The sequence below is a fragment of the Scomber scombrus genome, chromosome 10 (genome assembly GCF_963691925.1).
Source record: "Scomber scombrus chromosome 10, fScoSco1.1, whole genome shotgun sequence".
Classification (NCBI taxonomy): domain Eukaryota; kingdom Metazoa; phylum Chordata; class Actinopteri; order Scombriformes; family Scombridae; genus Scomber; species Scomber scombrus.
This window is the reverse complement of record NC_084979.1, coordinates 22,956,854-23,101,032: the sequence shown is the minus strand read 5'-3', so window position 1 is coordinate 23,101,032 and position 144,179 is coordinate 22,956,854. Positions and strand designations below refer to the sequence as shown.

General features: G+C 40.0%; 7 protein-coding genes across 14 annotated transcripts in view; 4 read left to right on the top strand and 3 right to left on the bottom strand.

Annotated features, from left to right (window-relative positions):
* Nucleotides 1-7,332: 7,332 nt before the first annotated feature.
* On the top strand, nt 7,333-18,436 carry pacsin1a (protein kinase C and casein kinase substrate in neurons 1a). Its single transcript, XM_062427323.1, has 9 exons — nt 7,333-7,392; nt 10,428-10,584; nt 10,766-11,001; nt 13,152-13,307; nt 13,879-14,054; nt 15,889-16,009; nt 16,112-16,218; nt 16,871-17,067; nt 18,104-18,436. Exons 1-9 carry the CDS (start codon nt 7,333-7,335, stop codon nt 18,211-18,213), a joined length of 1,320 nt encoding a protein of 439 aa, XP_062283307.1. The 3' UTR covers nt 18,214-18,436.
* A 4,181-nt stretch (nt 18,437-22,617) lies between these two features.
* LOC133987680 (SAM pointed domain-containing Ets transcription factor-like) lies at nt 22,618-26,757 on the bottom strand. Its single transcript, XM_062427124.1, has 5 exons — nt 26,340-26,757; nt 24,632-24,829; nt 24,431-24,475; nt 24,203-24,340; nt 22,618-22,796 (listed from the first exon to the last, which is right to left on the bottom strand). Exons 1-5 carry the CDS (start codon nt 26,755-26,757, stop codon nt 22,618-22,620), a joined length of 978 nt encoding a protein of 325 aa, XP_062283108.1.
* A 5,645-nt stretch (nt 26,758-32,402) lies between these two features.
* LOC133988047 (protein ILRUN-like) lies at nt 32,403-41,128 on the bottom strand. Of its 2 annotated transcripts, none has more exons than XM_062427572.1 (5): nt 40,872-41,128; nt 38,861-39,015; nt 38,554-38,751; nt 36,258-36,586; nt 32,403-34,849 (listed from the first exon to the last, which is right to left on the bottom strand). In XM_062427572.1, exons 1-5 carry the CDS (start codon nt 41,126-41,128, stop codon nt 34,814-34,816), a joined length of 975 nt encoding a protein of 324 aa, XP_062283556.1. In that variant the 3' UTR covers nt 32,403-34,813. The 2 variants fall into 2 exon arrangements, with proteins under 2 accessions (XP_062283556.1, XP_062283557.1); XM_062427573.1 differs by lacking the exon at nt 32,403-34,849 and adding an exon at nt 34,871-36,170 and having other exon boundaries at nt 36,210-36,586; nt 40,872-41,098.
* Nucleotides 41,129-43,711: 2,583 nt separating this feature from the next.
* bltp3a (bridge-like lipid transfer protein family member 3A) lies at nt 43,712-62,081 on the top strand. Its single transcript, XM_062427320.1, has 21 exons — nt 43,712-43,899; nt 46,359-46,521; nt 49,557-49,595; nt 49,859-49,950; nt 50,045-50,234; nt 50,621-50,761; nt 50,880-51,050; nt 51,647-51,827; nt 51,983-52,069; nt 53,811-53,981; nt 54,417-54,562; nt 56,364-56,505; nt 56,750-56,943; nt 57,087-58,315; nt 58,522-58,706; nt 58,792-58,931; nt 59,139-59,289; nt 60,093-60,346; nt 60,580-60,688; nt 60,850-60,923; nt 61,965-62,081. Exons 1-21 carry the CDS (start codon nt 43,856-43,858, stop codon nt 62,079-62,081), a joined length of 4,020 nt encoding a protein of 1,339 aa, XP_062283304.1. The 5' UTR covers nt 43,712-43,855.
* Nucleotides 62,082-64,921: 2,840 nt separating this feature from the next.
* On the bottom strand, nt 64,922-68,166 carry taf11 (TAF11 RNA polymerase II, TATA box binding protein (TBP)-associated factor). The gene is made up of 6 exons (XM_062427401.1): nt 67,977-68,166; nt 66,924-67,137; nt 66,240-66,370; nt 66,052-66,139; nt 65,848-65,944; nt 64,922-65,737 (listed from the first exon to the last, which is right to left on the bottom strand). The coding sequence occupies exons 2-6, from the start codon at nt 67,092-67,094 to the stop codon at nt 65,607-65,609; spliced, it is 618 nt and encodes a 205-aa protein (XP_062283385.1). The 5' UTR covers nt 67,095-67,137; nt 67,977-68,166; the 3' UTR covers nt 64,922-65,606.
* A 1,561-nt stretch (nt 68,167-69,727) lies between these two features.
* On the top strand, nt 69,728-133,035 carry LOC133987405 (ankyrin repeat and SAM domain-containing protein 1A-like). Of its 4 annotated transcripts, none has more exons than XM_062426764.1 (27): nt 69,728-70,325; nt 81,225-81,305; nt 81,539-81,695; nt 82,679-82,741; nt 93,920-94,216; nt 94,895-94,970; nt 95,099-95,200; nt 95,300-95,386; nt 95,586-95,755; nt 96,014-96,076; nt 96,659-96,794; nt 97,692-97,735; nt 98,566-98,659; nt 102,330-102,823; nt 113,287-113,356; nt 116,999-117,111; nt 124,897-124,995; nt 125,304-125,450; nt 125,921-126,028; nt 126,288-126,458; nt 126,559-126,696; nt 126,783-126,854; nt 126,998-127,084; nt 127,564-127,701; nt 128,793-128,975; nt 131,424-131,518; nt 132,897-133,035. In XM_062426764.1, exons 1-27 carry the CDS (start codon nt 70,147-70,149, stop codon nt 132,898-132,900), a joined length of 3,468 nt encoding a protein of 1,155 aa, XP_062282748.1. In that variant the 5' UTR covers nt 69,728-70,146; the 3' UTR covers nt 132,901-133,035. The 4 variants fall into 4 exon arrangements, with proteins under 4 accessions (XP_062282748.1, XP_062282747.1, XP_062282746.1 ...); XM_062426763.1 differs by lacking the exon at nt 132,897-133,035 and adding an exon at nt 132,090-132,214; XM_062426762.1 differs by lacking the exon at nt 132,897-133,035 and having other exon boundaries at nt 131,424-131,941.
* A 3,845-nt stretch (nt 133,036-136,880) lies between these two features.
* LOC133987931 (specifically androgen-regulated gene protein) overlaps nt 136,881-144,179 on the top strand; it is an 8,621-nt gene continuing 1,322 nt past the window's right edge. The window contains exons 1-4 of one of the 4 annotated variants that reach the window (XM_062427422.1): nt 136,881-137,035; nt 141,099-141,269; nt 141,912-142,074; nt 142,229-144,179. The exon at nt 142,229-144,179 is cut by the window's right edge and continues 1,322 nt beyond it. In XM_062427422.1, coding sequence (XP_062283406.1) covers nt 141,189-141,269; nt 141,912-142,074; nt 142,229-143,763 — 1,779 coding nt within the window. In that variant the 5' untranslated portion in view covers nt 136,881-137,035; nt 141,099-141,188 and the 3' untranslated portion in view covers nt 143,764-144,179. Of the gene's footprint in view, nt 137,066-141,098; nt 141,294-141,911; nt 142,075-142,228 lie in introns of all 4 variants that reach the window. The other 3 variants (XM_062427420.1, XM_062427421.1, XM_062427423.1) reach the window with 3 other exon arrangements.

Sequence of the window (144,179 nt, the reverse complement as noted above, 5' to 3'; positions counted from 1 at the left end):
TTTTGTGTTATTTAGAGCCCTGTGCTGGTAATTTAACTCACCTGACTGACTCACACAGTTACACAAAATAGATTAAAAATGGGCTAGAAGGAAGGAAACCCCCTCACAAGGAGCAAACAGTGATGTAGTTACTTTATTCTTGTGCAGCGACCCAGAACACCACCGGAGGCATTCACGATCAGATAGCTGAGTCATCCTGTGCTTGTTTGTTTGATATCATGACTCACACAGCTAGTCTGGACTGTTCCTACCTTACAATACTTGGCAGCTGCAGTCATATAAAGGCACTAGAAATCTGAACGGAAACAATGTGTGTTTGATTGTCTGTGTTTGAATATCTGAGGAGTTTGATGTGGTAGACAGATTGAAAGTGCCGTCCTGGTGCTACAAGTTAGAAGAGTCCGGTTTCACTTGATCTCAATGGGATCATGTAGCTTAGGGAGTAGCAAAGTCAATTTGTGTAAGACAGTTTGTCCTTGCTAACAAACTTGATATTGTGCACTAGGATTTGATGTTTTCTAAGTGAGACTCTGTACTGATCTATGTAGCTATGTTAGCCACATAAATCCAGGGATGGATGTCAGTTAGTCCACAACTTTGGTCCTTACTGAATTATCTAAATATATGACATGGATTGCAGTGAGAGTTTGTACAGACATTCATCGATGCTCACAGGATGAATCAGAAACAGAATCATAATGACTTTTGTGACTTTACATTTGAGTTTTTTTGTGAAATGTCTTGGCAACTGTCAGATGGATTGCCATGAAATTTGGTACTATACACAGTTCACAGAAGACGGGTAATAATGACTTTAGTGATTGCCTTACTTCTAGTCTAGTGCTACCACGAGTTTACCACAAGTTTCATATTTGTCATTTTGCATGAAATATCTCATATTGGATGGATTTCTATGAAATATGATAGGCTACAGACAATCCACAGGATTAAATGTGATTCTGATGATCCCTTATCCTTTCCTCTAATGCCACCAGCAGTCAGAAATTCAGATTTGTCCAATACTTTGGTTCATGACCAAACATAATGACATCCCCATCAGCAGTACTAATTAGCATTTGTTAGCATGCTTACATGCTAAAGTAACATCATGATATATTCCACATGAGCATGTTAGCATGCTGGAGTTAGCATTTAGCTATTCTTCAGCATGGGCTAAGTGAACAGCTTGCATGGTTGTAGACTTTTTGTTCCCTGGGTTACTTTTTAAAAAAACTAAAGAAGCTGAGGTCTCAGGGGATTTCCTCTGTTGGCTAGGTTAACCGTAAGCTAATGGAGGACAGAGAGAAGATGATTGTTTTTTTCCGAACTCTGCTGCAGACTCCCCATCTGGATTGACACGTCAGTTCACATTTGACTCCCCTATTCCATGCTCCAGTGAGCAGCGAACAGGGCTCACGGCACTCCATGTTTTGCTGATAAATACAACACAAGACCTCTATCACAGCCTTCACTTTACTTCCCCTCTATCTAGTTCTTTTTTTATGTAGCTCTGATTACTGCGTCTTTCTTGAATTAATCTCTCCTCATCAGAGTTGTCTCTCTTGCTTTTGCTTCGCTATACACACTCGCCACACCATTGTCTCCCCTCTTGTGTGTGTCGGTGCAACCACTCGACTGCGGGATGGTTAGCTGACACTGCGTCACCTATCCAGCCTTCTTGCTCTTTTCTAAAGCATCGGTCACATGGCTCAACTTAATCATGGCCTTGGCTGTTGCGGCATGTGTGAAGACTGCACAAGGCAGCTCTGTCTCCTGGCAGCATCCAACAGACCTGCCTCGTCCATGCTGCACCGTGAGATGAATCACATCTCTGTCCTGATGTGTTCAGCTGCTGTTCTGGCCCTATGGCTCTCTCCGCTCCACTCTCTAGCAGCCTGGCTGTCTGATCGCCTCCACGTTATATATCCTGAGTTTGTTGTACCTCCCTCCCTCCTTTTCTCATTCACCTCTCCCCTGTCACGTCCCCTCCCTGCCTCCACCTCAGTCTTCATATCACCTCTCCTCCTTTTTTACCTCCCAGCTACTGTTGTTTCACTCGGTTTCTCTGTCATTCTCTGCTCGCTCATATTTGAATGAAACACCTCGCTCTGTCTCTCTCCTTGTGCGTCCTGTTTTACTCAGTCAGTGGAAGAGGAGGACATACTGTGCTTATCACACCGAATCCATAGACAACCAGAATAAACCAACAATATGTACAACACAAGCTGCAAGCTTGCTGCATGACACATTTGTTGATATTGCTGACATTATTTTTATCACGATTAAAGAAAAACTCTGTAAATTAGACGCCTTGGTCTTTAAATTGCTGTTGTCTAATCAGTCAGAAGACAGTGAGGTTGGTTATGTGCTGGAGTAAAGTTAGTTCATCTCTCTGAAATCTTCTTACTGTAACAAGATTATGTGTTTGTTGTAGTTCCCAGTTCAGTGCTTTGGAAGGTTTGTCAACACTGGACTGGACTGTCAGGACTCTTTGTCTCACCTGGATCAGGGTTTCTTTAACTCTGTTAAAAGCATTCATGTTCATCAGCTATAAAGTGCTGAATGTGCCTGTACTGTGTTGATAATGTTTTTTAAAAAAAAATCAATAATACCTTTTTAAACGCCAACAAAGAAAGTGTAATGCACGCATAATATGCACAAACACTTCCCAGTTATGCTATCATGACAGTATTTAATGTCATAATCACAGTATCATGTCAATCTCACATTCCTCTTCCTACTTTTTGTCTCTCTGTCTCACTCGTCCTATCCGCTTCTTTGCTCTTCTTCCTGGTAGCTCCCTCCCCCTCTAAAGCTATTCAAGTGGCACACTGCAGGATTATCCCTCAGCCTCTGAGACATGCTGGTTTGGTCAGACTTATCGTCCTCTTTGCGTTCACTTTGGTCACAGAGGTCAAAGCTGCAAAAATAAAATTTGCAACACATCCTTCATCATTCAAAAGTATCACTTAGAAAGGAGAAGTTTGGACTACAAGGCTTGCAGGGAGTCCGTAGTTCTAAGGAGTTGTGTTTGGTTTTAAAAATTTCGGGATTGTTTTTTATTTTATTTTGCAATGATGGAGCCAACTATGGTAAGTGAACATGCTCGAATATGTTTAGTTACTTAGAGATGTACAAAAGTTTGAATACTAAGATTTTGACAGTTTCAGACCACAGTGCCGCTTCTGCAATCGTCCCCTTAAAGGCTTTAAATTATAAAAGGAATAGCTTTGGCAGCAGAAAGTGTCTTGGTCAAGTGGGTTGTTTTAACGATTTTTAACAATACAACTAAAAGAGTATGTGTTATCTGTAATTTACTTGTTTGTGCACTATTCTGGATGCATAATTGAATTATATGTAAGCTTTTTCCTTTATTCTATTTAATCTATATCAATTTTGTTGTGCTAAACACTGAGAAGTGTTCGAAACAGTACACTGTCTCCATTATGACTTTTTCACCAGTTAATACACTTGGGAATGGGAGGTGTGATCATAGTCATTGAGGGGGAATGACCTCAATAACTGTACTACAAGCCCCTCTCCTGAATGCTTAACACCTCCACCCCTCCACCTTTTTTCTGTCATATGGGACACATGACACACTCACACAATGGACCGAAGCTGTGACTTTTCTGTAATGTGTTCTGTTTCTGTATGACCTAGTGAGCAAAGGCTGATGACATTCATGTCCACAGTGTCTGTAGAAAGAACACATTGTCCCATTCTGGATGTGTGGACCATTGCTTTTTATATTTTTTACATAAATTATCCTTGCGTTTTGAGAAATTGAAATATATATTTTTGCATATATAATCATCTGACAAAAGATTTGACTGCAAATTATTGATATCTGAGGAATTGGTGGATGGCTCTGAATTATTGAGTTAATCCAAATGCTTTCTAAACATCATCAAGTGTCATGCTTGTGTGTGAGTATTGGTAAAAGAAGCTTGTGGCCACATTGGTTTTGTTATGAGCTGGGATTCTGGCGTCTTGCCGGAGATTAACTGGCTTTGATGTCACTCAGTGTTGTAGTTACAGATGCAGAAGCTCATTGAACGACTCGACTGATGGACAGGTAGCTGGACCAATGGTTTGTGTCGGTTGCTGAGATTAAGACATGCCACTTTAGGCCTGCTTAACTTTCTATCTGCATGCAACTTTCTTGCATCACATAGTGAATTCTTTATCTTGTAAGGTCTTGTATTTTGTTCTTCAGAAATGTGTTAAATTAAATATAAATATTTTTTTTCTTTTAAAAAGATAGAGGATTAAGGCCTCTGTTGCTCTATCTATGATCATGTCCATGACAACATGTCTGTGGTATGTGGTTACTAAAGCGAGGGCTTCAGAGTAATCTCATCATTGTTGTCATTAAATACAATGGCAGTAAATGTGTTAGTTTAGTGGTAGATGTTTTACAGAGGACTTTGGAAAAAAAGAACAAGTAGATGAGCCAGTTTTGTTTAATTTACCTACAATTGTACCTATTATTGAAAGAGGGACTTAAAGGAATAGTTTGACATTTTTGGGAAAACACTTATCTTTTCTTCTTACCAAAGGTTAGATGAGAAGATTTGTACAATTCTTGTTTGTGCAATAAACATAAAGCGACAGCCAGTTAGCTTAGCTTAGTTTAGCATAAAGACTGAACTGACTGACAGGGGTAAACAGTTTGCTTGGCTCAGTCAAAAGGTAGAAACATCTTCCTGCCAGCACTTCTAAAGCTCAAAAACTGACACGTCATATCTTGTTTGTTGACAACCTCACAGCGATGACAAGACTCCTCACAGTAACTGCAACTGGCAAAGAAATCATTCAACACACCATAAAAGCCCAACAGCACAGTTTTACTCTACAGCTTTTTGTGCAGATCAAAAAAAAAAGATATCTTATTTTTATTTAGTGAGCTTTTACATATACAGTACACTACAAGCCATATTCAACATTAGCTTCAATGTTGAGTCCAGCTCGCTGAGAGGTCCATTTTCAAAAAACCTAATTTCAACAGATATTGCTTTTCCACATGACAAGATTAAGTTTGGGGACTTTAGGGGTCCATTTCCTCTGCAAAGGTCAGTGTGTTAATTGGAGTTTCTTAATTGTCAGGATTTGTATTTAGTGGTGCCAAGGATGTTGGGTTGAGTAAGATGACAGACAAATATGTGTAACTATAATTATAATAAACTGATAAAAGGATACTGACAGCACATGGATGTTGTTGTTTTTTGTGTGTGAACAGTTTAAATGCACATCACACACACTGTGTATTGGTTACATTGTATGTACTTTATAGATAATGCTATACAGTACTTTTATAGATCTGGATTAGGACATCATTCAATTTCTGGATTAGCAAATCCTTCAGTTACTCTGTGTTCAGAAAAAAGAATATCCATGATATGCAGTTGCCAAATGTGTCAACCAGTTCGGGCAGAAGAGCAGAGTTCACAGAAAACATTGCGTCTTCTCATCTCTGAGCCTTGGAGCCGTCTTTTCATGGGAATAAAAGATGAATTACCAGAAAAATACTGCTGAGCTCAGTGCAAGTGAATGGCTCAAGTTGTCTCTGATTCTGACACTGACAGTAAAATTGTTAAATCATGAAATAGCTCTTTGGTATTTTGTGTTACCCCAGCTCAGAGTGCACTCTTGAAATAGGCAGTATCTGAAAGCCACGACTGTTAAGAGACCCACAGACTGGTGTGATGGCCGGTGACAGTAGCCTTTGATAAAATACAGCTTGGCTAAATCAGTCAGAGCTGTGTATTAGCACTGAACTGACTGTTTTCCAGCTGAAACCAGGAGCTATCACACAGCGTACAAATGCTCCCCTGATAACATTTTTATGGGCAGACCCCTCGTGAAAAAACAGTGTGTTGCAGGGGTTATTGAAAAGACTGAAAATACTTTCCCCTTGTAAGCTGACCTTGTAGTTTTAATGCCTTTCTTTTTCTCATAAGAACAAATGTGCTGTTATATTTGTGTATAAGGAAAGTGAGGTCGGGCCTTTTGCAGAAAGTCATTTTTCATGACTCATTCCAGGGATGACGGATGTTGCAGGAAGTGATTTACACTTGACTGCAGAAGGAGGCTGAAGGATTAAACAGCGGTGGAGGGCACTGTTAGGATTTGAACAAAATATACAGTGTGATGCAGCAGACTGCAGAGTGCAGACTCAGTTTATAATCTGAAATGGTCACAAATTATCCTTCATCTGTTCTTCACAGAGCGTTGACCTCTATCCGCAGTATAGCACGCTAAACTAGCATCAGGATACAGTAGGAATCGATGAATTACACCATGCTCTTGATAACATTTGTGCAAAACCCTTTATTGTTTTAATTAAGAGCTATAATAAAGTTATATTGTTGGGCCATGCGCAGGGTTAGATAATGATCACAGTCAACTGCATTTAATTATAAAGACCAATAAACCAAGTCAGGGCATGAACACTGTCGACAGAGCCTCATTATTATTAGATACATACAATATATCGCCTTGTAATATTGGCTGCTTCAGTGCAATGAAGAGCTCTCTGTCCAGGGAAAGGCATTAGTCATGTAAGCAAAATGGATTAGGCTTCAAACAGAGTTCAATACCAATCTAGAATCTAACAGTCTCTTCTGTTTTATCCTTGGTGGTAAGATATCGACCAGACGTCAAACAAATAAATATAAATCACCCTAAATGTTGGAGGAAATCCAGCAGCCGCTGTTTTCAGGAGGGCAAACAAAGTAGTCGGTAATTAAACCACATCATTAAAGGACATTTATAGGTTGTTTCAGTGTGTTTGTTTGTAATTCTATTATAGGGTTACACAATTCTGCACACAAGGTAGGTTTCTGGGATGCTGAACTCTGTGTGTAAGCGTCTGTTGTTTAACGGTCTCTCAGATATAATGTGTCAGAAGAATGAGGGTATGCATTGTGGAGTGATTCAGGGTCAGAGTCATGTGATGGCAGTGAATCTTTTCTAGGACACAACGATATACTGTAAGATGTCCCCTCTCGCTCCTTAGGGGCATGGTGCTGTATGCATGGTGGAGGAAACTATTTTTATCTCATTATTATGATGGTCTCAAATAGAAACCCTCACACTGAAAGGTCTCCTACAGTTGCTGGGGAAAATTGCCACATTGCTTTTTGGCAGTGTTTTATTTCTATTGTCTGCTCGTGTGCTCCATTGTACAGCTTTGCTTCTGTATTGTTGTGTAGTGTTACTGTCTCACATTGTCCCTTTCTGCTGTTTGTTTCTTTCAGTGCATGAGGAACCCAGATCTGCTGCAGAGGACAGGTTTAGTCATTAGAGTGCTTAGCCACATCCAGGAAAATGTCTGGCTCCTACGATGAAACTGCAGGTGCTGACGACACCATGGACAGCTTCTGGGAGGTACGGACATGACATCATATCTGTTTTGATGCCGTTTCAAAAAGCAAACCAACAACAACTTTACAACTTTTCATTGTATTTGTATTGATTTGACCCCTAAAGTCCAACAGAAGCTAAAGTAAATTACTCTCAGAAGTTGTAATCATGCTGTTTGATATCCATCAAGGGTCACCTCTCATGATCTGACGCATAAAAGCATGCATAAAATCCTGATTTAAGCATGGCTTTATTATTTTAATTAAGAGCTTTTTAAAGGTGACCTCATTAGGAGTTCCTCCACTTCATGAGGCAGAAGTGCAGCTAAAAATCTTTCATGTGGGTTTTTTGCAGTGTTTGTACTTTTGGGACACACACAGTGCTAAAAATATAGTTAAATTAATAAAAGAAAAAGTGTTTGTACAGCATGATGGTTGGACACTTGGAGCCTTAAAAAAGGAAGAAATTATGTTTGTGATGATTAAAAAGCAAAGAAAAATGAAGAGTAATCTAAACAAACACTCTTACATTATTCTCATTTTCCTAATTAGTTTTTTAGTCTCAATTTTCTCTTAGTAAGAATGGTTAAGTCCCTCCAGGAAACATTTTTGGTTGACCGAAATACAAAATACAAGTTTGACTACTGTGGACTTAAATGACTTGGACATATTTATATTCCTAGCTTTTCCCTTTATTACTTTAACTATTTAGAAAAAAATGTATTTAACAATTAAGATAAACATGATAAACTTAAAGATTTTACCTTTCTTTTTAGCATATAGATATAGATAACATATTTATATAAAAAACATATTAGATAGTAGATTGTGTGATGACACATCACTACATACAAACAACATAGTATCCTCTCCATCCCCACTTGTGCTGAAATGCAGCGTGTGTGTCTGTGTTCGTGTGTGTGTGTGTGTGTGTGTGTGTGAGCACTTTTAACCCAACAAATTAGCGTTAATGAATTCCCTCAGAACAAAGTCTTCTTTGTATCATGGCTCTGAGCCATGGAGGCACAGACAAAGAGCCTCAGTCATCAGCCGCTCTGAGGCGGCCTTTCACCACATGCACCTGCTTATAGCATCTGTATACTAGCAAAACAGCTCGGGTCAGCTCAGAGTTTAAAAATGCCAGAAAAACACTTTACTCTCAAGTTTTGTAATGAAACATTGATGCTTCATGCATCTGGGACAGAAAGAATAAGCATACTTTGTTGAATTTCAGTGCAAGTACAAGAGCTCAGGTGTGTTTTCATATGTGGAACCGGTTCACCAGTGTGTTGTTGGTGGTGTAACTTGGCAAACAGACCAAAACTCATACCGTCATGCACCTGTCTCACAGCCTCCCTGCAGCTCTCTCATCTCAAACAGTAGCTACACATGCGTGCTCGTGTTAGGACCAATCAGAGTGCAGCTGCGCAGCCAGCAAACATGTCAGACAGTCTCCTCATGATGCTGTATGTATGACTATATGTATTTACAGCATATACACACACAATCTGTAGTTGATTTTTAGATATATATGAAATCTGTATATCTGTCTTTACCTCACCTTCTATCCCTGCAAATCTGTCTGCCTGCATTACACCACTCAAGAGGATTAAAGCAGTCACAGTTTGTGCACACACACACACACACACACACACACACACACACACACACACACACACACACACACACACACACACACACACACACACACACACAAACGCAAACCCATGTCATTGCATAACTACACATGCAAAGGCACGAGCAACCCCCCCTTACACTACCCTCCCTTCATCATGCAGCATGAGCTCACGCCCCCTGCAGGCACTTTAGAGGCGGAGCCATGTTTCCTGGCACTGTTTTTTTTTAAGGCAGTCTCACTTAAGGTGGTTTGATCTAAAAGAAGAGGCAGTAAAATCATTTTGACGAAACGGATAACAAGAAAATGCAGATTACTGTCATGGCTGCAGCTATTTTTATTTGCGGATATAAGTAGATTTGATACTGTAGCATTTCATCTATTGTTATTATTGAACATATTTAGACTATATTAACTACATGTTAAATCAACATGCATAATCAATACATAATAAACATATGTATTGCAATGAAAACAGCTTGCACCCAACAAAGTAAAGCTAATGTTTATGTGTTAGCTACATGGAGATGGGGTTATCATTTGTAAATGTCCATTTTAGTTGCTTCTCTCTTTGAATGTTGTGGGTTAACAGGCTTAGTGGAAATGTGACCTCTTTTTGCTTGTTGGTCTTTCTGAGGATCTGTTTTTTTTATGTTGTTTTTTACAAAATTAAACATGGGAAAACATTTGTGTATTTCAGTGAGGTGATTCGTGTTAAAACCATTCTTTAGTTTAGAGCAAAACATAACATTGTTTTTCATGTTAACTATAAATATGTGGTTAGTGATTTGGGGCACAATTCTAAAGTCCACATGTATATTTATATATGTTGTCAGCTTTTTGTTACGTATAAAATTATTAAAATACACAAATATCATTATCTCTGATATCAAGTTTCTGTATGAAACTACAAGAAATGAACTCATAATGCCACTAGTTTTTTCTTGCTTTGTTTTTTTTGTTTTTTGGGGAGAGCAAAATCTATCTGCTAACAACTACATGTAGCATTTAGACAAAAATAATTAGTAATGAATAAATAATTAATTTGTCATTATGTTCATTTTAGCCCTAAACCATTTAATGTTTACTCTTAACAAAGTGGTCTAAAATTTGACTTAAATTTACCCAGTTCCAATGGAAAATGGCCTTGGTGAGATACTGAAGTAGTCATTATGTAAATGATATAATCCGTCAAAATATAATAGAATCAAAATGACTCCCTTGGGCATCTTGTCCATTTAGCTTGAATTTTGTAATTTGCTCAAACAACTACGTTTAATATTCTACCAACACATCATCACTAACATTCATTCACATCGGATTGATATACAGATATATAGAAATACACTTTAAAACTTTCGATGTAGACATGCATGTTGTAGTTTTTCTCTTGTGATATATGTACCTTTGTCTTGTGTTCTCAGGTGGGGAACTACAAGCGTGCTGTCAAGAGATTCGATGATGGCCATCGGCTCTGCAATGACCTTATGGGCTGCCTGCAGGAACGTGCCAAGATAGAAAAAGCCTACGGTGATCAGCTGACTGCCTGGTCCAAGAGGTGGAGACAGCTCATTGAGAAAGGTCAGCTTTGGGGAAGGGGTCAATAAAACAAATAGCTCAACAAATGAATGTACTTTACACAGTCTTTCAGTTTGCTAATGCTCAGTTTACACAGTTTGATGTTTGGTTACTGGTAATATTTGTCCAAGTTTGATTTCACTAAATTATTCATTTGGAATGAATCATTTTGTTTGACTTGCAGGCCCACAGTACGGCTCTGTGGAGAGAGCCTGGCTGGCTGTGATGACTGAAGCAGATAAGGTGAGTGAGCTGCACCAAGATGTGAAGAACAACCTGACGAACGATGACGTCGAGAAAGTGAAGAACTGGCAAAAGGAAGCATATCACAAGCAGATGATTGGCGGTTTCAAGGAAGCCAAGGAGGCGGAGGAAGGCTTCAAGAAGGCTCAGAAACCGTGGGCCAAAAAGCTCAAGGAGGTGAGAGGATAGAAATTAATTTGAATCAGCATGGGTGACATCAGTGTAACAGAGTGAGTTGGATTCTATAAATTATTATTATTAGTCTTTATTAAACAAGAACGATGCACCAAAAACATTCATCTCAAAATGAGAAGAGATGATTTATTCCAGATTAAGCTGTTACCTCATTTCCATCTGCAGTCTCTGAGCAGGTACACACAGAACAGACACTAAACACATTCATTTAAATGCAACCCTATTACATCATCTCTATCACACTGTAACAATTATACCGACATATCTACAAGCACACATCAATATGTAAATACCAGCACATTCATCCACTACAACAAAAAATTTGAATCAAATTAATGTGACTGAGTATCAGATTTTTTTTGCACCATGGGAAAAATAATGAAAGTCTGTGTGAGTTTGTCTGTGAGTTTTAATGATTTCATATTAAAAATGTTTACCTAAATATTTAAACTCATTAACATTTTTGATTATTTGAACTAAACACTAAGCTGTGGAAACACGGTTTGCTTTTGTTTATTAGCTATACATTACATTGAAGTTACCACATGAGTCATTCAGCCAATTAGCAACGTTATGAAGCGTTAATGAGAGCCTAGTGGCCACTTGTTCAACGTCTATCCCATGTGTGTATACAACTGTGTCATCAGCACACATCTGAATATCCACATCCTCACAAACAGATGGGAGTTCATTGATGAATGTAATGAATGTATATATGAGCTGCTTTCTTGTTCGCCTTGGTTTACATCATCTATTTTTGAAATGGATGTGTTGCATTGTAATCCCTCCACACAAAAAACTTTTTTTTAACTTTCAACCATTAAAAAAAATAAATACAAGCAGCAGAAATGAAAGAATGTGCTGGCTGTTCAAGTAGTTGTTTAACATTTTATTGATTAAGCCAGAACTCAGATGTAATGTTTCAGTGTCTGAATATCAGAGAGGTAGGCTGTATAGACCATTCCTGAAGCTGATCCATGACACTCTGTATAATAGCACCTGTGATGGTTTTACTGGAACTCGAAGAGGCACATTTTCTGATTCACAGCTTCATTAGCATGTCATATTTCAAACCAAAACTCCATGAGGCAACAGAGTTAGTCACAAATTACTTGTCATTGGACCAAAACTCGATTTCCAGTTTATAGAGACGTGTTGTAAATATTGACTCATCTGCTCAAAATCGATACTTAAGCACTCTGGAGTTCAGGTTTGTTTTGACACATTTTTCAGACTATCTAAGCATTCATTTTGTCTTTGTTTAGCACTTGTACAACTGTTTTCATAAACAAAGCTATATTTTGACCATTTTGTCAATTCAACATATTATAAAGCTACCTTAACTTACATTAAGATTACATAGGCACCCATGAAACTGACAAATATTGTATGATAATCTCTGAAAATAGTACTATGGAACAGTTCAAGACTATAGAAGCTATTCATACACATAAATACAGCAACAACAAAAAAAGCTCAAAATAAAACTGTAATACAATCTATTTACAGTACAGTGATTTTATCCCAATTCATTTTTGTTCATTTTTCATTGGACTTTTATTCATGCCACTTTGAAACATCTACAGACATAAAATAAAGAAAGATGCTGTGTGAAATCTCAGTGTCAACACATTTACATGGTTCTCTCAGCTTGCCTCTGCATAATAAAATGATCTTACAATAAACAAAAAAATGCTCAGTATACAACACTGAATATACAGACTCCATACCTATATTATTTTCCCTTTAATTTCAAGGAATGTTTGGGTCCAGCTGGCCCTAAATGATGTTGGAGAGCTTGTACTAAGACTTGAGTAGATCGAGATCAAAATGTGTTACGTGGTGAACATGAAGTCCTTTCTTAAAAAATCAAAATGGAGATACACAAATCACTATCCATACAGACTATACTGCCACAAGTAGAAAGTCTTTGTGACACTAAATTCAGTTTATTCTTGCATGCTAAATAGCAAAAAATGGCTGTGGTAATATTTATGTAGATATATTGATCCCTTTAAAATGGTGTATCCTGTCTGGACAAGGTCAAGGCCACTTTGAGATGAGTAGATGTGATCTGTTTAAATCAGATCATGTGTCTGAGATACTGAGGATGCCTGTGTTTGGACGTGCAGATGGAGACCGCCAAGAAAGGATACCACATGGCCTGCAAGGAGGAGAAGCTGGCTGCAGCCCGAGAGGCCAACGGCAAGACTGAGGCTTCTGTCACACCAGACCAGCAGAAGAAACTCCACGAGAAAGTGGACAAATGCAAACAGGATGCACAGAAGGTGAGAAAAAAGACAAATAGAGAGCTCTAACTGATTTTTTTTGTTTGTTTCAGTTTGAGCCAAGTGTAAATAAATAAAATAAATCAAAATCAATATAAAACAATTTAAGAATACATTTGGTAGTTCAGGAGATTATCTTGCGTTATCGTTGTAAATCAACACACAAATTCAAAAAGGCCAAAAAGTATCATGTTGTTTTATCTCTTTGTCACAGTCGCAGTACATTGATGACCTGGCAGGGATTTTACATTGGTTGTTGATCAGGCTAATTGATCAGGCCTCTGATATATTCCTATTTAAATGAGCAGTTTAAGATGTTATGTTGTGATAGATGTATGCTAGATGAAGACAAAAGTGCCTTTGTATTTTAATGAGATATTTTTGATCGTAAGTACAGATATGTTGCTGTATAACATAGTCACACCACCATGATATACAGTAGAACAGGACCATTTAGGTTTTATAGCAATATACATATTTTAGATCAATATGTATGCAGTTTATCAAGTTACAAAAGCAGTGTGAGCAAAGAGACTTCAGCTGTCAGTGTGTCCTCTGATCTCTGTCCCAGGCTAAAGAGAAGTATGAGAAGTCTCTGGAGGAGCTGAACAAGTGCACCCCTCAGTACATGGAGTGCATGGAGCAGGTGTTTGACCAGTGCCAGCAGCATGAAGTCAAGAGGCTGACCTTCCTCAAGGAAGCCTTGCTGGACATCAAACGCCATCTTAACCTCACTGAGAACCAAAGGTCAGTCAGGCTAAAGCAGTGGTCTCCAACCCTGCTCCTGGAGAGCTACTGCCCTGCATGTTTTAGGTATCTCCTCACTCTAACTCGTTATCAAGCAGCTGAGGCTCGTCAAAGGGCTTGATAACGAGTTGATTATTAGAATCAGGTGTGTTAGAGTGAGGAGATACCTAAAAAATGCAGGGCAGTAGCTCTCCAGGAGCAGGGTTGGAGACCACTGGGCTAAAGGAACCAGTTTTATTAATCTGATGAAAGTCAAACACAAAAATCCTGATACAGTTTCTCCAAGGTTTCAATGTATTTAGGACTGAAGTGATTTAATTTTTGGACATAGATTGATCTAATTTTGGTGAATTGCAGATGTGGTAATAAATAGAAATAATCAAATTGTAAATGTTTGATTCAGTGTGTCACATTCAGTACAGTTCACATCAGATTCATTAATCTCAACACACTTCTCAGCCAGGCATGCACTTCTCATTAGAGTCCAGACTCACAAAACTAATTAACTGATGATTCAGTTAATGACGTTTCTGCCAAAATGAATTTTGTTCCGAGTGAATGTTTGTCATATTCTGAGCCGTTTTTAACCTTGTGTTAAAACAAAGCCAGGACACACGATAAAGTGATTTTCAGGCTCTTTAACCAAACCTGCCATCTTTGTTTGGTGATAATTAAAACTCATGGTGGTTTAGAGGATTTCACTGCAGTTCATCCTGATTGGTTTCATAATTCACGTTTGATTTGTGTCATTTCACCATTTGCACTGCTATAAAAATGCAATAGCTCAATTTAGAAAGAGACTTCTTTTGTCGGATTTCATTGTGCCCCATATGAAATAAGACTGGACACACTTAAGGATTATGATTTAATTTTATTCAGTGCTGAATCCAGCACTGTCTTACCTCCTCAATCAAGTAAATGATTTTTGTCATAAAACCAAGCAAAATATATTTATTTGCATGAAAGCAGACAAAACAGATGCTTTATTTAGATGAGCCTGTATACTTTTAGGACCTTTGAAGTGCATCAGTGAGTTTTCTTGTAAATTATCACCAGATTCCATTTATACCACAACACGTTCAACATATTAGACATGTGCTGTAATTGTACATTATTTTCTGCAATGATAATGACTCATAAAAAAGCCTACTGAAGATAAAAGCACAAATTCACACTCAGAAACTGAACAAGGTCAATTATGTTATGTTCTCATAGTCACAGTCATTATCACAAAGGCCAAAATATCTATTTTTCCACTTTGCTGTAACAACTGTGGCATCTCCTTACAATAAATTCAGTTTAGGTGCCCTGTGAGATTGTTTTGGCATTAATTGAAATATGCACAAATATACTTAAATATACTCCTGTTGTAGCTCACTTCTTCAATACATACATAGTATTTATTTAGTTAATGTTCCAGCTTTTGGGGAAAAAACACATGGACTGTATGTAGAAGAGATTTTCAGTGTAGATCAGAAAGAAACCTAGTCATATTGGTTTATCCTGTATTTTAGGTTATAAAACTGCAAAGTGAATGTGTCCTTTTTAATCTAATAACCCATTGCAGTGATCTGGGAAAACAGTGGCGACGTAAACAATGATATCCTTGTACAAGCCTGAGATTATTCAGGCCAAACACTTAAGCCATTGAGGGCTCCAACTTCAGTAGAAAAACTCGGGGAGACACTTTAGTTGTGTCATGACCCAACGTTGGATCTCTCTCAAGCCAGAGTTTGAACTACTCGATAGGCTCTGCTGCCAAATTGGCATCATCTTCATGCAATTCCCTTCTGGTGTTTCATCATCGCTATTTGTTCCATTTTCCTCTCCTCAGCTATTCCACAATATACAGAGAACTGGAGCGCACAGTCCTGGGTGCAAACACACAGGAGGACCTGAAGTGGTTCAGCAACAACCACGGCCCTGGGATGCATATGAACTGGCCTGCGTTTGAGGTACAACGATCATACCTTCATACAAGAACATAGAAATATATTTTCTCTTGAGTTATAATTTCTATTCTGCTTTCATTTGCGTCTTTTCATTATTTTCACCAGGAATACAACCCAGATCAGGCCAGTGCTCCTCCAAAGAAGAAGAAACCAGACGGAGCCCCACCCACCCCGAGCACCGACCATGTGGCTCCACCTGGTGACCGTAGCAGGTTAGTTCAGGACATTCATCATTTAAAACCCCCCAATCAATCACATTTAAACACAACACACTCTGTTACATTTTTAATTCAGTGTTATCTTTAAATTGTATGAAGGACTTATATTTATGTTCATGTCATTTCTATAGAGGAGGTGATACTCCATATTTTTGTTCTTGAGAACAAATCCCATGAAGAGACCAAAACCAACAACATGTTAGTCTGCCTCTCTGTACTCTATGACTTTTCTTCCCAGTCTGTGGCTCTCATTGGTTGCCGCCAAAGACATGAATGTTTAAAGCCCAATCAAGAATATATACTTTCAATTTTTTTAAGGCTACATCATTTCCTTAAACAGTTGGGTAGTGTAGTCTTTAGTACATGTTACTCGGGAGTAAAAATGCATTTTTCGACTATTTTTGTCTGCAAATTTGGTGTCCTAGTATCTAGCATTTTTTGCAGCAGGACGGTGGATGTGGGATCAATTCAGAATAAACTACAGTGCCCATGTTCAATGTATTTAAAGCGCATGTCACCCTGTGCAATGCTGTGGCTCATTGATGTTTTTTAAGAAAAATATAGAATATCACAAGTCATATTCTTTGTCTTCAGTCTTGGGGTCACTTAACATCAAATCTCACCCTGAATTCTTTCTCTCCTCCAGCGTGAGCAGCTACGATAAGAACCAAGCTTACTCAACTGAGTGGTCTGATGATGAGCAGCCCGCTACAAACTCTGGAAACGAAAACGGTGGAAATGGGAACTCATTTGAAGATGATGCTAGCACTGGGAAAGGGGTCCGCGTGCGAGCTCTCTATGACTATGAAGGCCAGGAACAGGATGAACTCACCTTCAAAGCAGGTAATGTGACTAGAAGACATACTAATATATACAGATACATACAGATACATGCAGATAATTTTGTCTACCATCATGCAGCTTATCTCATATCTAATATGTACTCATGATACACATACTGTAGATTACACATGAACTTGCTAATGTATGAAGGGCCTGGGACGCTATCTGCAGTAGTTTTAGGACAAGAAGACGAGCTGGAGCATGAGAGGTGGTCCGAAATCAACAACTCTGTCCTTATTTCTAGTCTAAAGCTTCCCTTCCTCTATAGAAGATAGCAGTGGTTAGTCAATAATAGCCACATGGAAAACAAATTACAGGCGCTTGCCACCAATTAACACAAGCTCCTTGGGAAATGCTCTGAAAGAGTCCACATAGTGACATGACTAACAATTTAGAGACAAGCTTTACACAGAAAATAATTAATGAGGAAGTCACAGCTGTGCATGTAAATCTTACCATCCACACTCACATGCTATTTTTAACCACACAATTAGCTGAGGTTTAAGGTATTTTTTAAATTAATATCAAGGACATGATGTCAGTCTTTAAAGATTTTATTATACCTGCATATAAGAGTATTTCTTTTTTGCACGTAGTTCAAATTAAAGCAAGAACAACAAAAAATGTATTCTTTATTTTGCTACCACAATTTTATTTCTGGCAGTGGTTTTAAAACCGCATTTAGACCAAAGGAATAATTCATCGAACTTCTTTATGATCATTAGATGAGCAGATTGACTCCACTCTTAACCTGTTAAATGACACTGTCCCACCTGTAGGGTACTTACACCTGGTGGCACTATTCTCACACTCACTTATACTCATTCTGATTTTTTGATTGTACAATTTCAAGAGCTACCTTTTAAATGAGGGCATGGTTTTGACTGTAATAAAAAAGGGTTGAAGAGCAGTGACCTTTACATTATGGGTACATTATTGTTTAAACTAAGTACTTAAAGATATTTTCATTTTAGATTTATATTGACAAGTTGACACAAGACCACATGTTGATTAAGGAGTGATGTCTCTTTCACAGGTGATGAACTGACCAAGACTGAGGATGAAGATGAGCAAGGCTGGTGTAGAGGTCGTATGGACAGCGGCCGAGAGGGACTGTACCCGGCCAATTATGTTGAGCCAATCTAGTCACGTTACTGGACAAGGACACGCCATTGGAGGCAGCTTGAACTGTCCCGTCCAATTGCACCGCACATAGCCAGAGACTTAAGAGCAACACATCCCTTGCCCAACAGATGCGCCAAGCAGTCTTGCCTAAATAAAAACTTAGTAACCTAAAAGACAATATATCAGTATAATATATTTTATCCAGCATTTGGGGTGGGTGGACTTACACATTTAAAAACAGGAGCAGCAGTTATTCCAGTATATACACACTCAACTATAACATCAAAACAGTGCAGGAACACATTGCTTCTCTGTGTAACTGTATTTAGCGTATAATGCAGTGAAAATGGGAAGATAATATAATCAGTTATACCCATTCGACAAAGACGAGCTTCTCTAACCTGCATTGTGTATATACAGTGTGATGCCATTTTTGTGTAGCATTTTTAATGCTGTGTGTGATCAGTCATCATTCTTACATTGGGAATGCTGTGTAGTGTTAAAAGTACCACAGACAGTATCCTCTTTTTTTTTTCTTTTTTTTGTGTGATTTGGTCCAACCTCTTATCCAGTGTGTGCAGTGCTATGTGTTTTTAACTGTTTCTGAACTTGCATAGCAGCATGCGCTATGCAAAAACTTGCATTCCCTGAATCCTGCAGCCTTGTTAAGGCTACAACTTGATGCAACACTTCAACTACAAATGCAGAGTTCACTTTTTAGCATCACATGCTTCTGGACATGCACGTGCTTCTGTTTTCATGAGAGGAAGCTTGTTGATGAACTGATTTTATGTTTGTTTGTTTGGTTTTAACATTAGATTTTTTTTTCTTTGCATCACAAATTTGACAATATCATCTTCATGCTATCCATGGAAAGGATATACAGTTTCGACAGAAGCTTTCATTCTTGGTTCAGTAATTCAAGTCTCATTTTAATCCACTACTGCTAACGAGAAACACCAGTGATACATTCCCTCAGAGCGAAGCCGGATCCAGTCATCTTCTTGAGGTTGCCACTGCAGTATAAGTGGAGGGTTTTGAACAATGCCTATGCCGGGCACTTTTCTTCCAGAGCGAGGGGCCAATGGAGGCATGCTGATGCGTGACTGTGCTACAGACTGTCGTCTGAAGATCAAAGCCTCTCCAACAGGACATGAATGTACTAGTGTTTGGGCTTGGAAGAAGGCATGTTGTCTAAACATGGTTCTCCACTGTCATTTAAAGCCCTACCTAGCAAAAAGCACTAGTTATGTGGCCCGTTTCCCTGCTGAGCCAAAGAATGACCCAATACCATCAACTTTCCATTTTCTCTCCATGCAATAACTTCACATATCACATGTGAAACAGCTTCAGTGAAGATCAACTTGTAGCTGCCTCCCAGTCCACCCAAACTTCATTTGTCTGCAAAACACTGCGCAACGACACAGGGAATACATTTGTCACCAGTGCTGCACTGCATGTAAGATGACTCTTACACAGTGCATTACATGGTTATTTTTAAATCTTTAACTTGCTCCATAGAACTTAAATTTATAGTAGTCATCAGATGTCAATTAGTTATCTTGCTACGAGTTGCACCTAAATCTCTGATGAAATGATTAGATGGGAGAGAGGCTTTTTATAACTTAGTTGTCCTGAAGTTTTTAAAAATTTCACTGGACCAACAGCAGTCAGATGTGTTTAGCTCTGTGTCTGGAACAGGATTTGACAGGTTTGGGTCTCACACATGAGGAGAAACACATCACCAGCTCACAAGTTGTGTCTTAGAGTAAAGCTGTCCAGCATAGCAAAAAGGACTCCTATCATGAAACTGTCCCATATCCTCAATGCACGTATGAGTACACACACATGCACACACACACACACACACACACACACACACACACACATATATACACACGTACACAGTACACATGCACGCACACAAACATATGCACGCATTAAACATAGGATATACACACAACATTACCAGGTTAATATTTTGGGGAAAACATCTTCATCATCCAGTGTGTATGAGCTGTGTAAATGTAACAGAAAAAAAATGTTTAAAAAAAATTCAAGTGATTGACTATTAAGACAAAATGTAGTGTTATACATGTAAATGTGTTTCATTAAAATAACAGTAATGGAAAACATATTAAGTAATAGGTACCATATTGTATGAATTTCATTGCAATGGAATTGTCAGTGTATCATAAACGCGTGACGTTATCCCACGCTGCCAGATTTGTATATGATGATGTAATTTAAAGATTATATTCTATTGTAACTGTACAACTGTGTTGAGTTGAAAATGAGACCTAACCACGTTGAGGCAGTAAAAAGGTGTACATGTAAATGCTTTTTTATGTTGATGATCTCTTCCTTATGCACACAGGGGACAGCAGCTCATGTTGTGGAAACCCTACCGTATATTAGCGGTCTAGAAGATGTATGTTCATAGTTAGTGATGTACTTTTATCTCCTAACTGGTGTAGTGCCTGTTCATCTTGATGTAACAAGAAGTTCATTTAAATATGCATAAAGATGATTATGATCACAGATAATAATGATGATAGTGATGAAAAACCTGAATCGAATTTGTTGTGATGGTGTCAATATTGCGATATTGGTTTGAAAGGGAAACAAGTTTGTTGAAAAAATAAGTGTCTGTGTGTGTTTTTTGCGTATGGGGTGTGTGTGATTTTGTGCTATTTGTTAGCATTTTCCTTCAAGCTTTTAGAGGGAGATGACACGCTTGGTAATAATTAATTGCTTTATTGTAGATTCTGAATACAAACCCAAATTCAGAAATGAAAGGAGAATCTATTAAGGCAGGTTTAATAAAATATTCACTTGTTTTGGCATTGCTCTGCAACTTATACATGTTCTAGACACGTAAATAGAGAGAACATGAAATGTCAATGTAAAGAAAAAGAGAATTTAAAGGAATGGTTTTGAAATATGCTTATTCACGTTCTTCCCAAGAGTTGACACCACTGTGATGTCTGTATGGTAAAATTGTAGCTGGAGCATGGAAACAGCTAACCTGGCTCTGTCTAACAGTAACACAATCTGCCAACCTGCACCTCTAAAGCTCACTAATTAAACTGTTAATAAAAATAAAAACAACAATTAGCTTTTTAACAGGGGATGTTGGACTATTTTTTGGCCGACAACAGTTGCCAGGTAACCAGCAGAAATGCCAGAAAGTTGCAATAATTGACGAGCCATCTTTGCGTCATTTGATGCTTCTATGACACTCTGCAGGCATTAGATTTGAAACACCAACACCACAGAACTAGCACAGGTCAGTCCTGTTGTTCTTTGTATTTACTGCTGCGTTAGTTGAATGTAATAAATTAATAAAAAAGAGAAATATAGTAGAGCAAGATGAAACTAAGAGCATCTGTTTCCACGGTAAATCATCTACTGAGTGTTTGATGGTTCTGTATTTGTGCTTTAAAAAGGTAAACACTGTTTAACAAACAGAAAATGTTTTATTTCTCTCATTCACTGCTTTGTTCTCTCTACTGCAGCTCCCTCTCCTAACTCAACTGCCACGCTGTCTCTCTCTCTCTCTCTCTCTCTCTCTCTCTCTCTCTCTCTCTCTCTCTCTCTCACTCTCTCTCTCTCTCTCTCTCTCTCTCTCTCTCTCTATCTCTCTCTCTCTCTCTCTCTCTCTCTCTCTCTCTCTCTCTCTCTCTCTCTCTCTCTCTCTCTCTCTCTCTCTCTCTCTCGCTCGCTCACGCTATCTCTCTTTTACAGCTGCAGAGAAAACAGGTTTGGTTACTGGGTCCCATTTGATTCTCCAAAATGTAAACAAGGTCTGAGAAGGGAATTCAAGACAGTTTGACGCACTTCATAATGCTTTTGGTGCATGTTTGACCATTTAAAACAATAGGCGTACTTCATAATTTGGGTATCAGGTTTTTTCAGTGTGTTTGGGCCTTTAGAAGTGCTTGTATAGACAGATTTTTTTTGCATTTGTGGAGACCCAGGTTAATTGTTTTACCCTTTATTCTAAGTTAAACTCATTGGCTACATGTTTACCATATAGCCAATACAGATGTGACAGCGGTAGCAATCTTCTCATATAACTCTCGATAAGACATCAAATGAGCGAATCCCAATATGAAAAAATATTCCTTTAAAGGTTTTCCAGCGAGAAGAAGAAATTCAGTTTGTGCCCTTTAAGAAACCAAAGCACAAACCACAAATGCATTTAAAATATGAGTGCTAAAGACAAACAATACAATAAAATCCAGTTTTAAGAATTAAGAGTGAGATTGATAGGCAGGAGTGCATGTTTCAGTAGGCAGTCTTTACAATAGAAAAGAAACATCAATGAAGGAGCTTCGGAGTTCATATCACTTGCTATCACTGTATGTCCAGCATATCTTTGGTTGCCCCTCAGCTCATTCACCTCTGATTGGCTGATCTTTATCATACAGGGTTGACAAACTGGTAGACCAGCCTGCGTGATACGTCAGGCTTTCGGATGATGCCCTTCTTGTAGTACTGGCGTATAGAGCGACTCAATTTGTCATAGTTCATGGCCGGGCGGTTCTTCCTGATGCCCCATAGCCTGGCCACGTGAGCTGAGTCTTCTATTTTGAAAATTCCTTTGGACAGAAAAAACAAAAATAAGTCAGTTGGGATTCGGAGGTGAACAAGAGTCCACAGCCAGCGGCTCTGTGAAGCTGTATGTAAAGCAGCACTTTGAGCAGAATGCTAATGTCAGCATATGCCAACATGCTCACATAGACAGCTCTAACATACTCTTATATGGTTTACCATGTTCATCTTGGTTTAGTTATTTAACATGCTAACATTTGCAAAATAGCACTAAACACAAAGTACAAGAGACTGATGGGAATGTATTAGTTCTGCAGGTATTTAATCATAAACCAATTTTTGGACAACTCAAAATTCAGGCCCTAATTATAGTGTTGGATGAAAATGAGAGGATCACCAAATTGGTTACAATTCATTCTGAGTGTGACATGAATGCCAGAACTAAATGTCATGTCAGTCCATACAATAGTTGATGCCATACCTAAAGCCATGCTCCTAGCATGGCTAAAAATCCATTATGTATTTATGTATTATGTGTATTTTTTTTTTTCTTTTTTTCTTTTTTAATGGGAACAGGCATATACAATGTATAAACCGACAATACACTGACCAATACACAAACAGACAGAAGACAAACACACAAAACACTACAACAACAACAACAACAATTATGTGTATTTTTGCGGGGTATGCTAAATATGAAGCTGCAGGGGACAATTACCTTGCTTTGTCCAAGGGATAAGAAAAATCTGCCTCAAAGCACCTCTAAATCTCACTAATTACCACATTTTATCGGTTTTTAATTTCATACAAAAAATGTGTAGTTTTACAGAAAGGTTATGTGTGGGATTATTTCTTGCCCAGCCACAGTGATTTATAATGTGTTTTAGAGGTGCTGGAATCCCCTTTGAACAAAGCTAGGCTTGCTTTTTGCCCTGTTTCCAGTCTCCAGTCACGCTAAGCTGTGCTAATCAGCTGCTGGCTGTAATGTGTGGTATCGATCTTCTCTAACTCCCAGCAAGAAAGAGAATAATCAATTTTCCCAAATGTCATATTTCTCCTTCAACTGCCATTTAACTGGGAAATAGAAACATTATACAATTATACAACTCTCAGAGGACAGCTAATGGCTCATTTGTACAGTTCTGATGTTCCAGGATATCATTAAAAATATGCCAAAAACCTATTACTCAAAATTCAAACTGAATTTGTAGTTTCCTGAAGTTTGCAGGATTTTTTTCACAACAGACATTTTGACTTGAGTAGAAAACGCACAGGTGTTACTAATAACGTTATTGGGTCTGTGATATTCAGGTGTCCCTGTAAATCATGACTGCCTGTGAGCCAGCATGCACAGTGCCAGGACCTTGAAATTGAAGCAGCTGTCTGGAGTGCCAAACTGCCGTCCAGTTTCTCTGCCCACAACTGTCTGTAAGTTATTTCATTTCCTTACCTTTCTCTTTGTTGAGCCAGCGGATGCAGCGGCTGTAATTATGAGGCTTGAGGAGCAGCTCTCGGAGGAACTGCCACAGGTGGATGGGCTGGGTGGGGTATTTACATATCACGTCTGACCAGGAATCATCGTCAGCTGCTGATATAGGGGACATTTCAGAGACCAGATGTCAATTTTTCGACTCAACTGTGTGAGATTTTTTGGTTCTTGTTCTAACCGAGAACTTACCAGATTTTCCATCCTCTGGTGGGGAGCGGTCGTTCATTGATGCAGCTGAAGAAACAGACCCAAAAAAATCTAACTCAGCAGCAGTTCATACCACACATAATACAAACAGCCATATATTTGCTCTTGGTCATGCTGCATTTGCTTCCCAATTTGCTAACGAGTTGATTTAGACCTATTTCCTGGTGTTCCTCTTGTTCTTACCAGATCTCCAGATGTCCAAATGTGCATACAGCATGTCTCCAAACTGCGAAGAGCGTTGTCTGAAGTCTGCTTCTGTCATGGAGCACAGATCCCTCCCGCTCAGCTCCTGAAACATTGTGCTGACCTGCGGCAGCTTGTACAGGTGCTCAGTCCACAGCAGCCACTTCTGAACGTGCACACAGCTCCAGTCTAAGGGGTCTAAAGAGGAAACAGAAGGAGATAAAGTATTTTCCTTCACACAACCTTTCCACATGTGAGCTTTTCATTTTCAGATACTTAAAATATGTCAACCACCAGTGTATAAATAATGAAACATGACATCAGTTCAAAAGGTAATAAACAACTGTTTGTCAGGATGAAGCTCTTGTTCGACTCTGAATTACATGCAGTTATTTTATCATAATTCTCTACCATCCATTAGCTCTCTTACTCAATCTACCACATGATTTCAAATTGTCATAGTTTTGGTGCATATCTTAATACAAATTGATTTAAAAAAAAATGTTTTTAGGATAATGGCTACAAATAATAAATATATCACTTGAAAAGCTTGCACTGAATTGACTCAGGTGACAGTGTGACTAATGTTCATTAATCAAAACCAGAACACAAAAGCTAACCTAAAACTACTGTTGACAGATTTGAGTCACCATTATGTTCATATCAAGTGGGAGTATGTATCTCATTTTGGGCTTGGAGACTACAATTTTAAAGAGAGAGCCTGCATTAAACATTGGGTATGTGGAGTTGAATGTGTAAAGGCATTTTTTTCAAAGCAGGCGGTGTCTAAAAATAATACTAAGAATAAATGTCAGCATGCAAACGTGATCACAGTGACAATGCTAACATGTAGGTATAATGGGTTCATCTTCTTAGTTAAGTGTGTTAACGTGCTAATATTTGACAACCGGTACAGCTGAGGCTGGTGGTAATGTCATTAGTTTCGCAGGTATTTAGTCACCAATACAACTTTAAACTATAATCTAATGATGGTACTGGATAAAACTAAAAAGAGATTGCTAGAATGATGACAATGCATCATGAGCGGAGCATTAGTGCCTGAACCATATTTTATGGCAATCTATGCAATAATTCTTTGGTTATTTCAGTCAGGACCAAAGTTGTTGACCGTCATTGCCATCCAACATGCTATTTATAGGAATGTAGGATCCAGCATTTGTGGGTCTTATGACTCACAGTTGGGACAAAAGATCAGGATGCTTCAGCTTCTGCTGCATCAATTCAGACAATTCCTTTTTAATTGGTGTCTATAGCAATCCTGCCACATTGTGGAAGTGCAAAGCTAAATCATCATAGTACTTTTAGTTATGTTATAAACCTTAAATAATTTGTGTCTCCTCATATTAATAATAATAATCTTAATCTGCATTAGGTACACGTTTGCTTTGACACAGTAAAAGTAAGCACATATTAAGATAATATATGGTTTCAAGGCTCTATAGACTCTGTTCATGAGAAGTGCAGAAAATCTTCTGTCAACAGAAGTTTGCACAAGGTGGGCAGAGCGTCAGATTCGCACCAGGTGTCATTTGTGTGAGCGTGGATGTTGAAGTGAGAGCACACAAACAAATGATGGCTTTTGAAGGTTTTTTTTTTTTTTTTTAACTACAAGCTCTGTCAATGCTATCTGCAGCAGTTTTCTAATATTTAAATGCCTCTGGAGAAATGTGACATTAAACAGTCGTACCTGGTGCAATGTTGAGTAGCCTGCAAGCCGTGTCGACATCCTTCAGCACTTCTCCCACCACCATAGATTGGACCTGCTCCAGACAACGCTCCTCCACTTGACCCTGCATCTCACAGGGGGGTTCCTGGGGTTGGCTGGGCACAGGCGGGCTTGGCTCTGTAGTCCTGGTGGTAGGAGCAGCAGGAACAGGGGACTGTGTCATCTTCAGCACCCAGGGGTTCTCTTCTATAGCTAATCTGTCATAACAGGGGAGGTAGACCCCTGGCCAGCTGAGCTCAGGGATTCCTAACAAACTGCGGGGTGGTTTTACATCCTCTGTCTCGTCCAGCCAGGCCATCCTGGTGTCAGTGTGGGGATGACTGATGTAGAGTGGCGAGGGTGCGGTGAAGCCCATGCGTTCAAAGCCTGGACTCCCCATGCTCAGATTGTTTTAACTCTGAAAAAAGGAAAACACTGTGTTCACAAAATGTTGTCATTGGTGTCATAACAGATTTACACCCTTCGTGACATTTTCATTATGGTGAGACAGAGTGGTATTGATGCTGCTCTGAAACCATACCCAAATGCCCAATATTTAAACAGTAGCAATCCTAAAGTAAACCTGACATTTGTTCTATGATATTTACTTTGCAGGGACTAACTTTGAAATATGGAGTCTGTCATTCCAGCTATGTCAACTGGAGCCTTTGTGTCAGTTAAATCCCCCTTTTGTCTTTGTTTGTCTTTCAATGTGGTTTAATGTAATTCAAATGTCAAGCTCCATATTTTTAATCCAGAATCCATAAGAAGCCATGTTTCGATTTTGGCATTAATCTATCCATTCGAAAATATTTTGGTCAAACTGTGTGAAATTCTCACCTATTGTTATCAACATTATTCAACAATATCTGAATCGAATCTCCTCCACCTTTCAGCTCATGAGTGCAGATAAGAAAAAAGAAGCTCAAAGCCTTGTTTGAAACTCCGGCTACCAAGTAAAAACTGAATGTGTTTGTCCATTTTAATTTCAAAATGTTGTAGTTGGCTAGCATCAAAAGTAACACCCAATGCCTTTTAATATCAAGCAAATCAGATCTGCAGGATGGATCACAAATTAATTGAAAAAGGAAGCTTGATAAAGGGTGGGACGCGTATAATATGTGGATAAAGGATAAGTAATTTAGCTGGAACATTCATCATAGTATGAGTAAGAGAACAGCTCACGCGGCTGGGAGTGGTGCTGTATGCCAGTATTTAATTTGAAGAATGGATGAAAACTTAAACTATACGTTTCTACGGGCAGTAACCAAACTAAAAAGACTTTGTACTTATTTAATGCATGATGTATTTCCAGCTTTCATTCCACTTACTCTGGCCAGGGCAGAATATATGACACAGAACAAAAGACTGAAGCAGACTTCACTATAGGCTAATGAGTAATGATCTGCATCCACAGCCGCACTCAGACTCTATTCACTCTGGATACATTATGCTCAATAATATACACAGGCGACCTTTTGTTAACTACTGAGTGTAAAGTACTGTCCTGAAGTAAACTGATCATGTGATCTCTCTCCAGTATAATACACTGTCAAAACAATGGGACATTGTGCGAGGTGGTGTGCTAAGAAACAAGGCAGTTCTTAGAAGCTGGGTAACTGTTAGACTCCAGTGAAAAAGATACAATCTATTCAGTTAACAAAACAGATATAACTGAAGGAACTAATAGAAATTAGTGAAGCGAGTTTGGTTTGGTTTTACCGTTTAATAACGCATAAGGTATAAATTATCACCCAATTCTGTGTTAGACCCTTTTAGCCTACTTAATTCCAACTTATAACCACAGGTTTTACACATATTTTTTGTAATTTATGGTCAATAGGTCTCAGTTAAATGAAAGTATACCTCATTTTTTAGTTAATGCCTGTTGTCCTTGGGTTAATTTTGAGGATTTTAACAAACATCATAGGGGGGAAATTCAAAAAGCAGTCACAGAAGAAAGGTCTAGATGCCTGGACACATGGTCCATGTCTCTACTATTATTTCCTTGCCCCCAGGCATTAGCAGTTCAAATGTTTGGCAGCAATAGAAAACTTGCTCTTCTAGATTATCCTTTCTCTCTGGAACAAATTAATTTTCTGTGTGTGTGAGAAGATTCTGTGCTGCTCAAATGAAAGCAGCATGCTCGTAAAAAAAAAAAAAAACGGAGCACAAAGTCTGTTATTTGTAGACTTACACTTGGTGCTGTTTAATACGTCGGCAGATAGCAGCCAAACTGATACGAGAGGCCTTTAATTGATATGAAAAGCTTTGGTCATTCATGGCTCACTGCATTCCACTGTTCTCTGGACAAAAGGACAGGTGTTTGATAACACACCTTTATGAGTTGTTCCATTTATTTCAGTGTGCAGGGTTGTGGTAAAAAAAAAAAAGCAAAATAATATTAGTTAAATCAGCTCAATCAGTGTTTTCACAGGGCTTTTGATAAAATACTTGATAAGATTCAATTTGCTATCCAGCCAAATTAAATACTCATCAGAAAAAACAATTGAAATAAAACTGTACTTTATAGTCAATTCTTGCTGGTCTCTGAATTGAACTGTCTACATTCCCATTTTAACGAATTATGAATAAATAAATAAAATAACATAAAAACAAATACAAAAAGAAAGTCACTTCTTGAAGCTCCACTCAACCTTTTCTTAAATCACAACTATTGTGTTTATCCTGTTTGGTTGTTTTTTTTATTCCCCTCATTGTTTTACTGTTTCAATCTGTGTTGTACTTTAAAATACTTCCTATAATCAAATTATTTTAGCATTCCTACAGTTTAATCTGTTTTTACTGTCTAGCACTCTGTTTGGGAAAGTGTTATCATTATTACACAATGTATTATAGCAGTATAGTATATAAGTGTATAAGTGACAGTGACAGTAATCTAATCACTGTAATGGTAATAATAATTTGCAGTGGAAGTAATAGGAGTTGAAAGATAAATATATTGCAGTCATAAAATAACAGTAGTGCACTTAACAGCAAGAGTGGTAATAGTAGTAGCAGTTGTAGTAGTAATAGCGGAATGGCAGTAGAAAGTACATTTACTGAAGTTGTGTGTGTACTTTTCTTGCGTATTTCCATTTTAATGCTACTTTACACTTCTACTCCACTACATTTCAGAAATAAATATTACACATTTGATTCCACTATATTTATCTGACAGATACAGTTAATTTGCAGATACATGAAACAATGATGGAAGAATCAATGCAATATTTTTTGTGAATATGTGGCGATGTTTAAGATGTATAGACAGTATAAAATGTCAACACCATTACAATCAACAACATTAATATCAAAAATGTGTACTTTATTATATGGGTTATTGATATATACATATATATTATGATTAACATAACACTGTTGTATTGTATAAGCTAAAGTAAAACTTCAAAAGCAAGACTTTGTAGTGAATCATTTGTTGTGAGTATTCTTAAATGATGGTATTGCTAATTGAGGTACCTCTTCCACTTCTGGTAGAACAGGTTGCAGTGGTAGTAGCAGATATTATCATGTGATTGTAGTAACAGTAGTATAATAGTAGCAGTAGAAGTATTTTGAGTCTTATTATGAACTGTGTGCAGTCTTACCTTGTCAGTGACTGAAAAAAGTGGATTTCAGTAGAGTTGTTGTTGAGGCCTCTCCTCAGCTCTGCCTGGCTCCTCTCCCTAACCTTTCTGCTGTCTCAGTTTCAGTGTAGACTAACGTTGAGATCCACTGGAGTTTGAAACTCATTTGCCCTCATGTGAGGATGTTCTGTACATCTGGTTTTGTCTCCTACCCAGCACTCAGAGCTGGAGCCCTGCTGTCCACTTCAAACACGAGGACACCTTGTTTGACTCCTGGCTCAAGTAGCAAGAGTTACACTTATTTGAGACACAATGCCTTTGTGACATATCAATTCTGAAAGAAAGGGTGTGACTCAATGAGGGAGGTTGCTAAGTGCCTGCTTAATAATGACTTGGGGCAGTATTCATATGGAGAGTTCCTTCAGTAAACAAACCCAGTGAGTCTTTGCCTGGGGAGAAGCTAAGTGCACCTATAGAGTTTTAAAATGAGCATTTTAAGAAGGGAAGTTTTCGAACGTTGTGAACATAAAATACAAAACTACAGAAGACAAAGCATTGGTGTAATTAAATGTTATCTAATTTAATCCCAGGTCAAAGGTCACCAATATGTGGGACAGGTGAGGAATATTTATGCCGATTTTGGTATAAATCTACAGGTCAGTCCGAGAAATGCTGCAGACTGGAAGAGCTGGGAAAAATACTGTAGAAAAAGTTTTTAAAAAACCAACAACACTTTGTCAACACTTGAATAGCGCTAACACTCTCTCTGTATTTCTGCCATTGTTCATTTGCATGAATTTAAGAGGATTAGCACACTGTTTGCATATAGTAGCCTTCCAGCCCAGACAAGTTTTAGGAAGCTACCAAATGGTCCCAAACAGTCAACGCTGGACCTTCTAGTGATCTATGGGACAGAAGTGACAAAATGGAAAGTGACATAAATTAACCTAGATCAGGAACTGTCAGAAAAAAGTAAACATAAAAGACATATGGGTATCTTGCTTGAGGAGAGAGGATCCTTTGTTTTAGTCATTAATATCTCACAATGTGCTTACTGTGTATTTTGCAACCTTAAATTCACATAACACTGGAAAAGGACACATGGGATCTGTGAATAAATCCTCTCCAGGAAAAGAGCAGAAAAATTGAAAACTATTATTGGAAAGGTGAACAAGTGGCACACAGAGTGAGGATAAGAGTCAAAGAGAAAAGGAAGGAGAGAGTGAGTGTGTAAATGTTTGCTTAAACTAAACAGTAATGTTTGTGCGGTTGTGTTGAAATATTCTAAAGAGCTGCTGCCTGAGTATCCGCCCACATAAATCATCTTTCCAGGCCTCCTTTAAAAATGGCAAAATTACATTTTTCCACCAGTGAAGTAAAAAAAATGAGCGGTTGAGTTATGCTATAAGGTGAAAAACAAAAGCTGCACCTGCTTTGTTTCACTTTCTCAATAACTTTTAATAACTTTTGTCAGTTGGACCCTGGCAGTGAGTCATTCGAAAGCTAATCTCACATCTACTGCACAACCTTCGTATTTCTCATGTGCAGCCGTGACACATTTACATTCAACATTCAACCAAGCTAATGAGAAGTGAGTGTTGCCCCTTCAGGCAGTTTTGTTGTGCAGGCTGGCTGCTGGACAGGAGCCGTTGACTGAGAATGCTGGGGCACCTTTAGAGGGGCCACATGCAACATTTGACCAGTAAACCTCCAGGCTAACATGTAACCACACCTCCTTAAACTAAATAGAGAACTTCAATAGATGACTAGCCTGGGGTTCGTCTACTGGCCAAGGTCTATCTCTTTCAGCTTGAAGGTTTTAACCTTTCTAAAACTTGTTTACTTTGAGTACTATCTGACACTTCAAAACATATCTAATCTTGACCAGAAACCCTGCCGCTTCTTTTTCAACTTTCCACTTTTCCTGGCTCAGGTGTTTGAAGAAAAAGGATGAGAAAGAGAAAGTAGCTTATCTACTCTACAAAAGTGGAAAAATTGATTTAGATATATAGTATGTAGCATCGTGGAAGGGATGAATCAAAAGGATACATTCGCTGCTAAATGTATTTTAAAAAATTACCATAATGTAGAGAATATTAGATAAAAATAGTGAGCCATCGACCATAAAACAATTTCAAATCCAGATCTCACGAATTTATAAAGCAGTTACACTAGTTTGTGTATAACAGCATAGATCATAGTTAAAATGCAACATACAAAAGAGAAATGCAAACTAGATTAAAAACTATGAGGACCTTTTTAACGTCTGAGAGTCGACTACAGGGGATGTCATGTCTTGGTTCAAAAGAACAAAACCAAAGAAAACTAATAACACCCTTCTATATGAAAATATAATGGTGAATAAAAACATGGTGCTGCAAAAATCTGCCCAATATCACAACATGAGATCTATTAAAAGTCCTGAAAACAGAGATGACACAAAACCCAAGACTTTACTTTTCTGTGATAATTTAATCATACAAACATTCGTCAAACATACAAGAAAAAAAGCTTTCATCTTTATGCATTTCCTCACTCTCATCAATGTGCTGTTGTATGAGTCTAATGCCAACTGATTCCTTCTGCTGTCTGGCCAGTGGAAACTTCATAGAGATAAACACACTTTGCGCTTGCTGAACTGACATCGACAGCCGGTACCTTTTTAACGACAGGGAGAGACGTTTGACTTTAACGTTTTGGACAAGAAATGCACAACATTGTGTGAAACAGAAAAAGAGATCCAGAGATCCTCGCTGCATGTTGTAGTGTTGGCTGGTATTGTCATGTTGAAAAGGTCAGTATCCCTGGGGCTTACAGTTAGTGCTTTAATGTAAAAGGTGTTTACCTGTCAAGGTGGTCTAACACACTGGCTGTGAATGACAGATAAAAATCACAGAGTCGATAAACCCTTTAGGACGTAACTGTGCTTGCTGGAGGAGGAAAAGTACAGACAGGCCTCACCATGGATGTTGCTTTGCTCAGTGCATAGATCAGCTAGTTAGTACGTCCAAGTACGCAGTGATATTTCTTAAGGATTCATGATTCTGCCACCTCTTTGTAATTTTACCTGGTTTGGTTGGGTTTGCATTTTAAATGATCAAACAGGATCAAATTCTCAAATGTGTGTTTTTGTGTTTGGCTCATCAATTAGTGAGAACATTTGTAGACATGAACGTAGAGCATAACTTTAACAGGAGACAGAAAAATGCAGAATAATAATATTAATATAGATGCAAATTCAATGCAGATACACAATGTAGAATCTTTGGGTAAATGCATATGTTTCCTAAGACATGATCCTCTTCTACATTCATCAAACACATTCAATTCAACGAGATAAAAACAGCTTTCAAATTACAATTCAGAACAGGGCGAAAAAAAAACATTGTTTAAACTTTTTTCTCAATATTATATAGCTTTTCATCTTTGTTCATGACTTCATTTCAGTGTCTTACAACATAATGTGAATTAACCCAGTTATCTTGGGTTCTTTAAATTTAATGCAAGCATGTAAAATTAATCTAAATCTTAAATTCAGACGATCACTGGGGGGATTTTTACTGAGAAGACATTACTGATAAGCTTATGGTTATATATATGTTATGTGCCAGGGTGTGTGGCACCCTGTCTCCCAACCTTGAGCAGAACAAGCAGTAAAGAAAATAAATTGATGGTTATAGCAGTGACAGCTCTTAATGGGGCATAAGAGCCTTTTTTAACAAGCTGTCATTTGATCAAATGAGCTATGACTCTAATTTTTAGAAATATATCCCATTTGTATAATCTAACCTTTAATACTGCATTATTGCTATTACTGACTTTTCTTCTAACATTACATAGATGTATATATATATGACAGGTGCCTGCAATGACTTAATATAGTTATGGTAAGAAACCCTCACTCTCTCACATGACTCTTTAAACCAAATCAAACTCTTCATTCCAGTTCATTTCCATTTCAGTAGATCCAAAAAAGTCCTGTTTGACAACATGAGGCATTATAATAATAATTGTTGGTTATAAAACTTAGCTTTATAAAAAATATGTTCCTGTAGAATAATGTGGACTATACTTTCCCAGATTACAGGAGCTATACTGTATATGAGATTTCTGATTCTCAGTGTTAAGAGTAATGGTTGACTCCCTCCAGTGGAGGAAAACTGCATTGCGTCTGAATTTGAAGGAACTATGACAGCATAGAAATGATTACCCATAATGCACAAGTCATGCTGCATTAAAAAACAGATTGGCCTTTCAATGAGCTTCAGATATATTTGTTGAAAGTGTCCCTTTGTCTTATAAACCACATATTCAAAAAATTAAGATAAAATGTGAACGTTTTTTTTCTTCTTTCAGACGCCCGTATGATCAGATTTAGTTAGAGGGAACTGACCCAGAAATCCAATCAATATAATCTGGGCAGTCAGAGCAGAAACTGGAGAATCAGTTGGCAAAATAAATGGCTTTTCCTCCAAAGTATCTCTTTCAGGTTGCACAATGCACACACATATACACAGAATTTCACAAATACACACTCCTGTCATTTCATTTGCACTCTGACAACTAAAAAAATTAGGAAAAAAAAAAGAAAAAGTTATCACTCAGAAGACTCATAGCACTCTTTTTTTTGTTTTGTTTTAACTTAGCATTCACACGTGCATACAGTGGGTGTGGGATGTTGGTTGAGCTGCACGTCAGAAGCGTTGGCCTCTGGTTTCTCAGCGCGTCGCTGAAGTGGAGAGCGACTTTGCATAAAGTGATTTGAATCTCCTGACTCTCCACCAGCTACTGATAAAGCCTCTTCACTTATTGGTGTGACCGACTCCAGAGGTACCGTTTAGTGCTGCTTCTCTGTGACAAGTCCCATATTTAAGAGTGCCCAAAGGGAAAGGGCTCCTGTATACCCTGGAAATAAGAAGAATGATTAAAGAACAGATGGTAGAGTTGTATGTATGTAGAAAACCTTCAAAATGAGACAGAACGAAGATTCACTGTGTTGGTCGTATATACTGCAAGAATAAACCTTTCATTATAAGTACAACCACTGCATTGGCTCAGGCTGTATAATATTAAAAGATATAAAAAATAAAACTTGTTTTTTTAATTTAACAGCAGATAAGAGTAACACCATCCTACATGTCAAATATGCTTTCAGTAATATCCTTTTCTGATTGATTGATTGCCAATAATTGTTGGATACAAACACATAAATCAGGTCAGAACTTCTCCCACCTTTAATGCTAGACTGCTACACCTATAAAATTCAAGTTTAAAACAAAATTGTAAGAGTTCAGATGTGATTTCAGACTTGCTTTCGTTCATATCTGCTGTATAGTGTAGATTCAGATAATCCTATATTGAGTGATGACTTAGCATGGTTGGCTCAGTTTACACATTGTAAGAATGTCTGCAGCTGTTGCATATTAAAAACGTTCACATGCTCAGTGACTCTAAAATATCAGCTGTGGGCAATCAAATCACATCACATCACATTGAAGTGAAATTAAAATTAAAATATGCCTAATACTTTGTTTTATCACCAAATAGCTGCGTTACAAATAATATTCCCATCAGAGCTGGCAGGGTAATATAGAATAGAGACATCAAAGCCTTCCCTACATCTACTGCTGGCTATTATGCAAACTACACTGAATACTGTTAAAGTTATAATAATGAAAACTCCCGAGTCAGCAGTTCAGCGGCTGAAAAGGCAGCAACACGTTATTTAGCCGGAAGTTAGCGACAACCTGACCAAGCTCACTTAAGGTGGACTGACCTTTAAGGCGGACCAGCTATTCTCATTTTAGTGACAGTCTCAGCCGCGCCTCAGAGTTTTGTTTAGCCCCCCTCTCCCGTCTCACTCGACTATCGTGCTGATGCTAGCATTTAGCTCAAATCACAGCTTTCCCTCAAGTTCAGCCTCACATGGTCTGGTCAGGTCATGTTTGTTGAAGGATCAGTTTTAAAAAAAATATATATATATGGGAGGGATGAACTTGTAGCTTGAATTAAATATGGGAAATATGAAGAATAACCAACCAAATTAATGTATCTCAGCTGCTCTGATATTACAGCCCTGAACAATGTTTTCTGTGGTGACTTAAATTGAAATAAAACAAAAAATATGATGAATACTTCAGCTTCACTCAATAGATAGATTGATATACTCATCTAAACATTGGTGTTACTTTCATCTCAAATATTCCCATCCTTACACTCATGATCCCTTTGATAATGGAAAATATGTGAAGAAATTAACCCCAACCCTGATTCACTGGTACAGAGAATCTCCTTTCCCCATGATATGTCTTACCTGGTTATAAGAGACTACTGATAGATTGCTTTGTAGACGGTTTGCTACTATATCCACAGAGTTTTGTGAAAGTCCATTCTGATCTTGCTGTAGCTGGTTGGGGTTTCCCTGCCAATGTTCCTCTGAGACCATGTGGCCGCTGCTGTCATGGTGGAGGCTGTTGTTGTTGCTTTTGGGGCACTTGCTTTTCTCTGGCGAGGCGAAGGGGTTGTAGTCTCCCTCCAGGGTGCGGTGGGGCTGGGTGTTGAACTCGGCTTGGAAGGAGGAGAGCTGCTGCGTGACGCCCAGGAGGCCTCCAACCTCCACGCTCAGGATCACCCAAATTATATCTGTCAAGAGAAACAAACAGTATGTTATAATATACAAAAAAATGTTACTAGGGCTTTATCTTAAGTAGAGATTGATCCTATAAAGGTGTGAAAAACCCAATAACTCACATTACAGAAACTATAAATCATAAAAATCCAATTAGATCCTCAAAGATTTAAAGTGCTCCAGGTCTGCAGTTCATTTTTTCTCTCTTTAAGGGCGCACTCACACTAGGCAATCGTACCGTGCCCAAGCATGTTTGCCCCCTAAAGTCCGGATCATTTGGCTAGTGTGAGTGCAAGTGTACTGTGCTTGAGTACGGTATACTTCCCTGGCACGGAAATCGATGATTTTTTTAGGTAACACTAGCTGAGCCCTGGTCATTTGAAGCAACACTAAATGCAACGTGCAACGTTAAGGCAAAAGAACTCAATTTAGTTTGCATCCAGCTTCATTACATCTGCTGCACCGCTGCTACCACAATTATGAAATGGTAAGTTTATTGTCTGTGACTGTGACCCTCATAAAAGTAATATTTTACAAATCTGCATTATATAAACTAACGAAATTTGTTAAAGTAAGTCATTTGGCGACTTCTAAGTCATTCAGTTAAACTAAGTGTATTCCTGCGAGTGTGAATGATCCCTCGAAGTGATCGAACTTTCTTACTTTTACTGGAGTAAAGAGTTGAATCAGTACGTCTGCTTTTACTAGAGTAGACAACGCGCAACGTATGTGTCGTAGGCAACCGTGATTGAGTACACTTGGGTTTGAGGTAATGTGAGTGCGGGTCAGTGGGGGACAGGGGAGGGGGGACATCCGTGCTTCAGCACGGTACGGAACAACTGGCCCTAGTGTGAGTGCGCCGTAAGTCACCGGGAACCTGATGGTGCCAGGTATAATCGCTGTGACCACCTTAATATTAATGGAATATTAAGGCCAAGTATAATTTTAATTGAGTATTCCTTTGCTGCTTAATTTGTAAGTTGGAAAGTCTAGAGGGATTTCCTGTTGTGATCCATCATGCAAGTTCAAGTAGCAGGAAGCCATAAATCAGTTAAATGGATGAGTCTTAATTCAATTTGTGTGTGTTAATAGATTGGCTATGTAATATTTTAATAGTTTTATTGCAAAATTACTTTGCACTGTCTCTTCAAGTCTTGACTGTTGCCTACAACTGCTGACTACGGCCACTGTGTGTATATTTACATATCTGCAGCCCAGTTTAAAACAAATAACCACATATTTGAAAAGAGGAGGGCAATGAGGGCAGAGAGAATATTTGCGATTGGGCGATACAATAAAAAAAAGAAAGAAAGTAAAGTAAATCCAATATTTCACTGAAAGCTTGGAGGCGCCGTAGATGGTATGACATCTATGATTGATATTGCTGCTCATCCTGCATAATGCTACTGATATTACAAGACATATTATATACACAATGACGATGATTGTGACGCTGGTTCCTGACTGTTTTTAGTGTGTGTTGGAGCTTCCTGAAAGCACAGGGAAAGAGAGACAGGCAGGCAGATAGAGTGTCGCTTTTACTCACAGCCCAAAAGTGTCTGAATTTAACAGACAGTCAAATGTTTGACTCCTCCAAGCTACTCTGCGTTAGTTTCAGTGTTAATCAGACACTGGGCAGATGTATTTTAAATAACAAGGACACTCTCCCTTAGTTGAGCTGCTCCACTGTGCTTTCCCTGTCTTCAGTCTCTTGTCATGCACATGTGTGCTTGTAAAAAGCTGATTAGAGAAACCAGTTTTCAAGTTTACATGACAGTAAAGTGCATGTAAATGTAAATGTGGCTCTTTTGTTCTCTAAAAAAGCAGCAAGCCACAAAAAACTATTCTTATAACCACCTAGCAAACATGATGTCAGCACTACTGCACCTCTCCTGCTGAACATGGAAACTCAATTCTTGAGTACAATTAATAAAAAGCAACAATTCTTATTAGTTTTTGGTGTAAAGTTTGCTGCCCTCACCTCCGTAGTAAAGTCCAGTAGCTGTGCACATTCTCCACTGGCCCTGGAACATGCCAGGAGACACAGGGCTCTGCATCTGCACACTAACGTCAGCCATTTCCTGAGGGTCTAGAGACCGCACCATCACCATGTTCACGTGACCAAACTGATCCCCTCCAACGTACTTCAGGCAGACCCCAGGAGGCCACGACTCTGGACCTGGAAGACAGGCAGGCGTCAACGCTTTTACCTCTGCATGACATTTGTGTTCAATCAAATTATAGCGTAACATTATGTAAATTATACACAGTGTCTGTTTTTGTTCTACCTGTGTTCTGTATCCGCCAGGTCTTTGTGAAAGGGGTGTCAGGTGGAACAGATTCGCCCTCGCCAATCGTCACATCCTTTACGAAGGACATGCACGGTGCGTTGATGTTAGGACTCTCAAAGTCATAGTAGGCTCCAATGGCTGCCTGTAAATTCCTGTGACAACAGAAAGAAGAAATCCAGATGAGCATAATGTCATTTCTGCAGAGGAAGCTGATTATTCTATTAAAAATCATTTGGTGTCAAAAATATTGATTTCTAAAAGCCTAAGGTGACATCCTCAAATTTTTTATTCTGTCTCATCAACAGTCTAAAACCCAAATATATTCAATTTACAATCACATAAAACAAAGAATCAGCAAATCCTCACAACTGGAATCAATTTATGTGTCGTATTTTGGCTAGAAAGAAATTACTTAAACAATTCATCAATTATTTCCAAATTAATATTTTCCCATCAGTTTATTGAATAATTGTTTCAGCTCTAAGTATATCCTGGGAGTCTCAGATACTGGCATGCTGTCAAAGCCTCGTGGAAGCTGTACTGTTGCTGTTGAATGCTTAGACGGCAAAATAATGTTTGAAGGTTGATTAAAAAACAAACAAACAGGATAACACATCAGCTCATACAAGACCAACGAATGCTTGCTTTATTGTTTGTGTACTTATTTATTTATTTATTTATTTTTAACTGTCCACTTGCTGCTGCAATAATGTAAATTTCCCCACTGTGGGACTAATAATGAAATGTCTTATCTTATCTTCAATTCTTAGTGGCATCATTTTTTTTGGTGTGTGGAATTTTTAGTGACTTAGTAGGTTAAAATGCACATGATGACAACAGCTGAGATGTCCGCAGACCCACACAGACTCATACTGGGTGCTTTCTCGTGACATGCTGGTCATCCATAAAGCAGCAGTTTTTATTTTTAGAAAGCCCCGTTGCAGAGGAGCTGTAACACAGCATCACGTGACACAACTAAAGCCTGCACTGCCTCCTCGCTCACTTACATAGACCTGCACTGACATAATAATACTGCTGCATATGCGCAGAGAGAAATAACAATTCAAATGTGAGGGGGGAAAAAAATGCCATTATATCTCCCTTTCACATTCATTTTCGTTTCCATACAAACACTTTGCATGGCTTACAATGTCTTTTTTTAAATTATTTTTTTTAAACGTGTCCCTTAAAATGTAAAAGTGAATTGGATATTCACTGCTTCAAGCCCACTTAAGTAACAAATACACACACACACACACACACACACACACACACACACACACACACACAGTTATATGATTCAGGGGGACTTGCAACACCTTAGTGAGCTTTGACTCCGCAGCTGACATGTTGGATAAGTTACGTAATTATAAACGCCAGTAACCCTCACTGTGGTCAAGGAGAAGCGGACATTAATGGTGTATCACACACATATTAAAGGGTACAACTTATATCCTCACACGGTTATAGAATAAGCAGTTAATAAAGCCTGAGAAAATGTTTGTTAAATCTGAATTGTCGGCTCAGTTACGTTACACAAGTGGTGACTAAAACTCAACCACGACAAACACTCACATGTGGAAAATGCTGGAAATATATTTTAATTACAATTACAACGCCACACCTCGCTTCCATACTAACTTGTGCGTTGACTACTATTTCTTTATCTTGTTAAAAAAAAAAAAAGGTGTTTATCAAAGGTGTGTTAAACCTGCGTTCATGTGCTAACAGTGTGCGATCAAAAGTCGGAGGCGCACTGACTCAGCTAAGCCTTTTGGTTACGTTACTACGACGTCGTTAGCTGTCATTGAAGCCACGCTTTACATGCACACAGTAAACGCCTTCATTATGTGTCACAATGACCGCAACACTGCTTATTATTTCCTTAACATGTACCCCCAAACTCTTTATATTTAAAGCTCTGTGTGGTGAGCTAGCCTATCCACATTATTACCCCCCACCCCCTCCAGACGCAGCACTGCAGGCCCCGTCGGGTCCCCGAGCTCACCAATTGGTCATGTCCAGGAAGAAGGCGCATCCGGCGGGGTTAAGCTGAAAGCCGAGCAGCCTCTGAAACTCCGATATTAGGATGTCTTTGTCCGTTGTGCCCATACAGCTGAATTTTTGCATGAGCTCCTGGTCCACGTCCAGGTCCATGCCCTCCATCGTGAAATCGCCTCGGCAGAAACTGGGGGGCTTCGCTCCTAATTTAGTCCGAGGCCTCGGCTTGTCATAACAAACTCGACAACAGGGCCAAGTGCGCATGTCACATGATTGTATCTCTGTGTTACCCAAAAGAGCCACGGGGCCACCAGGAGGACAGACAATATTATATAACTTTATTTATTTTATTTTATTTTATTTTATTCACACACGTAAAGAAAAAAAAGGCATAAAATCCCGATAATAACAATGTAAGATGTGTAGCGAGAAGTCAAGAAGCCACAGGTTTATACCATATACAGTCTATGGTTTATACATCAGACCTCCCCTCAATTTAAAGATGATTTAGAGAATTTGGTGGCATCTAGTGGAAGAGACTTGGCATGAATGTAATATAATATATAAGTATGTTTTTGATTACTGCATAATTATATGAAAATAAGAGTTGTTTTTTTTTTTTTTTTAACTTTTGCTATATACACACTAGTCCTTTTAAAAATGTCTAAAACGATGGCACGATGCATTTCTGTGAATTTGCTATTTAGATGTTCAGCAGGTACACTGCATACTGCATATATGTATGTATATGCTATATACATAAACGCCCTTTTCTATTTTTTCACAGTGCAAAAACTAGTGAAAAAAACTCAGAACAACTTTTTTTAAACCCCAAAGATGACAAACTTTAAAAAAAATAAATAAATAAATAAAAAAAAATACAGCAAAATAATAAATGACAAGAAGTCAAACTCTACATCAGTCTGCAATGTGCTCAAACATCCAACTGAAGAAACAAGAAGAAATGCACATTTTTAGAGGGAGATTTTAAAGATGTACCTGATGTCATTATAACTTTTTTGTCACTTCATTGTCATTTGTCTGACTTCTATTTGCTTAACTTTGTTCTTGTGTGCTGGTTGTGTTAAGTCCAACGCTTATCTTTTGTTTGAACAGGTGAGTGACCAAATGAATTTCATAAGTGCTGTTGTTCTTTGACACTAAATAGAATTAACTGTGTAAAGAGGATATCCACATATAATACTCAGACTACTTGACAAGAGAGACTACCTGATCAAATAAAGCTACTAACACACAACCTTCACTTTAGTAAACAGTGCAAAGATTAAATATTAAATATCAAAACTGAAGTAACAACAAGCAGAACACATTTTTGAGTGGAGGGAGACTTTACAGGATATCTTTGCAGTTACTCAAGCCTGTCTTAAAACGACAGTCAGGTAACCATATATGTATTAAAACAGATTTTGCTTGCTACAATCATTCTTTCTGCTCACATTGAACATTAGAAGATAACTTCCAATTACAGTGTGAGTGGACTAAATCCACAGTTCTCACTTTGAGCAAACATGTATTTAAAGGTTTATCTTAAGTTACTATGAGACAGTGGTTTGAGTTAGTCAACTACAGTGGGTATCCTCCACAGTTACTGTCCTTTAACCCTTACATACTGTTCATATTCTGACTCATAATTAGTCTGTACACCAATTCACATTAATAAATTCACCATCAGACATTTAAAATCACTATTTTATGGTCCAGGAGAACATTTTATAAAATTCGAAGAATACAACATGTTTGAATGCTGATTTAATTTTTTTTAAATTTAATTAAATTTTTTAAATAAACACAGGTTAGACTTGTACATTTGCATATATAGAAATGTTTATCAGCTGCACACAAAACACAAACAAACATGCATTTTATTTCCATATACTGTGGGTCATATTAGGAAAAGTTCAGCTAAAAGAAATGTGAAATTGGGTCAAATTTGATCCTGAAAAGTATGTAAGGGTTAAGTAAAAATGTATTTTTTGTGTCTCTACAGACAGTGTTTTCCAATTGAGCTGCAGTGGCAGTATCATAAATAAGGTTACTAAAATAACATTCATTCTGAAAGATTGAATTGATTTGACTAATTTGGATGACTGAAGTTTAGCTTCAAATAAACGTTTTAATAAATTTTTGTGCAGAAGGAGGCTTGTGGATTCTGTCCCTCATCACCTACATTGAAAATGCATTATGGTCCTAATGACCAGCATGAACCAAGAGGAATGATTCATGCACCTGATTGTTGTTTGTTTTCTTCTTCTTCTTTATTAAGCATTGACAAATAACTAATAGGCACAATCATTGTTAAACACACTTAACAATAATTCCAAGCAGCCTAATTAACAAAAACGAAACAAAACGAAATTATCTTTAAGGGTGGGGTTAATCAATGTACAACATAAGTAGTTCAGGGAGTGTTAAGGCACTTCTATTTCCCAGTTTTGTAGATGATTGAAAGAAAATGTTCATGTCATTTACACACAGTGACACAAAATACTCCTCGTGTTTTTGGAAGCATTGGAATACATGTATCTGTTTTTAATCTGTATATATTTACACTGTCTTGTTATTGTATTGTCTTATTGTGTTTTATTTTATTTTGTTTTGTTTTTTGTTGATGTGGACCTGCGGAGACGTCCTTAAATAAAGTATTATTATTATTATTATTAACATCATACCGCCTTCCTGTTATCCCCCTGACTGTCCAGCAGATGGCAGTGTGGTGTCACTGGAGCTGCTGTGTTGTGTTGGCCGGGTGGTGTGTGTGTGTGTGTGTGTGTGCTGGGGAGAGTCATCTGCTGCTGTCCGGCGTTTAGCTCTGTGGCTCGGCTGAACTGTGCTGTGCAGACAGCGGCTAACAAGATGCACACAGCTATAGCGGTGTACAATATAGAGGTACCAGCAAGCTAGTATATGTTTTCTATTAATTTAAATAAGGGGAAAACCGGCCGATACTGACCGACCTAGACGCTAGCAGAAATGGCCGGAATAATTAAGAAGCAAATTCTCAAACATTTGTCAAGGTAAGTGTCATTTTTTTGGCTTTGTGTTAGCTAGTGTTAGCCCAGCTGGATGGTTTGTTTAACACTGTAAACCTCAGCAGGCTTTTCTAACATTATTTTCTATCTAAGCGTATATTTACACAGTGGTTACCATTTAGCTTTAACGCTACATGTCGATCAGATCAGCCACACGAGGATAACATTACGGGTCGATAAAGGGGACAGTGAACGCATCAAAGCAGCTCAACCTGAACCAGACTGATAAACCTTAACTACACCACTTTACCAGGTGTATGCATGTGGGTTTTTTGATAGTGTTATAAACTGTAAGCTGCCTTAATTTGTGCCTTGGAAAGCTCTATATATTAGATTCACTGGGCCTAAGAGCTCCAACACCAGTTTAAAAAAAGCTCTGCCCATAACCCAAACCATTGAATTCATGCCCAGTGCATCTTAAAAATAATGGCATGGCCTCAAAAAGAAAGACAGAAAGGCAATTGTAGGGAGGGAGCTTTAACATCTGAAAGAAGGATTGGTGTTCCACATAAATTCAAGTAATCAGGGTAGCTATTAAAAGGGCTTTTCTTTCATGAGCTCAAACTCTGGGTTGGATTGAGTTTGTTCAGTTTGGCTTACTGTACATGAGTCAATGAATGCTTTCAGCTGAAGGTTGCTGTTAGAAAAGTCAGTAAGGTTCCTACAATCTTCATGCAATCACAGTCATATTCCATTTTTATACATATTATGTGTTGCTGTGTACTCCTAGTTTCAGTTCCTCCACATGTAATGTTGCTATTTTTGTGACACACAATACATATTTTCTGTTGCTCAGGGTTTGGCCCTGCCGACAGTTATTGAGAAATTCAATTATTGTTTTTGAAATGATGAAATGTGTTCAAAAGGTCCTCAGCTGTTTGGGGTAAAGTTAATGAGTCTCGGCAGTAAGTGTTTGCTATGTCCTACTCCTTATTGTCCTCCTCACTGTTATCTCTGTCACTGAATAATTCAAACAATTACTTACACCAGATAGGACACACTGGACACATACTTGGAGGATAAATATGCAAGCATGTAAATGTCATGGGCCATAGTTTGCTATTTGATAAGAAATGGGCTTTATAGTCCAAATATCTGCTCTGTTACCCTGCATCCTGCTGTCAGGAGTAATCACTTTAAACCAGTTGATTCTGTCATTCTGTCGTATTTTATTTCCATATTAGTGACTGATTCAGTCTAGCAGTATTCATACAACTGTATGTTTTGCTGTAAACATAAAAACCAAGCATATAACTAATATTATATTCAATGACTTCTTCAGTCACTGAGGGATATTTGATTGAAAGTTGGATTTAATTGATCATTTCAACACTGATCTATTTGTCTGAATTGTTTTGGTATTTTTTAAAATTGTAAAACCAAACTGTTTGTGCTTTTGGTCAAGTTTGCACAATGACATATTTCTTGCCTTTTGATAAGCTGTGGAATTTCTGCACTCTTTAAACCATGCTAATCTTGGCAATTAGCCTGTGTTGCTAGTTTTATAAATAGTAGCACCACTGTCTTTGCTCCAATGTAAGTCTCAATCGTAAACGCCAGCAAATCACTGCTTTACGTTCTTATCAGCTAAAAGGCAATTTTATTAGATCACACAGTTGAGTACAGTTTGTATAGTTGAGCCAAAGCAAATTTTTGAAATAGCTCTACAGCTCAAGTGAAAATCATTAGAGGTCCTTGAAGAGCATGGAAGTTACTATGAAATATTCACAATTGTGGGAAAAATGACCAAGGTTGTGCTCACAATAGCAGAAGTGTGGAGCCGTTATTTTGTCATTGAGTGTAAAAGGGAAGGTTAAGCTTTAACTGGCTTATCAGGTTTATCAGGCACAGTGTGAAATTAGGCCTAACAATGTTAAAAGTTTTGACAAATTGGTCCACATTCACATGTCGTCTCATTAGTCAAATTAAAATTAATCAAATTGTGAGTCACAGTCTGTGGCCCTTTTGTTTGACATTTAGTCTGCTGCTTTTTGAGCCGTGTGTGTTGGTTAATGTCTGAAATGTCACAGGGGGTTTGTCAGAACAGTGTTCAGTCATGTGCTGTAATGTGAAATTAAAATACTTAAACAAATTGATTTGCTCCGATTGCTGCTATATTCACCCTGTGTGGGGTAGCCTATTCCCTGCTGCCGGAGCTGTCTACATTAACGCCGTCATAGACGTTAACCCAGATAGGGAGTACATTTGTGTGAGTAAAGAAAGCCGCCTGCCTCTGTTTCTCAGGATGACTCATTCAGTTGTACCACTTTAGAAACGTCTTGGCCAAGATGCATAATTCAATTTTGGGTCTTTCTGTCTCCTAGATCATCAGTGACGTACAATATATGTAAAGTGTTTCCCTGTTGAAGGTTATTAACAGACTTTTCGTAGTTTGTTTTAAGGCCTTTTATTTTAACATGTTCTCTTGTTCTCTTTTCCTTTAGGTTCACAAAGAATCTGTCCCCAGACAAGATCAATCTGAGCACGTTGAAGGGGGAGGGGCAGTTGTCTAACCTCGAGCTTGATGAAGAGGTTCTGCAGAACATGCTCGACCTGCCCACTTGGCTGGCTGTCACTCGGGTTTACTGCAACAAAGCCGCCATCAGGGTATGTTTTAGACTAGTCAAACCTGATTGTGTGGTGTTGGGTGGAGAGGAATACTGAAACTCAAAGCAGAAAACTATAACATTCATGTTATTTTGGCAACTGTCCCATACTCTCATTGTGAAACTGAAATAAAGTATTCTGTTTAATAATGCCCAAGAGTTCTCTTCCGACATACAGAGTACATAAGAGTCACAGAGGAAATGAGCAGTGGCGGTCCCACAGAGATAAGCTTTGCTATAGGCGCTGCTGAGATCCTTCAGACAGCACTGGTTGTTGATAATGGAGGCAATCCATGATCCAGAGGGACATGAAAAGCCAGAGGCTAGAGTGATCATGAGATAAAGTGGCAGATGTACACTGAGCTGTGTGTATGGCATGTTTGTGTTCCCAAATAATCCCATTAATAATACATTGCAACAATTAAAAAATATATCATTCAGCGTTTCAAATGTGTGTATTGTACACATTAGAAGAATATATGAATTGAGTTTTCTTATAAGGTAGCTTTAAAGTAGGAAAGAGTCATTTTTAAACTATCTATTTTATATAAAAAATACAGTTTGTGTGTATATATATATAATGATTGCAGTTGTGCTGTATGGTGCTTATACTGGCAAAAATATCTAAACCCAAGGCAATATTTTTATAACTGCACTAGTAATATTCTAGATGTTAAGTGTGTGATTTTATACACATTTAATCTGTTTCAGTCTAGGTCCAGACTCAACAATTAGTCGATTAATTGATTAGTTGATCAAACCAGCAACTATTTTGATAATGATTAATCATTTTGAGTAATTTTCTTAAGAATAAATGCTTAAGCTCTCCTGTTCCAGTTTCTTAAATGTGAATATTTTCTGGTTTCATTAGTCCTCTAAGATAGAAAACCAAATCTTTGGGTTGTTGACTGTTGGTCAAGATAAAACAAGATATTTTAGGATGGATCTTGGGGTTTGGAAATGGTGATCAACATTTTTCACCATTTTGTAACATTTTATAGACCAATCAATTAACAGATTTATTGAGAAAATGATCAAATTAATCTATAATGAAAATTTGTTGTAGCTTTAATTCAGTTTGACATATTACGAGCAAAAATAGTGTTTTATCATATTTTCTTCCTGCTTCAGAAAATAATTTTAAAATGTTTTAAACGGCAAATCTTTTCTTAAAAAGCCAAAATACTCAGAGGCAGATATCTCAGAGTGTTATGATATGTTAGTGTACAAAAAACTCCCTTTGTTGCTACGCTCTCAGTTAGTTGCTGCTATGAAGTAAAATTATGTTTTAAAACATTTCGTTACAACAGCAGTGAAAGTGAATCATGATCTACTTGATGCTGCTGATGCTGGAATATTCAGTAGTTTTTGTTCCTCAGTGCTGCATTTGAAACTCGATAAATGTCTTTTAATTCCAGGAATTGTTTTAAGCTGCTCTGCGTTGTCTGTATCTTGTGTTCAGGATTAAACTTGTAGTGTTAGAGACAGCGACTGTAGGTCTCCTGCTTTAAGAGGATACTTCACGTCCCTGTATGGCAGTCTGAGGCTCTCCTTTCATATTTTACTGTTGCTAGTCATCGATAGACGTAAAATAAAAAAATATATATGTTCAGTTCTCTTTGCTATGCAGATAATACACAACCTCTCCTATCTCACAACCCACAGTAATCACAGGATGCTGGCAGCTTACATCACTGCTTTACGACATTTACAGCTGGATGGCTCAACACCGCCTGAAGCTGAATGCAGATAAAACAGAAATTCCTGTCGTCGGTCCTGCAAAAGTGAATGCAGGAATGACTAACTAAAGTGGTTAATGAGCCCAAAATGTGGTCAAACACCTTGTGATTCTTATGAAAGTATTCTCAGATAAGATAAGGGCGTTAAAACAGGGTTGCAGCCGCATTCCTTTTATCTTTGGTTGAAACGCCTTTTTATGATTAAAGCATTCCTATCGCCTGAAAACCATCCATCCATGCATTCCAACCATCAATATATCACATCTGTAGACTACTGTAATGTTCTGTGCTTTAAATGGTAAAACGTCATTTACATGCTTGCAGTTTTTTCAGAACTCAGCAGACTTTTAAGTAGTACCACGAAACCTTTACTTAACTAGATAGATGTGAGGTTTAGAATACATTTAACGTTTGTATTGATCACTTTAAGCTGTGTTTAGATCTGGCTAGTTCCTCAGATAATGTCTGACTCATGTCCCCAAGTCAAGGGTAAAGATTTAAGGCAGCTAGGCTTTTAACTTTAGAGCTGTCAGAGGAGACTAGAGTGGTGAAACTGTGTCACTTTCTAAAATGTGTGTCTTTAGGCTGGCTTTGATGCAGTCTTTTGCTGTAACCCTTTACGATTTTAAATGTAATGGTCATTTGTAGAGCTGCAGTTTAGTTATCAAATAACACAAAATTGATCTGCGACCATTTTGATAGTTGAATAATCATAGTAGACATTTTTTAAAGTAAACCTCCCAAAAATTTCTGGTTGCAGCATCTCAAATAGAAGGATTTTAAGCCTTTAAACTGTATATTTCTTGATTTTTGACCGTTGATCATTTAAAGATGTCACTGTGGGTTCTACAAAATTATTACAAAGGGCATTTTTTCTCTACTTTCTGACATTTTATAGACAAAAATTGGGACAGTTATTGGTAGATTCATCAAAAAATAATCATTCTTTGCAGCCCAAGTATTTGTATGTCTTCTTTTTTCCTCTACTTCTTCATCATCCAATCATGAATTCATATTGTATCATCTAATTTCCTGTTTTAGTTAATCCAATACCAATACAATAGTATCATAGCTTTGTAGGAAAGTAGTAATAGTAGTAGCGGTAGTAATCAGACTGCTAAAGTTTCAGTATGACTCCAGATATTAGAGCTTGGCAGTTATTGTTGTGGCCCTTGCGTCAGGTTGTGTTAGCTCTCTGGTCACTGTGCCCTTGTGCCGACTGAATGATAAACGGTGCAGAATGCTGTGTGAAGTGTTTGCGACTGACTCTGATGACCTTGCTGTCCTGTCTCTTCAGATACAATGGACAAAGTTGAAAACAAGCCCCATCTGCCTGGTAAGGATGTTGTTATTTCTGTCTTTACTCAAGAGTTTGTGCACAGTGCAGCAACACTAAGCTTCTCCAATCATGTTGTAATCTGTAAATAGTCTTAACTTTGGCGTTTCTCTAGCAGGCCCTGTATTGTTATTGTACTCTTTTGTTATGGTGCTCAATAGGTTGTGTTATCAGTGCTTTAATCATTTGTAAATGTTAGACTACTTCTCAATACATACTTTCTCAATTGTATGTTGAGTAGTATTGTTTCTTCTTGTGTGCAGTTCCTGGATAAGGTAGAGGTAGAGATGAGGACATGTGAGGAGCCACGTCCCCCAAATGGCCCCTCTCCTATAGCCATCACAGCAGGCCAGAGGTAGGCCTGCATACATCTTGTGTTAAATCTGTTCAGCCATAATATCTGATTAGTAGATGGTGCTTTCACTCACATTTACATTTGTTGTTTACAGTGAGTACGGCTTTGCTGAGAAAGTGGTGGAGGGCATGTCTGTCAGGATCAACTCCATCACCATCAAGGTGCAGGCTCGTGCCTTCCACGCCTCCTTTGAACTCTGGCAGCTACAAGGCAACAGCCTCAACCCCAAATGGGAGCACAGTGACCTCCGCTATACCCGTGTTACTGACCCAAAGAGAGGAGAGGTAATATGCAGCACATTTTTATTCATCTCCCCATCAAGCTTTAACACTGTTTAGTCTGGAAATCATATTTAATTCGGGGCAACAGAATCACTGTGTGCTCATTATGCCTGCAATAAATCATTTAATCAAGCCAATTGTGGTCTGTATTAGCTGCAGGGACTTTTTTATTGAGATGAACAACCTTTATAAAATGAGATCTGGATGTCCACTTAAAAGGAAATGTGGCTGGTTCCTTTTTTCCTTCTTTGTGGGTCAATGGCTGTGCCTCACCAATCATTCTACAGTGATGCCAAGTGGGGGAACATGTTGTGCTTGTTTGTCTCATACTGTTTTTGTTTATGTTTTATCATAACCGGATGATGTGGTGTATTTATTCTCTCGCTCAGGTGTTGACATTCAAAGAAATTAACTGGCAGAGTTTACGAATCGAAGCAGATGCCATTGAGAGTGACGACCAGGACCTCGGTAGCACCCCGTTACGTCTCATCACTAACCAGGGGCGCATTCGCATCGCCCTAAAACGCAGAGTAAGTCTGTTTCTACTCTGCATTTACTATTCTGTCGATGGAATTAGCCACAAACATGAACTCATCTAAATTGCAAATGATTTGCCACAAGTGTTTAATTCTTCATTGTTCTATCTAGATAAAAGACTGTAATGTGCTGGCATCCAAGCTGCTTTTCATTCTGGACGACCTGTTGTGGGTACTGACGGACTCTCAGCTCAAAGCCATCATCCATTACGCCAAATCTCTCAGCGAGGGCATGGAGAAGTCCGCTCAGCAGAGGAAGAACATGGCTGCTGAATCACTGCAGGTCCTACTATACCTACTTCCTGCTCACTGCTGGTTTAAATCAAACCCAGTGTGATGTGAAATGTTATATGTTTAAATGCCCTAACTACAAACATAATATGTTCATTTGAAAATGAATATCATCTGAAAATATGTCTATATCGATTATTGTTTTTGCACATTTTTTAATTAGTTTGATATTTGATCATGAAAACACAATTACACAGCTGACATTTTGATTTGTCATAGCAAGAAAAGCTCAGTTGTTACTAATATCAGGATGTAAATGATCTTCATCCTCCATTCATTTTATCATTTACAACTGTTCTTTCCCTACTTGACCGCTTAAAAGCTCCTATATGAGACAAAGTAAATATTTTTAAACTGAAAACTCTGTCTAATATACCTCAGAAGCTTTAATTTGTGTTTCTATTGTTAAACTGGTTAGTATTTCCATCATCACATTACATAACATTTGTTGTAGCGTAAATAACTCAAAATAAGTTTTCTCTATATTAGAAATCAAGCTTGTTTTTGTATTCCGTATTACAAGATTTATTTTCTTATTTTGTTGAATCATCTTGGTAATGTAGATGTTTTTCCTCCTCTGTATTTTAGACTGCTCCTCCATCTCCTGGCATTCAAAACCTTTGGACAGAGCCCCCACCTGCTCCTACTGGCACCCCCAGCAACATGAGTCAATACTTTGATCTCTATGATGTTAAGGAATCATCTTACCACACCTTCATATCCCGCTTGGACTTACACGTATGCAACGACAGTTCTTCAATGAATGACGGTTAGTTGGAGTAACTGTAACTTGAGTTTATTAATTATGTTTTTATGTTTTAAACAAAAAGACAACATCATGTGCTCAAAGTAAGCCATTTGAAACATTTAAGAACAATTACTGTGCAGCTGTTTTTTCAACAACTATTATGTGATATTGCATAGATGAGGCTCCCCCACCAGGCTTGCAAGGTGCCATGCAGCTTACCTTCAGGAAACTGGGTTTTGACTACTATCCTGTCCACAGACCTGGTGAGTGTGATGACTGGCCTTCTCTCTGACCATAAATTAACTGCAGTTAACCCCGGAGGCTCAGCACTGCACCCACTGAAACCACAGCATCCATTCAGGACTAACTGTTAGGAGGATTACTACTCAAGCAGACTAATGGCCTGGGAGTGAGTGTGGGAGTGTGCCCAGTGCCATTATTCTTTGTGAAATTCCTGAAGTGCACAATGTAGAAGAGCTGAGTCGCCCCTCGAGCTGAGTATAGTCAGTTCAACTAAAGCTTTTATTTAGCTATTTATTTAGCTATTGTGGTTGATGAAGTGAAACATGTTCAGATTTATATTTATATATATATATATATACAGTATTTACATAAACCCACACAGTGTATGCACATATGTATGAATAATGGCTTTGAGAGGTATTCAAACTCCTTATCTTTGCCACATTTTAGTGTTCTAGACTTGAATCTAAACAAATTCAAGAATAATTAATTTAACAAGATACAAGGAGTACCCTCACACTGAATTAGGGCTTCATTTCCTTTATTTGCAACATTTCAACCAACTACAGGTCTTCATTTCTGCTCCTTGTAACTAGTTTAATTGTTTTTTTTTAATCCAGAACTTACCCCACTGAGGTTTTGCGGATGTGCACATCCCTACTTTGTTTCATCCTAATTCATTTGGCATCAATATCCATACGAAGTACCATGAGAACAAGCATAAATCCATACAAATTTACAAAGTTTTAAATACAGGAACATCTCATATACTTAGTTTGCATTAGAGTTTTATGCTTTGTGGTTTTAATTTTGTCACCAGACTTTTTTGGTTTTATTCAGAAACAGTCTTTGCTCTATGTGGTATTTCTGTTTAGATGTTATTACCTTAGTGGTTTGTTTTTTCTTGTTAGCCCTAATGTCAGTTTTAAAATAACTTTTAAGCGTACATTCAGAATCAGAGTCAGATTTATTGCCAAGTAGGTAAACGGATTACATGCAAGGAATTTGTGATGTTGTTATTGTCGTGCGTGTCAAAAATATACACAACAATAAGAAATCTTAAATGATTTATAAAAAATAATTTACAATAGAAGAAAATGTAAAATATAATCCGGTGAGAGGAACAACTACAGATTATTTTTTAAACGTTATATAAAAGAATATACAGGATATAGGATGGAGGAGGGGGAATGGAGGCAGTGTCAGTGGGGGCTTGTTGATGAGACTGACTGCAGTCGGGAGGAAACTATTCTAGTGGTGCGAGGTTTTGGTCTTGACAGACTTCAGCCTCTTGCCGGAGGGGAGTGTTTGAAAAAGTTCATGTCCAGGGTGAGAGTGGTCAATCATGAGCTTCCATGCTTGCCTCGGTATCCTGCAGGCGTGCAGGTCATGGAGGGAAAGCAGATTGCATCCAATCACCTTTTTGGCACAGTGGATAATACGCTGCAGTCTGCTTTTGTCCTTGACATTTACAGCAGCGCATCAGAGAGGATGGATTGAATGATGGCAGTGTAGAAGTGCACCATCATTCACTTTGGCAGATTGAACTTCAGCTGCCACAGGAAGTAAAAGATTTTTGCGGATGGAGATGATGGTGGAGGTCTTGAAGCAGGCTTGTGCACAGTGTGTCTCCAGTGAGGTGGTAAAAGTGTCTGAACACCGGAGACAGCTGGTCAGCACAGTGTGTCAGGGTGGAGGGAGAGACAGAAACAGACAATGATTGCTAAATCATATGTGCCTTTTCATATTGCTTTTATATAGCTGATGGATGCCGACACTGGGAACGCCACAGTGGAGCCATGGAAGCTCAGGCCCAGTGGGCTGGAAAACTGCTGCAGGAGTACCAGAGGAGAGCAGAGGCTTCTGGGTTCCCTGGGCCAAATAATGAGGGACCCCCGCAAAACAAGGACTGCCCTGCAAAGACAGTTCAGGGTATGAATACAGTATTAATGTAAATCTGAAAATTGCTTGAAGAGCTCACATGTAAACAGGTCTGTCTCCATGTCAACTGAGCAAACTCTAACTGCTGATGTGATATGATTCCAGAAAAAGCTAGTAAGTGGACCTTGAGTGGTAATTTTGTGTTAGATTATATTGAGATACTCAGAAGTCAGCAGAACAATTGAAATACAATACATGTTTACCTCATTTATTTATAACAATCTGTTACTCAGTCATGAAACATGAAGCTGTGACACTACCATATGAATCAACACATCGCTCACGAATAGTAACATTTTTATTATAAGAAAGACACAAAACCTAATCTGTAAAAATATTTCTCAACATCTGTGTCATGATCTAGCAATGAAGCAGACTTCATATATAAGAATGTAATTTTATCTTGTCACCTTGCACATACTTTAGATGGACAGTCCAGTCCTAAGTCAAGCAACTCTGTCAAAGAGCAGGCATCCAGCAGGAACTCTGTGACAGCTCCTTCGGGGTCGTCACTGAAGAGGCTGCGATCGAGCTGTGTGGTGGTCAGGATGGATGACGTGGACATTCACCAGGCAAGCTTTTATCGTTAACTGATTTGATTTACCTACTCTAAATGAAGGCTAACGTCTTCAATAAATGGAGGGAGGGACCTCTATTCCTCAGGGAGAGCAGTGAGGCAGTGCCTCTGACAAGGCCAGATGTCTACAATTTTAGCACTGACAAAACATTGCAAGATTTGTACTTCTCTACAATTACTGGAATGAACAGAGATTGTTGTAATATATAGGAGATGGGAACTATGTCTGTTCTATTGTCTCTTAACGAAATAACACAAAAAAATGATACTCCTAGATGTTGCCAACAGTTTCTTAATATGGACTGTGTGAAGCTGTGCAGTTGTTTCAATGGCAATGACAAGTATAGCTACAGATGAGTCTCCATTCAAAAAGATGGAAGTCATGCCTTTGTCAAACTGTTACTGACCACAAGCGTTATCAAGATGGACCCTGAGTGACAAACATGACTCTTTTTAAAGGTGGCATACTATGCAGGATCTGTCAGTTGGTGTTTTTAAACACACAGCATTAAAAATTGGCTCCTCTTCCCAAACAAGCACAAGACAGAGAGAGAGAACAGCAATGGTTGAGCAAACTAGAGAGGGAATGAAGAGAGGGAGTGGTGCTGGTGAGGACAAAGCTGTGAATCAGACAAATAAAGGGTTATTTTCTGATTGTTTCACAGTGGTTACATTCTAAAGCACAAATAAACATGCCTACACCTCTGTACAGCTCAGCACAGCAGGAAGGTGCTGCAAGTACTGCGGAGCAGAGGAGAGAAACAGAGACAGTGATGCAATCTGGTTACCACACTACGAGTCCACACTGCACACCCCCCGTGCTGTTATTGGCTGGGAGCTACACACCTACTGCCCAAGGGATTATGCCGAGAAGTGTCAACTCTCGCACCGCAAAATAATAAGAAAATACAGGTGGAGGGCAGAGTCTGTGCAGATAAATACATCACCACACACTTCTAGAAGGTGACTGATGATTGAGAAGGATTACTTATGTATGAGTCTACCGTTATTTAGGATTAAATCCTGCATAGTATACATAATTTAAAAAGTCAAAAATCATGTAAATGATTTGCTCTTTTCCAAAAACACTTGCAGTTAGCTCAAAAAGAAAAAAGGTGTCTCAGATTAGCAGCATCTGCGTGACAGGCTTTACAGAGGGAACAAAAGTATCTTTCATACCAGCCATCTGATATGTTTGATATCAGATAGCTGATCTGATATATTGTTGTGATGTTGTGTAAATTGTTTGGCATCAAACTGTGCCCCTTGGTAACTGTAACAAAAGAGGATATACAGTATACTTATTTAATAACTGCTGTACTCAAAACCACAGCATTGTTCTGTAGAAAGTTAAAGTTGGTTTTGCTTATGTAAAAGTCAGTGAAATAACTCAGTATGCTGTTCGTCTTAGACTGAGAACCTCCCTGCCATTTCTAATCACACTCTCTCTGGTTCTGAAATTTCACTTTGGTCATTTCACACTTTGCATTATGAAAAAATGAAGGAGAAAGTTTTCAGGGTTATTTTAGGTTTAAGACATTTGTAGTTCCTCATTTCAAAAAACACCCATGGGAAATTCAGTACATATCTGGGTCTGCCCCTTCATTTTGTCGCAGGAAGTCTTGATGTTGATGATGACTCAGGTGGTTTAGTTCTGTTGTGTGCAGCATACTCAACTTTTGTTGAGAAATTGAGTCGATTTATTTTACTTTTTGTGGTTTCTTAAATAAAACAGATACATGACTTACTGAATTATATTTCCATCATTGTTCTAACCTCTTCATTTCCACATTCAGGTGTCTACAAGGGGCCGTCAAAACAAGAAGACCCAGTCTTTGTTATCCTGTAACCGTAAAGCTCTGCATTTGCCAGACAACGTACCAGCAGTTCATCTGCAGTTTACTGAATACTACTTCCCTGACAATCCCAGTTTATCAGGTATCACACAACTGTATTTCATTTTATTTTTTGTTATGTTTTTGTTTATTATTCAAGATGAACTCGTAGGAGAAATCTGTGTCCAGTTTACTCACTGTCTTGTTAAATTTAAACCTAACATACTTGCAACTTCTTTCATATTATGTTTTATTTCCTGTAAAACTGACATTTATTTCTTGGTTGTTATTATAAAACAACTCACAATTTCTTGTATCAGCATCTCTTGCCTTATCCCTTCTTTCAGTGCCCACCTCAAACCTGTACTCCCAGTTAAATGGTCTGCAGCTGTGTGTGGACCCAGCCAGTGTGTTATGGATCAATCTGTTCTCCAGGGGTCTACTGCACACTCTGGACCAGGTCAAAGCTTTCTACCATTTGCAAGACAGTAGCAAGGCTGAAGAGCACGTAGACCTTCGTATGGATGCGGCTCAGCTCAAGGTGAACACACATTTTTTCACGTTAATTGTGTATTTCAAATATTTGTGTAGCCCATTCGCTGTTTCATCAGAAATTGTTGCAATTCATACAAAAGTTGGAAAATGTATGCTTTTTATGACAGCTTTTTTTTTTTTTTTTTATAGCTTATAATTCCCTTGGATTCTTCCATATTGGACCATCCGGAGCGTCCACAGTCCCTCTCTGTTACTGTGCCCCAAATGGTTCTCAGCAACACCCGTCACTGCCCTCATGGCTCCAGAGCTGACCTCAACAATACCTATGAGAAGTTTTCCAGCTGCTCATTCTTCAAGCCCACACCACCCTGCCCCTACCCCAGAGACCAGAGTGCCTTCTGCCCGATTCCCTCCACCTTCCTCCAGTACTCTCAAGAGACGGAGCTTCAACCTCTGGACAGAAAGCGACTACGGTCCCAGGATGTCTGGTCTCTCAGCCTGTCCCGTGTGACCCTAGGTTTTGATGGAGCTCGGCGACACCCTAAAGGCAGAACCCAACCTTTTGTCGAGCCCTTCGCCATGTCTGTGTGGATGTGCCAGCCATCTGCCTTTAAATGTGGTTCATTGTCTTCCCCCTCCAACTCCAGCGGAGACCACCAACCCTCCTCACAGCAGGAGCCTCAGCAAGAAGACGCTATGTTTGCCTCTGTCCACTTCCTGGCCCACACCATCACCCCAGTGAAGATGTGGCTCAACCACTACCAATATGTTGCCCTGCTGAGGATGAAGGACGCACTGGGTCGCTTGGGGGCAGAGTTGGGCCGGGATCTACGAGATGTTAAGCAGGCTCATGGCCAGAAGACAAAACCTGCCACAGTTTGTCTTGCCCTTCTGGTGGACTCAGCGGAACTGGGTCTCCTGTTGCCACCAGCCTGCACAGAGCCAGAGGGAGAGGTCCCCCATACTCCAGAGACAGACAGCGCCAGCATAACAGATTCTGACATCTCCCCCACTCATCATGCTGCAGATATGGAGGACAGCGGGTTAGAAAACGGCGTCTCCTCTATCAACACAGCTGGCACCGCTTTTGATCAAGATGAACAAGATGGGGTGGTGGAGGAGGCATGTGAGGCTGTGGAGGAGGTGTTGGAAGGGGATGGATTGACAGCACAGGAGGACACACCTGTCCTCTCACCTCAGCTCTCACCTGGTCATTCTCAGGTCATCTCGCGCATACCATCCAGCTTCAGCCTGGAGGGAGAGCTGTCGAGCGCCATTAACGTCACCAAGGATGTGACCAAAGACGCCATTAGTGCCTCGTTTGATTTGACCAAAGGGGCGTTTTCAATAACAAAAGATGCCTTCAGCATGCTGAGTCGTGGTTCAGGGATGAGCAAATTGTTCAGTCCACAGGCTAAGTAAGTACTAAAAGAAAGAGTACTTGACCCATGTTGCATTGCACACACACACTAAGAGCATAGGCCAGCCACAGCGCAGTGCCCAGGGACCTTCTCCTGCTGGGCTGTTGGCAATATGCTGTGCACCACATGCTTTTATTGGATATCCTTTAACAAATCTGTGTATGTGTGTGTGTGTGTGTGTGTGTGTGTGTGTGTGTTCATAGGGAACAGGTCCAACGTTCAGAAGAGTTCTCCCCCTCTCTGGCTGCCAGCCTGCGGCATCAATCCATGAAGCAGTCGCCTTCCCAGCATTCCTTTGACAGCGCTATCTTGGATGGCAGCCTGCCTGATGAAAACCACTCTGTGGATAGTGATGCCAGCGACAATTTTGTTGTTCTCATGGACTCAGGTGCTTAAAATACTTCCAAGTTTCAAAAGATATTTCTCTGAACTACACAAGTGACATCTGCTGTAATTTGGTATCATGTCTCCAGAGTCAGGTATGGAGTCCATGCGTCTCAACAGCAATCTTACAGGCAGCCGAGGTAGCCCAGCTCCAGGGACCGACGGAGGTTCATCAGCTGACCTCAGTAGCTCCCTGTCCCAAAGTACTGAAGACCCGTCTCAGGATATGGTGGGTTAATATGCTCAAGTAATGTTTTTTTGTGGGTAGATTGAATTATTCAGTGGAATTGCTTTATTTGTTCTTGACTTATTATAAAAATCTCATCTTCAATAATTTCAATTAATGTAAACCGTCATTTCAAATATAAATACACATTATGTTTTGAATGTGATGTGCTGCTTATTGTGACTTTCTTGCAATGTGCTGTTGTTACAGTCCTCAGTGTTGTTACTGATCCTGAGGGGAACAGCGTGTACCATGGATGTAAAGGGAGAAGACCAAGTTGTGGCTTTAGAAACCCAGAATATGAGCCCTGTACAGATGGGCAATGTCAGGGTATCTGACCTGCTCGCTGGTCTCATACAAGGTAACCTGGATTATTGTTGCTACACTAAACATTTCCTATCACCAAAAAAAAAATATATATATATATATTTCAGACCTCTACTCAACACAACTCTAGGTGAAGCATTGTTTTTTTATAGTTCGATGTTTTTTTGTTGTGGATAGTTTGAAGAAAACCAAAAGTAATGTTAATACATTCTGGCCTGATGGTCTCCATAGTCATGTTGAAGTTCACTTAATGTCATCTAAAATATTGACTGATATCGTATTAATCTCCACAGTCACAAAAGAAAGCAAATCATCACATGTTTTGAGGATTAGCCACACTGATGGTGCAGAGAGTTGGACGGTGTAATCTCAACAATGGGATAAGCACTTTATGCATGAACTCTCGTGAAGCTGTACTTTTACAGCAGTGCTTTGAGCTAACTATTAAATTAAATTTTAACCTGACTGTGGTGCGTCATGAAAACATGAACGATTACCAAAGTTATTACAGTTTATCCTGAAGCGAACACAAACGTCTGTTACAATTTTAATGGCAATCCCTCCAGTAGTTGAGACATTTCCCTCAAAACCACAAAAACAAAGTCAGGGGACAAACATCGTCTTTAGAATTAATCTTCTGGAAACCATGGAAGTCTTTAGCAAATATTGTGACATTCAGCTAAGAAGATGTTGAAATATTTCACAGGATAGGTGAAAACATATAGTTGCTAAGAAATTTTAGTCTGGATTAAAGTGTTGCACTGATTAGCTGACAGAGCAACATTACTATCCACAGAAAAAAATACTTTGTTTTTATAAAATTGTACCTTTTTCAAGCTCCAGGTGGGCAGGACAAGCAGGCTAGCAGAAGCTCTCCGGCAATGTGCATGCGAGCAGAGATGGGTCCATCTGCAGCCCGACACTCTGCTATGGCTGAGACTTTGGGCTTCCTGGATATGAGAATGCAGGACTACCAGGCAGAGCTGTTAGCCTCCACAGTGGCTAACATTGGGCCTTTTCTTGAAGACGAATTCAGTGTTGATGGTCAGCCAATGAAGTTACACTTGAGCAACATCACTGTCACTATGAAGGTGGGTTGTTGATACTGGAACAATACGAAATAAAGGGCTATATTTGGGGGTCAACTCACTTTGAATTTGCTCATTGTAAGAGTTTAGTAGAAAATGTTTTTTATACAATCATGATTTTAGTCCCACAAATGTGACTTTTGAAGAAAATGTAGACCTTGATTTTTGGAAGGACTGTAATCTGGGTATCTGTGTAAAAGTGTTGATTATCAGGATCCCGTCTTGTTTTCTTTTAGGATGACAGCCCCAAAATCTACCCTACAGCTCCTCAACCTGTCCCATCCACATTCATTGTAGACCAGCTGCTCCTCGAGCGAGGTTATGATGGCATCATGAGACTCAAAGGTGGGCACAAAATGTTTTTATTGTGCACATAATCAACCGGCAGGGTTATAAACCATGAAACCACAAATACACAAGTGTACAGCATCAAATGTCACAACTTTCCAAAAAAGTGAACAGAAAGTTGTCTTCATGTGTCTTTTCCATTTCCTTTTTGATCACAGCTGACGGTACAGACCCTAAAGCCTCAGCAGGTGTTGCTGTGGCTGGCCCAGACAACTCAAACAGCTCCTGCACTGTCAAACAGCAGAAAGAGGTAGGGCAGACCTGCTGTAGTACAACCATATACTTACCAACCATATACTTAAGCTGAAGGATATAAATGTATATGTGTTAGCTTAGTGTGTCTGCAATTCCTGGCTGTAACCAGGAATTTAGAAATACTGAAGTTATGAGATATTCATTCGGCTTTTTGGATGTTTTGTTGTTTGCCTGGTTTGGTTAGAAACATTCTCAAGCAATGTGTTATAGTTATACTGTTTAATCATTTCCAGACACATTTCATAAAAGGGTTGGGAAAGTGTGTCCAAAGTTTTACTGGAACTGTAAATGTTACAAAACATTGAAATTAGGCCCCTTAAAACAATGTTGATGGTGAAATACGCTGTACTGTTTCAGTTCATATAATTTTATTTATCAAACTGCGCATGTATGACCATTTTCTTTCAGTCACATCAAAAATCCCCACAGATAATTACCCTGTAGACATTTACAAATTTCCCCAAAAATTCAAAGTTAGTCATAGTGCTGACTGAAAACCTTTCACATCCTCCAAATTACCGAGGACCTCGCTGGCAGAGCTACTGTATCTGTTCCAACATACAAAAGGACCTCTTTGTTTAGATGTAATACTGTGCTTATCAGTTTATCATCAGTCAAGTGTTAAATCAAGATAATGCTTGTAAACAAACCATCAAAATAATACATGAACCATGAGGCTGTATATAGCTCTGTACTATGATACTGTAACAAGGCTGAAAGTCTTTTGTTTTTTTATATTTTTATTGCTGGTGTGAAGATACTCAAACACAAGCTGAATTAGATTAAGCATGTCTGTCTTGAACACAGTAGTAATACTGCTGTCCTGATACATGTCAGCTCTAAGATAGACCAAGCAGAGATTTGTCTAAGTAAATAGGATTGTATAATGGCTTTGTAATTACGCCTGTTGCTGTCAGTCAGAATCTGATACCCACCCACTTGGAGTGTAGCACCTTGCCAAAGCATACAGCATTTGCTGTCGCTGGAACTAACCTTTCCAATAATCCTGCTGTTACAGATACAAACCCTGGAGTCCCAGCTCTCTGATGCCCAGGTTTCCCTCACCCACGCCCTCAGTGACAGAGATCGCCTCCTTCTGGAGGTCAGGAAGTATGACCCCATGTTTACTCTCTGAGCCGCTCTGTGTGAGACCTCTGAACCTATCACTTCTCCTGCTGAGGAACAGCGATGGGATGTGTCAGGCTGAATGTCACGAACCAGCAAGACTCATTCAGAACATGTCTGGACATTGGACATGTTTGAGAAGATGAATCCAAGTCGTGGCTTTGGATCACTTCCTACTTGCTATAAGTTTTCATGAGATTACAAAAGAGCTCCTACAACAATTACTAAAAGGGGAGCCTAGTAGACTAACTTATAGGTACATAACTGGTACTACTTTTATCTAGCATTCTAGATTTCCTTCACTGCTGTACTAAACACAGATTAATCATGTTATTTCTCATCCAATTCATTGTGTGGGTTTAGTGTTTGTCACACAGCATGCAAGGGTAAATTATCATTGAGCTTTAATTCTCTCCAGTTAATTGTTTGCGTTACAGAAGTGTCGTCAAGCACATGCCAAACCTCCTTTTCACATGCACTGACACTGCCAGACAGCTGCTTGTCCATCATTTGCTCCTTCCAAAAAAAACAACTTGCTGTCAAGCATGCTGATCAGTGCTAGTTTACACATAGCACATTTACAAATAGACAGACGTAAAGCTAAATAGACTTAGTAATGTAGATTACCTCTGTTCAGTGTAAAATACAATAGATTAATGTGTTTCTTTTTTATTTAAAAGTATTATACAACTATTATTAGCTGTTACTTGTTATTATGTGTTGTGAAATGTAGGGAAAACAATGCACTTTTTTTTTTAAACGATACTGCTTATTGGAACGACGGATGCATCTCTACTTCCACCTTGGTTGCTTTAACACCAGGTTGGAATAGTTACACACTCTTAGCAAGTTGTCACCTTTCTCAAAAAAGCGGGTTGAATCATTCCCCAGTGTATTATTACTCTTTGAGCTGTGAACAGATGAACATGATTCTTTTGTACTGTGAAACATTGTGCTCTGTGGTTGAATGTCCACTCACTCAAGACGACACGCCTTTCGGTCTCTCCTTCTCTCTGGAGAGCAGGTTGCACTGTAGCTTCAGTATTGTAATTGGGTTAGTATTTCTACTCCAACACTCTTGTGTAAAGAGGTTTGAGATTATAGCTGATGCCAGAGTTATAATGCTTGATCTCCTTAAAACTTGTTTCGTAGCTTGCCTGGAAACAACTCTGAGTAGTGTTATTACCTCTGTACACATACATCATGTTCAAACATCATTAAGTTCATTTTAGACTTTGTTTTGCTTTTGGATATTTATTTAAATCTGTCAAAGTCTGTATTTATTTATTTTTTTGGCCAGTGTTACTTTACAGTGTACTGAAGCCATATCAATCAAAGACATTTGAAAAAGTTGTGGTACTGACAATGCATGTGCACAGTGTGCCATGTCTTATTACCAAATTCACAACAAAAATAATCCTTACTCCATGCACAGATCTGATATATGCATGGATTCAAACAGTGATGGGTTTGTTCCTCAAAAAGACTGTATAACAGTGTAATAATCATGAAAGCTTTCTCTGTCAGTTATATTTTATGAACAAATGCTCTGTTGTTAAATCTGCGGCTTAGCATTTTGCCTTTGGAGGTACGTTTATCCATTTTTGTGGTTGCAGAACTGTTAGAGCTACAGAGCTTTATTAATCTTTCACTTCCATTCACCATCGTCTCGGTGTACACGGGAGACCTCTGGTGGCTGTGACTTGCCAGAGCTCTCCCCATTCAGAGTATTATTTATTGTTTCTTTGGTTGCCTTGCAAGCTATGGATGATAGATTTGCATTCGTGTGGAGGAATGTAAAATATTTAAGCAATAGAAAGACAACTTTGGTTTAACCAAAAACATGACAACGAACAGTAACACTACACATTTTTGATGTGGAACTCTATTATTTGGATGACTGTCCAGCAGGTTTCTATGTTTTTCCCTCAACTGCATGCAAACTCAACTCATCCTTAATCTGTCAGTGTAATAAAGCAGAGAGATACTGCCATTTAACCTCAGTATCACTTATAGATGTAAGCTTTTTCTCAGCTTTTGATGTTTATGTAGACAAAGATACAGCGGTACGAAACCTAACGTCCCATGCTGGATGCAACATGTAGCTGTCAAGTTTGTCCGATCTCCATCCACAGTCAGGCCTCAGTGTTAAGTAGCATATCTATTCTGTAGACAAACTGGTGCTCTGAGTTTCATCTGCTCCTAACCTGTCAGACTAGACTACCTTTGCACTCCAGAGCAGGCCAGGGTCTCCATAGCAGCACCTAACCCAGTGTGCCATGCAGGGAGGAGAATATGGACAGAGAGTGAAGCAAGACTCACTTCAAGGTGTGTGTTGCTCTCTCTAGATGCATGTAGTGGAATGATACTGTTTAGTCTATGCCTTGTGGATTACTTGCACTTGTGTGGTAAATTCACTTGAAATTGCACTTGTTTTAATGTTAATCACTTCATTGGATTGCAGAGGAGTCCCTGTGAAATCTTCCTAAGTGACGCAAATGTTGAAGACCCTGTGGACAGTATTTTGTCAGTTGTGTAGAATAACATTTAATTTTGTATTGTCTTTATCACTTCATTGAGACTAATATAAAATTGGTTCTGTGAACCAAAGCTAGTATGTGGAAAATATTTTAAAAGTGAAAGAATAAATGAGTAATTGCTGAACACATTTCAGTTGTGCCTTTAAGTTTTCATAGAATGCATGTTTCCATGTTCATGTAAAACATTCAGAACCGTGTAAGTCTCACTCCAATTATACTAGAGTGATCCATAGTTTGTTTGACTTTAACCTCAATAATAAAACTACATATTTCCAAATTTGAATGTTTTCTTTATTTTAGCAGAGCTAAATCAATTAAGAGCTAAATGATGAATCCAGTTTTGCCTTTAACAACTTCACTGTAAATCTGGAAAAAAGTTTTCTTTATCACTGTACCTTGTCACACCATGCATCATTTACTTTCACAAAAAGCAATAAAGCCATCAGACGGAGTGAAAAATGTGAAACAGTCAAATCAAAATACTCACAAGGATATTATAATCTGTAATTGGATTCAAACATTATTGAAGTGTCATTTTAGAATTTGTGTGTACAGCTGTAAAAAAAAAAAAAAAAAAAAAAAAAAAATTCAAATCAGCATCACAGAAATTATCGCCAAAAAATGATCAAAAACCAAACATCTCAAGTATAAAACATACTGTATATACAATCATAATACATGAGTATAAATTGAACCATTTGAACTGTAGGTTGCAACAAACATTTACACGGACAATTACATGTGAATGAGTGGTTGGTCTACTTTTAACTGTAACAGGAGTGGATTCTATCTCAGCCATGTATGTCCTTGATAATTTCTGTATTGTTGATACTTCAATACTGCAGTCATTGATCTTGATCTCATGTCACTTAGTAGAGAATCATGAGTGCGTAATTGGCTGCAATATGGTTACAGTGACTTCATGAACAAGTTTTCCACACGATGGCACCACTCCTCTATCGCACTCTGTCATTCCTGTACAAAGTGCAGATGCCTCAGTGAAAGACAATGTGCTTGTGCTTGGTGTTGGGAATCTGATCTCGGCTTTTCAGTCTCCTCACTGCTTCCCTCATATGCTTGGGCTGAAGCGGTGGTGTATCTCCCCACTTCTCACAAACATCCAATGCTGTAAAGACAAAGACAAACTAATTTGATACATGATACTGTAGGGAGGAGGAGGAAAATCAAATGTTTCTGTTTATTAGGTCTGAACACTTTTGTAAGTCTGCCACTTACCTTCCTCAACTATTTCTCCAGCAAAAACCTTGGAAATACCAGACATGGCGATCACCACATTCTGGGACACCGATGATCCTGTTATGGACTGGATCAGCTAGGAAATACATTTTTTTTTAAATAGAAAAAGAAAAATATGAAGCCAATAAATTACTGGTAGTTTGAGATCCAAAAACACTTTGTCATTGCTCATAAACTGCTTACCCTCTTAATAGCAGCCTTTGGGAAGGCAGAACGTCTATACATTTCATATCGATTCAGCTGCTCTTCAGAGAAGGAGGACACCAAAACCCTTTAAAAACACACAAGAAATAGTGTATGATGGTGATCTTTAAAAAGATGATTTTCTGAAATTGAACAATCTCCTGTTTGGGTAAAATTGCTGGTCTTACTGCATCTTTTGTATTTCATCCTCATCAACCTTTTGGCGCTTCTCCTTTTTCTTCTCTGGTTCCACCTTCAGTCTTTTGGAAGCAGGTTGGCCTGAAGTTCCTTCTTCCTCATCTTCTCCAGCTGCAGCGTCCTTCACAGTATAAGACAAAATTGTTCAGATACACAAAAAATAATGAGATGCCCAGATTGTGTCAACATCCATGAAAGCCTCAGGAATAGGTGCTGGATACAAAAAAATCAATAAAATTATAATAAAGCTGCAAGGCATGGTCAATTACTTGATTAGCTGATTGATTTATTGTGTAACAGAAAATGAATCGCCAAAAATGTTGATAATTGACTCATTGTTGACTCAGTTTTAAAGACAAAATGCTAAATCCTCTGGTTCCAGCTTAATAAAGGTACATTTTATTCTCATTCATTTAGTTTGCTATGAAAGCAAACTGAATATTTTTGGGTTGGGGAAAAACAAGACATTATAGATCGCATCTTGGGCTTTGAGAAATGGTGATCGACATTTTAGAGACCAAAAAACTGATCTATTGAATGAAAAAAATAATCGACAGATGAATCAATAATGAAAATAATCACAAATTGCAGCCCTAAATTGCAATACAACAATTTACACACTTTAATCACAGCTTTTGACTAACTACAGGTCTTCCTGCTCCTATTCAACTCACAGATTTGATCTCCTGTTTGGGCTGATCTTGAGAGGTCAACTCTTTGGGCTCGTCTGCAGGTTTCGGTGTGACTGGTACATCTTCAGCTTCCTCTAATTTAGGGTGCTCCTCTTTATTAGAAGATGCTCTCTCAGGTTTGTCCTCAACTTTGATCCGAGCAGGGTCTGCCATTACGACTCAGTCTTGATTAAACAACGTCCAATAGATTTGAATCCTGCAAACATCAAACATAAATTACTGTGTCAGATTCAACATTTAATAACAGTGTTGGGGAGTAACTAGGTACACATAACGGTGTTACATAATTTAATTACAAAATAAATGTAATCTGTGATTAAATTATAGTTATTTTTGAAAATGTTGATGATTACAAATCAGACCTTTACGATTTTGTTCAGGAGGAGGGTTTTTTCCCTCATTTTTTAATATTTAAACATGTTACTGAATACATATATTGCTGTTTTTTAATTCTCTGAATCAGAATTTGTTCCTAATATTTTGTAAATAAATCATGACATGGGCTTAAATGGTGTCACAGTAAAAATTAAGCCCATGCCAGACATTTGACTTTTTCAAATCAAATATCTTTATTTTATATTCCAAAATCTAACTAATGAATACATTTTCAAATGAGAGATAAATCTTGCTTCATAAGAAATGATCCCCCTTATAAATCATGTCAGTATCCATGAAAAACACCTGAACTTAGATTTTGGTGCTTAATGGGTACACTTACTCTAACAGCTGAAAACACTCGTTAGTAAATTAGAAAAGTAATCAAAGTAAGTTTCTTTAATTAAGTAAATTAAATAGTTACATTAACTCATTCCATTTTAAATAGGATAACTAGAAATCTGTAACCTTTTATATTTCCAAAGTAACCTTCCCAACCCTGTCTACTAAATTGCTCAAATCCGGAGATAACACAACATGACACATTATTGTCACCATCTGTACAAGGTTGAGTTGTATCTACACATTTAAAAAAAATATCCAGGTTCATATTTAAAGTAACATTTGGATGAAAATTGAAGACAAAGTGCAGCTAGTTACCTTCTCTGCAGCCAGGCGTCCACAAAGCAGCAGCAACAATAGCCAAGCTAACGATGGAGAGGCAGCTTGTATTATCTTTTATCACACACACCAAGTAACGCTACGATTAACTTACTTATTGTGAATTTAATCAGAGAAACTCATTATCTTTAAGAGCAGAGTTAGCGCCGGGATGCTAACATCTGCTAGCTGCTAGCATAATAAAACCCGAACTTCCGCTTCCGGTCTTGTACGAACTTTATTAACAGTGCTCGGTAGAAACACACACAGCAGAGTATCAAACACATAAACACATATGTATATTACATAAAGCCTTTATTGAGTATATTTCTATATTTTTATAAGTGTTACACGCATTTTTAACGTTAACATTAAGTTCATAAGCCATAAACTATATTGCAACAGCCAGTTAAGTCACAGTTTTTACAGTTTGCTGTCACTCTGATAAGATGTTGATATGACTTGTTCCTGTTCACACCTTCTGTGGGAGACTGACTCAGTTTATCAAGAAAAACATGACACTAATTTCATATAATTACTTCCTTGTTATGTTCAAAGTCTAGTTGCTACATTTGGTGACTGTATTCTTTTTTAATAAAATGAAGATTTATGTTGATAATTAACTCTATTGATGTGGATGAGTGCCTGCCAACAGTAAATAACACTTGATTTATTTTTTGTAATAAACTCACAAATGGACACACTAAATGTGGCAGCAGAGGCAGACACTTAACAGACCAGTGTGCAGGATTTACTGGCATATCCTCTCATACCACCCCCTCCACAGGTGTAGAAGTAGGCCAAGAGACCCTCTCTAGAGTATTTGGTTTGTCTGATCTGGGCTACTGTAGAAACATGGTGGGCTCCGTGGAAGAGGACCCACTCCTTAGATATTAAAGGCTCATTATAAGGTAACAAAAACATTATGATTCTTATTTTTAGGTTTATACACTAATTAAAACATATGCATGAATATTATGTTACATTTCTACCAATGATCTCCCTAAATTTTACACACCTTACTGTATGTAGATATTAAGGGCTCATTTCAAGGCAACAAAAACATTATGATTCTTATATTCAGGTGATTATACACCGATTAAAACATACTTGTGAATATTATTTTACATTTCTACCAATGATCGCCCGAAATCTTACACATTAATACACTTAGTCTATTCACTACTTAGGTTAACATTAAAGATATACCTCTGTTCTTTAAGGCTGAAGACTTTTTCTGCCATTTATTAAATGAAATGTGAAGCTTTTGATTAATTTCTCGCACTGCACTGTAACTTTAATTCTCCTGCTTTATCTCATCTTATTTTATTTTAGCTTATTTGTATTTCCTCCTCTCTAAACTAATATATAACTAAAATAATTATAACTAATATAACTATTTTTAATTGTATTCAAATGTCCTTTATATATATATATATATATATATATATATATATATATATATATATATATATATATATATATATATATATATATATATATATATATATATATATATATATATATATATATATATGTGTGTGTGTTTTATTTTGCATTTTTTCTTGATGCCTTTTTATGTTTATGTAAATCACTTTGAATTTCCTTGTTGTTGAAATGTGCTGCTGTACAAATAATAAACTTGCCTCTGTGGTTTAGGCACCATCTTGGTTATGCCCATCCACCCCTTGTCTCCAGCCGCCTGGGCGGGGGTAATAGAGGTTGTGTGTATGAGTGTGTGTCTGTGTGTATGCGTGCTTGTGTGTGAGTGTTTCTGAAGGGTTTCGGATTGGAGATGAAGAGAGAAAAAAGGGCAGTTTTGAGGAAGTGACGGACGGCGCACAGGGGACTGGTCAGAGGAAGTTTGCTCGGTGCTGGTGCCGTGCTGCTGCTGAGCCAAACTTTTCCCCCTTTTTTTTTTTTAGCTCCGGCGACACCGCGGATCAGGAAGGGACGGATCCAGCGGCTGGGGGAGCGTTTGTTTCCTTTCTTCCGCAGCAGTACTGAGGAATAACTTGGGAGAGAGATTGGGAGAAAAAAAGAAGGGATCGTAGAGGAATTTCACTCCTGCAACCAAACCCCCCCCCTCCCCTCCTCCTCTCCCCTTTACCCCCCCTCTTTCCCTCTCTGTTCCCCCCGCGCCTCCTCCGATTTTTCTCCGGGATCTGCGATGGGGAAGGAGCAGGAGCTTCTCGAGGCGGCTCGCACGGGAAACCTGGCCGCAGTGGAGAAGCTTTTATCCGGGAAGAGACAGTCAGCTGGCACCGGCGGTGGATCGTCTGGGACCGGGGGAAGCGGCAACAGCGGCGGCCACGCCACCTCCTCTCATCCGCTCTCCAGTCTGCTCAGGTAGGCTCTGGGAAAAGGGGAAGAGGAGGCTGAATGATAGGACTGAATGGGAGGCAAACCTGGGCCAGGCAGCAGAGTGGTTCCTGACAAAATATTGTCTGATCATTTATTGTTGCAGTTTATAGTGCAGTGTTGTAAGTAATGCTGCTTTGCGTTGCCAAACAAACACAGTCGCGTTGGACTGTGGCACGCTTCTTTGTTAGCTCCCAGCTCTGAGTCCCTGCCAGCTGTATGTACACACTGTAATGTGCATAAACGGTCTAGTAGGTGTATTATGCAACCGAGCTTCAGAAATTTGCAACAAGATACCCCATGATCTCTTCAGAAACTGGTACAGATGCATAATTAATTGCTTACATAAAGTCTAGACCTGAACAGTGAGTGGTGAAGGAGGAGCAGGGAGCCAGTTGTCAGAGCACACACTCTCATTTTCAAGCAGTATCCATTGCATTGTGTTGAGAGTTTCTTTAAAGCCATCTCCTTAGTTCAGCTGCATAGTTACAAGCTTGGTAGTTTTCATTTGTATCAGTGGTCACAAGAGGAAGTTTCTCTGTGGGGTGCGTTTTGATGTGGTTTTTCAGATCTATAGAAGTATTTCCATGTGAGAACAAGGTTAAGATGCTCTGTTGAGGTTTTGCAAGACAGCATGAATTTCCTCACTGTGAAATGTTCTCATTCACCCCTCCTCCATTGTGTATGAGTACTGATTTAGAGATAAAACAGTCAATATGGCCTACAGTACCTGTCATCTGTGCCCACATGCCATCTGTAGTCTGTCAGCCTGGAGATCCTCAGATTAAAATGCCTGATTTGGAGCGCTGGTGTGCAAAGCGGGGAGATATTTTCCTAAAATAGAAGATATCAGTAAAGCCTTTGGTAATGTGCCTGAATCCCTAGTCCTGTTTTTAATAATGTAAAATTGCATCAGATTCCTCACTTTATCACGAAAAGACAGCTGGGCTGCACCAAGTTCCCTCTAACTTTGTGCAGATGAGGGATACAGGGTAATATTAAATCAGAGGGTGAAATAAAATGGATCTGATAAGTTTTGAGTTTCATTTTGTCCTGCAGATGTTATCTGAATTATATGCTTACCGCCACAGCATTGTTGAATTTTTCCTGGGATGAAACAGGTTTTTTCTGGATCCTTTTTTATAATGTAGTTTCATAATGTATTCTTAGCTGAGAGAGCCATTGTGCTATAGATGCAATCTTATGACCTTCCAAGAAAAGAGAAGAACAGCCTTGTTGAGGAAGAGCCGAACATAGGTTTCTATATGAGTGCCTCTAGATAAAGATGAACTTTTGACCATCACATGTCAAAAGCCTGACTTCTCTGCAGCATTATTTTAATGCTGAGCACATGCAGGTGAACTTCAGTCAATAAAAAAAAAATCATATTGCTCCTTTGGGAGTCCCACGCCAGCCACCTTCATCTGAGGGGAAAGTGTTTCAGCGAATCTCGAGGTGATGTATCGCTGTGTTACTTAGTGCAGACTGCACAGTGTACTCAAGGTAATTACATTAAACCCTTCTAATCGGAAATCCAATTCAGAGATGTCATGTAGTCAAGGCGGACTCCGTCTTTCCGTCCTCACAAATCTGTAGGCAGACAGAAGAGCTTATTGTGTCATTTACTCCGGCTTGAGCAATCGATGCCTGGCAAGGATAACTCTGGGAAATTATTGGCTAGACTTTGTCGGAAAATGTCGAGATGTACAAAAGCATGTTGCGTGTGGACACCTGAGCTTATTGGACAGGCTGTTTAGAATATAACAAGTTGCACGATTATTGACCACAGTGCAGCCTGGGGGATTGTTGCTATTGTGTGTGACATTTGATTTAGTTTGCATAACCCAAATGTCAATACGTTTAAGGTGAATTACTGCAGTGGTGCTGGTTGTGGGTTAGTGTGATTTGTCTTGTTTTTGTTTTTTCCCCCCTTTAACCTGCATCGCCCTGTGACTTATTCATCATTCATTGTTAGAAAGTGTAGGCCTGTAATCCTGTCAGGTGAGATTTGATCTGTAAGAGGGCCAGGATGCTTTAGCAAACTGGTGGCTTTAATGTCAGAAAGAGTTTGTGTGTGTTTATTTACACTCTTGCTTCACTCCAGTTTATTATAAGGGCACATACACATGGGTTTGTAGCTTCAATAGTCATTTAATTAGACTTGTTTAGTCTGCTGTTGTCCTAGCAGGCTTTATGGATAGGATATAGTATATAATAATGACCAGTTTATTGTATAGACTAAATATATATACATGCTGTGCAGATGAATGATACAACCTAATTGGCTTCATTATTATTCTCTGAAGGTGTGTTGTGTGTGTCTCCACTAGATTTTTAGCGTTCTTTCTCTGGAATGGGGTGCATGTTAAGACTTGCAGTGTTTTTGTAACCAGGCAGTTGTACAGCTCGGCTCCATGGAATGCCTGCTTTCCCAGGAGGCTGCATCCCAGTGGTTGCCATGGGATAGACACTGACCCCGGCATGTTTAACACCACTGCCGCCCCAAACATTTGTTCCGTGGTGCTCCATTAACACCAAAATGAGCTGGGCAGGGCGTCCTCGAGCAGTAAGGTCACGGTGTAAACCTTTGTAGTGCTACCATGCTGTGTTGTGGCGCACATCTGTTTATGAGTTGATACTTGAATTATTTAGTCCATGTAGAGGCATATTTTTGCTGTGTTTTCCTCCATGACATAGTTTTTGCTTGGGCCCCATGACCTGTTTTGATCCTAGGGATCTACAGGAAGAGCTCTTCACTAGCACTTCCTGGCCCAGGTTGTCCAAACACAGGCAGCTGCTGTGGTTAGACCAGAGGTAAGACAAGTCCCTGGCAGGGAGAGTGCCTGCCCACTGAGGGGAAATTAACAGAGGAATGCATGGAGTGCTGGACAGACACTCTGAGAGCTTAGCCAGATGAGGGCTCGTCTCCCAGCTTCACAGCCATGTCCTTTGTCCCACTGACAAAGCGTAGAATGATGGCTTTTCATATTCATATAAGTCCCTAAAGACCATTGGGGGGCTTTTCTATACTTTTCACTTTTACAAAGAAAATTGAGCTGTAATTTGGATAGAATCAGACCACCTATTTAGAGTATCATTTAGGCTTGTTGCCTGTTGCTGTAGGCTGATGCAAGTGTATCTTTTGCTGATACACATAAAAATAAGATAATCACGAAGGCCTCTTCAAGGCCTCTATGAAATGTTTTTCCTTTCCGTAAATGCTAGCAAGGAAAGCTTTTCTATCAGTGTGATGACTTGGTTCGCATTTTAAAAGGGCTGGGCACTTCTCCAGATCATTCCATCTCATTACATCCACAATTTCTGGCAAATCCCGAGCAGACCCATGCTGTCAGACTGGTGTCAGCTGAGAAAATACCCGCTGCATAGGGAGAAGCACATACTGTCCTTCTTAAAAGCAGACGTTCCCCTTAGTCTCTCTGTTATTAGGATCTGCGTGCATGTAAAATTAACTGAGTGTGAAGGTGCGCTGTAGGACTTTTGTAGTGTTTCTGCAGATGACAGGCTCACAGCGGGAATCTGACAGCCTCAGTGCTTAGCCGTGTGTCATCGTAGCTATCAAAGTTCACGCTAACTTTCTCACTGCCTGCTGTTTGTGCAGGCAGGCAGTGTTAACAAGTCAGTTTCTACCACTCTGACGGTACTGCAATGCATCATTCTCTCTGAGGTGAACTAAGAGCAGGGGCAAACAGCAGGCTTGGCAGTCACATTTCATCAATCTCTGACCTCTGAACTGTAAGAAACTGAAGCTGGTTCAACCCAGGAGGGAGCAGTGGTAGCTGGGAAATCTAACACCACCATGTTAGCATTCCTGGAGCATCTGAGTTAGGAATGCTGTGCGCGTTATGTTTACGGCCTGTGTTTGTGTAGTCTAAGAAAGCAGGCAGAAAGGCACTCGGTGGCAGTGATTCATTCCACATATGTGTATGTGGAGGAGCTGACAAATAATATAACGCCCTTTCCATGCAGTGTGTAGCCATCTTCACTAAAACCAAATGGTGGTAGGCTAAAAATAGCTTTCATCCAAGTGGGTCAGGGGTTTCTTGATTAATTTGTATAAGAAAAGGCTGCCTAGGAGTTTTGTTAGGATGTCAAGCAACAATAGCCTTAACAATCATTTTAATAGTACTTTTCACAACATTACATAGTGCTCGATAATTAAGACACATTAGTTGTCATATTTCTAAGAAACACACTATAATTTATTATTTTCAGCACTGTGTGTTTCCTCTATCAGAATAAAATGTAAGAGAAAGGCTGCAACAGACAAACACATTCACTGGATCTTAAGTGTGCTTGTTTTTGTGAACTCTGTTTCAACCCATTCACTGAAAACCTTATAATAACAAATGGACAAATGGAAAAGATAAGGCTGCAGAGGTTGTGGTGTATCTCTGTGTGTGGCCTCTGTTTTTGAACCCGTTTAATGAGAGAAGTGCAACAGCAACGGCCAGAGATGTCAGGCACACCCTTTCGACCTGTGCCGGCCTACATGTGTTAGCTGGCTGTTAGCAGCCCAGACATTTTATTCCATCTGGCCCTCTGGCTGGCGTCTTCCTTTCTCTCTCCCACTCTGCTGCTCTCAGCAGTCTTCTTGCCCACCTGCTGGGCCCATACCAACTACCACTCCACCTCCAGACTTCAAACATGTTGTACTTGGAGACAGAGTAATGGCTCTGCCCTCAGTGTGTTCACACAGGAAACACATTTGGGGTAGATATTTTTAAAATGTGTAAATACCCCTTTTCTGTGCTGATTCTGCAAAAAATGTAGAAAAGCAATAAGAAATATTCTGGTTACTCTATTTTAACTGAGCAGATTGAGAACAGACTGACTTTGAAACCCACTTATTTTCACACTCATGAATAATATGTGACATGAATAAGTTTTAGGGTCAAGAAAACTTAACAACCCTGAAAATTGCTCCACTTAAATTAAAGGATGACTATGTTGGTGAATACTGTGAGCCAACTGAGCAGTATTTGACAAAATCTTCAACAAATGCAAACTAGATCAGCCAGAAGTTGGCCGTTATTTCCAGAAGTGGGTTGTCAGCTCAACTGAAAATAGCTGCCCATCCATCCAGCAAGATTTAAGTCACAAGTGAACATCAGCTTGTTCTTTCAAGCAAACAACACAGCGGATGGTGGTGCGAACAGTCAGATCAGTGCGGTTGTGCCTGCCGTGAATCAGTGTGGGAAATGCCAGCTTGTTGGACGACAGGCTGTGATTGAATGTGTTTCCCTTCTTTTCTCGCCCCATCTGATTCTCCCCCATTTTCTTTTCTTCTTTATTCATCCCACCTTTTCAGTTTTTCATGCCCATCATTTTGATTCTGCCGGAGCCCACTGGACTACTGTGATCATAGTCTGGACATATGCAGTTTATTCACACCTCCTGCTGCAACACAGTAGCTCTGTGAAATGCTTGCTGTGGTGTGTTTACGAGCCATGAAGACTCAATCAGGCTTTGTTAAGGCTGTGCGCTACAACTGAATCGGCAAATGAGAAACCGTATCTGTGTCTTTATTTCAGCGCTGCTCCATTTTAACTTAAGCTGTTTACTGTGGCACCAGAAAGATATTTCTAATGTTTTAGTAGCCTTGTTGAAAGATGATTGTCCAACGCTTTTCTTAAGATTCTCTGGCTTAGGCTCCCAGTGTCAAGGGTCGATAAATTATAATTTACTTACTTTGGTGCTTTTCTTTAGCTGCATGGCTATATGGATTACAGTGTCAAGTCTGTTGGTCCAACATTTGGTCCAGACTGAAATATCTCAACAAATATCGGAGGGATTGCCATGATTTTTTGTAGAAACAGTCATGGTAGTCAGAGGATGAATCCTAATGATTTTGTTGATCCCCAGATTTTTCCTGTAGCCCCACCACTGTGAAAACCTTCAATAAATGTCTGATGGAATGCTATAAAATGTGTCCCCCTCAGGATGATTTGTAATAACTTTGGTGATTTGTCTAATACTTTAATTTATGACCATATACCTGCAAAACTAATGACATTTTCATCAGCCTCAGCTGTATTTGTGTTTGTTGCTAATTAGCCCATGTTAGCATGCTATCATGCTAAACTAACATGGTAAAGATCATGGTTAAATTATACCAGCTAAACATGGGCATGTTAGTATTATCATTGTGAGCATGTTGGCATGCTGTCAATAGCATTAAGCAAAGCATAGCTGTATCTAAGTCCATTCTTTCAGTGGCTGTAGACTCTTTCTTGTAGCTTCATGTAACAGTTGTGCAACCTCATTTCAATACGGGCTCATCTGGATTTCCCGTTAATCTAGATCTAACCGTAAATGGTCATAATCATAAACCATCTGATCATGAAATTCTCCTCTGATGTGATTTTAAGACTTGTTAGTCATAGGCTTGTTGCTGCTGTGTCATAGTTTCAGCATAGATTTTAATTCAGTTGCCTGATTTTGTTTCCCTGTGATACTTAATTTATAAGACTGCCTCAGAACAACAGAGGCTTTATCCTTTAAATTCAGTCAGCAACACCTTCATGATAGGTATGTTCTACTTTATTAGAGTAGTAGGTCCTCTGTGGTCCTTACATGGTACTCATCAAGTCGAGATTTTATTTAGCTCATCAAGTCAGGGAGTGTAGTCGTCAGAAGGCCTGGAGGGCTCTGGCAGGTACTTCAGGTTGGCTGTTGGGCAGCGGGGTGTCTGGTTTCAGCACCCGCCAGCAGTGTGCATAATTAAGCCCAATTTCCCTGACGGTGGCTGACATGCGCCAGTCACTGCTGGGCTCAGTGTCCTGGGCCAGACTAATCCCTGGCAGTGTGATCATACTGCTAATAGGCTAGAGGACAAATCTGTTTATTTGACACCGGGTTCACAACTCACCTGGGTTCTTATTTGCTTCAACTGACTATTGAATTTAGCCTCGCCCATTCTCCTGGGCTCCATAAGTAAACATGTAATTATGTATCATGACTTTTGGTTCCACTGCAATTATTGTAGGTTACTGACATATATGTGATATTTACTTTGAATACCAGCTGTTGTTAAAAATGGTTAACAGGTGTTCAAAAAGGTCATTTCTCTGTCAAAGGCAATGGAACTTGTAATACGGGTTGGTCCTGGTCATAATATGCAGCAAAATAACGCATCCCTGCTTTTTCTGCCTGCTTAGCGGTCTGACCGAGATGAGTAAATATGATTAAAATGATCAATATAAACTGACATTCAAACACATCAACTAACTTGATTTAGTTTAGTTTTCTGTCTGGGCATTTAGAAACTGAGCCTCATTTGGACTTCAGAAAAACAGCAGGGATTAATGTTTAAGCCTACATATTTTAAAATGCCCTCAGTATGTGTGACCAACATCAGTGGACTAATGGAGAGATACATTAAAGGGAAAATGTTATTATCCTTCCTCCTCTGGTTCTGGTCGGGCTTTGTACAACACAGAATTACAGCCTCCCCCAGAATCTCTTTGAAACTTGCCAGTGACACGGAAAAGTTTTAGGCTCATGAAAACTCAACAACCCTGCAAATTGCTGTACCTCCGTTAAATAATTGCTTTGTTGGTGAATTCTGTGAGCCAACAGAGCGGCATTTGACAAAATCTTCAACATATGCAAACTACATCAGACAGAAGTTGGTTGTCATTTCCAGAAATGGGTCGTCAGCACAACTGAAAATAGCTGCCCATCCATTCAGCAATTTTTATCATAAGTGAACATCAATTGATTCAGTTTAGTTTTCTCTCTGTACATTTAAAAACTGAGCCTCATTTGGACTTCAGAAAACAGCAGAGATTTGTGTTTAAGCCTACATATTTTAAACTGCCTTCAGTATGTGTGACTAACATCAGTAGACTAATGGAGAGATACATAAAAGAGAGAAAATGTTATTATCCGTCCTCCTCTCGTTCTGGCCTGGCTTTGTACAACACAGAATTACAGCCCCCCAGAATCTCTTTCAAACTTCAGCTTCATCCTGCTGATATTCCCTCAGGGAAATTAAGGATTAGCTCAGCCTTTCAAACAGGAATTCCTCAGTCAGTTCCCATGAATGTGCCCCCTCCCAATCCAAATCAACTCTGTTTTGCCCATTGCCCTGCTATGGGCCTAAGCCCCGTCCCTCAGTTAGGTTAGTTGTGAGCCGTAGTAAGAGGATGAAGTGGATTGTGGAGCGCCACTCTGATTCGTGCCCTTGAGTGCCACACTGGCAAAATGCTCAGAGGACGTGACACTGGGACTGCCACCACAGGCAGCTCTGCGAATGTAAACACTACGCCAGTGGAAAGATGTCATGAGCAGACATCTTTATTCCCTCCACAAGAAGATTTAAGATTAATTAACACCCATGTCCCTGATTACAGATATAATGTTATAGAAATAGAAACCAGAGAGTGACATCATTTTGTGGTTTGCGAAGCATGACGACCCCATTGGGTTTTCTTTGATCATGTGGCTGACGTGACACGTGTTTGTATTTCTGGGTGGCAAGTTTAGAACTTCTGGCAATGACACATCAGAGTCATGACCGCTGCGGATGACCCATGTGCAGAGGCATCATCAATTTTGGCCTAGATTTTTAAAATTGGTGACAAAGACTGAAAAAGAAGCCTTGTAAGATGGAAAAAAGTTTTTTTCTCATGTTGCTTTTTTTATTAAGTAAGTTGAGTCTTATAACATAATATATGTATGTTATGTTTCCCAGGTTTATTGTCATTTCTAGTCTAGACCCTACACATAGAACAAGATAGCCTTTTGTATTACACTGTCTGTAAAGCACCAGAAAAATGCCCAAATGTTAATTTGCATGACAATCAATGAAATCTAAGTCATGTTAATTATGTGCCCAATCCCATGGCTCTCCCTATTCTCGCACCGCTCTGATAATCTTTACTGTCCTGTGCCTGATTCTGTTAAAGTCTCCAGTCGTCGACGTCGCTCCGATCATGTTTATGTTAATTTGTTTATGGGGTTTTGCTGTAAGCTGTTACATAACTATTTTATCTAGGACAGCAACTAGAGGTCTGTTTCTGTCTCCATATTTCCCTTTTTTGATATGTTCAGCGGCCACGCACAACCCAGTATTGGATCTTAGCTGCTAAATGTTGTTACAGGTTCTGGAGGAATTGGGAGGAAGTAGATTTGCAATGCCTTAAGAGCTGGCATAATCGCAGCTCACACATTTTTCCCCCTCGCTAACAGAAAATTTATCAATCCCCAGCATTTCCTCCCACCACATTTTCCCACTCTAGTATTTCCTCTTTGCACGCCCTGCTTTTTTGATGTGTCTTCATGGCTGCCTGACTTGGTAAGATGATTCCCAGAAGGCCCGCTTTAAGAAATAAACAGCTTAGGCAATGTCTAGTAGAGTGGTGCATCCCTGTGTGTCTGTGCTCTGTCAGGCCCATTGTTCTGCAAGCCAGAGAGCCCTCCAAGACACTTATTTAATGAGACGGCTCTGACTGTGTAATTGCAGACTGCTCTGAGAACTATTATGGGAGATGTATTTTAAGGGGGCAAAAACAGCCATTACTGTGACAAAAATGAGTCGAGTGTGTGAAGCACAGTCACACAGCACAACTGAAGCTGATGAGAGGGTCCTGAGCATCCTGCTGCCAAGCCATCTACACTCCCCACACTAGTTACATCATGGATCAATTCATATTGTGTTTGCGAGTCTGTTCATGTTCAAATTGGGTTGTTTTTTTTATTTTTTCTGTGCTGATGATTTGCCGTTAGCTTGTGCTGTTCTTTTCTCTAAAGGCTTCATTCATGGATGCTACTTGCTTGCATCAAAATCCAGTCAGCCAGTCATTATTTATGAAGTTATCCAACTGTCAAATCAAGACATTGCATTGGGGTTTTAGACTGCTTTCTATAATGTATCACAAGCTAAGTAAATGGTAAAAAAAAAAGAAGCTAATTTCTAAAAAAAAAGTCTCCTCCATTCATGATTGATTCTCTGTGAGGCCCAAAGGTTTTGCTCCCATTCTCTTTCTGTATGGCAAATGACTGGTCTCACATATTTGGTTCACCAGTGCTGGGATTTCCTCATCACATGATTTATTTAGGATGTGTTAAGGTCTTTCAGAGTGCTTTGCAAGCCCAGTCCTGGCACTCCATCTCACCAGACATCCTTTAGCTTCTTAAATGACTCCCTCCATTTCTCTTTACCACCCCCCCACCCTTCGATCGCCATTCTGTCTCCTCCTCACCGCAGCACTCTTTGCAAATTAAAAGAAACAAACCAATATGAGCCGACAGCAGAGTTGAGCTCAACTGAATGAGAGTGCTAGGCTAATGCTGGCCTAGCTTACACTTCAACCCATTCGGTGCTTTTTTGGGTTCACTCCTAATGCTTTGTTTGTGGTTGCCTACGTTGCCTAACAAAAGCCTATTCTGCTTCATGACTCAGCCGAGAATAATCAGGCTTAAGTTGCATGCAGTTACTGTAAAATAGATGAAATTAGCTCATCGTGGCTGCGGCCCCGTGTGGTGATAGTGTTTCTTTCTCTTCCTGGTTTTCTGATGCCATGCTACTGCTGGCCTGTGCTTTCTCTAGAGACAGAGAGTGAATGAAGGTGCACCCCCACCTGTGTGTAGGATGGGTGTAGCTGTGGCTGGCTGGCTGGCTGGCTGGGGCCCGAGATAGCAATCAGAATCCGTCACACCCACAGTTTAGAGACTTTACAAAGGGATAGGCAGTGTTTGTTTGGCTTGTGTGTGTGTGTGTGTGTGTGTGTGTGTGTGTGTGTCTGTGTGTCTGTGTGTCTGTGTGTCTGTGTGTCTGTGTGTCTGTGTGTCTGTGTGTGTGTGTGTGTGTGTGTGTGTGTGTGTGTTTTATGGAAGCTTAACAATCCTTTCTTCTCCAAACAGTATCTGGAGAGGCCCCAATGTGAATTGTGTGGACAGCACTGGATACACCCCCCTTCACCACGCAGCCCTGAATGGACACAGGTACATCAGCATTAAATAACTTTAAGAACTGTGGTGTTGTATCCTGTTTCAGTTCCTCTATTTATGCTCTGCTTTTAATGAGGTCTACCCTCAGGGTGAATTGTCCCACTGGGAAGATTTAAGCTATTGATTAGCCATTTGCTTACTGAGAGGTAGGGGGTTCTGTATTTAACAGTGTGGTTTATTATTTATTTTCTTTTCTGACCTGCGCTGTCCCCTTCATTCGTTCACAGCGAGGTGGTGGAGGCACTGCTACGAAACGAGGCCTTGACCAACATCGCCGACAACAAGGGCTGCTACCCTCTCCATCTGGCTGCATGGAAGGGAGATGAACATATCGTCAAACTGCTCATTCACCAAGGACCTTCGCACCCCAAACTCAACGAGCAGGTCTGACACTGCATTTACTCTTCCGTGTTTGTGTGCGTGTGCGTGTGTGTCTTTTACACGAAAGGTTCCAGTTTGGATTTTTTAAAAAACACATTTTCAATGCTGATGATGTCTTGAGCTAAGGCCGTAGTGAAATGGTTTAAGCACTAAGTGGATTTTTCTCTTCCATCTGTTCGGAGTTTGTCTACAGCGAACACATTAAGACATTAGTGGCTGCTTCTTCACCCTTCTTTTTAAGGTAGTGAAAATGAGACACGTTTAAATCTCATGCTTTCCTTTTCAGCACAATCAGTGATCGAGCAGTTTCATTATTGCAGCTCTAACAGATTAGTCAGCAACCACAGAAATGATTTCCCTACTCAGTCCGGAGGTTGTTTTTAGCTGCAAAATGTCACATGGTGATATTCTTCTAGTTCAGCATGGCATGTGCAATTTCTGCTCTATATTTGAACTAAATGTCAAAAAGAATGTGACCTGAGTGCATTAACCTCGTGCATCATGAGTCTGACTTTTACCGTGTTACTGATACTTTGGTACGTGACGTGCTTTGACACCATACTAGTGTGAGAAGTGCTTGTTTGCCCTAACCATTTTAACCATTTAACTTTTTCATATTTGGTTTAGCTGCTTTGCCGCACAGGCAGCCTCCAGACCAGCAGCATCTCTGGGCTGCCCTGTTTGGGATGAGGAGAAATGACCCATTATGAGCTTTATAAATGTTTTGCCATGTGCCATGAAATGTACCTGACAGCAAAACGCCTATTTGGGTATAATTATAAAAATGAGCTAGATTTAGAAACATCACTGTCGTTCTGTGTCATTTCTCCCTACCTATTCATGACATCTGATTGTTCATTAACTCAACCCTGATATTTTTTTCTCCCTTTTATTTAGTTTGTCTCATTTGTGATCATCATTCATTCAGTCATTGCTTGTCTGAACCAAAACCATCGGCTTATCTTCTTTTCCTCCCTCCCTCCCAGAGCTCTGTAGACCATAAAGAGTTCAAACGCTGTGGGCCCTTTGACCCCTATATTAATTCCAAGGTGTGTACACAGCGCTGCCGAAACAACATTTCCTTTTTAAGTGCTTTGCTTTTCAACTGCTGTGTTGGCTTGCTGTGCTTGACTTTGGTTTGTTTCTGCTGCTTGTGGGGCTACTCTGCTGCAAAGTTATGGGGACGCTATTATTAATTTCACTCACTATTGGTGGATCTCTCTCCTCTGGCTTTCCACTCATGTTTGCCTGCGATCCTGAATTTTATTGAGATGTTACGTTTAACATAAGTGACACTGCTTTACAACATGCCATCTACCAAAGGTTTTTCTTAAAATGGTTTGCTACATGTTGTACCAGCCTTTTGATCTGTAAAGGCTTTCTTTCTTGCATCAAAATCCAGTCAGTTACTCATTATTTATGAAGGTATCCAACTGTCAAATCAGGACTTTGCATTGAGTTTTAGATTGTCTTCTATAATATATCACAAGCTAAGAAAATGTTAAAAAAAATTTCTCCATTCATGATTGATTCTCTGTGAGGCCCAAAGGCTTTGCTCCCATTCTCTTGTTCTCTGTATACATTGCTGCTGAAACATTTTACAGTACTGTTGTACCACAGCCTTTTGAACAGGGTCATGAATAAATTGAGTTTTATATAAAAATGCTATCGAAAGTTGAGAACATGGCCGTCCTTGTAGCTGATTTGTGAGTCTCTCTGTGTCAGTGTTTCTCTTCGGGATGAGAAAATTGTACAAATTTGATTTGAAAGCTTGTATAATGTGCAGCCCAAAGCAGTACAGTTGTTGGCACCAAACATTCAGGAGTAGGAGGAAATATTGACCAACACAAACCACACTATCAATTAAAGCTACAACAACCATTATGGTATTAAAAAGAATCAACAATAGAAGGTTGAAAGATGGAGTAGCTTACAGAAAGTCTTTTGTAATACCTGCCACCAGCATATAGCACTGTTGGCTGCTGTATGCTATTCACTATGTAGTGCTAAAGATTGAGTTTGCTCTATAGATGAATGGTGCTGCAGCTAATTATTATTTTCATTATTGATGAGTGAATTCATTTTTCAATTACTAAATTAATCAAAGCAAAGGGTAAACACAAGTTAGCCCAATCCAATTTGACCTATAGCTACAAAAACCAAACTATTCAATTATAATCAAATATGAATTTAAAATATCACCATATATATGCAAGAAATTCAACGAATTATTTGCATTTCTTAGAAACAATGTTGTTAAAAAACAATGACATACCCAATTTATATTTGGTGCTGAAAAACTGTACTGCATGTTAGCCTCATTATTCTGAGTGTATTAGCATGTTGACGTTCACATTTAACTCAAAGTACCACACCCCCACAGAGCTGCTGTCATGACTATATTGACCCTTAGTCTTGGTAAATTATATAGTATAATTACTTAATAATGTTTTGCTCATTGAGTCATTTATTATCTGACTGCTCATTTCCTTACTACTGTATTACCTCAGGGTCAATAAGATAAGCAATTAAAAATGAAACAAAACAGAAAGGAAGCTAAGATACTTCTAGGAAGAATCGGATTGAAGGGAAAAAAAAAAAAATCAAATCCGTCCTCAAATTACAGTCACTTTCACAAAAGTTTTTCATGCTGTAATCATTCCTTCTGTTCATACAAGTTACTAAAAGATCCTTTCATGATGCACTTTCAGTGGAAGGGATGGGGGATAAAATCCACAATTCTCTTTACATGCATAAATGTACTTAAATGTTTACTTGAAGCTCATATGAGGCTTCAGCGGTCCAAATCAAGTTAGTCAAATCAAGTTGGTATCTTTCAAAGTTTGTCTTTTTGGTGCCAAATCCCCTTCTTTTTTTATGATACTTCCACTGCAGATGAACAGGAAAACACTGTTCATCAACACACAAAGAGGGAATTTTTTTTCCTTCTTACTAAAAACACTGTCACTGTGGAAGATTTACTTTATTTGGCTTACTCAGACAGCTGATTATCTTCAGATAAGCTTTTAAACACATTTTTGCTCATAATGAGGACTGTAGATTTTGTTCCTCATCTTTTACATTGTAAGTGCTGCTTGAGTGAGTCTGCTAATGGTCAGTATGAACAGGAGGAATGATTACACTGAACAAAACCTATTTCAGTGTATTTATGGACACCTTACTATTGTTTTTAAGACAGACTTGAAAAATGATGAACCTATCGTTTAAGAAACCCAGTGATTATCCTTCCCAAGAGTATCTTCAGGTTATGGTCACATATTTACTATTCATCTCTCCTTTTTGTGACTTACGTGGAACACACTATTTCACCAGGCTTTTAAAAAAATATTTCAGTTAAAGGACCCACAGAGAATTTGCATCAGCTACTCGGGGAAACCCCACAGCCTGTCTACATCAGGAGGATGCCAGTTCAGCAAACACTGCCGAGCTGACGGTGTCACCCTCACAGTTAGATCAGTACAAACATGTTAGTGGCTCCATAATTGCATTTTCAGCAGACGGAGCTGGAAACCCACCCAGGGCTGTAGATAAAGCCGCACACTATTTTTGAACATTGTCACAGTTCCCCTGGACTAATCTTCTTAGCGTTTTGATGGGAAGGCTGGATTTCTTTAAAGTGCCATGCTGCTATATATTAGAGTGTGAGTTTCCTGCAGTGGTTGCATTTGTCTTACTTTCTTTTTCCCTTTCAGTCTGTTGGATGGATTTAACATTGAGTCTTGCGGTCTGCTGAGATTATGAATGATGTCTTAATGTAAACACTTTCGGGATAGTTTGGGGACCACTACCTGGCCGTAAGCCTGAATAATTGATGCCTTGTTATGAATAAATCAAAAACATGGATGCTCTGGCCCTGGTTGTGGTCATGGTTGATGGCATCACGTGACTGAGTGGGCGGGGTGGATCTTGTCTCTCCTCTCATCACACTCCAGGACCAGGGAGCCATCTCATGAGGAAGAGGAGGAGGAGGATGGGTGGTTTTCAGTGTACCAGTCTCTTTGCATCAGCATCAAAGAGAGATTTCCATGCCATGCTTGTCTGTGTGAGTGTGTAAATGGGTGTATTTGCCCAACCCCCCTCCCTCACCCCCCTCACCACTACCACCACCTCCCAGTTTGTGCTTGTGAGCTGGCGTTGCTGAGGAGAGGAAGAGGTGGGACGTTGTCATAGCAACACTGTCACGGCTTATTGGTCATACAGTAGTTGGTGAGTGACCCAGTAGAGAGATGTGGTGTTTGTGTGGAGTGAGCTAGCCAGACATGAAAGGTGCATGATGAGGCTTTAAGTGTCTGGGGTCCAGGACTCTGTGGGGCTTCAGTGGTCCTCTTCAGGGACACTGGAGAACTCAGCCTGGACTGGGTCCAGTTCTTTCATCCCGGTCCAGGAAGCCTGCCAGACTAATGTTTATTCATTAGACGTCTGTGCTGTCTCTTACCGATAGTGTCCTCAGTGGGCTGATCGCTTTGATGATTTTTCAAACGCCTCTCTAGGGGGGAGCTGTGCAGTAACGCCCGATCTGACCTGGACTGACCCCGCCATCTGAATACCAGTGTTCCACTGTTCAGTACATAGTGTTTGCATTGAAAAATATAGAAATTACATGGAAAAAACAATGTAAACTGTCTTTTGACTCTTTTGATAAATTGTTCAAGTTATTTTTTAAGCAAATACTCAAAATATCGTCTGGTTCACACTCCACTAATATAAGCATTTTCTGCATTATATGATTTATATCCTTTAAATTGATCTCAACTGGAATAAGACATTTAAAGACAAAACCTTGGACCGTTTTAAGGGACATTTTTTCACTCTTTATATTGGATGTAATTGTCAGTTGCAGCCTGAAAAAAAAGTCATGGACTCCCTTTTACCTCAAATTTTGTCATATTTACTGAAGTGCTTGCCCATGTGGGAATGTTGGACCTCTTTCATTTAAATTAAAGAGTACTGTCTTGACCTGCTCTTTATGTAAAGTACCTTGAGATGACTTTTGTTGTGATTTGGCGCTATATAAATAAAGATTGATTGATCGAAGAATAATCTCACCTAAGGAATGATTGCATGAAGCTTATCTCATTTATAAATAATTATCCTATCTAATAGAAGTTGGACATTCAGCCTAAAACATTAACCAACATTTCAAAATATCTCAGTCTTAACATAAGAAAACAGACTTTTAAAATAAAAATAGTGTTGGAGCCTTGCCAGAAAAAACTGGTTAGTGATTAAAAAATTGTCTAATGAATACCATTAGACTATTTATATCACTGACCTCTTTTTTTTTGTTAATCACCATGTTTTCTGTATGTTACTCCATAATAAGATATAGCCCTTGGTCTGCCCACACTCACATCACGCTACCTCTCACCCAGGCTTCATCTTCCTATATAGGTCACATGTCTAATATAATATATGTTTAGATGAATTCCTCTGACCCAGGCTCAGATGTGCTGGGTCAGAGGAGTGCTGGTTGCTACGCTATGAATGTATATTCACTACGCTGGACAAATTAAAACAGAATAAAAGTCAAATAAATAACATTTAATTAAAAAATAGAAGGAAATATGTTGTCATTGAACATATATTAACTCACATTCAGACTGCTAATGGATCATATGTCTTTCTATCAGGCTTGCAGTATCTCAGAGGGATGACATAGGGAAAGTTTTGGACAGCAACAGCAGGAGTAATTTCTTTAGACTTGGACACCTCATTATCAACTGGAGCAGAGTTTCCCCTTCTTCCTTTAGGCACAACGCCTGCCAGCAAACTCATTTATCCTCTCTGTCTGTCACTTCAGTGTCCAACGCTTCCCCCAACAACACAACACAACACAACACAACACAACACAACACAACACAACACAACACAACACACACACACACACACACACACACACACACACACACACACACACCCTACCCCCTTTACCTTCTGGTCCCTCCTTGTCCTCCAGAACTTATTCCTGTCTCTGCTGTGCCAAGAGAGAGTTGAAGCATATTTGAAGAACCCTTTAAGGGGATGTCTTGTTATTTCACAGACTGATTTCTCCATTGCCATGCTTTCACATTTGCAAGTTTTAGGGTGTGTCCTCTACTGTATGTCAATTTAAGGCATCTGCTAGTTGAAGAGGAGAATTTCAGAGCAGGGAGGTATCTAAGATCTTAACGGCTTTTATGTTAGGTGTGTTTGAAAAGTGTGTCCCATTTAATCAAGTTGAAATATTAAGGGGGGAAACTAATCTTTCCTGCAAAATGGAGAAAAAGTCCACTGAAAAGAGAATTACAGTCTATGGCAGGAAGCCTGTTAGACATTCATCTCATCACAGGACTACAAGGCCAGTTTACTCAGGAATGCGTGACAGTGTCCAAATAAAAATCGATTATCAGAGTCAGGCTTTATAGCACAGTTACTGTGCTTTTAATGAAAAGAGCAGTGAGAGTTTAGATTGAGTATTTGCTGGGTTCTTGAAAAACAAGGAAGAATACTTGGGCTGCAACTAATGATTATCTCTATTAATGATTCATCTGCAGATTATTTTGTTGATTAATCGATAAAACGTTTTGCCTATAAAATGTCAGATCATGAAAAAATAATATTATTTAGTTAAGTTTTTAAATACCCCATATTGTCCAACAAACAGTCCAAACCTTAAGATAATAAATTTACTGTAATAAATAATAAAGAAAAGCAAAAAAATCATCATATCTGAGCAGCTGAAACCAGCAAATGTTTTGGTATGTTAGCTTAAAATCATCTTTTAATTATCAAAATAGTCAATGTAAATTTTTGTCGATGTACTAATGGATTAATTGGGTATCGTAATTAATCAAAAAACAGTCCCAACACAATTTCCCAGAGCACAAATTAGGTTTTGGGCTATTTGTAAGACAAAACATGCAAAGATTTCTGACTTAAAATAGCAGAAAAATGTTCCATTTCTGCTTCTTAGATAACTTCAATGATTAAATGACTATCAGAATTGTTTTCATTTGATCAACTAATCCTTAAATTGGCTCCTTTCAGTACTAGAAAAATACAGAAAGACTTTTATATACTGTAGTTACTGTTACACAATCCACAGCTGGATAATACATTTTTTAAAACTGTGCATATCACTCTTACAAATTAAAAATGGTGAGGAAACCCTCTCATATATTTGAGGGATCCATGAATTGTATAATTAAACAAAAACTAGCAGGGTTTCAGATGACTGTGGACACTGGGCTTGCAGTGAACATGGGAAGCCCTTTGGCACAGTAGCTGCAACAGCTGCTCAGCCCACCCCCTCACCACCACCCACCACTACTACTACCACCACCAGGGGCCAGAGTGACGTAACCGCTGCCTCGCTCTGCTGCCAGCCAGCACATCACGTGACAGAGGTCACTAGTCAAACCGTGTTACCATCTCCCAGCCCCAGGTTGTGGGAATCATAACATCCATCGTTCTCCCCGTCACTGCGTGCCTCGTTTCCCCTCTCAGAATATTCTGTACCATGAAAACACAATGGAGTATAATCTCCAGATGTTCTAGGTTTGGCAAGTGTTTATCAATCAGCAGCCGACACCAGCGGAGATGTTAATCTCTTCTTGTTTGACATGCAATGAGGTCCAAATCAGGATGAGGTTTTATGCTGCATGTGGCACCACAGTAAAAAACATGTACTGTCCAGGAAATCTTGGCTGTGCCATATGAATTCTAATCCCTCTCCCAGCGAGGCTGCTAGTCATTGGTGCCATTTTGCGTAATAGCCTTCAGAGCTGTGTCTTGTTAGTACATGATTGTTTGACTGCTCACGTGGCCTGTGGTAGTACGCTGGAGATAAAGCTGATCCTGGTCTTTTATAGGGTGAGATTTCATGCTGGAAGTCACTGAGTCCTTATATAATAATATAAAAGTGTCACACAGAAAATCACACATTATTATAGTACTTATTATTATGGTTTTAAAGGGGGATTTTTTTTTGCTGCAGGGTCAGGTCGGTCCATTAAAATTTGTTTCAAACCACGCAGACTACACATTTTCAGTTCCTTTATGACAGACTGTTTTTTGCCTCTTAGGCTTGAATGTGAGAAGGAAACAATACGAACCCTGTTCCTGCAGTTGCGGAGGAGTAAATTGATTGTTATGAAGTTGTTGTTCAGGTTGTGGCTTATATCCATTAGCATGATCCTCCCATGACTTACAGTAAATAGATCATAAATGTTTCTGAAATTCAGATTACATTAAATTCAGTTACAAGCAATGCATCAAATATGTGATTACTGGCACCGACATGATAGATTTGTGTAATTGTGTGACTGTATCAATATATCATGTTTTAGAAGTTATGCACAGTGAAATTATACTTTTTATATAAGACTGAGTGGTTTGTTTGATCAATTTTGCAAATACTGTATCTATAAACATGCCTTATTATATATATACTTACAAGTTGTGTGTGTGTGTGTGTGTGTGTGTGTGTGTGTGTGTGTGTGTGTGTGTGTGTGTGTGTGTGTGTGTGTGTGTGTGTGTGTGTGTGTGTGTGTGTGTGTGTGTGTGTGTGTGTGTGTGGTATATCTCATTCCTCTGTGCCATAGCGCTCCATTGTTGTCCAAAAACCATGGCAATGAGCCACACCGTTGCACTGACTGACATGTTTGTTTGCAACAAAGAGTTTGATTACAGTCGTTTGTTTAGAAACGACTCCAAAGACAAATAACTATCAGATTTTAAGTCTCTGGAGAGTAGTTCTGTTTAAGGCAAGAAAACTCTAGCCATATCCTTCAAGCAGTGCTTCTCAGTCTTTTTATGTCAAGGACCCCTAAACTACCACAAATTAGTCCCCATTTGATACGATTTTGGCTTCTGGATGTTTATAGAAAGTGTATGAATAGATTAGTTTTTATTGTTATTGTACGATGTATAATGAGATTTTCAAAGGCATCTCTGCAGTATACTCGAGAGAATGTAGACAAGCCACTGCATCTGCCTGCGTCGCCATGTTCTCAGAATGACCAAAATCACACATTTTGTTATTGTGGGACCCCTTGTACCTCTTCGAGGACCCCTTGGAGTCCACAGAACTGACTTTGAGGACCACTGCTTTAGAGTGCAAAAAAAGAAAACCACTGTGATGGAAGTAGTTGGGAGTTGTTTGGGAGTTCCTTGAGAGGCCCTGAAGTGGAAGCACCCTGTATGAATAACACACTTAGCATAGCTTACATCAAAGGAGGTAAAGCAAGGCTCGATGTCACTTTGCTGCTTGTTTCCTATCAGTGACTCAAGTGTGTGGTCAGCCACGTTTAAAACCATCAGATGTTTGCTGACTCATTACTACACGGTGGGCCGACCGCTGCACTGGCAAGGAAGACACTTAACGTGATGACACTCATCGGTCCATCGGTCCGTCGAGTGTCTTTTGTCACTTCTGTTTTACATTGTGAGAAAACACTTCATGTTTAAATGATGTACACGTTTACAAAATTTCCACTGGCCTTTGTTTTGTCAGTTGTTTTGGATGCTTTGTTTAAATTTGTGTGCGCTAGATTTACTTGGATTACCACTGAGACAGCAGACCTGCATATTTGAGGAAGTGAATCATGCTGATGTAATCACAGCATGTATGTTTGCATGCTGAAGTCGTCTAAATACTCTGAGTATATCTCTTTAAAAAGCTGTGAAAAATGTTCAATGGTGCGTTAGAGATGAAAGGCGGCCTGCTCTCTTCATGTGGGGTCCTGCTGTTCCTCTGCAAGTGTGCATATGTGTGTACATGTGGGTTTGTTTTCAGACAAAGATATTGCAGAAAGGAGAAAGAAGTATTCAAATCCAAAATCACCCAGGCACTGAAAACTGAGAAAGGCTGTTTTAAACCCTTTTTTTCATTTGTTTTGTTCAGTTAAATTAACTCAAGTGTTTTGTTTTTTTCTCTCAGCGAGCCTCTTTTGACAGGCAGGTGTCGTTTTGTCTCTCCAAGCTCCACCTCCTTTCTCTCTGTTCAAGCTGTGACATGCTTTGCCAGAATAGTACAATACTCACTCTCTCTTTCTCTCATCCTGCTCGCTTCCTGTAACAATGAAGACGATACCTGCTGATCCCATCTGGCAGCAGGTCTTAGTGAACGTCAACAGAGACCTGTAAAAGTGCCCTCCACACGACGTCCCGTCTTCAGCGTCACAGCTGGCATGTTGCTCTGGGAGTCGCCCGTACTGGCATCATGCATGTCCATGTGGGGGCTTCTCATGCCAGCTGTCAGCCCCTTTGTAGGTGGCTCTGCGTGTCTGGAATGACAGACTCTCAGCATGTGTTTCCTCCTCCATAGCTGGCATTATCTGCCACACCCATTTCTGCACAATGTTGACTGGAGCCAGACAGCTCCATAGGCAGTATTTGCTTCTTGCCAGGAATCACATGTTTGTATTTCTGTCTCACCTTGATAGAGGGAGAGCAGTGATTGTTTCTGGGCTTTGGTTGCCACACACAGAGGTTTTTCTGTACTCCCTGATTTCCCCTTTTTTAGATATAACCCCACAGTCTTAGTTATGACAGTCATGTTGTCATTGTTTGCTAGTTCTCTTTAATTAGGAGGGAGAGTGTTCCCACGCCATCATCTCAGTTAAGCTCATGAGCTGCAGGGTTTGCCCCCTGCTGGCTGTTCATGGTAGGGAACAACAGTGTCAGAGGTTCTCAGGTCTATTAGACATTGATCTTGTTGCTGCATGTGAGTCTTTAGATCCAATAAGCACCACTTACTGAGTTTATAGTGTAATCACTGCTTTTTAATTGCTGTTTTGCCTGCTTGACTGTTTTTAGCTTGTTTTTCTACAATGCTGATTTTTTTCGGGAAACACATGTCAAAAGGCTACGTTGCAGAGATGACTTGTGCGCTGATAAATTATGCACAGGATTAATCCCTATACTGTATAATTAACTGTGATTATAATATGTAGTTTAACACCAGTCAATTACTGGCTGCTGATTTTTATACAAATTCTTACAGATTCATAGTCTTAACTATTTTCTGTCAACTCCAACTTGCACTTATTGGGTTAGTCAAGCTAATGTTAACAGATCTATAACATGTCGGAAAACAATGAAAAATGTTATTTGCCTTTTCTAAAGCCCAAAATACAACCTAAAATGTATCTGTCTGTCACACCCCAACACATTTAAAAAGTTAATTAATTAATTATGAAAATTGTTATTTATATAAGTTTTATTTATATATGTTTATTAATATATAGTATATTATTGTATAGAATAGTAATTGATCATTCTGGATTCCACACAATCCCGGGTTCCAGCTTCTTAAATTTGAAAATGTGCTTGTTTTCTCAGGCTTCTATGTAAACTGTTTATCTTTGAAGACAACTGCAATGGGGATAGATATTTTCAACTATCTAGATTCAGCCATCAGATTAATAGATAATGAAGATGATGCTGTTAATGTCACAATGACAGTATTCGATGTGTAAATGTATTTTTTGCTTTACATCACTATCATGCAATCGCTCTCTCTCAGTTGCAATACCACTTTCACTGCACATGCTCTGTACCTCACAGGCCTCACTCACATGTGGTTACAGTATGTGGAAATACAGCACTCATCTCTTCCCCCTGATTGTCTAAAGTCTAAAACTCTCACGATTGTTGCCTTTGGTTGTGCTCTGGTGAGAGAGCAACAATAGATGTGACAGCCTGTCCCGACAGGATGAGAGTAATGGGCCAGGTCTCTGTCTTTGTGTGACTTTACAATGCTTGTGTCGTTCCGACCTCGTGGCCAAGTGGCCCATGTCTCTGCTAATTCCCCACCTGCCTGGGTGTCTGTGCCCCTCTGCTAGCACCCCGCTGCCCCTGGCACTCAGTGCCTTCCTCAACACCTGTCCTCATTAGTCCATGTATGTCTGCCAGTCGTCCACCCAGCCCCCGCCTCTCTACCAGATATTCCCCTCAGGCCTCGCTATGTGCTTTATTGTGGTTGGTGCTTTTTCATGACCTTTTAATCTGCTAACATGACAGGCTTCTATGCACTGATTGGTTTAACCTCGCAATGACTCCACTGAGGCGCCTATTCTAACTCATTAACAAACATGAGTCAAACCATGTCCTTTCTCTTGTGATCCACTTAATCTCTTCTATTTTTCACCTGTTTCCTGTTTCCTTTGTATGTGTCTGTATCTGTCTCCTGTGCTGCTTCTCACATGTTCATCTGCCCACAACAGAACAATGACAACGAAACGCCACTGCACTGCGCTGCCCAGTATGGCCACTCCCGGGTGGTGCGGCTGCTGCTGGAGGAGCTGACAGACCCCACCATGAGGAACAACAAGTTTGAGACCCCGCTGGACCTGGCCGCACTGTATGGACGCCTGGAGGTAGTGAAGCTGCTGCTGAGTGCCCACCCCAACCTGCTCAGCTGCAACACCAAGAAACACACACCGCTGCACATGGCCTCCCGGAACGGACACCTGTCTGTGGTGGAGGTGCTGCTGGATGCTGGCATGGACATCAACTATGAGGTGTGTGTGTGTGTGTGTGTGTTTATATATGTGTGTGTGAACTTAAAGCTTCAGTTTGCAAGTGTTTCTTAATATGCTGTCATGGCCCAAATCATGTTGGGTAACTTAATCTGTTCTTGCAGCACTTCCTCTCGCTACTTCCCACTAAAGCTATTAGATTAAATGTAAAACGCTTAAGCTCTGCAAAAGAACTGCTGTGGTTTCAAAGCAGAGCCGGCCTTGCTCCCCCTGGTGGGCCCTGTGGCTCTGACTCTGTACCAAACTGTGCCATCCATCTGTCTGGAGATACTTTTCCCTTTACTCTGCCCTGCTTTCCTCTGAATCAAGGATAGGGAGTCTCTCCAGTGTCCTTCAGGCCCTGCATCCTGCAGGTTTCAATTAGCATGGCCTTGTGAGCTGGAAAATGATCTGCTTTGATTCCTCAACCACATAATTGTCAGTAGAGAAGTGGACCGAGTGGTGGGCATAAATAAGGCCATATCTGCTTTATTTCTTTGCTGTGCTGGAAAAGTATTAAAGCCAGTTTAAAAAAAAAGCCAGATCCACGTAGAAGTAGTGGAATGAAATAAACATGCAGATGTCACTGCTCTCCCCATTCATGTCTCACGTGGGTGTTTGTTCTCTCTTTGTCTCTTTGTGCCTCTGGCTCTTTGCGCTTTTGGTTTGTTTTCTACTCAGACGGAGAAAGGCAGTGCCCTCCACGAAGCGGCCCTGTTCGGGAAAACAGATGTGGTACAAAGACTTCTCAGTGCAGGTCAGACTTCTGTGCCCCGCAAGCAACATTTGAACATAACAAGACAATGAAGTACATTCAATTAATAAAAATCAGCGCAGAACGTTTTGACGGTTGTTGCACCGACTCTTCCTTTTGTCATTTGTCAGGTATTGATGTGAACATTGTTGACCAAAAGGGCCTGACAGCGCTGGATACTGTCAAAGACATGCCCTCCCAGAAGAGCAGACAGATAGCTGCTCTCATCCAAGGTAAAGACCATATGACCAAACGTGGTGAAATGTGGTGGGAAGCAACCACTCGATTTCACATTTACTTGCAGTGATTCAATCTCCTGTTGTCTATTGCAGGTCACATGATTGGAAAACCCCCTGACATTGACCTTCCTCCTCCACCAATCCCTCCGCCTCAGGAGAGTCCCAGCCCTCGGAAAAGGGGTAAGATTTACCAGATGTCCCAAGCTAGAAAGTTGAGTGTTTGTACAGTAGTAGCAGCAATTCAGTCAGCAGTTTCAACAGGAAACAGTGAGCAGGAAAATGCAGTAAGAGGTAGTTATCCATTTCTTTCAGCTAAGAACTTGCTTCTCTTTTATGTGTTTTTTGCATCTAATTTCTACCTTTTAAAACTGTGTTATAGGTGATCTAGAGAAAATGAGTGAGTTGATCTCTGGGCTGGCCCCAGGGCCCGAGGAGGAGAGTCCATATGAAGCTCTGTTCGAAGCCACCTCTTGCCACTCTCTGGACAGCCTCACCAGCGGCAAATCCTCTGACAGGGACTCTGGACGGCCAGATAGTGAAGCTGGCAAGGTGAGCAGCAGTTTAACTGAAACCCACCATCTCACACATACACACACACAGTGAGTTTGTCACAGGGGAATTATAAGAGATGAAATGCAGAGCTCCCACTAGAGGGTGATAGTGGTCCTTTCTCCACATAACCCCTCCAGCAGTACACTTCTTGTGGTGCATAGTGGATTTACAATGCATTTCTTAACTTTGTTTTTTCAATTAACCAATTATTAGCAACCATATGTTTATTCATCCTATATTTTGCATAATTTACAGAAAGATCGCCTGGTTCACTCATCACATCCTGGCCCTGGTCATGAAGAAGAGATGAGCTCGGAGGTGAGGAGCTAAGATCATAAAGCTGGGAGAAACATGTTGCCATCTAACATCACATATTCTCATATTTACTGTTTTGAGCACCCAATTACTGAGCATGGTGGTACGACTGCCTTTAAAAGTTAGTTCCTCTGAGACTTTGGACAAGGTTTGTTAGCACGAAGTCACAGGGTTGTTGGAAAATGATTATCTGCCACTGAGAATGCCAGAGCTTTTTAGCCACGATCCCTTTCATGACTATTCTCTTCGCGGCCGCCGCTCGAATCAAATGACTTCTTAATAAATATTCATCTGAGTGCGGCATGGGATACAGACAGAAAGAGGGAGAGAGTAGCGAGGTGGAAAAGGAGTGAAGACAAAATCACAGAACTTGCCTGGCTGACCGTAGAGGATGCACTGTGAAATTACATTAGAGAAGGACATGTTCCATTTTTTAATTTTCCTCACTGAAGAAGACATTTGCATTAAAGTATAACATCCACACCAGCTTTGGTGAATACTCAACAACAAGTCGTCTGTGCTGTGTATTTTATTCCCGCCCTAACGTTCTCCTTGCCTCTGCTGTTTTTGTTTCTTTTCCTGCAGGCCTTGTACATTAACAGCAGTATCGATGAGCGAGGAGAGACAGCGGCTGAGGAGGAAGAGGATCACACATATGAGTTGTTGCTGACTGCACAGACCAAAGTCCCACTGCCCAGCCATGAACCCCGATCTCACAAAGGTAACTGTGTGCTGCTTAAGATGTACAGAATAGATTATAATGTACAAAGTATACATTAACAGTATTTATTTGTTAACATGAGAGTTTTATGTCTTTAGAGCCTTTCCTGGGTAAACTCTCTCCTCCACTATATACTTTGCACTTACCACACATTGTGACCCCTAATTTGTGGCAGGATTATATTAAAATTGCGAAACCACCATGATCATTTTCCCAAACACTTTTTTAAAGCTACACTACTCCCTACACACACACGGTCACCCCTTGCCATGACGGTGTACGCCTCGTATATCAGCAGACCCTCCTTAGTTGTGGCTGGTGAATGGCACCGTGTGTAATTGGATTAAATGGGATTAAATTAGGAGGCCATTTTGATCCTTAGCTGTTGATGTAGATGTTTTAAAACCATCCCCTTGGGCCTTTCAGCTTAGTCAGCATCACTAGCAACGTTAGGAAACGCCACCGAGCTGAAGGGTCTGAGTTAAATCGCTGATGTCATCGCGCACCCCTTATGTGGATAAATGATGGTATTGGAAAACAGGAAATTTTGGCAGTTTTTCTTCTTCCACTGTGGAGTTGGACAGAAATGTTAAATGATTGGTTTTTCATCTCTTTTAAAACAGCTTCATCATGTCTGCATGCCCAGCGCTGTTTAAATGGCAGAAACATAAATCTAATGTCTGTCTTGAGCTGCAGCCTGACAATTCACTCTGCATAAAACATGATCTTATTATACATCACTTTCACATCCTCCCAGCATAACGTCTCTCCTGACAATCAGAACCGGTAATACATCGTCTGTAACTCTGAAGAAGTGTTGAGTAATTGAACTCTGAATGGACCGAGATAAGACTTCATTTATCTATGTCCTAACTCTTCTTTCTTCTGTCTCCTTAGATGAAAAAACCACTATAAAGTCTTCCAACAGTGTCCTACCTCAGGTATATGTGCATTCTTCCTTTCATCCTTCTCATGTCTTTATATTTCATCCCCACATCAAACAATAAGTTACATTTTGGCAATAGTTTTTTATGCCTGCCAGCTGCCAAATCCCTTTGTAAGATCTTTACTTGTGCAAGCTGTAGGGATGGACAGTCAAAGAAAAAAATCTCAGCTGCATTTTGAATTGCATATTAGGCGCATGACCATATGACCAAAGCAGGATAAATGATAATAATAATATATAAATATGACAGTCATATGAGATTGAGTCATATGTCAGCAGAAGGCAGTTGCTGTCTTAAACCAGCCCTCATAAGTTACATAACTAACATAACTAAGTCTAAACCCGCCTGCTCTATTTATTGTCAGGTCTTATTTTATTGGCTTTTTATATTTATCATCCAGTTAGCAGCTTTCATTATTGCTGCCACCCACCCACAATCCCACCTGCTGCCCACAATATCAGCTCACATCTTTTATTTCATGCTCCTATTGGATTAGCTGTGCTCCTCAGCTACCTAATCATAACAAACGAGCAGCATGGTGTCCTCTGTGCTCTATACTGCAGCCTCTGGAGTCAAGACACATCATGGTTGATGTATGCACAACCGCCACCAGTACTTTCATGCAGGGAATCAATGGGATAACGTGTTTGGTTCATGTTACACTAGCTAGATAATTAGGTGGGATTATTAATGAGATAACTGGGCCAAGATTAAGCTGGCTCTAATACGATTGCCTGGCAACCCAGAAGACGTTTGGAAGCTGCGTTTTGATTGGCAGGTTGGAGTTAAACTCAGCACTTTTCTGCTTCTCTGTTCCACTTCAGCGTAAACCCACTGCTCCAAACGACCTCAGAGGCCCGAGCAAGACGAAAGACAGTCTGCACCCTCCTGGACGGGCGGGCCCACGGGCATCAAGAGGTGAGTTTTACCCTCTGTCCTCAAATTGTTGCTGCTGGTGATTCTGTGAGGGTAAGGAAAGATGGAGTGAACGTATCAGACTTAAATCACAAGCCAAGCATGTCAATGAAATGGGAGAAATGCATTTAAGTTTGCAGGGGGAGATGGGCTGGCTCAGATTAGTGCTGCCAGGGAATGCATGATTGGCATTCTCGAGCAGCACAGCGGATTTGGCTTGTTGGGCGCAGGCTGATTGACATTCCTTGGCAAGTGGGCAAGACTCATTTCGTTGCCAATATGAAACAGAATTCTTGATCAGATGGTGACATTCCTATCTCAAAGCCACATCCCCACCTATAGCTGGATGTGCCATGTTATCCAGTTGAGTATGGAGCAGAGGTGAGGAGCATAGCTTCTGGGTTTTTGCTGACATACATACAGATATCTTTAATAAATCATTATTTTTGGAGCATGTTTGCGGAAGGAACAGCAGATAAATGCATGTAGGCAAGATACTAATGTTGCACCCTCACAGTAGGAGCCAGTCACAAATGATTTACAGAGCGACTGCAGAAACATCTTCATAGTAGGTCTAACTTTACAAATTTATAAAACATGTGAACTTGTTTAACTGTAATGTACTGATTTATTACATGGAAGTACATGTTGACATCTTGATATATAACTGGTGGATTTGTGCAAATAAACCTCAGATGTTGAAGCGTAATGAGCTTAAACATTTAAGTTGAATTGATGTTTAACAAGAGCAGCACCCGTATTTGTGGAAAATGTTTTGCTACAGGGCCAAAGAATTAGTAAGTCAAGTGTCATAATCATTGTTAACATATTGTAAGGGTTGAGGGATGTGTGAAAAACTTCCAGAAGCACAAAAGGCGTCTTTTCTCCTGCCTTCCAGTCCTTAGTTAGATCAAGTTCCTACTCCCCTTTCCCCTTTTAAAACCACAAAACCACAAGTTGGGTGTATATATAAATATTACTTTTTCTTCTCTTTTCTGTTCTTGCACAACAGCAAGTTAAAGCTATAGTTCCCACTTCTATACATAGCATACTTAACATAAACCCAGACAACTGTCTCAGCCTAAATGTTTACTTCTGCTCATGTCTATATGAATTTTATTGTTATTGAGACAATCTGAGATTTGATTTCTTCCCCCCGTGTGGGATTCCAGGGACGGGAGCTCGGCGTGATCTGCAGCAGGTGGAGGATATATGCATGGTCAGCAATATCATAGTGTTCATCATGTGTCACAAACACTTTGCTGTTCTCAGCAGGAATATAGTGTTTCCCAACAGATTTGCACCTCTACATGGTGTTTTATAGAGTTTCCAGGGGATATTTCTCACGAGTAGTAATATCTTGTGATTTACACAGACAATAACAGACATATGGCCTCCATAGTAACACAGTTATGTACAGCAATAATAAAGAAGCAAACCCCAAAATCTGGTTTGGAATCTTTAAGGCTATCTTTATTTTATAACTCGCTGCTTTTCATCATACTTGTTGAGCAGCTTTTACAGATTTTGTTCCCCTGTTGTGTCTTAAAACACTCTATCGTTCATACAAAGCTTTTAATGGCTGTTTCAAAAATGTACAGTTGTTTGTAATGCTGTAATCGAGTGCAATGCACCAGAACTTCAACAGATGGATGCAGAAGGGCTATGAATAGAAAGCATCTGTTATTTATACATGCTATATGTACTACATGAGTAACGAGTAACTACAAATATTTAACCAGATTTGCATATTTTTTTTTGTAAAGTTACATGCTATTATGTATTGAATATGGCAACATGCTGGCTCTCAGAACCATATTGACTGGCCTTGTCAACAGAGGTATTAGTTTACTTGCTTTACTGTAAATGTCCACATATCAATATGATGGGCTTAAGTTCCTTATTGACTTTCTGCAGTTCATGACCCCGGAGTTGAAAATGTCCTCCCATCTCATAAAAACAGTGTAGATTTTTCCACAGGCAGGGCATAAATTGACTTTGGGCTATGTAGATGGGGAAGTGACAGCCAGCACCGGCACTGCAGGGTCTGCAAAACAAACATGACATCATTCAGAAGATATGAAGCTCACAGTGCCAAACCAAATACTCATCCCACCTCTGCGGTGACCTCACCCATCTGTAACAGCCGCATCAACATTACATTATGTCTGTACACATTTTACACCATAAACGTGTCTGAGCAGGGGGTGCACTGGTCCCGGCAAGAGTTAACGCCGTGTGAGATTGTTGGAACCACAGTGATGTGCTCATAGGGCGTTCACACTCCCTAGCTGCCAAGGAGAGGGTGGGTGTTTGGCTGTGGTCCTGACATATGTGCGCAGTACACTCACTCACCTCTTCTCTTATAACACACACATACACCCACACACATTTCCTAGATCCAAGTGTTCAGCAACTTGTGAAAGGGGGAGTTCAAGGCGTTGTTTGTCACACTGGCTCACTGCAAATGGCCCCTGAAACGGTAATGAGGCAGTTGTGGATGAACTCGGACTCAGCTTTACAAGTCAAACGGTTGAATGATACGATTTTCCTCTTCCCTCTGTAGATATGACTCGTTTGATGTTTTTCATCTTTGAACAGCAATTTGAGAGAAAGCAGAGCTGAGCCAGCCGCCTGTTGGGTGAAGGACAAACTATAAAGTGTTGCAACAGGTCACTGCTTTCCCTGTGGTGTCACTGCCCCAAATTCCCTGTCACCAAACACCCTGACCCTGTCACCCTGGCGGAGACAGTCCGCACACACACACACACACACACACACCCCACACACATACACACACTCCTTTACCATGTGTCACAGGTCTAATTATCAAGAGTCTGGCTGCTGGAGGATGGGACGATTCAAATTTCCATTCCTGAGCCACCATTAGTGTCTAGAATTAGAAGTCAGAATACACAGAGGGGCTGCTGGTCACACGGCAGACAACAACACGCCATCAATGCAGCGCAACGGAAGGAAGACGGCTACAGACCCAGACTCAGACTTCAACACTGCAGCATTGATGACAACAGGCACCGTCATGCTGTGGTTGATTTGATTGTGGAAAAGAGGCTTAGGTGGCAGTAATTCCTCAGGGAGAGGGAGGAGGAAAATCTAATTGTTTTTAATTGCACTTGCCATTCTGTCTCATTAAGGAGTTGTTTTTCTTGGACAAGGCAGCCGACGTAAGTTTTTCTCCTCCTTGTGATATTTCAGAGACTTCTTGTTCATTATTTTTTCTGTTTTCTGGTATATCTGTTGTGTTTGTAGTAATGTGTGTGTGCATGAAAGTTTAGTCAGCAGTTTGGGGAATGGACCTAATAGACCAGTGGGCCTGCGAGGTTGAAGTTAGTGACAAAGATGACTGTAACTTAGATAATAGCCCGTTACAAAATACAGGCACTGAGGCACCAGCAGATAGTTGTCAGACGGCTGCAAGCTGGGATTGGAATTCTGTTATTTCTCCAGCCAACATACGCCTTTGCTTTTCTCCAATTCCTCTCTCTCCCTCCTTTTCTCTCCGTCACTCCTGGTAGGAAACAGTTACAGATCTGTTTCAGGGCTTGTGTGGGCGGTTTCTTATTAGCCCTCCTCTGAGGACCTGCCCCTCAGTCAGAAATCCACTTTCAAGCCCTCGCTAACTACACTGACTTTGTTCAATCTTTTTCTCTAGATAAGTCCCAGCTCAGCGAGGATCAGGAAGCAGGTGTCCCAGAGCAGTTCACCGGCCTCCTGCACGGATCATCCCCTGTGTTCGACTCCCGGGAGGAGCCCCTTAGACTTCCAGGTGCTCTGCCACCCAGCCAGGGCCAGCCAGAGTCAAGAGGATCTGCCAAAGCTAAAGAGGAAGTAGCAGCAGCTGCACCGCCACCCAGCCGTCCCAGTATGGCCGCTATCCTGACAGACTGTGATCCAAAGGCAATTTATGCGACTGTGAACAAGGAGCCCAGGGACTCAGGGGCCGGGGCAGTGTCTGCTGGCAGGATGCGCCCTCCTGGGGACCTGAAGCTGGCACGCAGCCTCTCCAAGTCAGACTCAGACTTGCTTGTGTCACCTCCTAGTGAGGAGGAAGGAGGACTGGGAAACCGTAGCGAGTCTGTATCTAACTGTAGTACTGGCAAGAAGAGGCTTGAGAAATCTCCATCTTTCACGTCAGAATGGGACGAGGTAAGTGTTCAGTCTCACCGTGTCCGGCCCGTGTTACTGTGTGCCATTTGGTGCTGTTTTGACCATTCACTTATATCAAATGTTAATTGTTTAATATGTGCAAAAGCTGCAGTTTCATCAACAGTTCAGCTATGAAAAGTTTCATCAGAGCTTTAAAAAGGAAATGAGATCAAACAGCTATAAAAACAGTTGTTTGACAAGCGGAATGAACACAGATACAAAACATGCAGAAAAACACACTGAAACTGCTGCTGAATTCAATAAGTCATTGTCATGAAAAGCCGTAGGGAGCAAAGTATTAACATTTTGTGGGGTTGCAGGGCATTATGGAGCCATGCTATATCAATTTACCAACTCATGGATAATATTAAATCTCTTATTCAACAGTAGACTGAAACCATGAATCCAAATGTGCACAGAATGAGCACATTGTCAAGGATTCCTCACATTGTTTTCACAAAGCTCCACTTGTTAGGCCTTAAGTCAGCGTGTGTTAAATCCAAATAGCATTTGCAGCCTCAAGACATTTGCCCACAACTACAAAATCAACAGAATAAAAACCTCAGTATTAACTGCAAACACCTCTGTTGACTGCAGAGAAGTTAAACAGAGACTTTCTTCTCGCTCTGTCAACTCAAATCCCACCTGTTGTCCTAACGAGGACACTGTATAATTTGATATAGACCTTGTTTTACAAATATGATGATTATATTGTGAAGTGTGTTTGTAGAAGTGATAGCATTTAGATTAGTACAGATAATTTCTTCAGAAGTGTATTTTTGCTGCTTATGTTAAACCAATTTCAGCATAATTCCGTATTGGAAATTTAACTCGGCGTCATATTGTTGCTTTTTTATTTCCTCAATCCTGTCTTGTGTTTGTTATCGCAGCGGGTACTCACGACTAAATATACCCCCCTTCCCACTCAGCACTTTAATGCTTTGTCTGGGACACAGATAAAAAGCCCGAGTCGTCCTCTCTCAGAAAGAGGAGATTAGAGAAGACAAGAAGATGGGGATAAAACGAGCGAGAAGCCGTGAGACTAAGACAAAAGACGGAGATTTGGGAATTGAGATTCAGAGAGAACATAGGAGCTGCAGATCTCTTTCCCCTCAGTTCCTGTCTCCTCCACTTGCAAAGGCTTCAGACTCCAACCTGAGTCTCTGCGGAGAGGGGCAACCCGTCATAAAAACACAACACGCAAACAAGACACTGAACAAATATCGTTATCTCAATATAGTTTCCTCAAACTCTCCCCACCTCCCTGAATTTATGGGACTATTACTCTGCTTGACATACAGAAGTAAAAAAGAATGATAGGTCAGCATATTTTCAACACAGTAGTAACTTTTATGGACTGTGAGATTAAAGCATATATAAAAGTGGATGAGCAGAGGTACACACAGTCTGAGCAATTGACTTCCTGTTTATTCTATTTGTCTCAGTCATTTTCCCTCGTATTGTTTACTCAGCTCCGTTTCTGTTAATGAGAACATCTCTGTAACAACTCTCCCACACTGCTGCACCCACAGCGCAGCCCGGTCCGTGAGCGATGACTCGCACGTTGCATTGATGGAGCCAGACCACGGAGAGCGAATCATGGGCTCAGATAGCACTAATGCCGTCTCTCCACAGTGAGGAGATCACATTGCCGCCTAGTTGTTCCTTTACCTGACCCTGTCAGAAGAGCTGCAGAGAGCAGGGATGATGGCAGCTTTGAGGTTGATATCTCGGCTGCTGTCGGCTGTGGTTTCCGCGCAGGTGGTCAGGGTTGCTCCCCTTGATCACCTCAATAACCTCTCCAGGCCAGATTTGAGGTTGATGTTATTCTGTAGAGGAAAATTAGATTAATAATAATAATAATAATAATAATAATAATATCTATGTTTTGCGAGATTGTGATGTGCTGAGATTTTTGCCACATCTGAACTGTGTTTGGGTGAACACAACATAAAGTCAATCTAAATGATTTATTATTATTGCATTACCACATACTCTTTATTACTTTCTCAGTAGAAATCACATTTAGATTGCTTCTGTAATTAGCTCATTTACTCGTCTATGAAAATATGACTTCATTATTTGTCAGTTGCGTGCTACTGTAAACTGTTCCAGATGAGTTGATGTTGCTGCAGTTTATTACCAGATGATCACAGACGTTTTCCAATTACTCCACAGCGAAGAGGATGTAGTTGAGGAGAGGGTCTTTTTAGGGGCTACAAACTGACCTGGTGTTCATTTTTCTATCTTGAAATACCTTTGTCAACGCTTTTGTCCCATTTTTAGTTGCAGTCAGAGGCAGAGGGGCCACACAAGGCCTCTTACAGAAGCTAGCCAAAGTTCAAAACACTTTCCTACCCTGAAGGCAAAGCACAGCACCAGGACAGCATGACTCATTCAGTCTTATAGAGACAGTGTAACCTTGTCCTTGAATTTTATATCCGTGAGCACCACAAGGAAGAGTTTCGCTTTGATCTTATTCAGCATTGCCAGACGGTTGCAAACAGCAGGAACATACCTTTAGTTTATGTTTTGACAAAGTTTGCCAAGGAGACACTGAAAAGTGTTTTATCAGAAGCTACCAACAAAAACTCCATTATAGTGTAAGTGTCCAATACAAGCCAACACCACACAGAGTTTGTTGAGTTTAAGGCTGCAACTATTGATTGTTTTTATCACCAATTAATCTGATATTATTTTCTTGATTAATGACTGATTAATGAATTGTCAGGAAAAAGTGAAAATTAGCTCTTATAATTTCCCAAAGCTCAAGGATATGTATTCATGTCTTTTTTAGTCTAACAACCAGTCCAAAACACAAACATATTCAGTTTACTGTCATTTATGATGAAGTGATGAACAGTAGCGAATCTTTAAAATTACTAAAATAATTGATTATCAAAATATTCCATTTTTCTGAAAAGCAATCAACTAATTGTTGCAGCTGTAGTTAACAGTAGTACACTGTAGAGTGTAATCTCATTTTGAAATTATTTTTTTAACATTCAGCAATATTTTATTAAACTATTGGTTGTTTTATCTTTAAAGTGAAAAATCCAAAGCAAGACATACAGAGCTGTTATGACACTGCTCCGGAGACACTGTCCTCTCTCTGTCCTCTCTCTGCAAAACGATGTGGTCCGATGAGGTAATAAGGTCAATAGAAAGGAACATTTTGTCTGCTTGAATCTTTAAATTTCCCCTTTGAAACTTTCTGGTCACAGGTCTGGCTCTGTACAGTCTTAATTATCCAGTTTAAGGGACAACTCATCTCCTCAGACTGTACCTGAGGGATGTGGCCTCAGAGAGCGTGACAGGATTAAGGCAAGCATGACATTACTTGGTTACCGGAGATTCCTGCTCTTCCCTCGATGTCCTCAATGGCCAGTTTTTTTATCTTGGATGGAGCTCCTCTGTTCTCCCTGGTGCATCTGCATAGATAAACTGAATAGTCCAAGTTGAGAACTGATCTGGTTGTAAAAGAAAAAGAGAGTAGAGGACGATGCAAAAACACAAGGTCCTCTAACATATCCTCCCATGTGGCAGCACAACAGGCTTCTAACAGAAGAGGAGATCCTAACAGTGAAGGGGCGATCCACTTCAGGCAATGGCCTCATTTGCTCTCTATGAGTGTCTCCCTGAGTGAAGTGGTCAGCTTTAAGTTGATCTGAATCCCTAAAGGCTTTTTTTCAAATCTTAAAGTAGGCTGCTGGCAAAGGGCTTAACATTTCATCCTTAATTATTCATTTATCCCTCAGGAGTGCATTATATTTACCATGCAGTCTGTCAGTCACAAAATAAGATTGTTTTGGAGGTATACTAACAATGCACTTGACCTTGAAAAAAATGTATGGTTATGCTCTGGTTGTCAGTACATCTCCACCCCAGAGGAGGCTGCAAATCATGTATTCTGCGCCTGATGGATCCCATGTATGTATAGGTGTCTTGTCATGCTTTCTGTCAAGGCTGTGTATATAGACTATATTTGTGTGTGAAGCAGCCTGTCAGCCAGAACAATAGATATCACATTCATGAAAGAGAGCCGTGGTGAATTTGTAATGTAAGCTGCGATGTACAAAAATTGAGCCTCACAGCCTCAAAAAGGGTGTTATGAAGAAGCAGATTGCAGTGGCAGCTTTCCTAATGGCATTGATTGCATGATTTAGCATTTTTTGACACTGTTTCCAAATGAGATTTTGTATTTTTGATTCATAATGAGTTGTTTAATAGAAGCAGCTGATGCTTGCATTGTTGTTTTGCAGCCTGTTAGGATTCTCGAAGCAGATACTGCTTTCAAAAGGCAATTTCCTTTGTCCAATTTAGGGGCCTTATTTAATGTTAATGAACTCAGAAGTCCATTTCTTCTCACTTGAATAGTGATTCAGATGTCCGGAGTCCTGTGCTGAAAGTTAAAAAAAAAAATTCTTTCTTCTCTTTCATTCAGGGAATAAGCTTGCATTTGCTTGAAATGGAAATCTTCACGCCGCTGATGTAAAGTGCATAGCAAATGAGAGGAGTGTGTGGGGAAAAGTCGTTAAAGTTTGATTGGGTGTAACCTATCCTGCACTCCTTGTAATGATGCTGGGAGGGGCCTTTGAAAATTGAAAAGTCCCTTCTCTATTCGGTCTCTCTCTTGCCCTCTGCTTGGCGCATATCACTTCATCCACAGTTGTTTTCTTTAGTGTTGCTTTCTCCGAGATTCTGTGGCAGCCATCTTGCCGGTCATGACTGGCTGCTATGGAACACTCTACTGAGCTGTGTGACAGCATCTGGGCGAGAGGGGGTCCCAGGAAATTACCAAACCCGCCCCCTAATTCAAACAATCCCCTTTTTAAAAAAACATCTTTTTCTTCTTTTAATCTGGTTTACTAAATATTCCCGTTCTCACACTCTCTTCCCTTTTCTCTTTATATCTATACCCTCCCCGCCCCCCCTCTCCTTTTCGTCACACGAGCCTGCACACACACCCTTGGATACACTGCCTCTGGTTTCAAGACAAGGAGGATTTGACTTGCATGAGGTCTTGGCCTATGCATCTCTCCATTTAAGGAGCTCTGACTGTGTGTGTGTGCGCCCTACGTGCGGGTGTGTGCTGGTGTGTAAAGCGCATGCTAATGCGGGGTTGGTCTTGGTCCTTGGGATCAGACTGAAGATGACAATCCAGGGGGCACATTGTGTGGGCCAGCAAACTGAGCTCCACAGATGGGAGGAGGAGAGAAAGGCAGACAGAGAGCTGTAAGACAGAGACAGAAGGAGAGGGCTGCCATCCACTGCCCCACTTCACTTTTAACTTCATTTTCGAATCGCACTCCACAGATCCAGTAGCCACTATGAAACCAGCTTTTGTGAGTATTGATTCCCTTACAGGCAGCAGCTCCACTGGAGGCTCATAAATCTTATCTACCTGCCATAAATGAATTGAATGGGAAGATAATTGATGCTTTCTAGCATTTCTGTGGATATTATATTCCTTGTATAGCCGGCTTGATAGGTTCTTGCTGATTGAAGCTTGTTGCTTGATTTGCTAAGTACAGCACAATGAAACGGGGAAAAACCTGAGCCTGTCCCTTCTGTTGTCTTTTCTACTTCTGAGCGCGTTCTTTAAAAGTGAATCCTCTGTGGCATTTTAAACTGCGGGCATTTCTTGGTTCCTTTTTTGCTTTCTTGTGTTGCCACGCTCGTAAACTCAATGCAGATTTTGGGTTACTTTTATTTTCTGTGAGGAGAAAACTGGCCTTGCTGTTTGGTTTTTTTTGGGTTTTTTTTGTTTGAGAGTCTAATGTAGTTGACCTGCTGAGATCAAACCAAACTGTGGGTGTGTGTCACAGCCCAGTGCAACCAGCAGGGGAAATCTATTCTCTAATCCCCAGCAGCAGGAACACAGGAGCACCACAGGGGGCTGAGACATGCAGCCACTACTTAGCTTTCCTCCAGTCTAGTCAGTGCTTCCTGTTCTGTGTTGTACAAAGGATTTCAACTCTTTTCAACTTAATGGAAGAGATATATTTCTACATCCTTTTTTAGGGGCGAGTTTGCAAAGTTATGTGGGAGGCACATTGTTCCTAAAAGCATAAGCGTGACATTGGGCTATTTCAGGAGAAAGTTGATGGGACTGCTGACAGTGCTTTGTCCCACTGTGGCATTGAGGTGTTGGCACCTGTTTCAAACTGAGGGTTGTTTGCGTTTCCCTTGACACCATTCAGTAGTCCATAGTTTTCATCCAACCACTGTTTTGGTGCCAGCTTGCCAATTTGAGGCCGGTGGTCTGGGCACACACTCTCTGCAGCAGCCTTTTTGTTTCACCCTGAACGAGCTGTGCCAGGCGTCCTTTAGCTCTCCATTCACCCTCCTCTCTTAGCTTCAACTGTGTATTGTTTGAGTTTTTTAAAGACTAATAAGAGAAACGGTAAAGGAGCAGTCAAGTTATTCTTCCACTCAGTCATCGTAGACCAGCAGGCCTGCTGTGAGATGCATGATAAATAGCTTTATGAGTCTTTAATCACACGCTGACTGCCTCTCATCACTGTTAGCTCTTCAGCTGTTGACCTCCACCCTCGCCAGTGACTTTTGACCCCGCTCATTGTATCTCCTCGCTCGTAGTGAGCCTCCCTCACAATGGACGCCTCTCCATTTCAGCACTCTGTATTGATCTGATCCTGCAGCACAAAAAACACATTCCCCTCTCTCTCTCTCTCCCCTCTATTAATTCTCATGGCACCAGGCTTCTTAGTCCTCGGCCATGTAATTCAGAGGGTTTTTTTCTTGTTGTGGAAGTGTTTTACCTTGAGGAAATCACTGGGTCGTGTCCTCTGATAAAGATATATTTACCCTGCTCCAACACTATATCACACCTGCCTTTCACGGTGGCTGCTCCTAAATCTCATTGGACCAGCTAGTATTCCCTTTTCCATTATACTAGACAGGGGAAGCTGATACACCAATGCAGGTGTGTGTGTTTTTTGTTCTTAAATCCATACTTTGAGTGTATTTAAATGAGAAAGCTTGCTATGCTGACCTTAACGGTAGAGTGAGTGTGTTTAAAATGCAACCATTCTTTTCTCATTTCTTTCTTCTTATACACAGAAACTTGAGGCATTCAGAAAGGTATTCTTAGGTTGAGGTACTGCAATGGAGGGACAGAATATTACAGCCTTTCCTTTGATGTATAAAAGTACATTGGGATATCTTATCTCCATAGAGTCAAAGAAATTGCCTTGGCAGTTGAATTGCATGTCTGCTCCTTATTGTGCCTCCTCTGCTCATCGCTCAGGAGTGATGCCACCGACAGGAGCATTATCCTTCCTTCAGTACAAACCTCGGCCACTTTATGAGACAAGAGCACTGCCATGTCCTTATAATCGCAGCAGCTACAACAACTCTTTACATATTGTTCTGCTGATTAATGCTGGTGTTCATCAACTGCTCCCTAATTGGCTTTGTCCTGCTGACGCCTAATAATTTATGTTATTTTAAGTGCAACAAAAAGGCAACACATTAAGACTTTGTAATAAATTATAAACAGAGAGAAGAGGTAGCCATGCATAAATGAACATACTCGCAGTAGCCAATTGAAATGCAGTAGCAGTTTTTCATCTTTTACGTCCTTGCTGGAAACAATTAGGGGACTACTACAGTTCTTGTACGCCATAAAAATGAGGCAAGATTCATCTTGGCTGCTGAAGGCCTGAGGACAGAAACATTGTTAATAAATTAAATACAATGTGCAGGATTTTTTTTGTTCCTGTCATATCTTTGCTCAGGGGGCAGTAATGATCACATTAGGGCTTGGTGTGCCAGAATGAGGGGTAGAAGACGCTGCACTTGAAAACTTACTTTGTAGAAGTGACACAAAGGTGAAATTTATGGCTCGATCTCATTAATCAAATCCATAGAAAAACCAAAGTCTAGAAACAAGTTGGGGTTTTATGGGGGTAATATTTACAGGATATGCAAGATTTCTTTTCATGGATGGGCTCAGTAAATTCCTGGAGTCTCTGCTGGTTGCGTGGCAACCTCAAGTTTTAGCAGAGCTTTTTTGGCAGATTTTGTTGAAAAGCTCATATCACATGCTTACTATATGCTTATCCCTAGAGTAGTATACAAAATGCTCATGCTTGTTGTGTTGTGTTGCTCACTTCCTCCAAAATATGCGGAGTATATTTAATTGTTTGGTTGAGTCCAGCGTACTCATTTCTAAAGCACAATAGGACCCCTCATGCATGCAGATACGCATTCATACCAACAGTAGCCAGCGATTTTTTTGCTGACTCACCTGGGTCTGTGCTCAGGTAGGAGAGATGCTGCCAATTCAACATCTATATTCCTGTTTAATCACTGATGTAGCAAACATGTGGTGCTGATAGATGGAGGTTATTTGTAGAGCTTGTGCGACTAATCTACCATCTGGTCAATATGCAGTGTTCTAATCAACAGTATGGAGGAGTAAATTTGGCAGATGGATAACTAAAATAATGTCATTTTCTAATTGCCCTTTGTCTCACACCTCTCCTGTCTGTATTTGCTTGCTAGAATGAAGAGTTGAGGATTACTTTTGACCATGAAAATAGCAGAGAAGAGACTATAAAATAGTACTTTATTGTACAGTATACTGCAGTACAGAGTGTGATCCCCAGGCTCCCTGATGGCTTTATGTCTCAGTTTCATCCAGTTTTCTAAAATTCTTCATCTTTTCAACCCCACTGATTCTTCAGTGATTTAATAATTACAAAGGCATTGCTTATGTGTTTTCCATATAAAATAGTGGCTCAGTTGCATTTATTTTATCAGCAGGGATGGTTATAATCAGGATGATTATTGCAGCCCTGCCAGCTGGCACATAGTAGGCAGGTGAACAGAAAGAAGGCAAAACAAAAACCTGAATTCTCTCTCAGCAGACACAGACGACTTCTGCCACCACAAATCCACGGAGATCAAATTCCTTTGACAGCGTAAGACGTCCCTCTCATATAAATATCTCCTGGTCCTCTTGGGGGTTTGGCTCTGTCCTCTTCTGGGTCATTCTTTGTAGAGGTAGATGGGATTCTTTCAGCCTTCATGAATCCTTTTGGATCATGGAATGACATAATCTCAGTGATTATTCATTTCTCCCTCTAAACAAGTCTAGAAGCGTTAATCTACTGTTTGCTATCCAGTCTAACAGCAGCACGTTTAAACAGATAGCATCGTTCTTGGATGTAAGATTTCTGTCTCCTCCTGTGACAGGCATTTCTCTTCCAAAGATTCGATTTCACTTCTAAACATCTATGCAATGATTGATGATGAGAACTTAACAAATGTGGACTTTCGCTCTCCTAATGGCACATTATTGCCTTATATAATTACACTAATGGGATCTGTCTGGGCGCTTTTAGAGCAGCAAATAGGACTTATACTCTTTATAGCCAGTGGCAAGACAGTCAATTTCAGGCAAACTATCATTAAACACCGTCCAAAAGAAGCACACTAAAGATAAGTATTCACTTCAGATTGTTGCACGGGCTTGTCATCAAAAAGAGTTGGAGTGACAGGATCTGACAAGTGTGACAGCAGCACTGTCAGTCTCTACATTTTCATTTCATGCGCTCTCAATGTCTATGTAAACTCAACCCTGCATTGGTTGAAGGCGGAGCCACGTCTCTATGCTGTGACAGGTGTAATATTGCAGCTCTATAGGTCACTGCTGCCTCAATGCCCTTATGAGTATATTTGAAGGAAATAACAGTATTTTGTTACATGTCTACAAGTCTGCATGTGAATGACATGGATATGAGTGTATATGTGTGAAGCAGCAACCTTATAATGTTGGCATGCATTGTGTAGGAATGCATGAAATTATTGCAAGAACTCATGGTGGTCTGGGATTTTATTGTTTTTTTAAAATCTTTTCATCCTTTGTATATTTTACTCCTTTTGTGAATTGTCTTCAGAGCCTCAGGTGACTTGAAACAGAGTTACACATGTAATTGGGGCAAATATTATGACATATATAGTTTAACTTGCTTCAAAGTCTTTTCTTTGAGAGCTTCATGAATATAAGAAAAGCTTGAACCACTTCACAGTGGTTTTGTATCATTTTTGCCCTGGAAAAACTTTTGTGATGATTTACTGGGATGTCTGTTTAAATCAGTATTGTTTTGGCTGCAGGCAGCAGATGAGACGCTTCTACCTGCAACCAGGAGCCAGTAACTAAATTACTGACTGTAATGCTGTGGCCTAAAATGATATAGTCAATCAGCCCAGGGCACAGTTGCCCGTCAAAAAAAAAAATACCACTGTGACTGACTTTTCTCATGATAAAGATACCCTAACACTGTAATTTGCTTTTTCAGGGTGTATTATTGCTTCAGGGGGGTTATTGTTTAAGGCATGGGGGAATTTCTCAGTATTTTTGCTGGTGAGAGGTGGAGGTTAAACTGTGATGGTACCTCCAGGTTCTCATCTCTCTCTTCTGTTCCTGTCCTCAGATCGAGAAGATCATGACACTGATTGGTGCTGGCATCGATTTTTCCAGAGATCAGCAGTATGCTACACCAGGTAGAGTATGATTATTGCTGACACTTGATGCTGTGAAATGTTTAAGGGGAACTGATAAATTGCCTCAAGGCAGCGTTAGTTTAAGCTGAAGACTACAAGTTTAAAAGTGAAAGAAATCTGTGGGTATGGAGTTAGAGAGAAGTGAGCTTACCAGACCTTTGTACCCTGCTTCTCGTCTTTGCTCGGGGCTAGCGCCTCGAGGCAACATAGGCTGCCCCTGGCTTAACACACCTGAGTCTCAGACAAAACATTTGTTGGTCAAGTTGCATAGTGGGCAATGTAGGCGCTAGGTTTTGACGAGGAAGAAGAGTACATGGAAAAGACTATAAAAAGAAGATGGTATCTCTGCTTCTGCAACTGTTCATTTTGAGTCCAGCAATGTTACCTGTAGATGTAAATGTAAATTATAGATTACTCAGATTCAAAAATGTATTATCAGTGAGAAGTTTGAGGGGGAAATGGTGAACAAGGTAGTTTTTTATGTGCACTTGTTCCTCAGTTGTATCTGTTTTTAGTCATCTCTAATCAATTTCACCACTGTGACTTTTATTATTCTATTGTGAATCTTTCTGCGCGCTCCCTCGCTTTGAACATAAAACTTTAAATTACCCATTTAGCTGCAGGCTAAGATTTCAATGGGTAGACTTAGAGTTGCTTGCATTCTCTCAAAAGTAGCTGAATACGTGATGGGTATGGTTTTATTGTCATGGCTGCCTTACTTGTCTTGTACCTCATGCGAGACCGGGTTGGATTTATTTTGCAATCAAACTCCAAGTTATTTGATCCATATGAGTGCCCTCAAGGGAAATCAAATGGGTACCTAAAGCCATGATTAATAACGAAGGAATCTGAAAACAGAGAGGTAGATATAACGGATTAAGGGAGGATTTGGCTTCAGAGAAAGGTAAGATGATGCATTTGAACAGCTTTTGTTATCCTGATTACAGAGTGGTTATATAGTGTCCATATTTTATGCCCTGAGACGTGATGTCTAACACAAAATCAGACCATTTTTAAGCTGAAGGGTCCACAAGGTCTCCTGTGCGCTAAACCTACATTGGAGGGTACCAGATGTGGTTTTTATTTTGAAGACCAAAGTTCCTGAGAGACCCATTACAAGAACCAGCTTCTCACTTTGTAATGAAATGTCTTTGTGTTAAGGATTCTGTACCTGTTCTCTCGTGTGTTCTTCAGGCTTTTCAAAAGCCTGTCGTCAGGGTTGATGGATGGTGCCAGGGGACTGTAGCAGCAAACCCTGAACAATCGACTCCTTCCCTCCAGCTTTCCCCCTCTCACATTATTCAACATTCACCTCCAGTTTACACTTTGCCTTAGCCCCATTTCAATACATTTGAGCAATGCAGCAGATGCGTTATTCTAAAGTTGTCTGTCTTCTCATTCTAGCCCTTATGTTTGTTATGCCCTGCACTGGAGTGAGCTCTTTAAATATTAACCACTACATATGTCAGGGGATGAGCTCATTTTGCTTTGTAGACGTGAGGAAAGCTGAGCCCACTGCAGTAAAGTAGTTAGCGCCCCATCGCTGGCTGGGTCTGTCTGGTCTATAAGCTGCTCTTTAAGTCCGAATCTGCTCCTCCTGTATGTCTGAAGCACAGCCTTTTAGCTGCCATGCCCACAGCGCAGTCTCAATCAAGCAGCTGTCAGCAGGCCATCAAGGGACTCGCCGAAGAGGACGCTCTGTGTGCACATGTGAAAAGCAGCATCACCTGAGCTGATTGGCTCTATGCCTGCGGTCCCTTGTACTTTTTCACCTCCCTACTGATGAACTTATACATCAGAGTGAAAAAGATGGTGAAGGAAACCTAACGAGTGTGTGAAAAGCCACGACTGAGATACAGAAGCTGCAGAAACTCAAGAGCAAATGCTAGTAATGAGGGATGGGGGGTCTGTAGCTGAAGCGGTAGCTCGCACTGACAAAGAGCAGCCACCTGCAGTGTTTCAGAGAGAGAGGGAGAGCGAGAGAGGGAGGGAGGAGTGGAGAAGAGCATGCAACGAGGAGAGAGAGAGAGAGAGTTAAAGGGAGGAGAGAGGAATTGCAGGCAGCAGAAACAGCCAGGACAATAGAAGGACGCCACCTCGGGATCTGTAAGATTAGGTGGTCCGTTCCTCAGCCTGGAGCAGGCAGCAGTGAGTGGACTACAGAAGCCTTTTCTTTTTTTTTTCTTTGTGGAAAGTGGCTGCTGCTGGACTTTTGACCACATCTCACAGACTGTGCCAGACTGAGAAAAGACAGTTTTAGCACTCTCTCGTCTACAGAGGAGTTCATTCTGGGGGCCAGCTATTACTCAAGTTCTCTTTGAAGTAGCTGATTGGATCCTCGACTGGAATTATTTTTTTCCTTGATAATTCTCAGAGAGTGACCGAAATGGGATTTATGACGCGGAAGTGTCCTCTGGAACAGGAGTGGTTCTGTAAATAGACAAAAGCAACACTGGCAAGGAAAAATAGAAGCTTTGAAATGTGTAATTTGTACATTAATTTTATTTTAGGTTATGATATTGGTTTGTTATTGTAAGTTGTCACCTTGCTCTATCTGTTCTGTACAAGGTAAAAACAAACGTAGGGAATATGCAACTGTTTCCTATGAACAGAAAAATGATTTACTCTGTTAATTTTTAACTATTGATAAAATGAAGAGTAAAGGTCACAACACCAAATTTAATTGCTAGGTTTTTAATGAAGCTGTGTTATAACTGTTTACCACAGTAGCAAATGTGTTTTCTGCTATAAAAGCAAGTCGGAGCATAAAAGTAACATGTTCACATCTGTCCCTGTGCAGGTGAGGTTCCTCTCAGCTCAGGCTGCTGACAGCTGTCAGTGTAGCTTTAGTTCTCAATCAGTCTCTGCTCATTGCAGTTATTTCATTTTTCTGTTAGCCCCTTTGCTCTGCTCTCCATGTGAACACCGTCATGCTCTCGGGTAGATTCCTGTCTGGACTGTGTGTGGTGGATTATATGTTGTGTAGGATGGATTTGTGAATCAGGGATGAGCCTATTTGCTAATTAAGCGTCTCCTGCTTCTGTCCACAAGTTTCCAAAGAACTTTCCACTGGTCCGAAACAAATCGCTTCCCCTGGAATGACTCCCCCCGCTGTTATGAACTGCTGCTCTCCTGTCTGACCTCCTGTCTGAGTTTCTCTTGACAAATATGGAGCTTAATTAAATCAGCTGCAAGCTTTTATTTTGGGCAGAAATTGCTTCCTCCTGACATGGGACCTTTTGACTCTTTTCCTGTTTGGATATGAACTGTTGTTTCCAGTACAACAGTTAAGTGAGGCAGTTTATTGTTGATTTTAAATGTGTTTTTGGCATGTTCCTGGCTGACCTAGCTAAGAATTTTGTGGATACTAGTGGGTAGTAAACCAGCTCACATTCCTTTCATCATCCGCTTCGCCCCTGAGATCAGGGGCACTTTATTCCGTCTTGGGTGACTGTGGTTCGGCCCCCGCTGCTCTGCGGGAGCTGACGCCCTGTCCACAAGAGGACACCCTGCCTTCCTGTTGCTGGTGCACTCGGCTCTGCTGGCCGAGAATGATGTGGCAATGCCACGTCTCGTCCTCAGAGTGCCGCTGCTACCGGCTGAAAGGTTTCTCCCTCCTGAAGCGCTTTCCCCTGTCAGCAGGTGCTGCAGGCCGGCTGCTGGACCAGCCTGTTGGAGACTGGCTGGAGCACGTGGGGCTGCCGCAGTACGAGAGCAAACTACTCCTCAACGGATTTGACGACCTGCACTACATGGTGAGTTCCACACGTCCAATGACCATAGTCTTATTTCCCTACTTGTTGGGATATTGTGTGTGTGTGTGTATGTAGTGTTTTGTGTCACATGACTCACTTGAGTGTTGTCTCCTTACTTTTTTCACTTCTTTCCTTACTTTAATGATTTGCTGTTCTTATCTTTCTGTTTACTTCTACTGACCTCACCCTGTGTCTTTGTCAATGAACACAATATTGATGCCATCCCCTTCAGCTGCGAGATGATCCTATTATCTTTGTCTGAAGTGCAATTAGAAGTAATCCTGTTATGACCCCACCCTCTCCAACTTGATTCTGATTCATATTTACAATGTTTTATTACAGGCACGTAAATTCAGTATCAAACATTATGTCACCAGCTTTATAAAACTCAAAGTCCAAAAAAACCTTTCCTCTCACTTGTGACAGGCTCCCAGAGCATTAATTGATATATTTACTCATTCATTCATCTAGACAATATGTGGTTGGATCTATGCTGTCAAATATTTTGTTTTCAGAAACTTTTATGTCATTACGCCTGGTTGTGTATTGATTTAAGTTTATACTGCTCTCTGCCTCCCAGACAGTCTGCCTCCAGCTCAGGAGGTCGCTGTCATGGCCTCTAACTTACAGTCAAGCACTGAGAAGCAGCTGATACCTGGCCAGTATGGAGGAGCATCTCAATGAGCAATGGGATGCTGTTGCCTTGCCGACATGTTTATAGAGCCCACAGTGTGTGACGCCACTATGAGTTGGCTCTCTTGCTTTTGTCAGTAATGATGATGGAGGAGCGAAAGGAGGACCCAGCTGGCAGGCCAGGGCTAGTGGGCATGTTTGAAATGAGACAGCCATCTTGTGTGTCAAGATGAAAACTCTTTCCTCCTCCATCAGGCCCATCATGCTTCTTTTCTTTAACACATAGAGCTATGTGTTTGCAGATTTCCATCCCATTCAAGCACCAAACTTGATTTGATTTCAATGGTTTGAGGAGGAAACATGAATGCACATAAATGCAGACCACAACTGCATCCTTATGCATTCTCTCTGGCTCTGGGCTCTGTTTTTGTTGAATATTTAGAGGAAGGAAAATACCTTACAATGCACAATAAACCCACTTTATAGCTGAATACTACATAAGGAGCTTAGACCACCATTTGCCCTGAAACTGTGACTCTTATATACTGTGATATGCATGTGAAGGAAATTCACTTCATTCAGTCAACTCAGTTGACTGTACAAATTAACAGTAAAGTCATCTTGTCTTCTTTTATATGACCAGTGCTCCTGTAAACCAGACATCTCACAAATGGACAAATTTAATTTGTTCAATTGCAAATTAGCATTCAGTTTAATGAATCGCCTGAGTGGCTGCCAATGTCATTTTGATTTACATCCCACAATAGCAAACAAAGTCTCATTTATAACCTTCACATTACTCTGTGATTTGGTCAGATAGTGTTGCCCATGCAAACTTGACTTTTTCACCTGTCATCCTGCAGCAGGTTGTCTTCCAAAGTATTTTTGTGATGCAGAAGATGAACTCTGACTGCCCAGAATAATAAAATGTTTGCCCGAGGCAAAACCAATGATTCAGTCCGATATTTTCAGACTGCTCAGGGGCGGGAAATTATTAAATCATGACAACAGCAGTCACAAGCTTCCCCCAGTGAAAAGAATAAAATAGTGTTAAAAAGTACTTAAAATTTAGTTCTTTTCATATTGTGTTTCTATTTTTTGGTCTCACCTCCATTCTAGCTTAATGTGGTAAAGGTAACATGTTACGCTTTGGTTTTTGCATGTCTGGTGAGAATTCATGACCCTGGTAACACCGTGTCATGTTTATATGTGTTGCTAAATGAAGGTCTGCGTTGATTGTCTTGTTGGTTTTTGTCACTAAAAGCTTGCTAATTAGACTTGTAAATACTGTAAAACACTCCAGAGAGCAGATTTTGTCTTCACGCTGCCTGGGTGTCAATTCATCTAATTTTGTCTAATTTAGTCATCTGATTCAGTATCGACGGTAATGTTTTCCTCTCATGGAAGGCATTACAAAGCTAGAAACTTAACACAGATGAATACTAAAATAAATGTTCATGCTTTTCTATAGTATGGACTTATGTAAAATAGACTAGGCTCATGCAGCTATAGAATAATCAGAGAATAGAGCACACCTCTGCTTATCTGCCTTTCTCCCTCTCACCCAGTGTCATCAACAGCCATGTTTAATTCTGTGTTGAAGCAGCCTCTGAAGTTATTCTCCAGGTTTAATCTTCCTACTGTCTTTTGAACCTTTCCTTCCTTAGCCCTGAGCCCTCTCTTTTTTTCCAAGCGGAGAGCTGGCAATTTCTCTATCTTTAAACACGGCTTACAGAGCACCTGGCTCTCTGAAATCACTAGAGGATGTAGGAAATAAAGCTGGAACCTTTTAAACAGCGTGTCCTTCTCACAGTAAATGTTGACCTTTTTGAAGAAATTGCAATTTGGTCTCAATTGGAAATGAGAATGACGCTCTGACCTTGTCTTTGTGTTTAATGTGCAGTTGTGCATTAGTGTGGGTAGAATAGGAGCAGAGCATATTTCACCATGCTTTGCTTGCTGGCTGTGTTACCAGATAGATATTCTTAGTCTAATTTTATTAGTCCTACCAGCCTCAAGGCACAGATTGTCACTGGTACATTTGGATTTGTATGGAACAAATCCATTCTCATAATTACCAAACTGATCTATCAAAATCTAAAAGCATGTCACACAAACTCCGAAATGCACTTATGGAGTTAGATATCACTGATATACACCATTGCTAGAGAATCATGCTTGAATGAAATCTAATTAAGAGTGTAATGCCTCCGTGGCATCTCCTTTATAGCTGAGCTTTTACGATCGAAACTCAAGAAGTCAAACTAATTTGCAGATAAAAAGTGGAAATGGAAAAATTTAGCATCAACTGAGCAGCAAGAATCAGAACCCCACTGCTCTAGGATCTCTGAGCTGTCACCATGTGTATAAAAAACACTGAAAAACATTGTTTTAGAAATAGTTTCTCCACTGTAGGCAATGTGCAGTGAGATCACTAATTAAACAGTGTTTACTCTGCCAGTTGGACCGCTGTGATCTCCGTCTACTCTGCAGGCTTGCTCCAGAATTGGATCAATAACGGCAGCGATTGTATAGTGTTCAAGCACCGAAGCAGAGACAAGCCTCTTCTGAAACCAATTAGATGCGTTTTATCGACTCATGGAGCAAATGTCCTGATGAAACAAGCTCTGTGCAACCATGCCGTTCCCCAGTCCTCGCTGGCACTGACAAGTAACGCTTGTTGAAACGATACAGCTCCTTTTTCGCTGTACTCAACTCATGAGCACAGCTTCTAGCGGCTGTGTCGTCAACTGTGACAGGGTCAGCCAACAGAGCTCCAAGTTAGTTTGTATTCGAGGCAACTGTGTCACAGATGCACTTCTGCAGCTAGCATTCATGGAGTCAGCTAGAGAGGAACAAATTCACTTAAAGTCTCCAATCTTCGGAGGTGACTCAGTGCACAATAGAAGCAAAAACCCTCTTAAGAAAGAGGTTTTAATCAAAAACTGGCTCGAAGGTGAAAGAAACTTCAGAGAATATGCTGCATCTGTTTGTACTTTGGTGGCTGCATCTGTGTTATCTTAATTCAACAGAGTCTTTTTTCTTATTACATTCCTTTCCGTTCTTATTCTCTGGTATTAAATAGATTCAAAGTGGATACGCTGGAAAGAGTCAATGCCACCAAAGCCTGCAGACAAATTGGAAATTCAGTAATGGCTTAATGTATTAGAAGCTTAAGGATTGGGAATAGATTAATTGATTCCTCTGTTGTGCCATTGGTGGGGTTGTATTGTGTCCATTTGCCCGTTTGAAAGCATTTGTACAAGGATGAAATATATGATCCATTTTTTAAAAAAAATGTCATTGTCCCTGCACATTCAATCACAGTCTCCTCGTAGCCTTTTTCACAGGTCCGTGTGGTTGCATGACAGCTTGTTTAGCAGGACAAACTACGACTTTCATTGCTTTTGGTTAGCTGTCTGTTTGGGTGTGAGAATGAGTGATCCGTGCCCCTTAGCCATTGGTCTGAATTCAGAGTGCTTTAAACCAGAGGGACCAGCTGTGACCGAGGAGAGAGCAGCATTTTAATCAGAGGACAGAGGAAAACAGAGATGGATGTGCAGCACAAGCACAGACAGAAAACCACCTAGCTTACACTACTATAGATGTTTTCTTTTCATCCATACTGCACTGTCAGCTCTTTCTCAACTAATGTATTCTCACTTGGCCCCGCTGAGCCTGTGGTGAAAAAGTGGCCACATCAGTCAGAACTCTCCCCACAGTGTTGCCACCACCTTGTCTTTTCAAGTCACACAGTTTGTGTTTTCAGAGTCCTTGTGTGGGAATAAATGGTTCAACAAGATGTAGCAGACTTGACTGTAATATTTAATTTGCAGGTGATGAGAGTTTTATCAACTCAACTGCCATTCAAAGATTAGATTTTAAAGACCTTTGAAGCATTTTTCACTTTATAAGGTCTATAATTTAACATCCTTGCCATTTAGTAAGGTTTGTTTTGTCAGGTAACACAATGTGGATTATTGCTGCAATTTCAATTATTTCCATATTAATTAATCTGGTGGTTATTTTCTTGATTAATCAATTACATTTTAGAAAATTCAGTTAGAAATGTCCATTATCATTTCCCAGAGCTCAAGATGGCACCTATATATTATGAGTTTCGTCTAACCAACAGTACAAAACTGAAAGATAGTCAGTTCAGTATCATGTATAGCAAAGAAAATCTAGATGATGTTTTTGGCATCTTTGCATGAAAAATGACTGCAATGATTAATAGAGTTTCAGAATAGTCGCAGATTAATTCTGTTCATCGACTAGCGGATTATTCAGCAAATTGTTTCAGCTCTGATATGGATTGAAACAAATGTCCAGTGCCAAAATGTGTAGCTATGTCAAATAGGGCTGCAATTAGTGATTATTTTCATTATGAATTAATCTTTTAATTTTTGGAGCTTAAAAGATTAATTGTTTGGTCTATAAAATATTTTTAAAAAGCCAACCACAATTTCACAAAGCCCTCATAGGTGACGTCTTCAAATTACATGTTATGTCTGACCGACACTCAAAAACTTTAATATATGCAAAAACAGATTATGGTAGCACTTAGCCAATGTTTTTTTGCTTGAAAAAAAGCCTTAAACAGTTAATCAATTATTAAAATTCTGGGTGATTGATTGTGAATCGACTAGTTGATTAATAGGCTAATCATTTCAGCACTAATGTCAGTCTCCAACAAGGCCACAAAACCCAGACAGTCCATTAGGAAACATAATTTGCTTTTCCACAGAAAACATTATAACAGGATTTTTGTTCAAATGTGGCGCCTCCTCAGTAATGGATGACATAAGCAGCATCTTAACATCCTATAAAGCTCAATAAACTAAGTGTTGGTGAAACAAGACATTAACATGCAAAATACACAGAAAAAAACACGAGAAATATGAAATAGCTGCATTTAATAAAACACATTTACTTAAGAGTAAAAGTGCAGAAAACAACCCAGAAAATGAGACTATAAGACTGTAGAGCCAGCCTGTCTGAACTATTTCCCCCTGCAGAGCCTTTTATCAGTTCATCTCCAGTGGGACAGTAATGCAATGATCCATGCACTGTCAAAGTGCTATTATCCATCCAGCTCCCCAAATAGTTTCAATCCGCAGCTGGAGAGGCAGCGATCAGCGTGTTGCTGCTCAGAGATAATGGGCTTTAAGTTGTCAGTTTAGTGCGAGGTATTAAGAGAGCGAAAGAGATGCGTCATGATGTCTCGGACTCAATCTGAGCTATAACTCTGGTCGTGCCTCACCGCAGTTATGACCGGGGTCACGCACCCATTTTGCTCTTAACTTTTCTGTCTGTCTTTCTTTCTTTCTTTCTTTCTTTCTTTCTCTCTCTCTCAAAGTTCCCACAGATTTCTTGATTTCTTTCTGGCTTTCTATTTTTGATTGGATTATTTTTAGGAATTTAATAGCACATCAACTCAAAGGAATATCGTGACACATAAAAGTCCCAAAGGATAGCACTTAAGATAGCATTACTAAAAAACACTTATTTCCAAAGTGTTCCTCAATGGAAACATGCACATCACTAACAGAACAATACATGGCATTTAACAGATATGTAACATTATAGGACAAAACTATGAGTCCCCTTGCTATTCAACGAAGATTCAATCTCCCTTCCATGAGAGTGAGCCATCACTTCTGTCCACAATGCTGCCTTTACTTTAGTTTTAAGTATTGCCTTTGTTGGACTTGGTTTAATATGCAGGAGCAGTTTGTTCCATAAGGAGATCCCAGTGTAGAAGTCTGTCTTTGTCTTATACTTTGTCTTTCTTTGTCAGACTTCCCACAGACAGGCTGCTGATGAAAACCGCTCATTACATTCAATATCATACTTACGCTCTATGACTTCTCTGTATCTCAATTGCTTACTCAACAAAATTGTGATTAACATCATGTCTCCACTGCAGTATTGCACAGATTAGTCTGCAGTTTTTTTTACATTCACAGACAGATTCACTCATCCTTTCTACCCCTTGTTTGTATCTACCTTGTCTGCATGAAAAACAGGATGTCAGGTTTGACCTACAGACATCTCCTCTTCTGTCCTGTTACTGTGAGAGTGTGTGTTTGTGTGTGTGTATGTGTGCCTGGGTGAGCACCATAGGATTAGTCCGAGGTTCATATTGAAGAGTCAGCCACAAGAGCCCTGAGCCGTCACTATTTGTTCCTGAGGCAGCATCTCGCATGGAGCATCATGATACTTTAGCAGATGAGATTTAGTTGCTGACTTCTTCTTTAGAAGTAACACAGCGAGCATTTGCAGCTCACTCTTCTACAGCTAAGATGGACTATTTTACTCACTGGTCATCTGACTAGTACTGCTTTGCGCTAACTAGACTGCTGATTAATGAGATTGCAGTGTAAAAATGGAGACTTGCTTTTTACATATCAGAGTGTTTTGATTTTCTCCCCCTTCAATCAGCTACTGTCCACCATCGATACCCCAGTATTCGTACCCCTCCACCTCATACCGCTGACTACCCTGCAATTCTGACATTGATTTATCACTCCTTTGTCTATAATCCATTACCTGCCTGTCACACTGTCTCCAAGGTGATACTGTGTGTAACCAAAAATGGGTCTGTCCATCGTTCACACACATGCTTGTCAGTCACCTCCCCCACACACTTAAGTCTCATTTAAGGGGTTATTGACATGGCCCCCTTACTACGGTCAGTAGGTTGAGTCCCAGGGAGAAGTTTGAAGTTCTCAATCAGGAGCAATCGACCATTTTTTATGCAATGGCACCATTACTTGTGATCGATAGTAACCCTGCAGCATAGGCTCTTATCTTACAGTCTAAATCAGATTGTATTCTGTGTTTCAGATTTGTAATGGGTGTTAATAAACTAATACACATACAGTATCAGTCAGAGGTTGGAAGTAACCAAGTATTTCTACTTGTTCATTAGAACAGCGGAAGAATGATGATTTTTATGAATTGGTCACACGTCAATCGCTGCGCATCCACATACACTCACTTCCGTTCTCCTCCTTCAAAATAACACATCTTCATGGTGTGAATGCTTAACCGGAAGAAACAGAAAGAATGTGTGTGTATATGTATATACGGGAACCAGTACAAAGTTAATACACATATCCTTTAACAAGCATTTTATTTGTGTTACAGGGAAGCAATGTAATGGAGGACCAGGACTTAAGAGAGATTGGGATCATAGACCCAAGCCACAGAAAAAAGATCCTGCATGCAGCACGTTCCTTACCCAAGGTAACAAATCATTGATTTCTACTTCAATACTGATCTCAGTGTAGTAAGACCTGATTCACTGTCTTGCTTTGCCTTTGATGTTAGATCACAAAGAGCTAATCTCCCCTTTAATACCATGGCATGTTCTGTAAATCTAACTCATAGTCTGTCAGCTCCTTTGAGATAACAGTACCAGTATACTTGTGTGAGGTTATTGTAGCCAGTTCCTTCAGAGTGAGGCAAGAAAATTGTTTAAAGGCACCATGCAGGGCCAGTGATTGCCCCAAAGCTCTCAAAGTATCAGTGAATGATTTAGTCCTGTCCTGCAGGTGAAAGCGCTGGGCTGTGATGGCAGCAGCTCCCTGTCCTCCTGGCTGGAGAATCTGGGCCTGCACGAGTACTTACACAACTTCCTGGCCAGTGGCTACCGCACTCTGGACTGTGTCAAAAACCTTTGGGAACTGGAGATTGTCAATGTGAGTCACAGTGACGTACATGGGGACTTTGAGGAGTATCAGAGGGTGAAATTAGTTTTGAAGTATGTTAAACAAAATTCCGCACAAGGGAGCCATTTTGACAGTTTAAACTAGCTGAGAAACTGAAACTCTGAAGGTGAATATACATAACTTTGGTGCTGAATATTAGGGAAGTAGTTTCAAAATAGTTCAATTGATAAAGGCATAAATGTCAGAGAACAAAACAGTAATATTTGAGGTTATGATACTTGACTTCAAACAAGAGACTACTGAGACAGAAGTCTCTTGTTTGAAGCTAAGCACATTTTCTGTTTTAAAAAAAATTACACAATTAGGGTACCATTGAAGGTGCTTATGAAATTAAACAGCAGGGTCTGGTGTTACTTGGTGTGCATCCACCTTTCCAACATTTCTGTTTCTTCAAGTGCTGCTACATATGTGTTAACAAGATGATTTCTTCTTTTCTCCAGGTGCTAAAGATCACCCTACTTGGTCACAGGAAACGCATCATTGCTTCCTTAGCAGAGAGGCCCTATGAGGAGCCTCCTGTCAAGCCTCCTCGTTTGTCTCAGATCAGGGTGAGGACATGCGCAGAGACTCCTACTATTATACCAACATCATACTGGACTTTACTTGGAAAATGACATGTATGGGAAGAAGGGCTGAATGAGAGTTTGATGCTTTTTCCACCTCTCAAGCTCGACTCTGTTAGTTTCCATCAATGTTTTGATTTTAGTCCACAAAAGTAGCAAATTTGCTGAGAAAGACGAAACACAAACTTGCCAGAAATCATAGTTACGTTCATCATGCGACAGCTAATTGTGTCCATCTCTTTAGTGCCAAGACCTGCCTGGATCCCAGACCTCATCTCCGCTTAATCTGATGGAGTCTTACACAGGACGCTCAATGGACCCTCTGCTGCCAGTTGGAGAACCAGGGAGGAAAAAAGTGCCAGATACCGACTATGACGTCACCCAAAGACATCGCAGTGAACGACACAGATCGCATGTATGTAGTCTATCTGTACATTATTGCCTCTAGCATCATTGTGTGATTGTAGTGTGTCCCTGCAGGTCTTCTTTGACAGTCATACTTATTTTCTTTCCAGGAGCGGTATGAAGAACGGCATCGAGAACCACGTCTGACCCTGCGGCCGCCTAGTCTGGCAGCACCGTACGCTCCAGTCCAGAACTGGCATCACCAGCCAGAGAAGCTCATCTTTGAATCATGCGCCTACGAAGCCAATGTACGTTTTTGCCTCTCTTGTTCATAAATGTTGGTCTTTATATTGAATATTTGTAAGTATATTTCTGTCTTCTATTCCCTTTATAGTACCTCGGTTCTATGCTTATTAAGGATCTGCGAGGTACTGAATCCACCCAGGACGCTTGTGCCAAAATGCGGGTATGAGACAGTTTTCTTCTGTAATCCCAATGGACAAACATAGAGTATTATTCAACATATTATTGAGTATAATAATTGTATTATTGAGTATAATAATTTATCTTAATGTCCTTTCTGCCTGTGTTGTTCTTTTTTCCCTTCAGAGGTCGACAGAACAAATGAGAAAAGTCCCGACCATCGTCCTCTCCATCACGTACAAGGGTGTGAAGTTCATTGATGCAGCCAATAAGGTTCGCTATTAAAATTCAGTTTTTAATCCCGCATGTCATGTTACACATCATATTAAACCCACATAACAGTACATTTACTTATGTTAGAGTCAACATCACTGGTTCTTTTCTCTGATTGTAAATGTCAGGCTTCCCAAGTTTATGTCAGACTTGTTCATGTTTGTATTTCCTGACAGGGAGCACGTCCGCTCATACTGACATTTATATGACATTAATGAAAAAAGACTCAGCCTGGTTTAACTTTTTATTGCTACACTTTTCCTGCGATAGCTGCAAAATCTGTTTTATGTCTCAATTTCACCTCCTTACTGTCCGTCTCAGTAATTTCATAACACATTATATCATTCAAGCTCTGTGTGGTACAGCTTGACATTCTGTTTGCATTGTGTTAATGGCATCCAATAGAAAAGCGTAGCATTTACAGAGGGTTATTTAAAGTCACTGAGTCTCATCCATGCGTGTTTCTACTCTCGATGCAGAACATAATTGCAGAGCATGAGATCCGTAATATTTCATGTGCAGCCCAGGACCCAGAAGACTTGTGCACATTTGCTTACATCACTAAGGACCTGCAGACCAGCCATCACTACTGCCACGTGTTCAGCACAGTAGACGTGGTAAGGATACCCTCACTAACCCACAGCTGGCTTATCTGTTTCAGACTGAATGAATATGACATGCAATTTTCTGTGTCAGCTCGATTTTAGCATAAACAAGGTGAACGTAGTGAAAGGAGGCTTTCTAGTGAGTGCTGAAAACTTTCCTCACTGCTAAATTTGAATTCCTCCAACATCGTCTCCCGCACTTGTGGCTGTAACATTGATTAGATGTGACAGCCCACACGGTCAACACTGTTATCTCTAGACTGCCCTATCTCTTCAAGGTGTCACGCTTCAGTTGGGGTTGATTGCCTCCTCGTAGGCGCAGTGCTCCTCTGGCTTTGATAAGTAGCCCTCCATTACCTTCTCTGTTCCCCCTGAGATCTGATGATTATCCTTCTAATCTGCCTCATAATGCAGCAAGGGTCATTGCAGTCTACAGTCTGGAAGAGCTTAGCAGCACTCAGTTTCCCAGCGATTTCCTCTGTGGTGTTGAAACAAAGAGCCGTTCCCCGGCAGTAAGTGCTGCAGCAGCTTGAGAATCAAAGGCCTGAACAGCCTGAGCTGAGATCTGGTCGGTGGTTTTGACCATTGTGCTACCGACGACGCATTTATCTTAGGGCAGATATTTTCAAAAGTTACGAATATGCAGATAAATTCAGAGCTCTGTTCTCTTGACGCAGTGTTCTCACCATGATTTATTTTTTCAGCTTCCCAAGACACATAGTGTGAAGCTTCAATCCTCCGTCTTTAGTCAGAAAGTGCTTGTTCATGTTTGGTAGCTGTCAGGGTTTAACAATAGGATGCAGCAGCTCTAATACTAAACTACAGCAAAAGTATTGAGCCCAGGTGCTGAGGAGAGCTGCTTGCTGCTGCACAATACTCCCAAGACAGCTGCCACTTCTCCAAGTTATGTAATTTGGTTTTGAAGAAGTTTGAGACAAGGAAACTTTGTCCTATCTTTTGCTGTCTCGCTGCAAACTGAGTATTGTTTTGTTCTCTGGCTTGAAAACAAAACTATGCTCAGTGCACTGTGAGACAGCTCTATGTCTGCTGATCAGATGCTGGATGCTTAAAAGGGCTGCCTGCTCTCTCTCTCTTTGTGCCAGAACCTGACCTATGAGATTATACTGACGCTGGGGCAGGCATTTGAGGTAGCCTATCAGCTGGCTCTGCAGGCCCAGAGGACCAAACAGCACCAGAACCTTCCAGTGGGACCCGGTTCAGATGTCGTTGAGACCAAGTCCAGCCGACCTGTACCCAAACCACGAGGCAGCGTACGGAAGTCAGGGGTGAGTTGGAGAAAGACATTGGAGCATAGAGGTCACACACACACACACACACACACACACACACACACACACACACACACACACTCACACTCACCTAAGTGTATTAAAACTTTATGGAAGTGATGATTGGTGTTTAGTAGAGGCACAAAAACTTATACAAGCTGTGCGACTGATAGAAAAGTTTATTTTCTGTATCCTGAAATGCATTCTACCTGTTCATCTGGACATGATGTAGTGCTTTGCTCTGCTTGTTTTTATTGCAGCATTAAAAAAAACAAGTCAGAGTCATCCACAAATCAAACAAATGCCTGCTGTTACAAAATGACTGCAGGTGTAAAACTGAAGCAGATTGCACATTACTGAGTCATCCTGACACTTGATGTAATAATGATGTTTTCATGGGAACATACTGTCGGCTTTTTTGGAATCAAATACACAGAAACACGTTAGACACTTCTTAGAATATTTGTATCAGTCTGCGCTGTTTCACATCATTATTACACTGTGTTGATGTTCTTCTGGCCATTAGCATTAAACCATTAAGAAGTGAGCTTGTGCTGAATATAAATGAGATGATTACACTTCAGGGATCAGTCGCACATCTCTGTCTACAGTTTAATGAACTACGACTTTGCAAGTAATTTCAGACAAATTTGCAGTGTCGGAATAAAATCATGAGAGTTTTGCTAGAGTTGTGGTAAGCATTTGGTTTAAAAGTGGTCATAAAAGTCAGTCTGAGCTGTCTTAAGCCAATCTTTTTCTCATCTGGATGTTCTGATAAAATCAAGCGTATTAATCGGAGGCTTTAAGTCAGGGCTCATGCAAATAGTGTTCAATGCATGATCATACTAGCACCAAACATGACGCAGCAAACAGGGTTAGATAGTAAACATGACAGGGACTCTGCACACACAAGGGCAGCTGTGGCCAAAAGCTGCTTATGTCTCTGCTCCATTGTTCAACAGTTTTTTCTTCTTATAAATTTCCACTGAGAGCAGGATGGGAAATAATCTCCAAAGGAATCTAGTTGTAGTCTTGAAAATAGTGACCCTGCAAGACCCCCAGTCTTTGAGTCTGTGATGAGAAACTCTGTGATTTATGATACATTGTCTTCAGATAAGATAAGAGGGTGTTAGACTTTAGTCTTTTAACATTCTTGTCAAAGTCTTCTAATGTATGGTTGGCATAAAAAGAATCATGTAAGATTGTGATGTTCTTCGGTGTCTGCCTGTGTTTCCTTCACCTGTCTTTTGATATTTAAATCTTCCACCTTTATTTTATGCACTTTTCTTTAAAAAAAACCCACAACACCCTACCTCACTGTCCTGCAGTCACACAGACCAACAGCTAAAAACTACCCAGCACATATCACAGTTTCCTCCTGTCTCATGCTGTTCAAATCTATATCTTTCACAGCCCCGCCTCCTGTCTGTTTTCTTGTGCTCTTTCCCTTCTTCCCTCTTTCCTCCTGGCGGCGTTTATCTCTCCCAGGACTCTCCTCCTCTCGCCAGTCGTTGCTGTTACTGTTACACCTGCACCACCCACCGTCCCTCCTTCCTACCGCTGCACTCTACTAGCCCTGCTGCCCAGGTGCTGCTTTCACATCCTCGTACCATCCTGTACCATCTCCATCATCTCACGCTTGTCTTCCTCATTTTTTTCCCTCATCACTGCCCTAACAACCCCATAATCCCCCATTTATGTATTTATATTGCTGATACTGCTGTGTGTGAATATGGGCTCCTCTCTATACATAGCCTCTGAGTAAAGCTTTTACTGTTACTTTTGGCTCTGGCGCCCTCCAGTGACAGTTTGGTAGTAACACTATGAATGTTCACATGCACAGAAAAGCTCTTGGGCTTGGTGTTTGGTGGGGGTGGAATCATTGAGAGAGTGCTAAAATATCCTTCAGTACTGTTACTTACTGATGTTTTACTTCAGTGCAAGCTTAGCAGTATATGCATATATAAGTATAAGTTAAAATACAAGTTAGAATTATTATAATAATGTATATTCATGACACTGCTTTGCCATCACATACATTTTACTCTTATTCACAATCTGTGCAAAATTACATTCACATAAAATTAGATTCATATAACATAATGGATACATTTTAGGTCTGGATCTGCTCTATGTGAAAAGTGTCCTGAGATAAATTGATTTGGTGCTATATAAATCATTTTAATTGAATTGAACTGAATTAAATGTCCCAGGAGACACCTGTTGATCCACCTGTTGGCAGGTGGATTTCCACAGATTGATAGGAATCCTCAATTGATTCATGGCAGTAGGCATGTGAGCATTATTTCCCCCAAATAAACAGGTGAACCAGGTCAACAGATGTCACACAACTGTTTAAACCTGTTTTTTAAATGATTGTAGTTACTATAAGATCAGCTTCTGTTGAAAGGCAGACAGTTTAATGCTCTGTGTTTGTGTCTACAGGGAGACATTGTGGACCAGGAGGGGGATTCTCAGTCCCAGGGCAGCGCCACGTGGCTCGTGGACCCCAAGGAATCCAAGCGCACCATTAGCACTAAGTACGAGACCACCATATTCTGAGTGGACCCCTCTTCCTCCTCCTCACCTCTGAACCCGGGCCTGGTCTCTCCCCCTCTCCTTTCCATCCTTCTGTGTGCCTTTCACTGTGACTCTGCCTCTCTCCAGGCTGGACCCCTGCCCCTGCCCCCCCTCCATCTCCCTTCACACTGTTGCTCTGTCCCGTATTGTTGCCGGATCAGCTGACAGAATAATCTCGTAGTCAGTCTGTCACCTTCTGCCATCACTTGTCCTCATCTGACAACAACACAATCTGTGACAGTTAAACGAGTGCTTTCCTCTTTCCTTATGCTAAGCCACCACCACTACTACCCTACCACGTATTGATTATTAGTGCAACCCTTTCACTTCATCAGTCTCTTTCTAACTGGTATCATTCACACTACCAGCCTGCCACTTACCATCATTGCTATTCTCCTCTCTGTTTACCTTGTATGCTTCCTGAACTTCGTGCACAATGCTTCCCTTTTTTCCCCCGCAATCAACATCCCACTATTGACTCTTGGTGATAAGCTCTTTTTTTTTGTCTTGGTGCTTTTCCTGCTCCATTAGGCGACGGCCGCTCTGAGGCTTTTCACTCTGATCTTTCAACTCCTGACTGCGAGTGGTGAGAAAATCTGAGTGACCCACTGCACACATCCTGTACCTGGATGGACATGTTTCCTGAAGGAACTGTGAAACTGCTCCCGCCATTCTATGCATCAGTTGGACTGTAGCAGACTGTTTCTGTTCAGGGGGATGCAGGTTGTGCTGTTGGAGTGATTAACAAGGGGGAGATTTTTCATTGTCAGTGGTCTGTCGGAAGCCAAAGGAGGCTAAGATTCTTGCACTGTGATAAAGTCCTTTTATGGAGCTAATAAAATAAGCATTTTGAGGGATTTTCTTGGCGGGCACAGAGGATACGGACCTGCATGTTAGAGGTTCTCACCGCTGCAGAAAATAGACAGTACAAAACTGTCTAAGACTGGCATGCTCTCCTCTGTCTATCAATCAAAGCACCAGGATTAAAACCTGATGCTTCCTCTGGAGTGAACTAACTATAACTAAGCACTTTCACCAAATCCCTAAGTGTGTAAGAATAAGCGCACCTTCCTCTGTCCTGTCTTTCTTTTTCTTCTTCTTCTACTTCTTCTTCTTCTTCTTTTCACAACAAAGGCCTTCTATGTTCATCCTGCCTTTGGTTTTGCCAATCACACCAAGTTAATATTTCACTGCTGCCAGTGAAAAGAGTTAATCATTATATGGGGTGTGGGTAGGGGTGATCCATCACAATGTTTGTGTTCATTAGTTCAGTGTTTTTTTAAACTTTATTTTAACCTCACTGCATTGTGTGCATGTGTCTGTGTCCCTTCCCTGTAGCTGAACACTGTGACCACTCCCAGCCAGTGTGAAAGGACAGGAATGAGCCCTGTTGCATGATGGGTGTTTTTGTGTGGAAAAGTGACCTACTTCTCATGCAGCGGATCACATCACCAGTCGGACTGTTGCTCGCAGCTCACCACAGTAACACATCAGTTGGGGGTTGGAGGAGGGGGACGAGGGCGAGGGTGGGCCTGGAGAGAAACGAACGCCGAGCTCTCAACACTGCACGGTCCATCAGTTCATCTGACCTCACCGACTTCATCAACACTCCACGCACACACACACACACACACACACACACACACACACACACACACACACACACACACACACACACGCACACACGCCTCCATCTAAGCTTCCTGTCCATCAGAAAGTGATGGTTGTTATGCTCTTTGCATTTCCTGAGAAATAAATTGTGGCCTCCCAAAAGCTATCAGCCTTTGAGGCCTCCCTCACAGAGGATTTATGTTTACTGTTCCAGGAAATGTACCTTAAGTTAAAAGGGGAAGCAGCTGAGATATGGAACTATATGTTTTCTGTTATGATACAAAGGTACAAACTGAGGCATCAGACAGAGATCTCGCACTGTAGGTACACACTCCTGCCTGGATTATTCGTCCTGTATCCAAATAGTAGCGTTTTTCTCATGACCATCTCATCCACAACATACATGTATAACTGTGATAATTTAATCTTGCACGGGAGGTATTCTCTAACCAAACTTAAAGGACTAAGGTGCAGAGAAACTGACACTACAAAGACTGTTTTATAGTAATATAACAGGGGATGGCTTTTATTTGATTTAAAGCATTGTAATTTTTGTTTGTTTTTGTATATTTTTATTGTTTTATTGGACAATGACGTGTCCTAACGCGGGAACTGGATCAGGCGTGGTTCTCTGCAGTTCTCTCCTTCCCTGCTTCTTTGTTCAGTTAATCTATTAAAGATTATTCACCACACCTGCCATGCAGGCTGGTACTTCTTTAGATTTTAGCTACAGAACAGAACAATAGGGCACAGCATGTTTCTCTTAGCTAACTCCCAGTATGTTGACTGTTGATGGTACTTTTTGGTCAGCCGATGTGTATATGGGTACATAGTCAGGTCGTTTTTGATTTAACCGTTGTATATGTGGTACGTTGTCAGGCCAGTATGATAACTCTATGGTACACTGTCTTCAGCTCGCTGGTTGTCGGCACCTTCAGCCATCAGCCTGGTCCCACTCTGCTTTTGCACATTGCTAAGGATCAGGAGAGATATTTTGGGACTAATCTGATGACAATAATGATGAGAATGCTATTGTATATGAATCTAGTAGTCTGTATTTTGATACTTGAATGATTTTTGCTTTTATAGATATCCATATATATATGTATATGTATGTATGTATGTAATTTTTTTGACGTTTGTCAAAAGAGAGAAAAGGACTGTCTTATAAAGTTAAACATATCGTGAATAAATACCCTGTGATTTAAAAGAAAAAAAGGCTGAAAAAACAATTACTCAGAAGAGGGATCTCAAAAAAAAGATTGTAAATAATCTTGGGCTTCCAGTCTTTTTTATGATTATTTTTCATAATTGTACAACTAATAAATGGAGCAATTAGAAATGTCCCTGTTGACTTTTTTTTTATTGTCTTCTGTTTTATTATTACCACAGAACTGTTTGCATTTTTCTTTTATAACAGACACAGATCCCAACTTTTGCTGCAATTACTGTCAGTTTTTGACACTTTTCAGTTCTACTGCAGGTTTCTCAGCTAAAGCTGAGAGACTTGCAGAGGGTCTTGGTTTGTCAGAGGGCAAACAAGGTCAGTAGATGCGCAGGGATGAAATGTTTGGTCTCCACCCACCACGTCTATCTCATAAACCTCTCTCTGCTGATGGATGGACAGCGGCAGCTCAGAGTCAGCACAGGAAACTGAAACCGACTACTGGAGATTAAGCAACAGAAGTCCAGACACAGAAGCTGACAGTATAATATCAACACGGCTTATTCTGTCAGTCTAAACAACAAGCTGCTGCAGTAGATACCAGCTGTAGTGACATTAGGAACAAACATGCTGCTATAGTATATTTCTTTGCATTAAAACCCACTTCCAAACATTATATGATAAAGTTTATTTTGGAGTTAGGGTCTTGATTCCATTTAAGCTAAAATGTGTGTGTGAAGACCTTTAATATTGCTGTGACTTTACAAACTTTTAAAAGTAACTTCATAACTTTTGAAACATGTTGAAAAAAGAGTAAAAAAGTCACTGTGTTCTGTTGACTTACTTTAATCAACTGATGTTAATTCAAATATTGTACATTTTTAATTTGCTCCAGCACAAGGTTTTATATTGACATGTTTTTTTCTTTGTTAGAATAGAAAACAAATCAACAGAAGAAGATTACTGGAGCTTTAATTTAAATGCAACAACAAATACTCCAATAACAGTCGCATCAAATTAATTCTGGAATTTGTGTAAAGAAATGATGAAACTGTTTATTTTTATGACATCTTTAGATTTGTTATTGGTTGAAAGATTGATTTTTCATCATTTTCTTGTTCTTGGTCTGTCCACCTTTCTGATAGCTATGCAGTAATATGAATAATAATGTCAGTATGACATTGTTTTTGTTCTGGAGAGCAGAAAAGTTTTTATAATGTGAAGATTTTCCCCCAAAATTTAAAATTGATTATTACTTTACACTACAAATCAGCCATAATGTGTTATTTAACTTAATCTCGTCATACAGATCTGCTCCTATTTTGTGTCACATTATAACCATTAACAAACATACTGTACAGTAAAGCTGCCAAAAGATGCTATAAATGTAAATGAGAAGTGGTGATGAAATTGGCCAGGATAAAAACAACAATAGATCACGTGGGAAAATGAATTGACGCGTCTGCTCATTTTCATAGATATGTGACATACGTCAGATATGTATTCTGCTGTTCCTGGAAAACAGGTCAGTGTGGTTGATATACGCACTCCAACATTCACAAACAGACTTTACAGCATCCAACCTATAAACAATAAAAATATTCAGTATGATAAGTTATGGTAAGTATGTGGTATATGTTTTTTGGGATAGGACTAAATGAGGAAACAAGGCATCATTTTATGGTAGCCTATCACTTTGTAACACATAACCCTGCATTCAGTTACTAGCTTGTGTTTATCCCTTCTAATTTGGTAGTGATGCAGTTATAAATGTTGTAGTTTATAAATAAAAACTCATGGGTTTCTAATAAGGAAACAAGTCTGCAGTTATAAATTGTTATAAATAATTAATAATAGGTAATGGCAATAATAATAACTTTATTTATAGCGCATTTTCCAAAAACAGGTTACAAAATACTTTGCAGACATTAAGTACCATCCAGTCAACAATAGTAAATGTCAATAAGTTGTTATTAGGTTAACAATAAGTTGAGGGTGACTCACAAATACTTTTAAGAGCTTAAAGAGACAAAACAAGTCTACACATGCCACATGAGTTGTTCTCATTAATGGATTATAACTAATCTACAGAGCATTACATGATTTATTCATAATTATAACAATTTATTACTACTTATAAATCCTTTATAAAGTGTGTATTTTCAGAAAGTAGTACAAATTTTCCATTTGGACATTGATGTTGAGACTTATCAACTCAACCCTAAAGTGAATAATTTGTTCAGTTTGCTCAACAGGATTTTTATATAACTAAAACAAATGTCAAAGCTCCTCTTATTATTTTATGTTTGGCCAATGACTCATATTCACTTAATATGTGTTGCATAATCTTGTACATTTTTTTCTAATTTTGCTATGCAGAAAAAAATACGGAGGAGAATTAATATATGTTGGCTGCTGTTATGTGATTGGCTCCTCCTTGGAAACCTCCCAGTCAGATATCCCCTGATTGGCTGCGCACCAACCTGTCCGGAAAGCTAATTGGCTCACCTGGGTGCAATTATTTCCCACCTGTCCCTCCTGTCACTTCTCATCGTGCAGTTTGTGCTTCCAGGAACAGACAGAGCCGCTGCCAGAGGGGAGCCAGGAAGCACCACTGCCGCCGCTACGATGGACTGACGCCTGAAAACAGCTCGTTTCTGTCCGCACAGCTGCACGACTTCATTTCTCCAAAAAATCTCCGGTTAGTTTTCAAGAAATCATTCTGTTGGAAGTGAGTGCGATGTTTGTCAAAGTTTTTACTAATGGATACAGTGGAGAAACTAGTCATGAGGGAAAAGTTGTTTAAAAAACTATAAATCAGTGTGGTTTTTTGTCAATTTAATCACCCTTGTTTAGATGAGTGGGTGTGAGCAGGTAAGAACAAACTATGAACTCAAGTCGTACTTTTCCAGGCTTGTATTTCATTTTTCCTGTAGCTGATGAGGATTTATGCGTGCGAGTGACAGTATTTGCACACACAGTCATCATGCCTCAGTTATCAACAGTTTGGAGTTTAGATGAGTTGAAGAGAAATGAAGAATCAAGTGAAGTCCAATAAATAGTCCCACATGTGACCAGCATGATTAATCACCTTAACTGCTTTGTAGAAGCATGTTTCTTTTGACAGCTGACACATGAATCAGAAAAGTTTAATCACTGGATATTTGGTGGTTTGGTGAATAGACACTGAGTCAGGGAAAGTGCAAATATTTGCGCCCAAATGTCAATACTAGTCATTTCATTGGGACAAGGTGCCAAGCTAAACATTAATGAAATATTTCTGTTCACTTCAGCAGGTTGTGAGTTGCACAACATGGTGTTCACCATGAACTTTTGTTTACTTTTAATCATTAAACCAGTCCTCAGTTTGGCTGCCCTTGAACACATACTTCACATTTTTGGACCCCCCCCCTTTTTTTTTTTTTTTAAATATATTTTTTACAAACACACTGTAATTTGTCATCACAAACTCTAACGGATGATTCCTGTGATTGTAAGTCTGGCTCATAAACTGCGCAGCTGGGCTCACAGTAAACACATTAAAGACCTCGAGCTGATCCTCCCCTATATCAAAGCTTTTCATCTGCCATGTTGTAATTCAAGTGAAACGCCCAGTCACATCAGAGCGCTCGGCTGAATTTAAGAGTTGTCATAAAGGCATTGAGGCAAGCAAAGTGACATTCCTGTCACTATTAAATCCTGACTCAGCTGTGGGTGTAGTGACTTTTTCCAACTGCTGCCCTGCAGGTTTGTTGCCTTGTTCAGGTTAGAGAGGTGTTGGCTGCTGAAGGCTGGACATTTCTCTCTGTCTGCTCATCTGAATACCCTAATGGGAGGGACTGTAATTAGTGACTATTAAAGCTTTCACTGACGAAACCAGTGGGTGTTTTGTCAACCAGCTTTTGTTGCCATAAAACATGTCTGAATGTGGGTGTTGGTGAGCAGGTTTTTTCCTCAACTGTCCTTGCGGTGTGTTCAAGGCAAAAGGCCAAAAATGTCATTGCTCTTGCCAGCACTGCAAAGTAAATAAAACATCACCAGATGATACTCTTTGCTGACTCAAGTCACAGGTGATAATGTTTTTTAGGAACAGTTTATCCATGTTGACATTGAAATGGTGCAGAACCTCCTCTTAATGGATAGCCCAGACTAAAATCATAGGCAGGATTTTAGAATTTCTGTGGTCAGTGGTCCAAATTCCCCCTGATTCAGGATGTTTTGATCAGAAAAAAACCCCTCAAAATTGTAACTCTTCAGTTTCTCTAAATTGTATTTTCCAAAGCTGTTTCAAAGTCCTCTCTCCACACAACAAGGACTGCAATTCTGGTGAAAATATACTGAATTGTTGACATATTTATTCTTTTTCTTTACCTAAAAGTAGCCAATATACAGAGTCTAAAAACACCCTGAATCTGCTGCCTTTGAAATGCTGCCTGAATAAACTCCTGGGAAGTTTTTTTTTGTTATCGTTAACTTGCATTTCTAAAATTCCTCTGATTGAATTCCTCACCTTGTTTAAGATGCTGTAATGAAGTATGCACGCAGTCGAAGAAAAAACCCTCAGACACCACAAACATCTCCTGTATCTCTCATAATTGAAATCTCAACTGTCTTGTACTGGCAGAGGCAGAGCAACACATTGTTTGTGGTGGACAAAAACACTGAATGAGGGTCTGGGCCTGGATTATCCTCTGTGTAACTTCATGACCCAGTTATTATAACTCCCGTAGACTTCAGGTAGCAGTGACACTCACTCATAAAGGGAAATTTTAATTACGTTGCCCTCATATATTTAATCAAATGTGCTCTGAGATAAGAGAATAATAAAGTTGGCTTTCTTCTGCTTCTCACACACTGAACTGACTGTGTAGGTGCTGCTACTTGATGAATAACCCTGGTAACAGGTTGTAAAGCTTTTGTCGTGGGATACAGTATTTTGCATTTAGCCAAAACACACTGCAGAGTCTCAACACCGACTGGATCACATTTTTTATCATTATGTCTCAACTTTACCTCGTTGTTGTTGGTACTTGCCTCTGGCACTTACTAATGGATCTTGAGCTCTTAATAGGGAAAATAAGGAGGACAGAGCTTTGCTTTAAGTGGCTCTTTCTCCAAGGTTCTGTGACTTCATTTACTGAGTATGTGTGTCTGAATCAGACGTCTATTAGTCAGGATTTTGAAAATCCCTGTTTTTGTTTTGCTTCACCTGATATGGAGAATAGCACACTAAAGGAAGAGCCAGTAATTATCCTCTGAGTTTTTGTTTGACACGTTTTCCTCATGCCTGACCTGTCAGTAGTAATATGCACACGATAGTAAGCAGGAAACACAAGTGAGCTGTGCAGTGCTGTAACATAACACAGCATATCAGCTGTCTTTACACAGATTCTACATGATGTGAAGTGTGTCATGCATGTTCACAAACAAAGATGAACATTTCCCTCTTGATAGCTGAACCATAGTGACTAGAATTATGATTAATAAACAATGTCGTAAGCATCGTTGTAGGATATTCAGGTTATATGTGCAACATTTCTGGAGCTCTACAATGCAAAATATCCTCTTATTGCTTTCTGTTACCGAAATGATTTGATAGCAGGTCTACCTGCAGCTAATAATGTAGTAAATTCCTAACTTAATATCAATAATCAGGTCATTTTGTTTACGTTTTATTTCTGTTAGTAACATATATTAGACATCATAGTTAGACTGTGAAACTTTTGCTATGACAATTACAGGATAATACTAAAAGGTTTAATTAAGCAAGGGTGTGTTTTATTACCTACAAATTCAACTTTTAATTGAGGAAGAGGAAGAATGTTGTATTTCCTCTTTCAAAGCTTCCTTACATAAGGGTTGCAACTTACAATTATTTTCCTTCTTTATTCATCCGTCCTTCTCAATTAATTGATTATTATTTGTTTGGTCCATAAAATAACTATGAATAATAATAAATGTCAATCAAGCCAAAGGTAACATCCTCAAATGTCTTGTTTTGTCCCGACCAAGAGTCCATAAACCATAGATATTCGGTTTAAATTCATAGAGAACTAAAACATTCAGAAAATAATCACATTTGAGAAGGTGGAATCCAAGAGTTTGGACATTTTCTTCTTAAAAAGGACTCAAAACAATGACTCAATCTCCAAAACAGTTAGCTATTAATTTAATATTAGGCAACTACTTAATTAGTCAGTGCAGCTCTACTCACAATCATCAATTTTGTTTTCAGCTGTTCCACAGTTGAGAAAGGGATGAATATGTGAAAATGTCTATAACTGTAAATGTTTTGCATTTCAAAATTATCAACCTTCATATCAACATAATAATAACCAAACCCAGATAATTTATAGACTGCTCATTAATCCTGGCCATACTTTTTCTTTTTTCTTTTTTTTATCAACTCATACATTCATTTATTTAATGACTCAATTAGCATAAGTAATATATCACAGTGGCTGTGACAGTATTTTTGGCATCTCAAATGCCTTTTGTTACATTAATTAGTAGGGAGTTATTACATCATGAGGATCATCTAACTATCAGCTTTAATGTATGGTTTCATTTATCACACACATTAACAGTTGATGCTGTTGTGTTTACAAACTCATTTTGTGAACTATTTTCCGCCTCAAACTATGGCTTCCTCTCATGCTCACCAGGAGTAGGAGGTACTTTTAGTATATTATCAAGGTAGCAGCACTACATGTGGAGATTTTCTCTGATTCCTGTTTTTGCCCCGTTTCTACTTGCCCTTTCAGACTCCTCTTCATACTGACCCTTGGTGAAATTTATTCAATCAAAAGAGGGCCTTGAAGTCCCGGTCCTGCCCTCATCCTCTTCCTTGTGCAATGCCGAAGAGTGACACGTGGCCAGGTGGCGTTGCCATGGAATCCTTGAGCAATATGGACAGTGCTGGGAGCTGCGACAGTGTAATCAGCATGAACTCTGGCTGTGTTAGTGCTGCTATGGATACACTCATCTCTCTGCTTCTGTCCCAGTTTCTTATCTATTGGTTGACTAACTGACACTATAGTTATATTTTACTGTTACTAGTTTCCTCTGGTATACCTTAGTAAACATGATAGGGGAATAAAGAACTGAGATTTGTGTGTCATGTTTTAATGATGTTTGCGTGGGCATTTACAGTCCACAGGAGAAGGTTAAATGAAAAATGGTGAGAGGAAGTAAATCTGTTTTTAGGGGAAATTCAATCATGTTTGCTCAGGGAGTTTCGGCGAGATTTGCAATTGTTCTTTAAAGACAACCACAGTGGAGAAGATCTCATGCTATTCACAGGCCACTGTAGTCATCTGAAATAAATTCTTCTGACAAGCCAATATAGAATGAAAGATGGCCAAGAAAATGACAGGAGTGGTATAATTTGTCATTCCTTTGCAGCTGTTTGAACACTAAACAATTTTGACCTATTGCACCTCTCCTGTCTCTCAACGCCATGTTTAAGGTTAAATATGAGAGACAGATTTCTGACGACTTAAGAAATGTATTGCCTGTTCAGTGTCAACAATGCAATAATTTTTTAAATATCACAGTCACATTTATTTTGTGCGCAGAGTGAGGACAGTATGGAGCACTTATCTGCAGAAGAGAGAGCGTGTCTCATGTATCTGGAGGAAACAATTGAGGCTCTGGAGGTACAGGAGGACAGCGGCTTTTCCAATGATGAACCAGAACCTGGGCACCTGGCAGAAAAAATGGGTCAGATGAGAGGAGAGGGTAAATACGAACAGCTTTTCATGTCATTAAATATTCTGTTTTGCGCTTTTCTTAGATGGTTATATGCATTATATATTACTACCTGCACATTTCCCGCTAAAAAAACAGGAATTAATTCAACACTGACAGCCGTAATTTTGCTTTTGTTTCCTAGATATTTCCAGTGTCAAGTCTGATGAGTCCAAAACAGACCAGGAATCATTTCTCAGTAATGCCGTGCCCACACCAATTGCCCATTTACCAGCAGTACCTGGATCCAGAGCGTTAAACGTTGAAGACAAAGCTGAGCCTCATGCTCCTGAACCACAGTCCACTGCTGATTCTTCATCAGTAAAGCTCATGACTCAACCAAAACCCTCAGTTCCTGAATCAGTTGCTGACTGCAAAGTTTCCTCACCAGCTACTCAGACTGAGGTCTTGAGTTCAGCCACTGATGGACCTGGCAATTCTAAGCATGTCCCTACAGCTCAGTCCACTAAGGCCTCTGACATAGATCTGGATCTGATCCCCCCTCCCTCAGACTTCATGGATGAACCAGACCTTCCTCCACAGCCAGAGAAAGAAGAACACCTTCCTCTATTTGCAGAGACCTCCAATAACAGGCCAACACCTATTGACTTGGAGCAGCAACAACAAAGTGCCTCGGCAAAGAAAACCTCGGTGGACACCCCTTTAACTGAGGAACCTCCAAACAAACCCACAGCTGGAGTGCCTGCAAGTCTTAATCCACCAGCAGTTGCCTCTGTTCTTCTAATGAGCCCCCCTCCTGAGACAGCAGAGCCCAGAAGTCCACCTGCTGTGGCCCCTAAGCCCAAGAAGCTTCCTGCCAACATTATTCTCAAGTCACACAAGGCATCGGTGGCTGGCTCAGATGCCAACTCAGTTCATTCGGTCCCTGCTAGCCCTGACCGACAGATGTTGGACCCTCAGAGAGTCCGCATTGAGGCCCTACGAAAGCTTGGCTTGCTTAAAAGTGAAGAGGTAGATTCAGGCCCTATCTTGAGCCCCAAACTTTCTCCCAAATCTCGAAAGTCATGGGCAGCTCCTCCTCGTTCTCCAATCAGCCCAGCAGCTCCACATACACCACCCTTAACACCATCTTACAGCCAAGTGAACAGCACACCGCCTGTGGCTGTGGCACCATCAGCTACTTTTGCAGCTCCTGATATTCTTCCAGTACCTGCTGCTTTCAGTGATGGACGTCTCCCATCAAATACTGAACTGTCCACTGTTTTAGGGGCCACAGTTAATATGACCCCTCCTCATACCCCTCCTGCACTGATCAAGCTGCCAACCCCACCCAAGAAAACTGGTATCAAATCAGCTACCTTGGAGCGCTCTGGCCTGGGTCTAAGCAGTTATATGGCTCAAGAATCCAATAAAGCTAAACAGGACGTCAGTAGCGAGCAAAGTCTCAATCAATTGCGTAACAATCGGCCACGCCCTGCCTCTCTAGGGAGTAGGAAGGAGTTTTCAAGCAGTCTGGGAGAAGGTGTGCAGGCAGGCATTCCCGCCAGCAAAAACCCGAACTCACGGGTGTCCCTGCCTCTCCATACTGCCTTTCAGCACTCTGGAGACTCTCAGAAGCTGCCTCGATCACAAGGCATCAGCGTGCTGATCTGCCCTCGTGCAGAAAATGGAGAGAACCGCCGCGAGGCTCTGAAAAAGCTGGGACTGCTCAGGGACTGATGCAAATCTTACAAAGATATTTAAACCAACATACCGCATTGATTGAAGACATTACAAAACGTTCGGGAAGCAGCTTATATTTATGCATTTCCATTTTTACTGCATTAAACAATTATAACCAGAGACTGCCTCACATGGACATCATGCCGACACACGCATGTATTTGTTACTTGTATAGCCAAATGTACATGTTTTATTTCTCATAAAACTGCAATCAGGAACTCCATGGATCTTAAACAACTCTGAGTGTAGCTGTGGGTTTTTTGTAAATTAAATACTGCTACTTTTTAGAGGAAGTGCTTGGTTGCTGTGTCATTTTGTCATGTGATCCTATTGCACTTAACACTTAACACTGTCTGCTTTCACAAGTGACTCTTTGTTCCAGTGACACCATATAGTTCCCCTCATTGTTCTCC

Coding starts and splice junctions, on each gene's coding strand:
- LOC133987680 (XM_062427124.1), bottom strand. CDS start 26,757: ATGGGGAGTCCAGGCTTTGAACGCATGGGCTTCACCGCACCCTCGCCA. Junction 24,476..24,631: donor TTTGGACATCTGGAGATCTG/GTAAGAACAAGA, acceptor CTGTTTCTTCAG/CTGCATCAATGAACGACCGC. Junction 24,341..24,430: donor ACCAGAGGATGGAAAATCTG/GTAAGTTCTCGG, acceptor CCCCTATATCAG/CAGCTGACGATGATTCCTGG.
- pacsin1a (XM_062427323.1), top strand. CDS start 7,333: ATGTCTGGCTCCTACGATGAAACTGCAGGTGCTGACGACACCATGGAC. Junction 7,393..10,427: donor CCATGGACAGCTTCTGGGAG/GTACGGACATGA, acceptor TTGTGTTCTCAG/GTGGGGAACTACAAGCGTGC. Junction 13,308..13,878: donor GCAAACAGGATGCACAGAAG/GTGAGAAAAAAG, acceptor TCTCTGTCCCAG/GCTAAAGAGAAGTATGAGAA.
- LOC133988047 (XM_062427572.1), bottom strand. CDS start 41,128: ATGCGCACTTGGCCCTGTTGTCGAGTTTGTTATGACAAGCCGAGGCCT. Junction 38,752..38,860: donor CTGGCGGATACAGAACACAG/GTAGAACAAAAA, acceptor CCTGTCTTCCAG/GTCCAGAGTCGTGGCCTCCT. Junction 34,850..36,257: donor CAGTAGTCTCTTATAACCAG/GTAAGACATATC, acceptor TCTTATTTCCAG/GGTATACAGGAGCCCTTTCC.
- taf11 (XM_062427401.1), bottom strand. CDS start 67,094: ATGGCAGACCCTGCTCGGATCAAAGTTGAGGACAAACCTGAGAGAGCA. Junction 66,371..66,923: donor CCAAACAGGAGATCAAATCT/GTGAGTTGAATA, acceptor TATACTGTGAAG/GACGCTGCAGCTGGAGAAGA. Junction 65,738..65,847: donor TGGAGAAATAGTTGAGGAAG/GTAAGTGGCAGA, acceptor TTGTCTTTACAG/CATTGGATGTTTGTGAGAAG.
- bltp3a (XM_062427320.1), top strand. CDS start 43,856: ATGGCCGGAATAATTAAGAAGCAAATTCTCAAACATTTGTCAAG. Junction 52,070..53,810: donor CTATCCTGTCCACAGACCTG/GTGAGTGTGATG, acceptor GCTTTTATATAG/CTGATGGATGCCGACACTGG. Junction 56,506..56,749: donor TGACAATCCCAGTTTATCAG/GTATCACACAAC, acceptor CCCTTCTTTCAG/TGCCCACCTCAAACCTGTAC.
- LOC133987405 (XM_062426762.1), top strand. CDS start 70,147: ATGGGGAAGGAGCAGGAGCTTCTCGAGGCGGCTCGCACGGGAAACCTG. Junction 82,742..93,919: donor ACCCCTATATTAATTCCAAG/GTGTGTACACAG, acceptor TGCCCACAACAG/AACAATGACAACGAAACGCC. Junction 95,201..95,299: donor GATAGCTGCTCTCATCCAAG/GTAAAGACCATA, acceptor TGTCTATTGCAG/GTCACATGATTGGAAAACCC.